The following is a 144179-nucleotide window of genomic DNA, read 5'->3' as shown; positions in this document are numbered from 1 at the left end:
CACGCTGTCGGTTGAGGTGCTGCCTCTGGGCTCTGTGCACACAGCACACATTTAACTGTTCGCTGCTTTTGAAGGTGAGCCCATGTGGCTCTGGGCTGTCTACCCCTCAAGCTGGTACACAGGGGTCAGGGAAGTCCCCAAAGGATGCACAGGCATTAATAAGTGCTGGTTAAAAAAAGAACATTCCCAGAAGCAGGGACAGTTTGTTCGATTGTACTGAGGTGGGATCCCATGGGGCGTGTTTGGAGCTCGGAGAGTGGTAGAGGTGACACTGGAACAGAAGGCAGCGGCCAGGCCATCAGGCACTGGGGGCGATAATCAGAAGTGAGGCCTTGATCCTAAGAACAGTGGGAAGCCACATTCAGTGCCCCTGTATCCCTGCCACCCACCCACCCACCCACCCACCCCCAGGGACAAGCCTCCACCCCTCGATGCCCAGGGTGCCTCCGTCAAGTCTTTTCTGGACTCCATTCTTTTTTTCCCTTGTTCCAGTAGCATTCTATCAAATTGTGTCTGAGAGTTTTTTCCATTTCCTGCCTTCATCCTCTATTTCCACAGTAAAATCCTGTTAAGTAAAAACTGGCATTCAAACCACACTCCCACTTCTCAACTGCAAAGGATTTCTTGCCAGGCCTGTGTGCCCAGCCCTGTGCTAGGCTGGGCCTGGTGATGGAAGAGAAAATATGCTCCTTCGTTACGCCTATGGGGCTTCTCATCTTGTCCTGAAACCAGGGAGTGCCTCTCAGCCAGCTGTACTATGCCATTCTGAGCCCTATCAACAGAAACAACGCTTACAAATGCTTCCTCTCTTTTAGAACATTCAGGTCCTCACAGAGGAATCAATCTGGTGGCCAGTCAGTTCGTCTGGAGAATGGCTTGTGGTGCCCAAGCAAAGAGCACTGGACCTGGAGTCCAAACACCTGGGTTTGTAACCTGGCCCTGCCATTTTTTATCCTGTGTGTCCTTAAACAAATTTCTTGACTTCTCTGGGCTTTGGTTGCTTTGTTAAAAGAGCGGAGGTTAACAAGACTTTCTCTGCCTACCTTGCAGAGGGTTTATGAGGATCAAATGAGGCACCGCAGTGGTCCCAGATGAGGGTCCTGAGATGGGTGCCACTCGTGAGGACATTTTCACCATCCCACACTGAGGCAAGGAGAATAAGGACAATGGAGTGGGGCTTTTACAATGGTAGAGTGATTCAACTTAAAGGACTGGCCTTTAGTCGGAGATGGTGTCCTTCTTTGCATTAAAATTAAATTTATTTTATTTGTTTTATGAAATGATGTTAGACGATTTTTAAAATGTTCTTATTTGACAAAATAAAAAGATAGCACCTTCATTTGGGGGAATCTTACTGGTCTGTGAAACCCTGAATCCTCCTGAGTGAACCCTCTGCCAACCCCCCAGATGTGCTCTTGCTGTTTTCCCTTACGGCCCTGCCTCTTGGACTCCTGGCCACAGCCTGTGTCCTTAGGGGTGGGTTTGTCACCCTGGCCTTGAAAGCGCAGATTCCGGAATCAGACCGTTAGGGCTTACTTACCAGTTGTGCCACTTTCTAGCTGTGTATGATCTTGGACACGTTGGCATGTTCTCTTGTGCTTGAGTCTCTGTGTCTATGACACATGTGCATTCACAGTGAAGATTAAACGGGAGGCACGCAGAACAGCACGTGGCACATACAGGCACTCAACGAACGTTAGCCGTGATTGTTTGATTATTGTTCCTCCCAGCCCCAGTTCACCAGGTCACAGCTGCCTGTGCCGAGTCTTAAGCCATTATACCCTCCACTTCTCCATCTTCAAGGCCTTTTTATTATTTTATTTTATTTTTTTAAGATTTTATTGTTCCTTTTTCTCCCCATAGCCCCCTGGTACATAGTTGTGTATTTTTAGTTGTGGGTCTTTCTAGTTGTGGCATGTGGGACGCTGCCTCAGCATGGCTTGATGAGCGGCGCCATGTCCGCACCCAGGATTCGAACCAGCGAAACCCTGGGCCACCACAGCAGAGCGTGTGAACTTAACCACTCGGCCACGGGGCTGGCCCCCTTCAAAGGCCTTTTTAGACCTGCCTTTCGGGCCAAGAAGCCATTGACTTCTGGAAAATTCTTAGAAGGGAAACGTACAGAACTGTTCCTAATAAGCAGAAAGAAGAAGAGGGGCTTTAACTGTGCTTTTCTTTTTCATCTAAAACTCTGCTCATTGACTTGCAAATGAGGAATTGCTTCCAGGTTCCTGGCCAGCGTTTGCCACAGCTAAGCCAGGAGTGAACTTGGAAGCCGAGAACCTGGGAGAGGCACCTGTTCGGCAGAGGCAGGGGTTTTTTGTTTTGTTTGTTTTTTTCAGGGAAACTTTTTCTACTTCAATATTCCTTATTTGGGACACAGACTGACAATCCCTTCCACTCATGCAGGGAAGTGTGCTCCCAGCCATTTGCTAAGAAGACACGGCAGCATCTGCCTCCCTTGTGACTATAAGAGCGCAGGGAGCCGGAGTGTGCGCGTGCCTCGAAGGCTTTCATTCCTATAAAAGAAGACAGAGCCTGTCCCTGGGTTGAGGCCAGCCCAGCCAGGTTTTAGCGTAAGAGAAGACACATAGTCCTGGGCGCCTAGAACAAGCTGAAAATGCCAGCTAGTCCCCAACTCCATACTCTGGGCATCAGCGACAGTTGCCATTGGTAGAGATGGGCAGAGGTACTGTGCTTCTGCTCTTGCATATGGCTCATGGTATCTGCATAAGTGGAAGTCAGAAGTTCGTAAGCAAAGAGTTTCCATATTTCTTTTGTACTTTGAATGACATAAATAACGGGCACCTTAGTTTTTTTGTTAGACTCTCTATTATAACCCCTAAATGCCCTAGAAAGCATGCAGAGGGTTTTGCCTTTCAGAGTTGCTTTAATCCAGGCCTGGCTCCCTTCATCTGTGGTTCCCCAGGTCCTGCCCTCCTCCCTGTGCTGCCTGCACCCCCGGCCTGGCGTCCAAATGGCTCAGTCAGGCCATCAGTGTCCACAGGAAAGAGGAAACGAGACAAGTCTAGCCCAACAAGAGTCCAGAGAGCCACCCTGATTGGACAGCTCTCCCCACCTGGAATGTTCTTCCTGCAGGCTCCTCGTAATGAATGCCACCCCTAAGCTGCGCCCACCTGAAGGCCCCACAGAAGGGCTCCAACCTCCTCCGAAGCACACAGCTCCTGCCCCTGTGGCTCCCTCAGAACCCGTGCTCCAGGTGTGAACCGCCTCGCAGGACAAAGTGATCGCCAATGAGCTGAACAACCTTCTGGTTCCCTGATTCCTTCTCAGCTCCCGCGGGAGACTGTTACACGGTTCTAGGAGGGAACAGGTGAGCTGTAGTCTGCCTTTGCACGGCTCCCTCTTCTCTCCGCAGACCCACACTTTCGCATTCTGTCTCCCCTGTGCCCTGGCTGGGCTGGGGAACTGAGCCAAATTCCGTGACCCACACCAGGAGGGGACACGTGACTCTGGCTTCCCCAGTCCAGGCCCTAAATAGCTGAGCTCCCCAGGCCTGGAGCACGAAAGTGTGTTGATTATACTGACCATGGGTTTTATGAGTATCCAGGAATTCAGATAAGGAGCAAGCAGAATTAATTATTAGCGAGAAATGATTCCTCATCCCCCAAGTTTCTCCCTTATTCTCTCTGACCCTGACAGGAGAAGCTGCTTTCAAGAGCCACAGACGATGCAGTGGGACTTCAGCTGAAATAAATAAGAACCTGTTGAACGTGTTCTTTGCTTAACTCAACACACGTTTTTTGAGTATCTATTATGTGCCAGGAAATGTTCTGGATAGTAAAAATATTTCAATGAACAAACAGATGAAGTCACCATCCATATATGTCCTTTTTCCAGAGGGGAAAGACAGACAATAAACAAATAAATGAGTTTATTATTTAGAATGCCTGTGGTGATAGTACTTTGGAGGAAAATAAAGTTGAGGAATAAGATAGGGGATGAAGGGAGTAAGAGAAAGTTTGGGATGTTCAACAGGGTGGTCAGGGAAGGGTTCATTGATGAGGTGACATTTGAGCAAAGACCTGAAAGAGAGGAAGGATCAAGCCCTGCCAATGGTTGGGGGAAGGGCTTTCCAGGCAGAGAGAGAGCAAGTGCAAAGGCCCTGTGGTGCGGGCAGGTCCAGAGTGATGGAGGAACAGTGGGAGGGTTGAGTGGCTGGAGCAGAATCAAAGTACTTGGTGCTCAGGCCTGGGTTTGGCCTTGAGGCCGATTTGAGAGAAGGGAACAACACATTCCTTGGCCTGAAGGAGGCAATGAGCCTCTAAAGACCATACAGCAAATGCTAAAATAGCAGCACACCCAGGAAAGATGGAGTTGCAATCCATGCTGTGCAAGTTCAGAAGAGAAAACTCAGGACGTTGGAGCAGGCAGAGAGGGCTTCAAGGAGAAGGTGGAGACCAGCGGGAGAGGCTCTGCAGGCAGGGAGTGTGGACACAGGGCACGCTGCAGGGCATTCTGATTAAATATCAGTGACATTCTCTGTGCCCTGAGCAACTTGGGATTATTGCAGCTTGAGATTTTTAGAGACAAGTCAACAGAGGTTCATAATGTGCAGGTATTTTCTCTGAGGAGGAGAAATTCCGCAACAAGGCTTCTGTCTTTCCTCATTACAAAGGTCCTGCTGCCGTATAGCACGAACGTCTTCCAGACATCAGCGTTAACTCATCAGCGTTAACTCAGTGAGAGGGAGTTGCAGTAGACGGGCAAGACTGACCAGCAGAAGGGACTGGACTGCCCAGAGCAGCCTCCACGGTGCCACTCAGGAGCTGCCCTCCCCCCAGAGCCCTCAAGGGCTCTCGATGCCACACATTTTTCCTGCTTAGCCTTTGCCTCCTGTTTTAAGGCAAATAACCCTGGGAGGATCATATTTTGGGCCTAGCACACATTTATGCCTGTGGTTTTCCTTAGTTTGTTGTTTTATTCATTCATTCGTTTATCCATCAATTCACTCAGCAAATATTTATTCTCAGCTTGTCAGTGGCTACCTGTGTGACCCCCACCCATAGGGAAGTTCATCTGTACCCATGAAAACTTGATAAATCATCTTTAATAAAGCCCAGTAACTTAAGATGCCACATAGACAGGACCAGAAAGATGGTCCCTACCCTCTGCTACAGCCGGGGCGAACTCCCTAATTTATGAGTCCTGGCGCAAAATGAGAATACAGGGTCCCTTGTTCAAAAAGCAGGTGAAAAGTGCCACTAAAGGCACTAAAATATGAAACTTTTCCCTTTCTTTTGAGGAAGATTAGCCCTGAGCTAATATCTGCTGTCAATCCTCTTCTTTTTGCTGAGGAAGACTGGCCCTGAGCTAACATCCGTGCTCATTTTCCTGTACTTTATACGTGGGACGCCTACCACAGCATCTGGATCCGAACCAGCGAACCCCGGGCCACGAAAGCGGAAAGTGCGAACCTACCACCAGCTGGGCCATGGGGCTGGCCCTCCCTTCTTCCATGGTCTCTCTCACCTGCTCATGGCATCTGTTTGCTATTTAATCTTATGCTTCCTCAGGCGCAGGGATATTTGTAAGATGAGCGCAGACCCTCGCAGGCTCCCTGACTGCATATTCACACACAGCCACCAGCGCCGGGACGTCTCCTCTGGCCAGCCGCCAGACTGGCGTGCCACGCTCTTGGCAGATCCCAAGGTGGGATGGGAGAGCCCCCCAGGATTAAACCTCTGTGCCAGGTCATGCTCAGTAGTTGGATCGAAGGAAGGTGACAGTCTCACCTCTGTGGCTACCCGCCAAATGCACTGTGGCACTGCCAGCCCAGGGCAGGGATGGCTGCCACATGCCTCTCCCAGAGGTGCTGCAGGGCACGCGTGTCATGCTCAACTGTAATCCTCCCTGTGCCCATATCCAGGCCCCTACCAGGGGCGGAGGCGGACAGCAGTGTGGGGCAAGGGCAGGGAGGGGGAAGCCAGGCGGGGCCTCCCCAGCCAGGGAGCAGGGAACAGACGCTGAGAACCCAGCCCGGGGAGGCAGGGAGGCAGGGAGAGGCAGACCAGGCACGAGTGAGGCTCCAAGCCCCGGTGCGTGCTTCACTGGGCCACCGGCCTTCACTCATGAAACATAAATTCAAAGACAATCTTATTAAGAATGGTGAAATTATTCTTAAAACTATCTTCTTGAATAATTCTCAAAATGATTAAAGGTAAAAGTATCAAGACAGTGGCCACAGAGCATTAACCCCCAAGTGCGGGACCCTTCAAGCGTGGAGCCCTTCTGAGTGTGTGGCCCCGTGCAACCACATTGGTTGCACACCCATGGCTACAACTTTCAGTGTACACATCTTACGGTTTAGTCCTCGGCAAATTTTCTTGCTCCCAGTTGCTCCTGTCAAAGTAGAGACTGGTCCTCAGTCGGGCATTATGGAGGCGGGAAGCTCCTGGCTGCAGGAATGAGCACTTGGAGAAGGCCTAAGGAGAATAGTTGAGCATCCTAAGATTCAGACCACTGTCGTCTCATCGGCCTCTTCCAGATGCTAAAAAGCCCCTCAGGGTCTTGGGGGTCCGGTTGGTTTGTGTCAGAAGTAATAACGTGCATTTTGTTTATTTTTTAAAACTGGAACATGCTTACATTTACCAGCCTCCGAAGTCAGAGCCGTGTTTCATGTTTCCCAGAACGCTTTGAGAAAGGTTCCCCAACATGTTCTTTTTTTCTCCCTAAGGTGAAGTTTAACCCTAACACTTAACACCACTGGTTACTGGCGAGTAGTGTTGAGAACATCTCTTTTAGGCTCCATTTCTTATCCTAAGGTACTTGATGAATATGCACCCACACTTCACTCTGGAAGGTTTTGAAGGCCTCTGAAGAAAATGAAAACAGATTTTGAGTTAAATGTGATAAAGGAATAGAGAGAAGATGCCAGTAAAGTTCTCACTTTGATTTCACAATCCCCCTTTGTGGAGATCCAGTTTCACAAGAATGGAAAAAAGGCCCTAAGCATGTGAGCTTGGTTCAATACCCAAACACAGCACTAGGCAACTGAGACCATTGACCTTGAGTTATTTGGTCACACAAGCGTATCTGAATAAATCTTAAATCTCTGCTGGGCCCTTTTTCCTATGTCTGCCCAGAAACAGTCCCCGGCAGCACCGGCATGTGCCGGCGTCGAGAATCAGCAGCGCCCGGGCCAGCCAGCAGCGCGGCAGAACTTTCCCTCAAAGGGGTTTTTGGCGCGATGCGTTGCAGGGCCAGCAGCCAGCGAGAAGAGGTGGCGGACTCTCCGCGGCGCCCACAGGCTGGGAGCCTCCACCCCGAGAGCGCTGCAGAGGCCCAGAGCGAGGCTTTGGGAGGGGGCCAAGGTCCTGCAAGCAGGTGGGTGGGGCTCGGAGCCATTGTTCTTTGAACATTTATGCCAAGGTGACCTAATTCACTAAGCACCGGCTGGGGAAGCTAGATATACCTGTTTAAATCCAAAGCCAAAGACAGTAAGCGGTGTTTTCTGAGGGAGAGTGGCGGTTGGAAAATCATCCCGTGTCAGCTTTGTCTCCCACCTCGCGCTGAGAATCGACGCCTCAGTTTTTCCCAGCCGTGGGAAAAGGACCCGAGAGCCCTCCTGGTTTTTGATGAGCTATACCGCAGGGGAGCCAGCAGGGGGCAGTACTGCATTTCAGAGTGGCATCTGAGAACTATTAAACAATTTAAATGAAGAATTTGAGTCCCCCTCCTTAACACCGCCCCGCCCCCCCCCCCCCCCCGACTCCCTTCACATTCTTAGTTGCTTGTCTAGAAGACAGGCCTTGTTTTCTTCTGTTTCCTAATTCTAGAGAACCTTAAAGCCATTCTGAAATGATTTCTGTTGCTGTTATGAGGGAGCAAACACATTTCCTCACTGGGGTAGCCTTGAGCAAAATTGTATCATCCTGGACTCCGCCCACAGGCCAAGGCCGACTGGATTTTCTTTGCTTCCTTCAATTCATAAATACATTCTCTCTTTCTCTCTCTCACTCTCTCTCTTTCTCTCTCTTTCCTTTCATGGTCGTTTTAAGCTTGCTCTTTAGCTCTGTAATGCAAGGCTTTGCTCCCCATTAAAAGCAATGTCAGGCATCAGTGAGCAGGTAGGAAAAACATTTCAGGAGGTAGCGAGCCTTCTCAGCAAACCTGATATCAATCCTACCTGGAAGGCGGGTCCAGCCAGTAGTGACTGAGTCTGAATCTCTGGTCCCTGAAATGCCAGCACCTCCAGCTTGAGGTCCTGCCTCCTAACTCTGGACCCAGCTCTCCTTGCTGGTGACAGTCATGGCTTCCAAGCTCTTTCCTAATCATGCCTATAACTGAGCCCAGTGTAAATCTGCCTTTGAGTGCCAGAGAATTTCCTATATGGGGCATGTTTTGCTTCACCCCGTCCAAAGCACAATTAGCCAAACCTTGGCCCAAACTACAAGCTGGTGTTTGGCTGTCAGACCCCCTCCTTGCCCCTTCCTCTGCCTTCTGGGCTCCTTCTGAGATCCAGTCCCTTTTCACAGGCTCAGACAGAATCTAAAGGAGTGTTTCCTCCCAGGATGCTTTCCTCGGGTTTTACCTCTGCATCTCTCATTGGGTTGGGTATGGTCCTCCACCAGAAGTCCTACTGGGGAAAAAGAAAACTCATTCACCCTTCGTGACAAGGTGTTCATATCTTAAAAAGGGGAAAATAACCCAAAGGAATTGAGTGCTAAAGGTAGGACTCCTAGTTTTGGGGTGAGACGTATTTAAGTGGAGGAGACTAGCCCCCCGTGTAGGTAGCTGCTTCTTCACCCCGCGCTGAAGCCAGCCTTGAATCTAAGCAGCTAATATGGGGCCAAACACTGAGCCAAGGTTTGACGAGCAGCCGCCTTTGCCAAGCACTGTTTCTTTCACAGATCCCCAGTGATCTCATCACAGAGGCTGCTTCTCTGTTACATGTTGCAAGCACAGAATCACCTCTGATAACCTTCGCAGGTGATAATCAGTCTATCCTGAGCGGCTCCTACATGTTCCATACTGGACTAAGCTCCAAAAGGATAAACTTAAAGAACCCATGATCCCTTGTGGAGTTTTCCTCTCCCTCCTCCCAGGAGCTACCTTCCGTCTCTACGTTTTTCTGGTGAACTTCTAATAGGGTCATTTCAATAGACTCATTGATTGAGCAACGCTGCATCTTAGAATGACAGCGTCAGACTTCCTTACACACTCCTATTACAAACTTCAGCATGTAATGTTTCCATATGCACTGTCTCTCACAAAGGAACTCAAAACCCTTATGGACCCTGTCTCATTAGCTTCTGAAGAAGCCCTGAAGGTAGAGGAGAAGATGTGAGGCTCATTATTCTATCTGGGAACAGAGACTTGAAGAAACTTCCAGGCCTTCTCTGATATAAGAAAAGACTTGTCCGGGGTCAGCCCCATGGCCTAGTGGTTAAGTTCAGTGCGCTCCACTTCGGCAGCCCAGGTTCAGTTCCTGGGTGCAGACCTACACCACTGGTTGGCATCCATGCTGTAGCAGCAAACCACATAATAAATAGAGGAGGGTTGGCACAGATGTTCACTCAGGGAAAATCTTCCTCAGCAAAAAAAAAAAGACTTGTTCAAGCTTAGTTCTGGCCACCAATCTGTGCTTTCTAGACAACATTTTGAGTTGATAATCCTAAGGCCATTTTGTGAAACTTGCATGTGCAGGATAACAATCCTCATTCAGGAGCCAATGTTCTCTGTTGAGTTAATAAGGTAAATTAAAACATTGTGAATTGTGTGGCAGGGGGTCAGCATAAGGACCAAGGCTTAAGAGTTTGCCTGCATGGCCAACCATACCCAAGCCTTGGCAAGTCCCAGAAGATCAGCATAGAGTCTCAGGTAAAAGCAGAAATTAGAAGAACCTAGACATTTTCATCAAAATGGCAATTCATTATGATACAGACACAGGAGGAAAGGTAAAAACACAGTTGCACGACAGCATATTTGGGGAAATGACAACAGGACAACGAGTGGCCAGGAGACTGGGGGCAAGCACAGTGTGAGAAGTGGCTGGAGAATGGGGGGCCTGACCTCACGGGTCCTGTGGACTCTAGCAAGGGTTTTAGGCTTTATTCTGATAGTTCTCTGAACGGTTTAAACCGGAAAGAGACCTGATCAGATCTGCATTTTGGAGGACTCGCTGGGGCTGTGATGAGGAGAATACGTTATAGAGGCCACAGTGGAAGCAGGAGTCCAGCCAGGGGACTGTCGTCGGGTCTAGAAGGGTGGCAGTGAAGGCAAAGAAAGCCGATGGATATGAGCACTATTTAAGAGAGAAAATCCCAAGGAGGATGCAGGGACAAAGAACCCGGGACTAGAAACTGAATTTCCCAATATAGACTTCGGCATCTATTACAATTCCACGTCCTTTGAGCTGTCAGGTATCCAGGAGGGTAGCAGAGTAAACGAAGTCTAATATTTGGATTCTCAAATTCCTACTGTGTGCTGGGCACTGCTTCAAGCTCCTATAACCCATAGTTAATACGGGCTTTGGAATAAGAAGGATTCCAGCTCTGCGTTTATCAGCTCTTTGACTTTGGACAATGTGCTTAAACTTCTCATCTCTATAATGGGGTTAATAATACCTTTCTTTCAGAGTTGTTGTGAAATTCAAATATACATAAGATAGTTAATGTAAAGTGCTCAGGAGGAGGCCTGGCACATACTAAGCCCTCAGCAAGTGGTAGCTACTACTATAAGCATACATCATCTCACTTAATCCTCACATTATCCCTGGGATATAGAAATTATTGGCTCTGTTTCACAGATAAAGAAAGTGAGGTTCAGAGAAGGGAAGTAATTTACCTAGAATTTTCACTTCGGGTCATGATGGAGTAGCCGGAGTCAGATTTACCCTCTCACCATGACCAACCAGAAACCTAGACAAAAATATATAAATGTTATTAGACATTGGACAACAAGCAGCACAAGTCTGTGATCCCTGGAAGAAGGGAAACAATTGAAGAGAGACCAATGATTGCCCTGGTTTTCTGCCTGGAGGCACATTCTAGACCATGGCACAGGGAGAGCCCAGGGGACTTGGTGAGCTGGGGAGAAAGGGATGGTGGTAGGGGGTGGAGAATAGCTGGAATTTCTAGGGCAGAATTCCAGACAGGATGGGGTTACAAAAGAGAAAGAGCTTGGGGGTCCCCTTGACCCTTTGCTGAGTAGTGAGGTGTACATGAATGGAGTGAAATCAATGAAAACATCAACACAATGAGAGAGAAATGGAAGATATAAAAAAACAAATGGAATTTCTAGAGACGAAATTAACTGACTAGATACTGCAGAAGAAAAGATTGCTGAACTTGAGACATAGCAACAGAAACCAGCCAAAATGAGGAGGAGAAAAAAAGACTAAAAAATGAGCAGAGCCTCAGTGATCTGTGGGACAATGTTAAGTGATCTAACATAATTGAAGCCCTCTAAAATGCAGAGAGGGCAAAAAAATTTGAAGAAATAACAGCCAAAAATTTTCCAAATGTGATACTGTTTAAAGTAAAAAATAGTAACAATATATTATGGAATTTATAACACATGTATAAGTAAAATGTATGATCACAATAGCCCAAAGGAGGGGAGGGAAGAATTGGGAATATATTGTTGTAAGGTTCTTAAATTTTGTATGAAGGAGTATAATCACATTTGAAGGTATTCTGGGGTGTGTACTTTATCCAAGGTTGCACGTATGGTGGAGCTGTGATTCAAATCAAGTATTCCAGATTGCAGAGCCTTACGTGGAGAGAGAAGATGGGAGAACAAGCCCACACAGCCTTAGGGTCAGACACACTCTAACACAGCTTTAACGATGGCTGTGGGAATTAAGCTCTTTCACACCTGAATTGTGTCCTCTAAAAAGACATGTTCAAGTCCCAACCCCCTGTCACTGTGAATGTGACCTTATTTGGAAATAGAGTCTTTGCAGATGTTATCAAGTTAAGATGAGGTCATACTGGATTAGGGTGGTCTCTATCCCAATGACTGGTGTCCTTATAAAAAAAGGGAAATTTGGACACAAAGAGAGAAGATACACAGGGAAAATGCCATGTGACAATGGAGGCAGAGATTGGAGCGATGCATCGATAAGCCTGGGAATACCCAGGATTGCCACAACACCAGAGGCTGGAGGAGGCAAGGAAGGATCCTCCCCTAGGGCCCTCAGGAGGAGCGCGGCCCTGCCAACACCTTGGTTTTCCATGTCAGGCCTCCAGAACTGTGAGAGAATAAATTCCTATTGCTTTAAGTCACAAAGTTTGTGGTACTTTGTTACAGCAGCACAATCCCTAAAACTTACTTTTCCCTGATGTTTGCAGTCTTTACAAGGCAAAAAAGATCTAGGGGCCAAAGTGTGAAGCGAATGTTGATAGTAAGGCTCTAAATTGACAAAATAATCCAGCCTCAGGATCTAAGAGCCACAAAGGAGGGAACTGGTTGGACTGGTTTTCTCATAAAACTCAGTGACTTTAATCCCAACTAGGTGGAATTTTAATGTTAATTGATTCAGTAAGAAACGCCTGAGCAGCTGCATGGTGTGTGTGAGGCCTGTGCTAGGTGCACTGGGGAAAGCCAGATAAGTCAGAGGCCCTCTGTCTTTGAGGAGCAATCTCTAATAGAACTCGCCTCAGTGCAAGGTGTAATGGAAAAAGTAAGTGATTGGTCAAGGTACGAGGAACAGGCTGTAGGGGCTCAAAATCAAGAGAGTCATTCACTCCCACAGAGGGGGGTCAACCAGACCGCTTCACAGAGGAGGAGGAGAGGCAGGGGGAAGGGGGGGAGGAGGAGGAGCAGACATTCACCAAATAGTGCCTGACCGTGGAGAAGCTGGTCTCACGTGTCGGTTAGAGACGAGAAGAGGAAAACAAATCTACCAGAAGTGGCGGTGTTTTTCTGGGGAGCATTTCACCAACAGAGCATAATTAGGTAGTGCTCTGCTCAGAGGAGAGGGACAAAGCCGCCTAGACCCTGCTTGAGCAGGGGGCAATTCTCTGGGTTCTCAAAATCTCATCTTTTCCCTTCTGGTTCTCCACGTGGGGCCAGTGTTCATCACCATGTTCTGCAGAGACTGAGGAAGGTGGTGAAGATGGAGAAGCTGCAGAGAAGATGTGGAACTGCCAATGATCTCTTAACTACATCTTGTTAGAAAGCTGGTGGTATAAGGAGGGGGCGGGCCCTTGTCTAACATCTGCAGGATCCAGGGTGAGTACAGCCTGCATATCCAAGCTCCACCCACATGGCCAAAACCTGACACCCACTGGCCCCATTTGGGCCTCCCCAGTGGCATATCACACTGTCTGGAAAACAGACCCAGAGAAGAGAAAATGTCAGCCTTTAAAGCAGACTTGACCCTTTTGAGCAAGAAATGTTGGTGTCCTAAATACCAAGAATGTGGTCTAGAAGCAGGGCGCAGCCTCTAGTGGGCATATTCTCTTGGCCCTGTTGACCCTTACCCCATGGGAATCACATGGTTGGAACAGGCCTAGAGCAGGACCCTCGAAACCCTGGGACCCCAAGCTGACTGACCCTTAGATTTATCCGAGTCTAAGGTAGCCTTGGGCAGGAGCACTCTTAAACTCAACATGAGCTGATACTGAGTTTCTTGGTTTTGTTCCGGTGGATGGATGAACTGGTGCTAATCATCACGGCAGCCTGTGTGGAGAATTTCACAGAGGGTAAACTGTCTGAGGCGGTGGTTCTCAACTGGGGCAATTTTGCCATCCAGGGCCATTTCACAATGTCTAGAGACATTTTTGATTGTCACAACTGAGGGATGCTATTGGCATCTAGAGCGTAGAGGCCAGGGACGTTGCAAAATATCCTACCATGGTGTTCTATAGGACAGCCCCCAATCCCAAATATCAATAGTGCCGAGGTTTGGTAAATGAATTGTTATCATTTTATGTGCATTTGAATTTGCCTGCTACAGGGTACTGAGCCTAGAAAGTATGAGATCACAAGCAAGGCCCCTGAAGAAGGACCCAGAGTGATTGCTTCCAGAAAAATGGGTCAGTATCTGCAGAGATACAACTTGTTGGTGAACTCGGGACTGTACTATCAGCCTCAACAAATGGACCTGGAGCCCAGCAGTCAGCCATGTCAAGCTCCCCTAAGACCAACCAGTCCTGAACTGTCAGCACCTTTCCCTTGCGCAACTTCACCCTCCCCACCCCACCACCTCCCCACTCCTGCCATCCCTGCATCTTTGGTCTTTTTCGGGGCAGCTCTCCATTCAACTAAATCTTCAATGCTTAAACTAATTGTCTGAGTTTTCTTTGTAGCTTAAACCTTGCCTCACAGTATCTACTTTTCTTTTATCAGTCTACTCAACTCAGGACACAGACAGAATTTGAACTTAGGTCTGTGTGGTCAACTGAGCAACCAGTACCATCTCCCCAGAGCAGCCAGGGGTCTGGGAGGAATGCTTGGGGCAACATTTTACCAAATGTTTCTGGCCTCCCTCTAGCCCAGAGCAGTAAGTGGTGTTCAGGACATTCTAAACACCAGCCCCTCTACCCCTTCCCCAGGATCATGACAATTTCTTCTTCTTCTTTTTTTTTTTTTGCTGAGGAAGAGTCACACTGAGCTAACATCTATTGCCAATCTTCCCCTATTTTGTATGTGAGCTGCCACCTCAACATGACCAACAAGGAGTGGTGTAAGTCCAAGCCTGGGAAGCGAAACCAGGCCACTGAAGCAGACTGTGGCAAACTTAAGCACTAGACCATGGGCCAGCCCCTCATGACAACTTCTTAAGCTGAGTATACAGCAATTACTTAATTCTTCTAGACACAAAATAACCAGTAGCTGTGTCCACTCTGAGCCTGTGAGCAAGCAAAACCAAGTCCAAGACTACCTCCTCGTCTGCATCACAAGGCCTGGGGCCCCAGCAGTTCTCGGGTCTAAAGGCTTTTCGGGCTCCTAAAGCTTCCTCTATTTACAATAATGTTTTTCTCTGAAAATATCCCTAATAATTAGCTAAGCAAAAAAGGAAAAGGTATACTTTTATGGACACAGTCAATTCTTGGTTATTCCAGGAGGACTTCTCCCATTTTAGAAATTTCCAGCTGCTTCTTTCTCCCAGACTGTTCTTCATTCATTCCTTCATAAATATTTATCTGGCATCTACTGGATACCAGGCCCCTTAGCGCAGCCCGGGGTGTCTAGGGGTAAAGAGCCATCTTCTCTTATATTATTACCAGGCTGACTCCGAGATTCAACACCTCAGTCAGGAAAGGGAGAAAAGTGTTAATGAAATATTTGCCTTGCAATGGCAGCAGAGTAACAACGTCCTGGGAAATAATTCTTCATACTTCAGCTATTTGGGGCAATATCTGAAGGAGCCTTTAAAAAGGTGGGGGCCGGCCCCATGGCGGAGTGGTTAAGTTCACGCACTGCGCTTCTGCGGCCCAGGGTTTTGCTGGATCGAATCCTGGGCACGGACATGGCACCACTCATCAAGCCATGCTGAGGCAGCATCCCACATGCCACAACTAGAAGGACCCACAACTAAAAATACACAACTATGTACTGGGGGGCGCTTTAGGGAGAAAAAGGAAAAATAAAAAATCTTTTAAAAAAAGGAACTATAAAAAGGTGGTATCGTCGGAGAAAGGGAAGGGAAGGATTCTGAGTGACTGGTTGTTTTTTAAAAGCACTTCAATCTGATGCTTTTCCTACAAATAAATGGTACACATATCTTTCAAGATCTGAGAAGTACTAGTGAGCATCAGTTTTAGAGAGAAATAGAACAAAGCTTCTTTTCTGCGCTAAGAATATATTAGCTTAATGTTGCTTTTTTAAAAAGTTTCCACTGACCTTAAAAGCATTGAAATCTAAGAAACTGGATTTTGGAGTTTGACGTTGAGGGAATCCCAGGGTTGTGGACGCACAGCGACATCAACAACAAAGACAAAAGGGAAAAGAAAAAATGGGGCAGCCGCCTGAAAGACTAGGAATCCTGGTCCCAGCAGGGAGCCAGGGGGACTGCCAGGCACACAGGCTGTTCACGCCACGTGACCGTTCTCTCAGCCTTCCCCTGGGGCCGGGAGACAAAGGCGAGGGGAGGAGACTGGAGGACAAAGAGCAAGAGCTGTAGAAACCAGCTCTGGGGTGAGGATGCCACCGTTACCGGTCTGAGTTTCTGCCTTTGTTTTTTATCTCATGAAGCGAGTTAAAAATTAACCCGAGCTTGTAAAAAGACTCATAAGTAAGTAAGTAAGAAAAAGCACCTGTGGGGACTTCTGAGGGTAGCTGCTTATGCAGTCTGTTCGCCATGCTGAGACCGGCGAGCAGAGGGAAAGGCTTTCCCGACAAGCTCGAGCCCCCAGCTCCTCCTTTCAGGGTCTCCCTTCCTACGCCCGCTCGAATCTGTGAGCAAACCTCCTCTCCCTGCCTCCACCTTAGCATTTACCCCTTCAGTGGCCTATGCCTGGCCTAAACCCATTATGGAAGAGAAAACTGGCTAACGAGTGTCACCAAATGGCCAAATGGTGGGAAAGGAGATCATTTTTTTGTTATTTGATGTTGTTTAGAAAAATGCAAACATCATGATAATGAGGCCAGTCTAGAAGATGCGGCCAAAGCAGGACAGATTTCAGGTCCTGGAGGGCTGTGGAATCCATTTTCCCTGGGTACAGTGAAACTGTTTCCTCTAGCTTCACCTTTATGATGATTTCCATTATTTGGAATGTTTATGAGTTTCTCTCTCTCTGTCACGCACCCCCCCCCCCCCCACACACACACACACTGAGAGCAAGATGCAGTTTAGAAATCAAATCTCTGTTGAACAGACTATGAATTTAAACTTCGGAGAAAAGGAATAAAAATCCCACTTCTGACATTCAATGTTGAGTTTATCTGCCGAGGCTTTTTATCATTTGTTTTGTCTTGGGCTCCTACCAACTTCTCCTCCCCTCTGATTTCCCTTTTGACTGATGGAGAGAGATCCTGGAGTTGCAGGCTCGTCTGGTCCCTTTCCGATCTTGGAGTAAGGATGCATAGTGATGAGGCCCGGTAGGCAGATATAAAGAAACAACAAGTAATATGTTTTCCTTTCTTGCTTTTTAGTCTGTCATTAGCTCTAAGGGCACGATTTTTCTTTACTTTTCATTTTTTTGAAATTGAAATATAATTTACATACAAGAAAATGCACAGATCTTAGGGGTACGGTCCAGGGAGTTTTGACAAATGCACATACTTGTGTAACTCACACCTCCATCAAAATAAAGAACACTTCCATTATCCCTTCCCCCCAAATTTCCTTGTGCCCTTTCCTGGTCACTCTCCTCTGAACCTCACCCCCCTCCTGGGCAACCTTGTTTTGAATTCTATCACTTGAGATTCACTTTGCCTGTTCTAGAATTCCATACAAATGGAATCATACAGTATGTAGTCTTTTTATCTGGCTTTTAGTGCTTAGCATAATGTTCTTGAGATTCCTTCACGTTGTTGCAGGTCTCCGTAGTTTGTTTTAAAGGTACTTCTGACAACAAAACCCCACAGTGTATTAGGCACCCTCTAGATAGAGTCTGATCTTAGGCACTGTGCTTGGTGTTGAGAGTGTGGTGGCTTTGTTCTGTGTCAACTTAGCTAAGCTGGAACTATTTTCCAGAGTTCCCTCCCCTGGATATTCCAAGTGAGTGTTGGCTACAAGAGAAATTTGTGTGGTATTTGGAAGATGTAAGTGGAGCAGCAGCCATGTTTTTAATGCTCTGAAGGTGTGCAGGGCACCAGGCACCGGGGCAGCTCACGTGCTCTGCTGGTCCACAGGCGTGGGGCAACATCCAGGCCCGCAGCTCTCCTAGCTCCCACCACAACTCCCTTAGCTTCTCCACGGTCTAGGTCAAGTGCGTGTGGCTCCAGGTGAAGGTGACAGCATCTCCTGCAGGGCACCCATCGCATCAGGGTTGGAAGTAGTGGGTTTTAGTTTGTCCTCATGAGTTCCCATTTGTCATTGCTCTCGTTCAAGTCCAGCTTTCTTTTCTGACTGCCTGTATGGTGACCTATAGTGACCAAAGGCTGAACACTAGATGCAGAGGCAGCAGCCTTGCTGTCTTCTACCAGTTTCCACAATTGTGTAATTGAATTTAATCCCTATAGTAAAACCTTTATTCTATATCATTCATAATATTTCTGCTTCTCTGGTTAAATCCTGACTGATTCAGGAAGGACTAAAAGTCAATGTCCACATGGGCAACGCATCCAACGTGAAACCTAGCCTCCTCGCTCCTTAGGTTTGGAGCCCAGCATCCACTGCAGCAGTTCTGCTGTGGCTACACCCTGGACTCTGAGAACACCTGGGGTTGCTCCACCTCTAGACTTCCAGTATAAATTCTGGTTCCCTCACTACACCTGCTCCCGGACCTCATCTAGACTGCCTGCCCTTGGCATTCCCCTTCATCTAAGTCTGTCAGCCTCCTTCTGGCTTCCGTTTGTCTCTTCTCCTGTCTACACCTCATAGAACCACCTGAACCACTTTCTTGCCAGCAGCTTCAGTGCTGTTAAGAAAAATTATCCAGGGCCAGCCCGGGTGGTTAAGTTCAGCACACTCCGCTTCAAGTGACCTGGATTCGATTCTCAGGCATAGACCCACACTGCTCTGTTAGCAGCCATTCTATGCTGGTGGCCCACATACTAAAAAACAGAGGAAGATTGGTATGGATATTAGCTTAGGGCGAATTTTCCTCAGCAAAAAAAAAATTATCCAAACTTGGAAACAAGGCAAGAAGGTGACTGCATGTCCTTTCAATGTTTAGCACAGTTTAACAGGCTCACCCAAGATTATTTAGTTATCTAGAAGAAAGAATCCAAGTTTGACTTTGCTATTTACTATTCATTGCAGCCCAGACACTGCGAAGTTACATGGTACCTTACAGATTTTTGTCTAATAGAGATGTAAATGACTTCTGTCCAGTGGAAAAGATAAACTATGGTTTTGTTGCCCTGTAGGACACCAACCAGTTTTGTATCTAACTTAGCAAACGTATCGTAACATTCCCTTTTTTTGCCTGTAAATACCTAGGGGTTTTTGCCTATAAATACCTTGCTCTTGGAACAAGCTTTACCATCTTACTGGTTCAGTCACTAACTGATGAATCTTTGACATATGTTCATTTCATATTTGTATCAGAATCACATTTTTAAATTTTTGAAAATTATACGTTGACAATACCTTCACTCCTTGTCCATTTTGAACATCAGCTCTATAAAACATCAAACCTGTACGCATCCAGCCATTTGCACCAAACTGTTCTGTGATGTGGTTTTCCTCCAACAGTGTCCTTCAAGACCAGATATGGATAAAGCAAATATGGTTGCTCTGCAGTGGCTTCATCAACTACCGCTCTTTCATATATCTCCACCTTCTTTCTTGACTTCTTCCCCTCAACCACCAAATATGCTCAAATTTTGCCCATCTTGAAAAAAATATCACTCTTGACCCAAGAACATCCAAGCACGGGGGCAAACACTGTGGTTACTGCCTGGATTATCACACTCTTGAATCACTGGCCTTTCCTCTCTGTTGGAATGGGAAGAGCCAAGAGTCAAGTAAGAAATTAAGGGAAAGGAGGTAAGGCACGTCTGTTTTGGTTCTTTCTTTTTTTTTTTTTTTTTGAGGAAGATTAGCCCTGAGCTAACTGCTGCCAATCCTCCTCTTTTTGCTGAGGAAGACTGGCCCTGAGCTAACATCCGTGCCCGTCTTCTTCTGCTTTATATGTGGGACATCTTCCACAGCATGGCTTGCCAAGTGGTGCCATGTCCGCACCCGGGATTTGAACCAGTGGACCCGGCCGCCAAAGTGAAACGTGTGCACTTAACCACTGTACCACCGGGCCGGCCCATGTTTTGGTTCTTGACTTTAGGTCACCCCTACCCCAAGCAAAAGTAGTTTCTCATATTTTCTAGCTTTGCTTACTGGATCCTCCTAGAACCTGAGTTTTGAAGCCAAAACCTCACTTACAACATTGTATTCCTTTGCTAGCCATACACTTTTGTGCATGTATTTCATACGAGGACCTTCATTCACTCCATCATTTATTCATGCATCATGTACTTATTATCTACATAAACAATGAATTGTGATAATTGCTGAAGATATAACGGACAACAAAGACCTGGTCCTTGCTGCACAGAACTCATAGTCTTGTGTAAGACTCTGAGTCTTACACAAATAATCAAATAATCTCCAAATACAAAATTATATCTGTAAAAAGTACAACAGAGATGAGCTATCTGGGACTCCAGGAGGATCTGACCTGCCTGCTAGGGTCAGTAAAGGTTTCTTTGGGAAACAATGATCATGCTGAAGTCTGAAGGATGAGTAGGTATTAATTAGACAAAACTGAGGAGGCCGAACATTTCAGACAGGGGGCAGAGCATGCGTAAAGCCCTGCTGGAGTGGGGAGGGGCGAAGGAGAGCACACCATGCCAAGAGGAGCAGAAAGAAGATAGAATGACAAGGGCTCAGTGAGGCTGGTTGGCTGGGACCACACCGTGAGGGCCCTGGAGGGTTAGGAATTAGGATTTCAATCTTAGAACAATGGAAAGCCACTGGAATGAACATGAGGTAACCAGATTTGTGTTTTGGAAGATTCCTCTGGTTGTTGTATAGAGAATGAGTGGGAGTTATGTGTACTGTAAGTGGATGTAGGAAGGGGTGGCTAGTTGAGACCCAGATTCAGGTATTCCTGGGTGCTGTACATCTCCATCTCACACCATTCATTCTCACACACCTTCATCTTTTTCTCTGTTCCTCCCTAGAGGTCTCAAAATACCCTGTTTCTACCTCTACCCCAGCATTTTTTTTAGTGTATTATTGTTGTCTCTTTCATTAACATGAACACATCTCATTGGCGATGACTGTGTCTCCTTCATCTCTCTCCCTTCCTCACCCCCGAGTGTTTTTAGCCTGATGACTGATGCATGGGGATTTCCAAATAAATGTCTGTAGATCTGAAGGGTCTCTTCCTCCAGTTTTCACTCCAAGGTCTGGGAAAGTCTGTACTCATCCCTCCACCTCTTCATCTCCCATTCATTGCCACCTGCTCTATATTCTGCCCCCCATCGTTCCACTGAAACTTCTCTTGCTAAGATCCCCACAACTTCCTGGTGGCCAAGCACAGTGGACAGTTTTAGTTCTTGCCTTAGCTTGAATTCTGCCCATTGATTTCTTTGAATTGTCCCCTCCTTTTTGAAAACTTCTCAGCCCTAGTTTCCATAACTCTACTCTCTTCTGGTACGTTAACTCTCTGGTTGTTTCTTCTCAATGTTCTTTAAGGACTCTTGTTCCTCTGTCTGTCCTGCAGATATTGGTATTCTCAGAGATCCAGTCCCAGCTTTCTTTTCTTCTCTTCCTGGGTGACTAATTCACACACACTTACAATTTCAATTATGATACTGATAATTCTAGTATCTCTCCATGTATCCATTCAAAAACTTTCTTCTTAGCTCCAGACATATGTTTCCCACAGTGTACTAAATATCTGTGCCTAGATGTACAGCAAGCACTTCAGATTCAAATTTGAAGTCATTCTCTCCTTAGAATCCATTGCCAAACCTGCTCCTCCCCTTTACTCCTTGTCTATGTAAATGGTACAAGCGTTTACCCTGTCACCAAGTCCAGAAGACTAGAGTCATCCTAAATTGCTCCCTTTTCCTTATCACCTACATCCTGTTGACTCTACCTCCCAAGCACCCTCTTCTCCAGGACCTCCTCCCTGCCAATGTCACTTCAGGCCCTTCTTCGCTCTCTCCTTTTATACTGTCTCCCTGCCTCAATCTTCTGCCCCTCCAATCAATCGTCTGTATCACTATCAAAGAAATTTTTCCATGCATCCGATCCCATCACTAGATGAAATCCAAACTCCCTTATCATCTAGCCTCACCTTCAGCTTCGTCTCCTGCCATCTCCCCATATGCACCCTATAATCTAGCCATATTCAACTACTTTTAGCTTCCCAAACTTGTCACACAGTTTCCCCATCTTTAGACCTTTGTATAAACTGTTCCCTCTGGTTCGAATGCCCTTTCCCCACTGGTTGGCCTAGCAAATTCCTGTTCATCTTCAGGACAATCAGAGCATCCCCTCCTCTGTATCGCCTTCTCTGTGCCCTCATAGCACCTTGACATTTCTATACCATACCAACATACAGATTATCTTCTACTGTAGTCATCTTGACCTGCCTGTGTCCTAGACTGTGAATTCCTTCAGCAGATTAACCCCATCTTATCCATCTTAAAATTGCCAGCCCCTTGTGGCTAATCCAGTAAACCTTAATTGGAAAGATAGATTATTAAATGAAAATAAAGTCTCTTTAGTCAAGAAATTTACTATTGGGCAAATTAAGCTAATGCATAAATAAAAATGGAAAAGGAATGTAGAGCTATATACAAGTGAATGGAAATCAATAAATTCCCATTACTGATAAGACAAGCACCTTGAGTCTATTGGATAGAGATGGATAATTCACTGAATGATATTGGGAAAATGGGTCACTTTTTTTTTTTTTTTAAGATTTTATTTTCTCCTTTTTCTCCCCAAAGCCCCCCAGTACATAGTTGTATATTCTTCGTTGTGGGTCCTTCTAGTTGTGGCATGTGGGACGCTGCCTCAGCGTGGTCTGACGAGCAGTGCCATGTCCGCGCCCAGGATTCGAACCAAGGAAACACTGCGCCGCTTGCAGCGGAGCGCGCAAACTTAACCACTCGGCCACGGGGCCAGCCCCGAAAGTGGGTTACTTTTTAAATATCTTAATTTAAAGTCCTGACCTCATGCCACGCCCCAAGATTAAGTCCATATGAATTAAAGAATTACTGCAAATAATAAAATCATTTTAAAAAACTGGAAAAATTTATCAAATAGTTATTTGCTTTCTGGATGAGAAATCTCTTTCTAAGCGCAATGATAATGGAAAAAAAAACTAAAAAAGGCTGATAGATATGACTATACGAAGATGTAAATCTTCTGTGAATCAAAAATGTAAAATTATACATCAAACAACAAACTGGGAGAAACACCTGTCTATAAGTATGGCAAAGGATTTTTATGCAAGAGATTATAAAAGTTGATTTTTAAAATCACTAAGGTGTCACTAGAAAATAAACAAAGGACACACACATAATTTAAAGAAAAGAAAGTATAGGGCCGGCCCGGTGGCGAAGCGGTTAAGTTCACACGTCCCGCTTCTCGGTGGCCTGGGGTTTGCCGGTTCGGATCCTGGGTGCGGACATGGCACTGCTTGGCAAGCCATGCTGTGGTAGGCGTCCCCCATATAAAGTAGAGGAAGAGGGTCATGGATGTTAGCTCAGGGCCAGGCTTCCTCAGCAAAGAGAGGAGGATTGCCAGTAGTTAGTTCAGGGCTAATCTTGCTCAAAAAAAAAGAGAAAAGAAAGTATAATGGTTAATAAACAAATTAACATCATTAGTTATCAAATAAATACAAACTAAAACAATGGTTAGACACTATTTTTTTTGCCTATCAAATTGACAAAGGTTTAAGAGATGATAACAGTCAATGAAAAGGAGGGTCCACTGGGCCACGCACTCATGGGGAAAGCTTAAACAGAATAACTCTCAGGAAGGCGCTTTGCCAATAAGTATCAAGAGGCTAAAAATGCTCACAGCCTTTTACTCATTAATTCCATTTCAAGAATCCCATCCTATGAAGAAAAGAGAGATATAGGTCAAAGTTTATACAAATGCAAATAAATTTATCTTGACATCTCATATAATAGTGAAAAATTAGAAGCAACCTAAGTGTCCAAGAATAAGGAAATTATTACTTAATTATAACTTTGTCATACAATGGAATAGTATGCAATAATTTTTAAAAGTCATGTCTTTGAAGAATAATTAATGGCATGAAAAATATTTGTGATATAATGTTAATTAAATAATCAGTGTATAAAACTATATAACATGTGATTCAAATTTTCTTAAAAATAAATGTTCTATGACATTCTAAATATGAATATAAACATTCTAGAAAAATAAACGTGGAATTATGAGTGATTACGGTTTTCTTTTTTTTATGGTTTTCTTTTTAGGCTTCTAGATATTCCTCTGAGCATGTGTTATTTATATAATTACAAATCAGTTTGGGTTTTTTGTGACATGTGTAGGTTTGAAGGGACACTGAAATCCATGTGGAGATAAGGTCCATCAAGAAAAACTGACTGCCCTGCGGGGATTTGCAGGTGATACCATGTTCTCCTCTAGTCTTCCCATCTGCTGGAGATTCATAACTCACCAGCATCAGTTAGAAAACTGTGCTTCTACCAACCAGGCATGTATCTTGGGCAGAGCCAGCTCGTGGGGAAGCGGTGTGGTACCCTGGCTTCCAGCCTGGCTCTGCTTCTCCACCACTCTCTCTCCTCTTGGGCAGCTACCTCACTGCCCCGCGTGTATTTATAAAATAGAGTCAGTAATGGTAACACCTGACACCCATTTCAAAGAATGAAGGTCCCCTCTAAAGATGAGCGCCCAATTACAAGGTCCTTTTGGAATCAATCAAAAGTTATTAAGTGCCAGAATTTACCTGATGCACAAATAAATATTTCTCTCAGTTCTCATGACTCAGACATAAATTTTAAGGTTGACAACAGCATTTAACAAGTTGATGCATATATGCTAGCTATGATTTCACAAATTATTGAAATGTGGTAGCTTAAGGTCCAAGTTATTACAATTTGTTAAAAATGGACTTGCATGAGAAATTAAAATATAATAATAAAATGCTTAATTATTAGCCAAATGCTCTCTCAGCTGAAATGCTTAGTCATTGGTCTGCCATGAATGTGTTCAAATAATAATCATTCTCTTTGGTGTTCAGAAGAATATCAGTATCCAGACTGAACCTTGGAACCCTGAAAGAAAACCAACTAACCTCCCCTGAAAGATTCTTCTGGAGGTTAGTTTATGGATTCCCCAGACCCCAGTCTCATGGTGGATTTGGGCATCATAACGTACCTTTCTTCTGAGAAGCTCAGTGTTGTACCCTAGTATTATTGTCTGATGTTAATATGTAGCTCTTTATTTTATTTATTTACTTATTTATTTTTGGAGGAAGATTAGCCCTGAGTGAACATCTGCCATCAATCCTCCTCTTTTTGCTGAGGAAGACTGGCCATGAGCTAACGTTAGTGCCCGTCTTCCTCAACTTTATATGTGGGATGCCTGCCACAGCATGCCTTGACAAGCGGTGTGTAAGTTCACACCTGGGATCTGGGCTGGCGAACCCTGGGCCACCGAAGTTGCGCCACTGGGCTGGCCCCTGTAGCTCTTTACCTTTTAACTTCACGTGTGTGTCTAATTTCTGCCAACCGGGCTGGAGGTCTTGAGAACAGAGCCTGTGTCTTTTACTTCTTGGATGCCATTAACACTTAATTTTAGAGCTGCATAATTTAAGCACTTAGTAAATAATTATGAAGTAAACAAGTTACAGATTAACCCCATGCCAGCCTGTGCTTCAGTTTGGTGATTACACAGATGCTGAACGACCCTGCTGCCTCAAACACCTCCCTCAGGGACATGCTTCTGTGCCTAAGATTCCCACTATCTCTTCCCGCTTTTGGATAAAATATCATCTCCAGGAGGCCTGTATTAAACTGTAAACAGGTGTCACTTGCTAGCACACGGTCTTTAATAAGTTCCTAGCAGGGAGCTTGGGCCTAGGGTTGTGTCCAGAGAAAGACCCAGAGAACCTAGGGTCCCACTTTGGGGTGTGCATTAGGTGGGGCACCCCAATGACAGCTGTGACAGATGAGGGGTGGAGCCTAGAGCACAAGTCCACTGGGCTGGGCACCTGTGGGTGGAGTGGAGGAATGCCTAACTGGACTGGAGTGCATCTGGACACAGTCAGAATTGATGTGTAGCATAGAGCCTTCACAAATCAACCCAGGGCTGTGGGGTATGAACCAAGTATTAGTGTGAATTCCTATCTGACCTAGGCGGACAAATGACTGATCTAAGGTTACAGTGAGAGCGCTGTCTGAGTGGGCACTAGGAGCTGGGCCAGGGCTGTTTGCAGGCTGTTCTACTTTTAGAAATAACTGCTGATCTCTTTGCAACTGAAATGAGAACCAAAGTGGGAGAACAGAGAGAAACAATTTCTAGGGAAACCAGAGGGCTTTATTAATTCCTGTTCTCATCTGGAATTGCCCTCAAGAATCATCGAGGGATGGGTTGATGTGGTTTGACTCTTGACCCACAACCAATACAGCTTCTCAATTCTGAGTGATCTGCAGATAAACATGCCTATGCCTGTATGTGTACCTATGCCTAAATGCTCTATGTATATAATTCCAGGACTTTTTTCTGTAAATGGCTTGCTAGGGTGATGGGTAGGCATCAAAAGTCAGTAGCATGCCAAAGTGAGTGGGGAGGTCATGGCCACCAGGCAGAGTGCTCTTTTCTCTACCATCCCCCAGTAGGAAGTAGGCAGGGAAGGTTCCTATGGTTACAAGGGCTTGGCTGCTTTATTACGTTCATTCTTATGGGCGTTTTTACAAGAAGTAAGCAAAGTACAAACTATTTTATAGCCTTTTGAATAGAAAGTGTGACACCCTATTTCAAAGAATGAAGGCCCTCTGTAGAGATGACCACCTTAACTACAAGCTCCTTCAGGAATAAATTGGAAATTGTTGAGTGCCAGAGCTTATCTGATACACAAATAAACATTTCTCTAAGTTTTGACTACAAAGACCTAAACTTTAGGGCTGATGGCCCTGCAGCTACATGGTGTGGGGAAAGACAGGTTTGGGAGCGGCACAGACCTGGGGTCAAGCCTTAGCGCCATCATTCATTAATGGGACTTGGGGCGTTGCCTAACTTTGGTTAACCAGTTCCCTCATTTGTAAGATGGAAATAAGTGATACCTTGTTCACAGTCTCTGTGCAGATTAAATAAGATAATGTGAAGAAAGCACATTCTGAGTGCCTGCCAAATGTTCATTCTCTCTTCTCTTCCTTTCTAAACTATCAGTTACACTAACTAACTCCTAAGGAAGATTTCTGACTACTAGCCAAGGCTCTGAAAACCCTCAAGGGTACGAAGAATCTAAAAAATAAGCACAAAAAAGAAAGCAGTCAGTTTCATTAACATTTATAATGATCTAGAACTGAATAGTAGCCAGACCAATCCTGATTCTGTTTATTCTATGTACTGGAATTATCCGTGTGGGTATCTGTCTTCCCACTGAAGCTGAAACTCCTCGAGGGAACGTATGAGGACCAAGAACCCTGAGAAGCCTGTCTTGTTGAACCTGAATCTCCACAGAACTAGTGTGGAGCCTCATAGCTAGATTGTTGATTAAAACTGAATCATTTTATCTCCCCTCCCCACCAATTGGTCCTGAAATATCATTCTCCATATATGATTTTGGATCCCCTTAAGACTTCCTCATAGGCCAGCTTTCACATTTTTGCCCCCATTTTACACCCATCAACCTGTAACAAGTACATTTTTTTTAATTGAGGTCACATTAGTTTATAACATTAACATCAAATAAATTTACCTGTGCTTTCGGACAAGCTATTTCTACAGGGGTAAGCCAGCTTGGGTGACGTACAGGTCAAGCTATGCCTGTGTCCTTATCTATACCTGTATAATTCCACTGCTTGTCAATTTCCATTCAACTGGACCCTCTGCTTTCTCCTGCAAAGGCTTTTGTACCTAAGGTTAGAAGGAAGGTGTGATGTCCTCCATGTCAAGACGGCTGACTAACCCTTCACCAGTCTGAGATATTATCTGAGCTATTTGTAGCATTTAGACCCACATGCTATTTTTTCTGGGCTGTCTTTTCAACCAAAGGGGAGAGAGGAGGGACTTTATATCATTATCACCATCACCACCACCGCTATTATAACCTGCTGCTGGTTCACCTAACAAATGCTCCATGGAATCGGAAATGTGGTCAGTTTTAGTCAACTCACAAGACTTCCCTACAGACTGCTGGAAGTTCCCGTTGTTTTCTTTTGTACAGAGAACCAACAAAGGCGTGACATAGCCTCCTTCCCCCCTCCTCTAGCCACATTCTTATTTCCTTCTTCTTTCACTTCCTTCTACCAATTCATGGCAGTCATTCTCCCTCTTACTCAGTCCTCAATGACTGCTGATCCTTAGCACTAGGACAGGGGACAGCCCAGACTCCCAGGAACGTTATCAAGCTGAGTACATAATGAGTCAGTAGTGTATTCAGTGATGTGTGTTGTGTAGGGTTCAGCTGGACTATGACACTTGATAACTCACTCATCCTGAATAGGAGCACCAGCGAAATTGTTTGTGACATTTACTTCATTCTTCTCACACACTTTGATTTTCTAAGGATATCTCAGGAGTCCTTGTTGGGCTATATAGATACTTCCAAAAGGGAAGCAACCTAAGTGTGTATTTTTCCTTTGTTATTTCCTTATCACACCTTGCAAACCACTGATGCAATAATTCCCAACCAGCAACATGAGAAGGCACAGTGACAGTCCTGTTTGACTGTCCAGTTACCAGGAGAGGGAACTTCCTCACAGTAGTGTATGTATACTCGGTTGCTTCAGAGATGTCATTGAACGTGAATACTGTCTGAATAAAGCTCTCAGGCTTCATCTGGGCTGTTGCATATACTGTAAATGACCTGTCATAAACACCCACCCCTCTCCGATCCTGATAAGGAAAAGATTGAGGTCCATCTCTGTTTGCCACATTCTATTTCCTTCTGTCTAGGCCAGAATACAGCCTCTGGAACCAACCAGTTCCTCTCTCTGCTGGCTCTAAGAACACTGTATGCTTTTTACAGTGTTGAATGGTTAAATCATACACAACATAAATGCCCAATACTTATTAATGATCATGACTCAATCGTTCAGGTAGTTATTAAACTAAGATTGGTCCCTGCATACCCCGACTTTACCATATCCTCCCAGAGAGAGCACTTCCACCTCTCCCCACAAAGACTGCCACCACCACTACACTCTGCAGGGGAGGGCAGTCATCCTGAAGCCCCTTGACCTTCTTACTAATCATTCAAAATTCACACAGTTTGGGCTGATTTCCCATCTCCCTCTGAGATAATCCCATTGTACCTCATATTCCCATTTGCCTCAGTCACTGCCAAATGAACAAGCCTTCTAGGTTATCAAAGGTCGACACTGAATGATCATCCCAGTACCCTTGAATTCATTGTCTAATCTGATTCAACTCTCCCCAAACTCTTCCGCTGTGCCCTTTGCAGCTCCAGGTGGGTCACCATCAACTGTCCTGGTAGCTTCCTCTTCTCTAACCATTCCTTCCACCTCCTGGCAGTCAGTGAACCTGGTTGCCCCTGATTGCTCTGTCTCCTGAGCAGCCCTCTCAGGTAGAAGCTGTTTTTACTTTTCCCCTCATATCCCAGGCAGCTCAGGGCCAGGAGCTATAGGAGGTGTTCCACTTGCCTTTTCCAAACTGTTTTTTTACTTTCTTCCTTCTAAACATCAAGCTGCTTTGCAGCCCCTGTTCTCATCTCCTATCCGTTCAGCTCACTTACTCAAGAGCTCCAGTGTTACCGTTCTTCAACCTTGTCTGACAGCCACTTCTTCCCTCTCCTTGTCTTCACTTCCAAACCCTGCTTAGTTTCCGTGGCCTAGCATTTTCATGCCACTTTGGCAAACACCTTCCACAATCTTACCCTCTCACTTCTGTCATATTGGCCTGGAATGTCCCATTCTGGTTGAACCCTTGAACCCAACTCCCTACCCTCTCAGCGCCTGCACCCAAGCAGCTGGTCGTTGCTGGAGAAAATCACACAATGTAGCTGACGGATTTCACTTTGAAATGGTGACCCTAAACCTCAAATGAACCCTTCACACTGCCTGGCAAACACTAACAAGTTTTCCAGGAAAGTTCACTTTCCCACTCTTAAAAGACTTTCTCAGGGGTCGGCTGGTGGCACAGCAGTTAAGAGCACACATTCCACTTCGGCAGCCCGGGGTTCGCTGGTTCGGATCCCAGGTGGGGACATGGCACTGCTTGGCAAGTCATGCTGTGGTAGGCATCCCACATAGAAAGTAGAGGAAGATGGGCACGGATGTGAGCTCAGGGCCAGTCTTCCTCAGCAAAAAGAGGAGGATTGGCGGCAGCAGTTAGCTCAGGGCTAATCTTCCTCAAAAAAAAAAAAAAAATCTCCCATATTGCAAAGCTTTAAGGAAAAATAGAATGTTTACCTAGCCTCAATGTATCTCCCTCAGAATATTTCTTATAACTCTGATGGTTTTAGCACATGTCCACAAGTTCTTTTACATTCCTCCCTTGAGGAGGTGGTGCTTAACTTTCCTCCCCTTGAGTGTGGGCTAGATATAGAGACTGATTTCAAATAAACAGAGCATGGAAAGGAAAAGGTAATGACTTTACAGTGGGAAAAGTTGGCAGGCACCACCTTACACAGATCCAAGTATTCCAGTGAGACAATATCCAACATAAACTATGTTGATATCATGTACCCCCGATATGATTTAATGAGAACGGTGTAACAGCTCTGTGACATTCTTCCTACAAACCCATAACCTCAGTCTACTCATGAGAAAACATCAGACAAACCCCAATTGTGGGACATCCCACAAAACTGTAGTGTACAAAAGACTACTGATCAGTACTCTTCAAAAGTGTCAAGATCATGAGAGCAAAGGAATGACTGAGAAATTGTCACAGATTGAAGGAGACTAAGGAGATATGGATGATTCACGCACTATGGGATCTTGGATTGGGTCCTGCAACAGTAAAAGACCATTACTGGAAAAAGTGGGAAATTCCAAATAAAGTCTATAGATTAGTTAATAACATTGTATCAACATTAAGTTCTTGCAATTATGTAAGATGTTAACACCAGGGGAAACTGGGTAAAGGGCATATGGGGACTCTGTACTAAATTTTCAACTCTTCTATAAGTCTAAAATTATTTCAAAATAAAAATCAAAAAGAACAACTCGGGACTGGCCCCGTGGCCGAGTGGTTAAGTTCGCATGCTCCACTTCGGTGGCCCGGCATTTTGCTAGTTCGGATCCTGGGTGTGGACATGGCACCGCTAGTCAGGCCATGCTGAGGCGGTGACCCACATGCCACAACTAGAAGGACCCACAACTAGAATATACAACTATGTACTGGGGGGCTTTGAGGAGAAAAAGGAAAAATAAAATCTTTAAAAAATAATAACTCTCATATCTCCTCATCCTCATACCCTTCTTTCAGCTGGTGACCTCACCTCATACATCCTTGACAAAGTAAAAGCGACAGAGAACTCTTTCATTCTCCCACCACCACATTAGCTAGTACATCTGCGTCTGCCTCCATTCTTCTGCTAAAATAGGAATGTCCCTCCTCTTCTCAAGGGCCAGCCCCTCCACTCTGGGTCCCATTCTCTCTCCTGTCTCTTTCTCAAGGATGCCCCTCCTTCAGTTACTCTTCTCTCCTCCTTCATCAATTTCCCCTCTCTCCTGGAACATTTCCGTCACCATGTAAACAGGTTATATTATTTCTCAGATTAATAAGACCCTTCCTTCAGTCCTCATGTCTCTCATCTTACTACCCCATTTCTCTCATCCTCTTGGAAAACATTTTGCAAGCGTTATCTGCATTTGTTATCTTTTCTTTTTTTTTAATAAATTTTATTTTATTTTATTGTATTGTATTTACTTATTTTTTTGAGGAAGATTAGCCCTGAGCTAACTACTGCCAGTCCTCCTCTTTTTTGCTGAGGAAGCCTGGCCCTGAGCTAACATCCATGCCCGTCTTCCTCTACTTTATATGGGGGACGCCTACCACAGCATGGTGCGCCAAGTGGTGCCATGTCTGCACCCGGGATCAAAATTGGCGAACCCCGGGCCACCGAAGCAGAACATGTGAACTTAACTGCTGAGCCACCGGGCTGCCTCCTTTTCTTTTTTTTTAAAGATTGGCCCTGATCTAACATCTGTTGCCCATCTTTTTTTCTTCTTCTTCTTCTCCTCAAAGCCCCCAGTACATAGTTGTATATTCTAGTTGTAGGTCCTTCGAGTTGTGCTATGTGGGACGCCGCCTTAGTGTGGCTTGATGAGCAGTCTAGGTCTGTGCCCAGGATCCGAACCTGTGAACCCTGGCCCACTGAAGCTGAGTGCACGAATTTAACCACTCATCCGCGGGGCCGGCCCCCTGTTCTCTCTTCTTGATTGCTATTTCCTGTCAATTTTTCTCCACACTGGCCATAATTCCACTGAAATTAAGAAACCCATGGACTGTTCTATATCATCTTACTTGATTTCTCAGCAGCATTCAGCAGAGTTGACCATTAACTCTATTTCGAAAACCCTTTCTCTTGACTTCTGTGACACTCCTTCTCCTAGCTTATTCCTACTTCATTGGCCACTGCTCCTCAATGTTCTTTCCTGGCTCCTCTTCTTCAACTCAACCCCTAAATGATGGGGTACCTAGGGCTCCATTCTGCACCCTTCTTTGTCTCTTCCTACACTCTCTCCCTAGTTACTTCACATACTCCCTTAGCTTTAAAATACCACCTTTATGCAGATCACTCCCATATGAATCCGGACTTAGATACGCTACACCCTACTTGACATCTCTGTTGGGATGATTAATAGACCACTTGGATTTATCTCCCCAAGTCCCTTCCTCCTCTGATCTTCCCCTGTTGGCAAATGGCACCATCATCCCCCATTGCTGCTTAAGCTAAGAACTTAGGAGTCATCTTTGATTTTGCACTTACCCTCATATCCCACAACAGCATTAGTAAGTCCTATCTGCTCTAACTACAAAATTATATCTCTTATGTGTTGATACTTCTCTCCATCTTCACTGGCACTACTGTTGTCCAAATTAACATAATCTCTTGCCTGGACTACTGAAATAGCCTCTTAATTCATCTCCCTTCTTGCACTCTGCACCCTTACAATGCATTCTCTACAAAGCACCCAGAAGTAATCTTTTTACAAGTAAGTCATGTCTCTTCCCTGCTTCTCTCCCTACATTAGAATAAAATTCAAACTTCTTACCATTGCTTTGCATGAGCTGACTCCTGCCTGCCCTTAAGCCCTTCCCCTTTCAATCACCAAATTCTAGTCCCATAGACTTTGTTTCTGCTCTTCCAGAATACATTGTGGACAGTCCACATTTTTCTATCTCATCTATAACAATATTGAAATTAGGTCAAATATGTTGCTGAAGCCAAGGTATGTTATTATGTAAAGCAGTAGCTTTTAACCAGAAGTGGTACTGCCTTCCCCAGAGGGCTCCAAGTGTATGAAGGCCTTTTGGGGTTGTCCAAATGACTGAGTGGATTGAGTAGGGGGAGGCTAGTCTCCATGAAATATTTTGAAGAATATTCTATCCAAAATTCCAATAATGTGCCATGTTGAGACACCTAGTCTAAGCCATTCTTGTGTCCACAAAAAGAATTTAACAAAAATGTTAATAGCAACTTTATTCATAACAGCCCCAAATTGAAAACATCCCAGGTGTCCATCAACAGGAGACCGGATAAACAAACAGGCATACTCATACAACTGAATACTGCTCAGCAATAAAAGAGAACAAATTTTCAACACATGCAACATGATGACTCCCAAAAAATTATGCTGTGTGAAAGAAGCTATATACAAAAAATTACATATGGTTTGATTCTATTTATATGAAAGTTCTAGTGGGGTAGCTACACAAGTTTTGAGGCCTAGGACAAAATGAAAATGTAAGCCCCTTGTTAAAATATTAAAAATTTCAAAATTGCTACTGTAGACCATTATACTAAGTGTAGGGTTCTTCTAAGCATGGAGTCCTATGTGACTGCACAGGTTGCACGCTCATGAAGCTGGCCTTGGGTGCTAGAATATGCAAACTAATTTAAGATAAAAAAGAAATCAGAATTGGTATTGCATCTGGAAGGAGCAGGGATTGACTGGGAAGGGAAACAGAACTTTCTGGAAATGATGGTTATATTTATCTTGATAAGAGTGCGTATCACAGGTCTATGCATTTGACAAACATTTAATATTACACCTAAATTTTTTTATTATTGTTTTACTACAAAAGAAAAACAACTCTAAACAAACGCTGATCTCTAGTTAATGATGTACATACTGAAGTAGTTAGAGAAATATATATACTGAAGTCTGCAACTGACTTGGAAATGCAACAAAATAAGATAGAAGGCAGATGGATGGATAGGTATGCGATAAAGCAGGTGCAGTAAAACCTTGGATATTTCAACACTCTTTGTGCAATAATTGGTAGAAGAGGTAGACACAAAATCAGGAGGAATACACAAGACCTAAACAACCCCATCAACCAACGTGAACACTCCACCTGACAAATATTTATTCTTTTCAAGTGCACATGGAAACTTCACCAAGATAGGCCATATACTGGGTTATAAAATGAGTCTTAATAAATTTAGGATTGAAATCACCCAGAATTTGTTCTCTGGCTTCATTGAAATTAAATTAGAGATAAGTAACAAAAGATATCTGGAAAATCTCTAAATATTTGGAATATAACACACTGCTAAATAACCTATGAGTCAGTGAAAAATCATAAGAGAAACTAGAAAATATTTTTAATTGGATGATAAATATACCACAACATATAAAGATGTGTGGAATGTAGCTAAAGACGTGCTTAAAAGGGATATTATAAGTTTAAATGCTTATAAGAGAAGAAAGGTCTAAAATTATTATCCAAGCTTCTACCTTAGGAAGCTAGAAAAAGGAGAGCAAATTAAGTCCAAAATAAGTAGAAGAAGGGAAATAATAAAAATAAGAGAGAAGGGGCCAGCCCGGTGGCACAGCGGTTAAGTTCCCACATTCCGATTCGGCGGCCCAGGGTTCGCGGGTTCAGATCCCGGGTGCGGACATGGCACCGCTTGGCACACCATGCGGTAGGTGTCCTACATATAAAGTAGAGGAAGATGGGCATGGATGTTAGCTCAGGGCCAGTCTTCCTCAGCAAAAAGAGGAGGATTGGCAGCAGTTAGCTCAGGGCTAATCTTCCTCAAAAATAAATAAATGAGAGAAAAGAAAGGAAATAGAAAACAGACAAGCAATAGAGGAAAATCAATAAAAACAGAAACTAGTTTTTTTAAAAAAAGCAATATAATTCATAAATCTCTAGCTAGATTAGTAATTCAAAAAAAAAAGGGAAAAGATACAAATTACCCACAATAGGGATAAAAGAAAAGACATCTTTACATATTCTACAGATATTAAAAAGATATAAGGGAACATTATAAATAACTTTATCCAATAAATCGGACAATCTAGGATTGGAAAAAATTTCTTGAAAGACACAAACACTAAAACAGACACAAAAAGAAATAGAAAGTCTAAATCACCTGCTGTCTATCAAAACATTGAATTTGTAACTAAAAATCTTCCTACAAAGAACCTCCAGGCCCAGATGGCTCCATTGGTGAATGGTAACAAGCATGCAAGAAATAAATAATATGAAATCTACAAAAACTCAGAAATTAGAGGACAGAACACTTCCCAACTCATTTTAAGAGGCCAGCATTACCCAGACAAATTGATAGCAATTAAGAAAACTGCAGATAAAGATCCCCATGAACATTCGTGCAAAACTCTTTAACAAAATATTAGCAAACAGAATCCCAATTTACAACAAAATAGTACATTATGACCAAGTGAAGTTTTTCCCAGGAATGCCAGGTTAGTCTAACATTCAAAAATAAATGTAATGGGGCCGGCCGAGTGGTTGGGTTCGAGCGCTCCACTTCAGCGGCCTGGGATTTCACCGGTTCGGATCCTGGGTGCAGACATGGCACTGCACATCAAGCCATAGTGGGGTGGTGTCCTGCATGCCACAGCTAGAGGGACCCACAACTAAGGATGTGCAACTATGTACCAGGGGGCTTTGGGGAGAAAAAGGAAAAATAAAATCTTTTTTCTTTTTAAAAAAAGAAGAATTAATGAACAAGTAGAATGAATACCAAACAGCTAACAATGATTATCTAAGAGAGGGGTTTGCTGGGTAGTGGTGGAGAAGAATTTTCATTCTATATGATGTACTTTCGTTTTCTACTAACGTATTACTCATGAAATAAAAATTTTAAGAACTAGTAGCCGATTATAGTAAATGTTTACATGTTTACATATTTAAATGTTTACTTTTCTTTAGCCATCTGCAAGAATAACATTCACCCCAATTAAGGTTTCATTACATGTTGCATATTACACACACACACACACACACACTACACTCTAAAATCTATGTGAAGAAACTGTAGTATAGGATATTGATTAAGTAATTTTCTTGAATAGCCCCCCTAATTGTTTCTTTCTAAGGAACATGATACTAACTTTTCTCCAAAGCTGTTTGTATTTAATGTGTTCTTTTTGATTTAGAAGTATCCCTTAACATTCAAGAGAAAGTCATAACCAAAATCACTATTTTATCAGTTACAATACTTTGCACCACCCAATACATCTTTCCTTACACAATTTCTCTCCTTTTCCATCCATTCTTTGGCTTTGATGTTGGTTTTTTAATTGGGTTCTTAATTGACGTATTGCAGGAGTTCGGTCAGAAAAGTTTAAATACAGTTTTTAATCTTGTCATATTTCTTTCTTAGTCAAATATTATATATCAAACTGACTACTGTCAAAATTAAAAAACAATATCTTTAAAATTTGAGAATAATTTTAGGAATATACTTGGGTGTAAAATCTTACAAAAACATTAAGTAATGTTTTTAAATATGGCACTCCGACTACAAAAGAGTCACAAAGCATAAAATGAGAGTAATTCTGAGCGGTGATTAACAAATTGAGAAGGCTTAAAAGAGCCATAAAAATAAACAGTATCCTGGATGTATACTCAGATACTATGAGTCAGGGATTAGTGTGGTATCTTGTCATTTATCTAATAATCATGTTTATTCAATTCACTTTATTGCAATGAACAACTTAATAAACAGCTGTCAAGTTATAAGAAGATGAAATTCTTCTTGATTTACGTAACAGATTTAGACCTGGAAATGGACCGTTTTGCAAAGAAAGCCACAATAACCAATCAGATTATTCTTGGGAAAAGTATGTGTAGTTTGAGGGCAGACAGCGTGCTACTTCCTGAAAACATCCAAAATGCAGAAGAGAACAAAAATCTGCTTGATAACTTGTTCCTGATTTAATAGTACTACTCTTTTCACTTAAATAAATTGTTGAAGAGATCACAAAATTCCAAAAGTAGGTCTAGCAACTCAGATTTAGATTTAATACACTGATAAGATTTCCTTAAGAAGTCAATAACGAAATAGTTAAATAGCTTATGTAATGTCCAAGTAAAATTCAAATTATACAGATATTTACCGTAACAATGTGACTATTTACATTAACCAACCGGCAACAGGAGAGTACCGCACACTTAAATTATTACTTAATAAAAGCATAATTTTTGACTTGACATACACATGTAAAAATTAATCAAATTTAGTTGAATCTTAAAATTACTTTTCACCTTTCCTCTTTTGAACTCTTCGATGATTTCTTAAGCAGAAAAGAAGCTTTTAAAAACAGTTTATAATCATATTACAGCTAACAAAACTAACATCAAAAACAGTACTTTAATGTTTATTAAAAGCTTCCAGTCATTACAATGATTTTAAGACTAATAATAGCGTGATGTAATTTGAATCCATTTGCACTGAAATAAATTATTGCCCTTCGTTTCCACTTCCCTATATTTTCGAAGGACTCATCAACATTGTTCTCTAATATTAATCAAAACCGGAATAATCTCAGTTTCCAGCATTTGGCTCTATCGGAACAACTTTTCTAACATCTTCAAGCGATAAAAATGCTTATTAAAAAGGGGGGGAGAAAGAACTCAGAACAATTAGAACAAACGAATTTGTCATCCCCCGAGTGTCACGGAGATCTTTTTCTAGTTTCAAAGTAGTACAATTCAACTGCCAAGTAAAGCTCAAAGGTCGTCTTTTTGATTACGGTTCGGACGGTTCTCCTGCTTCTCTGTATTCCGTTTTAGCTTCAGTCTTCCTCTTCCTATCGCCTCTCTCTTGCCTCCAGGCCCCATTCCTTTAAGGTTTCACACTCGTGCTCCGTCTGGAAAAAAGAATTCTCTGAATGTTCAAACTTTCAAGGCTCCCTGCCGCCTGTCCCCGTCCTGGCCCCCGCCCCCACCGGCCGCCGCAGGAGGAAGCACCTGCAGGCGGGGCGGGGCGCACACCTGGGGAGGGGGTGGCGCCCAACGGCCGCGCCGGGATGGGGGATGGGAGCCTGCCCCCGCCCCCAGGCAGTGACTCATCTCGCGCACCGGCGGGCAGAGGTGAGCAGCCCGGGGCCGGGGCCGGGAGGCGGGGCCGCCAGGTCGGACAGGTCTGCTCCGCCCCGCCGCTCGCTCAGAGTGCGCAGTCCCTCGACGAGCTCGCATCAGCGGCCCGGCCCCGGGAGCGTCTGGCCGCGGGCTCCTCGACGCGGACGCACGCGCCCCACGCCTCGCGCCGTCCGCTGGGCCAGCGGGCTTCCGACGCCCCGTCCCTCGGCGCGCCCCCCGCCAACCCCGGCCCGCCTCGCTCCCCTCACCTCGGCGCGCGCAGCATGGCGCCTCTCCGGGTCCTCGCGTTCGCGCTCCTGCTCCTGGCGGCGACGGCCGCGGCTCAGAAAGGTGAGGAGCGGAGTGTGGGGTGCGGTTGGGCGGGGCCTGGCGGGGGCTTGCCCTCGGGGCTTGGGGCGTGCTGGCCCTCGGCACCCCGGACCGGCATTGTGGGGAAGGGGCGGGCGCGGGCTGCCCGGGCCAGGCCCGCAGCGCGAGGGAGGCGGCGGCGAGGCGCCCACTCGCGCGGGCCGGAGGGAGCGGCCTCGCTGGGGCGCTCTGCCTTCCTCTTAGGGACATGGCCCGGGGCAGGCAGGGACAGGTGTGGCCATGTCCGGGGATCCTTCGGCCTCTGCGTGGGCAAGGAGGGCCCAGGGCGGTGCCCGGCCGCACGACCACGCCTGGGCGCGCCCACTCCCCGGGCCGGGGCACACTTGGGGTTCTGGAGTGGCCGAAACCGGCTCCGTTGGGAGGGGAGTCTGCGACGGCGACCTGCCGGCGGCCCTCATGTCGGTCTCGGGCGGGAACAGGTGGCTGCGGAGAGACCGCCAGGGCCGCTGCGCACCTGCGTGCGGGAGAAAGTCCTGAGTCTTGATCACGAGGCGTGTGGGTGTTTTCCCTCTTTTGGGGATCATATAAGTAACACCAGGTTTATTGTAGGGAACCCAGAAATATCGATAAAGGGTAAAAAAAAATCCCATAATCCCACTACTTCAAGAGAATCCCGTAATTAATAATTGGGTATGTTTTCCTTTTAGACCTTACGCTAAACATTGCCCTAAACCTAAGCACATAGTTTTATATCTTGAGTTTTACCCCCACATCACATCCAGAGTTTTCTCTTTCCTTTGATCTTGAAAAACACGATTCAAATAGTGAAAGAACAGTCTATAGCGTGGAAGGTTGCACCATTATCCACATGTCGGACGTGTAGTTTGATTTCAGTTATCTTCCCCTGGAATAAAGATCTTGGCTGCTATCTCTTGATTTATCTGTAAGATGGTGGCTAGTAGTGAAGTGGCAGTTGGCCAAAGCTTTCTGGAAAGGCTTTTATACCCTCACCGACCGGGCAGGCCTAACTCATTATGCTTACAAAGTAATGCAGTTTAATGAACTCGTGGTTTTCTAGCTTCAGTCTGGAGTTAAATACTTAAATTGCTTTGAAGTGATGATAGCTGCTACCACGGATGTTCAGAAAGTCTGTACCTGATAAGTCTGTTTTAAATTTCACATCCCTCGGGCATGAAAACTGCTTTGAGCAGGTATAGTATAGTGCTGCGTAAGATTTAACTCCTTCAGGACAGCCCCTTCACTTCCTCCTTTTGGGACCCTAATATTGAGTTTGGTGCTGGACAGATTATGTAGGTGTTTCATGTTATAATTTAAACAGGGAAAAATTAAAGCCTACTTGGAATAGGAAGGGTCAGTATAAAAATTCTTTGGTTTGCCATACTAGTTTTTTGTTTGTTTTTTTTTTGAGGAAGATTAGCCCTGAGCTAACTGCTGCCAATCCTCCTCTTTTTGCTGAGGAAGACTGGCCCTGAGCCAACATCTGTGCCCATCTTCCTCTACTTTATATGTGGGACGCCTCCCACAGCGTGGCTTGCTAAGCGGTGCCGTGTCCACACCCGGATCGGAACTGGCGAACCCCGGCTGCCGAGAAGTGGAACGTGCGCACTTAACTGCTGTGCCACCAGGCCGGCCCCCATAGTAGTTTTTATTTTTAATGATTGCACTCTCTTAGCTAGACAAATAAAAGGAATTAGATGGGCTTGCCAATTTGAAGTTAAAATGAACTTTTGAGAGTTATGTAACAAACTGAAATCAATACCCAGGATGAGCTGCTTAGTATCATTTTCAAAAGTGGGTACTAGGATATAATTTAGTTAGGAAACCCACAGGCTGAGGTGCCCCCAGATTCAGTTGAAAGTATAATTTTTCTAAGATTTAACATAGTCCAAGGATTAAATATGTTCCCATTAAATCCAAAAGCAAGCATCTCTTATTAAGAAAATGGGGCGAGGGGAGGGAGGGAATGTGAGCTATTCACAAATCCTACAGTTGGAATTGTTGATTTTGGGGAAGAGAGTTGATCACTGACTGGCAAGGGTTTGTGTTAGCCTTGTCCCTTATCTTAGAGGAGGGAGCTGACACTGGCAGTACCATAAAGGCGAAGCTGAATATGATGTTCGGAGGGATGTGTTCGTGGTCCAAAAGATCAAAATGGGAATGCATGCAACTTAGACTATATGTCTTTATAGTCTAGGTTTTTGTTTTTGTTTTTGTTTTTAATTTTCTAGACTGTATCTGTGAAAACTACAAACTGACCACAAACTGCTCTGTGAACATGTATGGTCAATGCCAGTGTACTTCACTTGGTACACAAAATTCCGTCATTTGCTCAAAATGTGAGTAGAATGTCCTCATTGCCTTTGAACTTTTATTTTGACTTACACTTCTTTAATTGATGTGTCTTGAGTTGAGAAGTGTTTTATTGGCTCAAATATGAATTATGTGATTTTGTCAAAATTATCTCATCTCTGAAGCTTCTTACAATTTAGAAAGTGAACGTGGGAACATGTAAATCTGTGATAATCTCTGGCCCTGGGAGTTTGGAGTTACATTAAAGTTTTTTTCCATAAGTGTAAAACCACAGTTATTTTTCAGTTTGACATCAAGCTTTCTTTTCAGTGGCTAGCAAATGTTTGGTGATGAAGGCAGAAATGACTAACTCAAAGTCTGGGAGAAGAGGGAAGCCTGAGGGGGCCATCCAGAATAACGACGGGCTCTATGATCCCGACTGTGATGAGAAGGGGCTCTTTAAGGCCAAGCAGTGCAATGGGACCGCCATGTGCTGGTGTGTGAACACTGCCGGCGTCAGAAGAACTGATAAGGACTCTGAAATATCCTGCTTGGAACGAGTGAGGACCTAGTAAGTTGCCCATATATTACTTGTTTTTATGCTTTTCAGATTTGTTTAATTAAATTGGGTTTTGAATATGTAACATGATTTTATGGTTTAGAATTCAAAAGACAGAAAAGGGTGTACCGTGAGAAACCACAGTTTACCTCTATGTAACTGATGTCACCAGTTTATTACATAACCTTCCAGAGATATTTTATGAAGTTACTAGCAATATATTTTTTCTTATTTTAAAATTTTTTTCTTATAGTATCGTACTAAACATAATTGTCCTTTTATATTTTTACTTAGCGCTGTTCAGTATTTTAAAGTTGGATTAGTGTTAAATGTATGTGAATAATTTAAGCTATTTGTGTGTTTGCTTATTTATTGTGTTTTAAAGCGAGATATGGTTGTCCTAGGGATTATGTAATGGAAAGGAATGGAAGCACACTCAAGCTAGCTTAAGCAGAAACGATTTTATTGGAAGGCACTAGAAACTGGAAAGTTATCAAGACCAAGGCAGGCCTTCTCTCCACTTCTGTCTTCTGGAGGCTCATGCTCACTTTTCTGTTTCTCTGAGTGCCTTTTTGTCTCTTCACTTGAATGTGACCCAACATGAGCAGTTAGGCCTTGACTTTACGTGACCTTGAGTGTTGTGTTCAGAGGATCAGTGTTGGAAAGGGTGTTCTGCCCTGTATGACTTGTTTATGAACGATGTGTGAGAGCCAAGGAAGAAATTAAGGGCACATCTATTGCATAAATCCTTTTTCTGTTAATTCTATGTATTTCCACTTGAGAATTTTAGTATTATCTTGTTAGGAAAATAAAGGACTGGGTTATAGTCATTCAACACTGTCTTTTTACTTAACAGCTGGATCATCATTGAACTAAAACACAAAACAAGAGAAAAACCTTATGATGTTCAAAGTTTGCAGAAGTAAGTGCTCTTAAATGCGTTATATTTGTGCAGTTGGTACTCAAACCTTCCATCCTACACCATTAGAAAAACTAAAGTCTCAGTGCTTTTTAATATTTCTGAAAAATGAGATACTATAAATAATATTTTTAACCTTACTTTGAAATACAGTTTCAAGAATAGTATAGATTCCTGTAGTACCCTTCACTCAGATTCACCATTAAATACTTGGCCACATTTTCTTTTTATATGTGTATGCATCTGTGTATGTGCTTTTCTGTATTTATCTGAGCATGTATAAGTATTTTTTCCCAGAACCATTTGAAAGCAAGTTGTAGAGGTTTGCTTCTTTACCCCTGAATACTTTAGTGTGTCTTTTCCTAGGAACAAAAGACATTCTCTTACGTAACCGCCATATAGTTATCAAATTCAAGAAATTTCACGTTATACCATATTGTGCCAGTTTTCCCAGTGTTGTCCTTTGTGTCAATTTTTACCCTTCTGACCCAGGACCTCATCTAAGATGACGCATTGCATTTATTGTCATGACTGTTTAGTCTCTTTTAATGTGGAACACTGTCTTGGCCTTTCATTGTCTGTCATGACATCGATATTTTTGAAGAGTGTGGGCAAGTTTTGTAGAATGTCCCTCAAATTTGGATTTGTCTGATGATTCCTCATAATTAAATCCAGGTTATGCATTTTTGCCAGAAACTTTACTTAAGTGATCTGTGTCCTCAGTACTTCACGTCAGGGTGCACGTGATGTCAGCTCCTCCCTTTACTAGTGATGGTAACTGTACTTAAGGCGGTGTCCACCAGCTTTCTCTACTGAGGGTTACCATTTTCCTCTTTGTAGTTAATAAATATAAACTGTGGACAGATACTTGGATATTATGTAAATATCCTCTTTCTGATCACACTGGAACTCAACAGTTTTTAGCATCAATGGATGAGTCTAGCTAGAATCAATTATTATTATGATAGTTGTAAAATGGCATAAACTTTTTGACAAGTTTGGTGAATGGCAATTCTAGACTTTGAGCTATCTGCTTAGTTAAAAAGTAGTGCTTCTTAATGCTGTATGGTACAAACACTTTTTTTTAAAACCTGTTTTTAATTATTTGCAGTGCACTCAAGGAGACAATCACAAATCGTTATCAACTGGATCCAAAATATATCGCAGATATTCTGGTAAGATTTTTTTAGTAAATGAGCTTTAGCAGAAAGTTAGTGGGACAGTATGGTTTGGCTATGATTTTTGGTAGTGGTTAAACTGCATTTGAGTAATGGTTTAAGCTGTGCGCACTTAATAATGCAAATTCCCTGTTGGTGTTTTCCTTCCACAACCTTTGAAAACCTCAGTTTACCCTTAAAGAAAATGTGGTATCTCTTAGTATCCCTAACACACACCAGTCTTCTTATCCTGGAGAACCTCTCTCTGATTACTTTCAGGACCTGTTTACCTTAGGGTGCTCCTGCTCGCATCCCAGGTTTAAGGAGCTAGTCCTTAACCAATTACCTCTTTATTAACTTTCAACTGGTGGAAACAGGCTTGAAGAGTCTGATGGAACTCTTTTAAGGCAGAAAATTTTATTTTTATTTGTTTATTTTTTTTGAGGAAGATTAGCCCTGAGCTAACATCTGCTGCCAATCCTCCTCTTTTTGCTGAGGAAGACTGGCCCTGAGCTCACATCCGTGCCCATCTTCCTCTACTTTATATGTGGGACGCCTACCACAGCGTGGCTTGCCAAGCAGTGCCATGTCCACCCCAGGGATCCAAACCGGTGAACCCCCGGCCACTGAATGGAACGTGCTAACTTAACTGCTATGCCCCTGGGCTGGCCCCATAAGGCAGAAAATTTTAAAAGACTTTTTGGAAGGAACACACTTTTTTCTTTCCTAAAAGTAGAACATGGCAAATGCGTACTGCATTCTGGATTGCATTTCCTTAGCATTTTAGTTTTAAAGTAGTTCTAACCAAAATCAAGTACTTTAATATCTTTTAAAAAAAATCTTTTCAGAAGAGGGAAATTGGGGCTGGCCCCATGGCCAGGTGGTTAAGTTCGTGTGCTCCGCTTTGGTGGCCCAGGCTTTCGCAGGTTCAGATCCTGGGCACAGACCAGCATCGCTCATCAAGCCATGTTGAGCTGGTGTCCCACATGCCACAACTAGAAGGACCCACAACTAAAAATATATACAACTATGTACCGAGTGGGCTTTGGGGAGAAGAAGGAAAAATAAAAATAATCTTAAAAAAAAAAGAAGAAGGAAATTATCTTTTGAAAAGAAAATAAGCATTGTAATTAGCTTTGATGGCATTACTATCTGATCTCCCTTCAATAGATTTAAAAACCTCCCAAAGATTCTTAAATTATTAGTGATAAACTCAATTATCTACTAGTAGAAGAGAATACTGTCACACATAGGTTGCAGAAAATCAGACACTGAATATTCTGATTGTTGAACAATGATATTTTCATATGATTTTGATTATGTTAATATTAATTTGTATTTTTCAATTTTCCCCCAGTATGAGAATGATATTATCACTATTGATCTGATGCAAAATTCTTCTCAGAAGACTCAGAATGATGTGGACATAGCTGATGTGGCTTATTATTTTGAAAAAGATGTGAGTATTATCTTCCTCATTTTATTCCTGTGTTTAGAAACGGAATATTGTGTATCAAGCCTCAGTGAATTCAACATCTTTCATCATCTATTTCCCTACTTAACAAATCAACCACATCTCTAACTGTTCTCCAAGTGGTTCTTGTGCTGTAGTTGATTTTGTCCTCCCTATCGCTCGCATGCACCATTCTTAGACACTTTTCTTACTTGTTTGTATAGTTGTGCCTTTTTATCAAATTGTTCTGCCTAGAATATGTTCTCTTATGATTCTTATCTTTTACTTCCTTGGTAGTTACTTAGTTTGTGTGTATAGCCTTCCCCTATTGTTATAATTTCCATGAATAAGAGTCTGTGTAAGAAATGCTGTGTAACTGGTGTGGTGAAAATAGTTTGTTTAGGGGCCAGCCCCGTGGCCGAGTGGTTAAGTTTGCACGCTCAGCTTCGGCGGCCCAGAGTTTCACCCATTCGAATCCTGGACATGGACATGGCACCGCTTGTCAGGCCATGCTGAGGCAGCGTCCCACATGCCACAACTAGAAGGACCCACAACTAAAATTACACAACTGTGTACCAGGGGGCTTTGGGGAGAAAAAGGAAAAAAAGAAAATCTTAAAATAGTTTGTTTAAACTTTAATATATTATAGTGAGCTATTTTCTGATGAAATCTGAGGTTTGCTTCAAAATAGTCTGGTGCCGGGTGAGGCTGGAGGGAGGAAGGATAGAAGGAAGAGTAGATTAAAAAAAATAAGATTGGCTATGTGTTTATATTGTTGAACCTGGATGATAGGTACATGGGACTTCATTATACTATTCTTTCTACTTTTGTATGTATGTATATATTTTTTTTTTTTTTTTGAGGAAGATTAGCCCTGAGCTAACATCTGCTGCCAATCCTCCTCTTTTTGCTGAGGAAGACTGGCCCTGAGCTAACATCTGTGCCCATCTTCCTCTACTTTATATGTGGGACGCCTACCACAGCATGGCTTGCGAAGTGGTGCCATGTCCGCACCCGGGATCTGAACCGGTGAACGCCGGGCCACTCGCCAAAGCAGAACGTGCACACTTAACTGCTGTGCCACCAGGCCAGCCTGTACTGTTGTGTATATTTAAAATTTCCTGTAACAAACAGTTTTTTAAAGTTTCGATGTGTGAGATTGTTACCACTGAAACCATAAAGATTCTTGGCAGCAGTTTTTTCAGTATATAATGGTCATGTAATTCAATGTGGCCACGGTAGGTTTTCTTTAATATTTTAAATTGCTTTTTTCCTTCTCAATATAGGTTAAAGATGAATCCTTGTTCCATTCCAACAGAATGGATCTGAGAGTAAATGGGGAACAACTGGTTCTGGACCCTGGTCGAACTTCAATTTACTATGTTGATGAAAAACCACCTGAATTTTCAATGCAGGGTCTACAAGCTGGTATTATTGCCGTCATTGTGGTTGTGATAATAGCAATTATTGCTGGAATTGTTGTACTGGTGAGTATAGAACAAGTAAAATTTCACTTAAAGGTATATTCTTTGAAGAAAAGGTGACAATATGAAAAGCTACATCCATGTTCCAGAACTTGAATGAAACAAAATCTTTATTTTTTAATAATTCTCTGTAGTGAATGAGTCTGTTGCATTTCTGGTCCCTTTTTATAAAACAGTCACTTTATGAAGCAAGGAAGGATACTAATCTGGGGAAAGCTTGTACTGAGCACCTCATAGGTCAGTTATGCTGCCATCAAGCAGCAAATGTCATTCAGTTCTCCTCACTCCAAACCATGCAACACTCCTGCCAGGATTCGTGCAAAATACCTGAACTCCCAAACCGTTCAGTGAAATGAAACACCACAAATTGAGGTTTGCATAGAAAAAGAGTTAAAAGTGATCAATATGAAGCAGCAATTCTAAATAAAAGATTATCAAATTAAATTTAACTCTGCTTCAGGGGCCAGCCCCGTGGCCGAGTGGTTAAGTTCACGCGCTCTGCTGCGGTGGCCCAGGGTTTCACTGGTTCAAATCCTGGGCGCAGACATGGCACCACTCATCAGGCCACACTGAGGCAGCATCCCACATGCCACAAGTAGAAGGACCCACAACTGAAAATATACAGCTACGTAGCGGGGGGCTTTGGGGACAAAAAGGAAAAATAAAATCTTTAAAAAAAATTTAGCTCTGCTTCAGAAGAATGTATCGCTTGAACAAGCAGGGCTTATTCTACAGATAGAAGGATGCTTCAGCATGATACTAACAAACAGAATTCAGAAATAGATCTGAGGATATATGGGAACTTAGATGTTTACTTCATTGGAATTATCACACTTTTCTATGCATCTGGGAGAAAACAAAAGTTGAAGTCTTATTTCACCCCATCAGGGCCGGCCATATTCCCAACATTGTGTGAATGGCCCATACTGGAGCACAGCAATGTGAAGAGAGTCAGGGGACCAGCCTGGTGGTGGTGTGGTTAAGTTCACATGCTTTGCTTCAGAGGCCCAGAGTTCCCAGCTTTGGAGCCGGGCACTGACCTACATACTGCTCCTCAAGCCATGCTCTGGCAGTATCCCTCATACAAAATAGAGGAAGATTGGCACAGATGTTAGGGACAGTCTTCTTCACCAAAAAAAAAAAGTTGGGCAGTGCACCTATGTTCAAACACAAATTCCAGACCAATCATATTTAGAAATGTTAAAAAATAAAACAAGCCTCAAAATTAATTTAGGAAATATTTGTACAACCTTGTGGTAAAGGAAACCAAGTCAGGCAAGAAATCTGGAATCCATGAAGGAGAAGGTATATACTTGACTTCATTGAAATTAAACATTTTGTATTGCAAAGATACTTAAAGTAAAAAAAATCAGTGATAGGCTGGGGGGGAAATATTCATGATGCATAAAACAAAAAATGTTATTATGCATAATATATAAAGAGTTCTTACAAATTGATGAGGAAACTAAAGAAAGAATGGCAACAGGTATGGATAGACAATTAACAGAAGAATTCCAGATGACAAATGCACACATGAGAGGTTAAGCATGGAGAGCTAATTGTTCTACAGAAATGAAAGCACAAGTCCATAAGGAAGCATGGCCTGGGTTATGTACTGCAGCATTGCTAGTAAGGGTGAATCTAGAAAAACCTAGAGTGTACATCTGCAGGAGCATGGATGAGTAACCTGTGGTATATCCATGTTATGGAATAAAGTGACTATTAAAAAGAATGAGTTCAATTTATAGCTTTTCATCTGGAAGGGCTCCTATAATATTGATACCGGCTGTGCAAAGAAGGAAATGATATTGCATGATCTCATTTTTTAGACACACCCCCCCCAAAACTTAGTATGCATGTATTTTTATATATATTTGTTTTAGGATAGAACAAGATGTGGAAGAATGCACACCAGGCTATTGAATTTCTTTAAAGATTGTTTCATTGTTTTCTTGATGCATTTTTTTGGTTTGTTTCACTGGTTGTGGCAGACTTCTTTTTCTTTCCTTTTTAAGTTTAGTAGAGAAATTTTAATTTAAGAAACAATGTCTATGGGTATGTTTTAAAATTAAATTTGCTCAGATAGGTGTAATAACTTTGTATGTAGACGGATGGTTACTAGTCCTATCGGTGAGCATTTCGTGATGTATATAAATGTCGAATCACTATGTTGTACACCTGAAATTGGTACAATATTATGTCAACTCTACTTCAATTTTTTTAAAAAGTTGTTCAGTTAGGAATTATGTCCATTAAAAGCATGTATATCAATGTAGACCAGCTTTTTGTTTGGGTAGCAGTCATAAAATAGTGATCATTTTTCTTCTATTCAGGTTATTTCCAGAAAGAACAGAATGGCGAAGTACGAGAAGGCTGAGGTAAATGGATTACTTAATAAAAAGGCCCTTGTTTAATCTCTTACTCCTAATAATCACTGTACCTTCCTAGACACTGACAGGTCTCAGTGACACTGGAGTCCCGTTAGAGTGTCGTCCATAGGGTCTTAAGGACGGTCTTACCATGTGCCCTTAGCTAACTTCTCTTGCACATGTTCCATGGCACACCAGCTTATATTGAATTCTGCCTCAGAGAATAATGGGGTAGGAATCCTATGATTTTTTTCTTACAAAGTGTCAACATTTAGTGGAATCTTTTAGAGACATATTCTAGTGGATTCACATTAGAGAAACTCCGTATGACTAATGACCTGATTTATTGTCTCTGTGTCAATGAAATGATAATCATTAAAAATGAACTTATCGGGGCCTGCCCTGTGGCTGAGTGGTTACGTTCGCGCACTCCACTATGGTGGTCCAGGGTTTCACTGGTTTGGATCCTGGGCGCAGACATGGCACCACTCATCAGGCCACATTGAGGCAGCGTCCCACGTGCCACAACTAGAAGGACCCACAACTAAAATATACAACTTTGTACCGGGGGGGGGGGTTTGGGGAGAAAAAGCAGAAAGAAAAAAAAGAAAAAAAAATGAACTTAGGGGCCAGCCGAGTGGTTAAGTTCACGTGCTCTGCTTCAGTGGCCCAGGGTTTCACCAGTTTGGATCCTGGGCGCGGACATGGCACCGCTCATCAGGTCATGTTGAGGTGGCGTGCCACATAGCACAACCAGAGGCACTCACAACTAGAATACACAACTATGTACAGGGGGGCTTTGGGGAGAAGACGAAGAAAAAAGATTGGCAACAGATGTTAGCGCAGGTGCCAATCTTTAAAAAAAAACAAAAGAATTTATATCCTAGTAAATCTGTTGCCTACTTAACTAGTCACACACACTAGTGTGGAAACAGTGTGAGATCATTAGTCTGTTTCAGTCACTTGGAATTGGATATGAACACCCTTGTCCCTGAACCCTACCAATCACATTTTCAGTATACCCACCAATTTTTGTATATTTATGTATAACTTTGGAGAATGACAGAAGATTGGAAAATAATTTAGAATTCTTTTCTCCTTCCCTCTGTTTAGGTAAAGGAGATGGGTGAGATGCATAGGGAACTCAATGCGTGATGACTGTAATTTGAAGAGTAACTACAAGAAGGGGAATTAGCAAACAGACTCAGATTACAAATGTATGCTCATGGGACAAAGAGAAGATCTTTGAGGACTACTGTTTTGTTAGTTAACATCATATATTTGTAATAGTGAAATCTGTACTCAAAATATAAGCAGCTTGAAATTGACTATCAATCTTAAAATTTGACCATAAGTGTCATATATATGCAGATCTGATATAAAACCCAGACCTCAGACTGCATAGTTAAAATTATTTATGCATAACATTGAAGAGTGTGCATTAAATATGCTTTCACAGTAGAGTTTGAATGACTACTATCTCATCCATTTGTGATTGAAAGCTGCCTTTCTATTTACTTTGAGTCTTGTACATATAAACTGTTTTTTATGAACTATTAAATAAAACATTTAAAAACTGAATTTCCTTAGTGTGAATCATTGAATCAAATTTCATAGCATACTTGTGAGACACTAGGTTAAGAAATGCTTTGAATGCTAACTACAGGTTAGTGTTACATGCATACTTAAAGTCATGTATATTCAATGTAAAATGTGTAACCTGTAATATGTAACTTCTACACAAAAATCAAACATTTAATTTTATTCCGAATGAATCGAAGCTTCTTGTTTTAGACACATTGGCATTTTGGCAAACACACCTTGAGGCAGAATTGATGGAGAATGTTGTGAACCATGAATTCTATGGTAGGTTGAATTAGAAGCACCAGTTTTTCAGCATCTCACATAATGAACAATTATGATACAAACACATTTTATATGAAGTTAAAAGTGTCCTGAAATATTTTGCTTTTGATAGGAAATGTTTAAAAACTCTATGAAAAGAACAACGTGAAAGAAAATATGAAAATGATTTAAACATTTCCTTATGGTTTTTGTCCCTTCTGTAGAAGGCAGAATTCTAGAATGGCCCCTGAGATTTCTTAGCCCTGATGTTTAGCCCTGTATACTCCCCTTCCCTTGATTGTGGGTAGGACCTGTGAATGAGATGGGCTGTCACTCCCAAGATTAGGTTACATTATATAGCAAAGATAAAGCGATTTTGCAGCTGTAATTAAGATCCCTAATTATTTGACTGAATTAAAAGACTACAAAAGAGGGCCTAAAGGTAAGAGACAAGAAGAAGAAACAGCAGAGTGCTTTCCTGTTATCCTTGAAGCAAACTGCCATGTTGTGGAGTTTCCTGTGAGGGAACAGCAGGCCCACTCTGGTTACTGAGAGCTTCAGTCCCACAACCACAGGAACTGAATTCTGCCAACAGTCAGCTTGGAAGAGGACCCCAGCTCCAGATGAGATCACAGCCTCGGTTGATATCTTCACTGCCTTCTTGAGATCCTGAGAAAAGGACCCAGTTAATGCTAACCTTGGACTTTTGACCCATAGACACTGAGACGGTAAATGTTGATTGTCCTAAGATGCTAAATTTGTGGTGATTTGTTATGCAGCAATAGAAATTTATACAGCTAGTGGAAAGTAAGGAGAACGTTAAAGACAATAGCAATAGCACATAAAAGGAGCAGCCACTATCCCCAGGGCTGAGACAGCACCCAGAGAAGAGACACTGTCTACTTCCCCCAAGCCCCTCAGGCTGGGCTGAGATCCAGACCTGGGCGGGGCATTGTCCCTCACTGAAGAGCAGAGAAGTTGCTGTGCTGCTGCACTGAAGAACTTGTTGAAAATCTGCCATGTGGAACTTGCTGGAAGTCTGCAGACTCCAGGGCAGAAGTCATCAAACCACAGCTGGAGCCTGGCCCAGCACCTGTTTTTATGCAGTCTGGGAGCTAACAGTGGTTTTTGCATTCTTAAATAGTAAAAAAAAATATTTCATGATATGTGAAAACAACATGAAATAAAAATTTCATTGTCCATAAATAAAGTTTTATTGGAGCACAGCTACACTCACTTAAGTATTGTGTGTGGCTGTTTTGCACTACAAGGCAGAGTAGATTAAATGTGACAGACACAACAGCTGCAAAGCCTACAATATTTACCCTGGTCCTTTACAGAAAAAGGACCCCTGCTCTAGGGTGCTGAAGGAAAGCTATTTATAGGGATGTGTCCCTCCCAGACTCCCAAGACACTCCAAAGCTGCCTTTCACGGTTGGGGGGTAGGGGAAGGTGCTCAGAAAGCTGCTGGCTGCCGTCCACGGCAGGAGCAGCAGTGTGCTGGAGAAGCCGGCCATGCTGCAAGAGCCAGATGATGGAGAAGCCCTGGATGCTGCAGGAGCTGGGCCCTGGGGAAGCCCCCTGTGCTGCAAGGGAAACAATATGTCTTCCTCCTGCAGTGTCTCTCCAGCGCCCTCTACTGACAAAGCTTCAGATCCACGTTTACAGAGCAAGCAAAGAGGGTGAGTTTGGAGCTGAGGCAATAAACCAATAACTTGCACTTTCTTCAACTCAATGCCCTCTAGTTTCTGTCCCATCCCTGCTGAAGCTACTCTTGCTTGAGTCAACACTGACCTACTAATGGCCAATGGCTTTTTTTCCCCAGTGTTTAATCGTTTGATCTCTCCACAGCTTATCACCATGATGACTGCCCCCTGTTGCTTACAAATTTTCTTCTTTGACTTCACTGGCATTAGTCTCACCTGGTTGTTTTCCTCTTCTACTGACTCTGAAATACTGATGTTCCCAGGATTTATCCTTACTTCTATTTTTCCTCTTTTCCTCCTGGAGGATTTCATCATTCTCTTGCCTTAGTTACCATCTAAGCCTAGATAACAGAAATACCGTCTCCGTTTCTTTTCATTTTTGAGGAAGATCAGCCCTGAGCTAACATCTGCTGCCAATCCTCCTCTTTTTGTTGAGGAAGACTGGCCCTGAGCTAACATCCATGCCCATCTTCCTCTACTTTATATGTGGGACACCTACCACAGCCTGGCTTGCCAAGCAGTGCCATGTCCGCACCCGGGATCCTGGCTGGTGAACCCCAGGCAGCCGAAGCGGAACCTGTGAACTTAATCACTGCACCACCGGGCTGGGCCCACCATCTCCATTTCTGTACTTCATCCTGAGCTTGACACTAAACTATGTTTCTCTTAACTAGACTTTAACAATCTCTTCATCTTGCTTCACAAACCTAGTTCATCTCTTATATTCTTAGAATCAGTTACTGGCATTGTCACCATGCCCAACTTCTGTTACCTTCTCCGTTCCGTTCCCTTAGTCATCAGGCCCTGTGATTCTCCCTTAGGAATAAACGCTCCTCTCATCTGCCTTCACTTACACATTTTCACTGATCTCTTTGCCACCAATCTATTCCCTCTCTATCTCAAATCCCACATTTCTCCCAGAATGACTTTCCTAAAGTAGATCATAGCACTTGTACATAACATAAAATTTACCTTTTCCTCCTGCTAGAGGGGCATACAGAACCTTTCAGTCTGGCCCCGTAATGGGCACTCTTTCCCCTTACGGCCGTCCAGCATCCTAACCCTCTTCAATCCGTGGAGGATTCTCCTGTGTGTGGTATCGGCGGAAGCTGGTTCTCCACCTCCCTCTGCAGAAGTGGAAGGGCAGAGATCCTCCCTCTGCTGAGCATCCAGGGCACAGGCACCCCTACCTAGGACTTGGAATCTTGTGATAAAAAGAAGGATGAACAGCTGAGAAAACACTCACAAGCAGCAGTGGGGTGAGACCACTGGCAGCCTCCGGAGGGTTCCAGGAGTGGCATCCCAGCCCTTGGCTTCTGTGGTGTCATCAAGGTCCTGCCTGGCCTCCCTTGGTTCCTCGTTCCTCTGCACTGCCAACACCCCGCTCCAGAACTTCACCACTTGCCGGCATTAGTGTAATCGTGGCCTCCCTAGTATCAAGCCCTCCTCACTCTCGATCCTTTCCGTATATTAGCACCAGAACCACGAAAATAGTCTAGTCACAATCTCCCTAATTTCCTACTATACTCCAATACACCAAATTTTGCTGCATTCAAGATTTTCCTTCCCACTCCTCAAAGGTTCCTGTTCCCCTGTCCTTTGTACTTTGCTTGGGTTCAATCCTGCCTTTGCTTATGTTCTTTCTTATGCCTGGAATACCCACGACTTAGTTTAGGCCCAGCTTAAGAGCTCCTTTTTCATGAAGCCTTTCTTAACACTTTAGCCTCGTTCTGCTTTCAATATGAAGGGGATCAGGATATGCCACCCCAAAATATGCCACTTTGGCATAAGGATTATTTTGAGTTAAAGGTAATTGAGAATCAATAGATTCAGGAAGAGTTCTCTGCTCTCCCCTTATCCACCTAAAAGCAGGGCACAAATTTCCATTTGTGAAGCTGTTCCCCCCGCCCCGCCCCCACCAGCAGGGGAAGAGCGACTCATGGCCAGATGAAGAGCTGACACTGAGACGAGTTTGCATTAACAGACTTCACTAAAACAGCCCTTATCTTCCATTAGTTCTCCCATATATTTCCTAGCCACTTCCCCACAGTTTATCATCTCTTGAAGCCAAAACCCTCTTTCCTTTGTTAGAGCATATAAGACTGCAAGCCTGACGGCTTCTTTGAGATTTATTTCTTTTTTTGTGAACCCCTATGCACATAAATATTCATAAAAATTGTGTGCCTTTTCTCCTGTTAATGTTTTTTCTCAGTTTAATTCACAAGTTCCCAATTCCTGAAACTAAGAAGGTCGAGGAAAAGTTTTTCCTCCTCAAAAAAACTCACAACACTTTCAGTAGACACTACATAATCTCACAATTCTTTCCCATCATCCTAAAACGTGTCCCCCTACCCCTCTGAAAATTCCCACTGACCTTATCTCCCTAACAAGCTACCATTCCCACCTCTTTTCCTTTCTTATCAAACTTTTCAAAGAGAACGAGCACATCTTATTTTCAGAATGAAATCTTCAATCCATAGAGCCTCTGTTCCCCACATCAACCAACCAAAGAGCTTTCTCAAAAACCAATGAGGGCCTGCCCGGTGGCTCAGCGGTTAAGTTCCCACATTCAGCTTCGGCAGCCCCGGGGTTTGCCAATTCAGATCCTGGGTGCGGACATGGCACCACTTGGCAAGCTATGCTGTGGTAGGCGTCCCACATATAAAGTAGAGGAAGATGGGCACGGATGCTAGCTCAGGGCCAGTCTTCCTCAGCAAAAAGAGGAGGATTGGCAGCAGATGTTAGCTCAGGGCTAATCTTCCTTAAAAAAGACAAAAACAAAAACCAATGACTTTTCCAGATCCTTTGCCCACTTTTAAATTGGGTTATTTATCTTTCTATTATTGAGACGTAAGAGTCCTTTATATACTCTGGATACAGGTCTCTTGTCAGATATATGATTTACAAATATTTTCTCAGACAAACATACAGAGCACATGAAAACATACTCAATATCATTAGCCATTAGGGAAATGAAAATCAAAACCACAATAAGATAACATTCACAGCCACGAGGATGGCTAGAATCAAAAAGACAGATAGTAAGAAGTGTTGGCAAGGATGCAGAACCCTCATACATTACTGGTGAGAATGTAAAATGTTCCAGCCATTTTCGAAAGCAGTTTGGCAGTTGCTCAAAATGTTAAACATAGTATGTTAAACATATGTGTTATAGTTTAACATAAGGATTACAGTTAAACATATATTAAAAGTATGACTCAACAATCCCATTTCTAGGTATATATCCTAGAGAAATAAAAACACACGTCCACATAAGAACTTGTAAATGAATGTTCATAGCAGCATTATTGATGATGGCCAAAAAGTGGAAACAAACCAAATGTCCACCAACTGATGAACGGATAAATAAAATGTGCTAGAGCCATACAATGAAATATTATTTGGTAGTAAAAAGGAGGGAGGGGTTGGCCCAGTGGCGCTGCAGTTAAGTGTGCTCGTTCTGCTTCAGCAGCGTGGGGTTCCCTGTTTTGGATCCCAGGTGCAGACATGGCACTGCTTGGCACACATGCTGTGGTAGGCATCCCACATATAAAGTAGAGGAAGATGGGCACGGATGTGAGCTCAGGGCCAGCCTTCCTGAGCAAAAAGAGGAGCCGGGCCTATTGTCATCTTTAAATAATAGAATAATACCACCACATTACAAAAAATTTGGAAACTGAAGTGGTGGCAAAATTAGTGTTGCATATGAATTTCTCATGGATATATTATCATAGAAAACTGAATTAACAATCATAATTTACTTTTAAGATTAAATTAAAGCATTTTAAAATTTACTAAACACTTTTCTATACTTGGATATTTTAAAATTTTTTTAAATTTATTTTTATTTTTCCTTCTTCTCCCCAAAGCTCCCCAGTACATAGTTGTATATTCTAGTTGTAGGTCCCTCTCGTTGTGCTACGTGGGACGCCGCCTCAGCATGGCCTGATGAGTGGTGCCATGTCCACACCCAGGATCCCAACCAGGGAACCCCTGGGCCACTAAAGCAGAGTGCGAGAACTTAACCACTCAGCCATGGGGCTGTCCCCTACAAAATCTTAATTATTACTTCTTTGAAAAGCCTCTTTGTTAGGTACATGTGCTTTTTTGCCCAATATTTATTCTGATTATAAAAAAGTAATAGTCATAATAGTGAATTTGGAAAATATATGAGAAAATTAAAAACAACCATGTTGGGGTAATGATTTTATGGCATCTTATCAATCATACTATGTCTTCCAGGTATAATTTTGCAAACTTCCTCTTGCCAGTTAATTTTAGAAAATCACAGTTTCCTATGTAGGACTGGAAAGCATATGAAATTTCTTCTCTTTTTTTTTTAAAGATAATTTTTCCTTTTTCTCTCAAAGCCCCCTGGTACATAGTTGTGTATTTTTAGTTTTGGGTCCTTCCAGTTGTGGCACGTGGGACGCCGCATCAACATGGCTTGATGAGCGGTGCCATGTCCGCGCCCAGGATTTGAACCGGTAAAACCCTGGGCTGCAGAAGCAGAGCACTCGAGCTTAACCACTCAGCCACGGGGCTGGCCCCCACATATGAAATTTCTATAAGACACAACTATTTGACGTAACTTTAGAAATTTAGCATAAACGTTTAATCCATGCACACAGCTTCCAAAAAAAAAGATACTGTTAAAAAACCTTCTTAGACCAATTGATTACAAGCACGTCACAATTTTGTTTCAAGCTTGTCTCTAAGCAGGCTAATTTAAAGGTCCCTCTTCTCAAAGACATTTTGTAGGAAAAAAGCATGTTAGGATCATTGTTATTAGTCTGGATACAAAGTGAAGACTCTGGAATCACTAACTATCTTCTAAGTTTGGTTAAAGGTCACTGTCTGAGGCCAGCCTGGTGGCGCAGCAGTTAAGTTCGCATGGTCTGCTTCAGTGACCTGGGGTTTGCTGGTTCAGATCCCAGGTGCAGACATGGCACCGCTAGTCAAGCCATGTTTGGCAGGCGTCCCACATATAAAGTAGGGGAAGATGGGCACAGATGCTAGCTCAGGGCTAATCTTCCTCAAAAAAAAAAAAAAAAAGGTCGCTGTCCTCTGCCAAGGCTGATGGTGCTCCAGATGAATTTTCCAGACTTTATGCCCATTAAAGTCTATCAGAAATGGAAATAACTTCCCAGAGGAGCAGCTAATGACATCAGACTAAAAGATCAGGTTTGAAATACATTTTCTTTCTCAGAACAAAGGGATACACAAAAAAAGCTCCCATTCTGGCAGCCGACCCCAAGTTCCCCTGCCCAGGAGCAATTACAGTCACTAGATTCTTTTGACAGCTCACACCCTGGAGATCCACCTCTAGCAGCAGTGTGCTATGCACCCAAACTGGACAAATATTCTGAAGGAGGAGCATCTAGCTCACAGTCCAGAGCAGACCTTTTTTCCAATCTTGTTTATCTTTAGAAGATAGAAATATCCACTGCCCTCACCTAGATTAAACCAAACCCCCTCCCATCAGGCCCTCTGCCTCCCTCCCTGTAAACTCGGTCTTTTTCAAATTGCCTTGAGAAGCTTATATTTTGACATGCTCTACAGCCCTTCACAGTATCTCGATTTGTCTAGGCCCTAACTCTCCAGACAGATCAGGGCCAGTTTGGGAATTCTCTTTATTTTTAGAATTAATAGACTCAATTGATACACAAATAAATAACTCAACGAGTAAGAGATACACATGGTCTGAGTGGGAGAAACGTGATGATAAAAAGCATAGAGGCTGTTTACAAAAGAATACAAAACATTTTCAAAGCTATTACCCTATTTGCTCCTCACATCAACCTTGGGGGTAGATATTATTATCAACATGCTGCCTCCCTCTGAACTCACTATTTAGTATCTAACATGGGAAAGGGGAGAGATGGGATGACACTCAAGGCCAGGTTATCATCTAGAAGTGGTTATTGTGATGCACAGCTCATTCATTTACACACATTTCCTGCACACCTAACATGTGCCAAGCCCTATGGCACACAGATATGTAGTGCCTGCAGCAAGACTCAATGCCAGCTCTATCGCTTACTGCTAGCTCTGTGACCTTGGGCAATTTACTTCATATCTCCAAGTTTCAGTTTCCTCAGTGTAAAATAACAATAGTGTTTAACAACTAAAGTTGTAAAGATTAAAACAATAAACACATGTAAAAATAAACACTTGACAGTCAATAAATGCTGATGAACATTAGTTAACATTATTAACTATAAAAAATATAAATGCCCATCCATGTCCCTTTCAGGTGTTTAGTAAGAGAGACAGGTGAACAGATATTTGTGAAACAGTGCAGCAAATATTGTAACAGAGATATGAATAAGGTGGTTCTTCAAAAGATAACGCAGCTAATTACACCTGGGGAGACTAGGCAGGCTTTGCTGAAGAGACATTTGTGCCCAAGGACTGAAGGATGACTGGGAGTTCGCTACACAAAGGACAGGGAAGGGCCATTCCAGACTAGAGGGACAAGTTCATGTTGGAGCCACCCTGTTGGAACGGAAGGGGAAGTTTGTTGCCCCGGATCACAGCCTCGGCGGGGAGAGGGGAGCAGTGCAGGCTGTGGGAGACCCAGCCAGCAGGCAGATGGCCCAAACATTCTCTGCTCCAGAAAAGATTCGAATTCTAACATGTAGGCCAGTGGTTCCTAAACTGAGCTGATTGTCAGGAATACCCAGGAAGCTTTCTAAAATGATCCCAAGACCCCACCTTCAGAAATTCTAATCAATCGTCGGTGGGCGGGGCCCGGGAATGCGTTCGGAAAGCCCCCGGGGTAATTCTGCAGCTGAATCAGGGTTTGGAGCCGTTTCCAGGGGGGAAGGGTGAGCCCGACAGGAGAGCGCAATACCTTTGCTAAGGCAAGTAACTGTGCAGAACGGATCCTGACCTCCTTCAGGCCCTTGCTCAACATTTAAAAAAAATTCAACCACCCTCGTCTTTATTTTTCACCTAAACACTTATCTTCTAACAGTTTACTTACTATAAACGTACTGTTTACTTACTATATTATCTGAATCCATACATTAGAATAAGCTGAACAAAAGCAGTGGTTTTTCTTTCTTTATTAGGGATCCTGAGATCCTAGAAGAATCTGGCACACAGCAGACCACCTAAGAATGTTTTTGAAAAAACGAATCAAATAGTGGACAAAACGAGAGAGAATTTGGCTAGCAGGGAGCAGTAAAGAGGGTGTGGAGAAGAAACCTGTAAGCTTGATGTCGGCAGTTTGCTCACAAAGGAAAAGGGAGGAGTTGGGGACAGAGGGGCGCAGGTTTTAAAAAATACTGGGATAGGGAAGATGGCTAGTTTCCTTTGTTTTCAAGTCTCTTGGTGACTTCACTCCCACGCTTCCGGGTACGTAATAAACTCAAAACTCGCCAGAACGTCCCACCTGCTCGCCTCCCCTCGCTGTTCTTCCACCTGGGTCCCACGCCCGTGCAGCCGAGAAAACCCGGAGAACTTAACTCCGTTACGGATGGGCGCCCGGCAGAGTCGGCGCGCGACCCAGGCTCAAGCATGCGCAGTAGACAGAGTCACCAGCGTGCGCGGGAAGCTGGGCCGCGTCCGTGTATGATTGGCTGCCGCGGCAGACTCCCACCCACCGAAACGCAGCGCTGGATGCTGATTGGGCGTCTGCGCAGAGGCCGGACGCCGCACGGAGCGCGAGGGAGGGGAGGCGGGAAACGGCTTAGTGGGTGCGGGGTCGCGCAGTTTCCTCAGGCAGGCGGTGGAGAGGCTGCGAAATGGCGGTGCAGCCCAAGGAGACGCTGCAGCTGGAGAGCGCGGCCGAGGCCGGCTTCGTGCGCTTCTTCCAGGGCATGCCGGAGAAGCCGACCACCACGGTGCGCCTCTTCGACCGGGGGGACTTCTACACGGCGCACGGCGAGGACGCGCTGCTGGCCGCCCGGGAGGTGTTCAAGACCCAGGGGGTGGTCAAGTACATGGGGCCGGCAGGTGAGGGCGGGCACGGCGCGGGCTCCTCTCGGGAGGGGGCGGTCAGCGGGCTCTCGGGCGAGGAGGCACGGGGGCGGGGACGTTGCTGAAGTCTCGTGGGCGTCGGGCTCTCTCCGGCCCCGGGCTGGCCAGGGGGGGCGCCGCCGTCCCCCCCTCCCGCCCCGAGTCTGTGCTTCTGCAGCTGCCCCAGATCGGAACTCATCACGAACATGTCGGGAGCGCTCACTACGTGCCAGGCGTTTTAATAGTCTGTTCTGTTTAATTTGCCAGCAGTCGCGTGAGGCTGTGCTCCTCGGCCCCGCCGTGGCCCCGTGCCTCGCATCGCAGACGCCAGCCCAGGAGTGCGATTTATCATAGAAGGGGGTTGGGGAGACCATTTTATGTCACCATTCTGATTTTGCCCCGCTCCATTGATAGCACTGTTTCAGCGCAGAGACCTGTAATGGACCACTATTTATAGTCAGTGTTGCCAAGTGGTCAGGACCTCGGACTCTGGAGCCAGATTGCCTGGCTTCACGTTGCGGTTCCTCCACTTAATAGCTGTGTGACCTTGGGCTAGTCGGGTCTGTCTGTGTCTCAGCTCGGCATTCAGTGCCCTCCATAACCCGGCTCCATCTCTCCAGCATCATCTCCTGGGAAGCTATAAACTGCTCACTGTATGTGAGCTAGATATTCGAGATGTTTTATGTTGCTCTCTTTCGTCCCTGGCTCTGTTGTGATAACGGAAGGAGCATTCTACGGGGAGTGAGGAGTTGTGGGTTCTGGTTCTGCCTCTGCCACACGCAGATGGGATGGTACTGACGAGATGTTTCCTTCTTTAGGTGGACATTTGAGTACAGCCGTGTCAGGCAGGGTTATAGACACTGGGAGAACATAGATGAAAAGGCAGTACTCCTGCCTTTTCAGAGCTCACTCTGGAGAGCAAGGCAGTAATAATTACAATTATAGGTGGAAATCTATGGCATGTGCCCCATAACAGGTTGTTGAAGAGGCAGAAGCAGAATTACCGAAGACCCAAGAGGCATTACATGAGAGGCTGAATTCCACTTGAGTTTTGAAGGATTAGGAGTTTACTGGGGAGAAGGCCTGAAAAGAGGTAGATTGATATTGCTCGAGCAGAAAATGGTGAGTGAGGAGAGTGGCCCGGGTGGGTGGGGTCAGAGGATGAAAGGCTTTTTGTGTTGTGCTGAGATGTTGGAATTTTATGCTGTAGGCAGTGAGAGGTCCAAAGGCTTCAAGTAAAGGTGGAGTGGTATGTTGGATCATTTTGGCTGTAGTGTGGAGGATGGGTTACCAGGGGCCAAGAGTGGAGGTATTGGGGACCAGTTAAGACCAGCCATGGATAGTTATGAGTGGCTTCATAGTTAATGATGATCCGAGTTGCTTTCCAGATTATATGACTGGTTATTTAAGGGTAGCACACTTAGCTCTCTTATCTTTGTATTATGCACGTTACAATAGTTTAAGCATTTAAAATGAAGTAAAAAGTTCTAAACGTAACTTGTATGTTTATGTAAATTGGATCACTAATTTTTCTAAGCACCTGTTAATAATTCTGATACTTTAATTTTTCTGTTTAATTTAGATTGTTAAAGGAATAATGGATGCTAAGCATTACATCCGTTCATTAGAAGGGAAATTTAGTGTGAACATCCAGGAGTCTTTTATATTGGAGAGTAGACTTAAAAAAACAAAATTTTTCGTTTTCTTGCCCGAGAAGGTTAAAATGTGGGTATTTATGGGGACATTTTTGAGAATTAGAGTAACCTAGACAGTTAACCTCATCTTAATCATCTTGAGAATGTGGTTAAAATTCAGAGAGATTAGCAAGTAAATGTGAGTTATTCCTAAGGATCTATTTCTTACGTTAAAGATTTATGCCAAACGCGCATTTCAGATAAAAAATGGTCCGAATATGTATTTGGGTAGGATAATAAGAGTTATAAAAAAGGTGGGTAATTTGTTACTAAAAATTAGCTGAAATAACTGAAAAGGGGAGAGACTCAAAACCAGAAATGTACCTTGATCCCAAAAGCTGATGTCTTGCAGTTTTCACTTTCCAAGGTGAAATGTAACTAAGGATTTTTTTTTTTTTTTAATGTGTGTTGATGTAAGGCTGCCAATACTTGTTTCTTGGGATGAATTTTCCCTCATTTTAATATTATGCCCTGTGGGTAAAGGGTTATCACAACCTTTTTCTTTGCCGCTCAGTTCCCCCTGGAAACCTGGTAAGGTTAAGGAGGCCAGCCATTTTTCTAGGCAGCATTGCTTATTGCAGAAATGACCCCAGGCTGGTAAGTCACATCCAGACTGGAGGAACTATGAATACCTCATGAGGGTGCCTTGTACTCCCGCTTTTGACGAATCTTGGACCCTGTCACCTTCCCCCACATTCTTCAGCAGTCAATCTTGCCTCTGACTATATAAAATAGAAATCACTGGAAGAGAACTCGCTCAATTTCCTGCCCTCAAACCTGTAATTCTTTTTTTAATATAACAGGTTTATTGAGATATTGTTCACATATGACACAATTAAGGTATACAATTCAGTGGTTTTTTAAAATAGTCACAGAATTAAGCAACCGTCACCAAAGTAAATTTTAAAACATTTTCATCGTCCCCAAAAGAAACCGTGTACCCATTAGCAGTCATTTCCTCTTTCCTCCCAATCCTCCGAACCCTTGGCAACCACTAATCTGCTTTCTATCTCTAGCTTTGCCTATTTTGGACATTTCATATAAATGGAATCGTACAATATGTGGTCTTTTGTGACTGGCTTGTTTCACTTAACAGTATTTTCAGGGTTCACCTGTGTTGTCAGTACCTCATTTCTTTTTATTGCCAAATAATATTCCATTGTAGGGATATAACATTTTGTTCATCCATTTGTCAGTTGATGGACATTGGGTTCTTTCTTTCTTCTTTTTTTGAGGAAGATTAGCCCTGAGCTAACTGCTGCCAATCCTCCTTTTTTTGCTGAGGAAGAGTGGCCCTGAGCTAACATCCATGCCCATCTTCCTCTACTTTTTATGTGGGACACCTGCCACAGCATGGCTTGCCAAGCAGTGCCATGTCCGCACCTGGGATCCGTACTGGCGAACCCTGGGACCCCGAAGCGGAACATGTGCACTTAACCGCTGCGCCACTGGGCCGGCCGCTATTTCTTGAACCTATACTTTTAATTTTGTCTACTCGTTCTTTTCCTTTCCTGTTGTGCCAGTGAAGAGGTGAACCTTTCACTGTGGCCTGGATCCCATGCTATCTTCTCAGAGACTGCTTTCTGTTGTTGATCGTTTCCTCTCCTCTGTCTGCTTCATTCTGTTGGCTTTTAGACTTATTTACATCCTTTTGGCTTACTTTTTTCTATCTCCAACATCTGGTGATACATTATTGTTAATAAAGCCCTATGAGGTGGGTTAGTACCTAGCTCCAGTTAATAAATAAGCAATCTGCGTCACCGAAAAAGAAAGTTACCTTTTGCTGTCAGAACTCAGCTTAGAGGGCCTTTCCTCCTAGAAGCCTGTCTTAACTCGCATGTTAAGGCTACCTAGTTAGCTGCCCCTCTTAGGTCTTCCCTGCCCTGGGACCTTCTGCCTAACCTGGCTATGACATTTATTCTACTCTAGCCTGTAAACCCCAGCACCTGGCACAATGCCCACATGTAGCATACACGTGATAATTGTCAGCTTAATGAGGATGGGGGCTCCAGATTCTTCTTGAAGTGAAGAGTCTTGTACCAGCCTGAGGTTATTCCTTCTGCTATACCCCAGGTGGAGGCTGGGTGGCTTTTGTAGGGGAGGAAGACATTTCCTCTTCCCAAATGGGGTTCGTCTGGCCAGAGAACGAATTAAATTCACATGAGACAGAATAGCAAGAGAAAATTAAACAAAGCTTTATGAGGAACCAGGGCCCGGGGCCTTTCTTCCCGAAGGAAGAAAGGGTACCGAAGAAGTGGGGTGCACAGAGTGGTTATATACCCCCAAACGGGGTGTTTCACATGTGGTTGAAATGTCCCTCCCACAAGAGTCACAAGATTGCCCTGTCAGCACAGGGCTTGATGGACACAGCAAGGTAGTGGTCTGCTATCTCAGTGGGCGTAGCAGGAGGCAAGTCTATCATCTGAGCAATCAGTTCCTAGCCTAAGGAAAGATGCTTAATCCTTAAAGAAATACCAACGATGGGAGGGGGAGGGAAGTCAGTTCCAGGAGGTTACCAGAGAAGCACAATAAAATGCAGATTTAAGTCCTTGCCTTTGGTATTGATTAAGAATTTCTAGAGTGAAGGTCATCTCCTTTCTTCTTCCTGGTACAGAGAGGGAGGCACCTTTTACAGATAGAGATTTACCTTACAAATGTAAACGTGTCCTAACAAAGGGCAAGTTCCATTCCTCAGAGCCTCCTTCCCTGTCCCAGTTTATCAAAAGCAATGAGCCTCAAATAATCCTGATGCCAAAGAGACATATCTTGGGGTGGCCAATTCCAGGTCCCCACACTTTGTATTCAGATCCCTGTATTTTGCACCAGCAGGTCAATCTTCCTTCCCAGCTAATCAGACTTAAAGCATATTACCAAGCTCTTCACCAGGAACATAGTAGCTGCACTCCAGATGCTTGTCAGTAAATAAGACTTAAAATACACTGCCACCCAGTGTGTCACAAAAACGCCTTTGAGAGAAATAGTATCTTTAGAGTATAACCTTGGTGGTTGGGCAGCTTAGCTTTAGATTAGTAATGGAGGTAGGGGAGACCATGGTGGGGAGGGGAATCACCTTATTTGCTTCTTCACCCCAACCACTGTTGAGAAGTCACCACTTGTGAACCTGTGTTCCTGTTGAATGTGTCAATAAAAAGATTTACCAGTTGCTCTGGATTGCTCTCCCCAAGGCTAGGCAGATAACACTGATGTGCAAAGTAGTAAGGCCTAAGTAATAGGGAGTGGTGGGGCTTGTGGATCTGTCAGTCAGTGCTTGTTCATCCTCTGATAAGCATTCAAATTCAAGTGCTTTAAAAACCCTGTACTGGCCAAGCAATTTTGCAAGCACATCCTACTGGATTGATGTTTTAAGAGCTGTTTCAGAATTATGCCAGACCAGTGTTTTTCCTCTCCCTAGAATTGTTTTTGCTGAGTTGGACTTACCCTTTTGCCTTCTAAATTAAAGGATGATATGAAACAGTGTTTTTGAAACTCATCGCTGTATTTATTGGAAGTTGCTGATGATAGTCACTATGGCATTTATAAGTGTCTCTGGGAGAAATTTCTCTCTGATTTTGTATAAACTCTGGTTCATTGCTTTGTTTGAGCAAGTCTTTCTTTTGATGATGATGTTTCAGCATATGAATAATTTTGCTTATGTTAAATCAGCTAGATGGGCTGATAGGGTGACTACTTCTGGTTTGCTTGGAACCGAGAGGGATCCTGGGATGCTGGACTTTCATTACTAAAACTGGGAGAGTCTTGGGCAAAATGGGATGAGTTGGTCACCCCATGTGTTAGACAAAAACAGGAAATAATTTAAATGGGGCCTGCCATTCCACTCGAAGGTTCTGATCCCGAGTTGAGTGTTTCTTGGGAGATGAGTCTGCTGCAGCCTGGATAGTCCTTGGTTCCCTCATATGCCTCTGGGAATGTGAGTACAGGCCTTGCTGAATGGGATTCTGCAGTAAACATAATTCTCATGCAACTTGCTTTCTAACTGCAAGCTAAAGAAACAGCAATCTATTCAAGTCTGTAAGAAAATGTGGCAGTGTTGAACTTACTGAGTTGAAAACTGATGGCCTAAATAGTGTTTTGCTAAAAGTTTGAATTAATTGCCTATGTTTTAAAGATTGGGAGCTCTCATTGAAGTAATTCAGATTTTGAGTTTTGAAAAATCTACATGGTTGGAAACTGGGCAGAAATATCCCTGCAATACAGTCGTGAGTTGGAGCTGAGTAGCTGCTCCCTGTGAGGTAGTGAGTGCAGATTCCTTCTTTACCCTGATGTACTTCCCTCGTTTTGTCGCACTTCCCACCATTCTGTATGGTCTCTTTTGAAGCCATTTGTTGTCTGTCAGCTCCCTTGGCTTCCTTTGCTCATTTGATACCTGCCTGGTCCCTGTAGGTATTGTTTATCAGTCCTGGATTAGATAGTAAGGAATGTTCTAGGAAATAACCTTAGAGAGGCAAGATCTGAGCCAGTTTTTAGGGTGTCTGGCAGCGGGGATTCTTGTCTAGTACTTATAACTGATGTACTGATAATGAAAGTATCAGCTGTATTTTGCTGTACAAAACAACTGTATTATGTCATTTAATTAATCTTTATGCTTATTTGTATTTGATATTTGTACTTTGCATGACCTGTTAAATTTAGGTTGAATCTTTCATAAGATCCACAGTTGTCAGAATCGTTTACAAGTATATTCTGAATTACCTTTAAGTGAATAATTGGTGTTACCTATATTACATGAAAATTGAGTTTTGGTTTCATTTGATGGTGTGGGTGATTTTATTTATTTTGTAAAGAAATTGGTATTTGCAAATCACAATTAAGCTGCGATACCATTTTCCACCTAAGACAGATTGTCAACCTTGGCGCTATTGACATCTTAGACTGAATAACTAATTCGTTGTTTTGAGAGGCTATCCTGTGCATGTTTAACAGCATCCCTGCCTCTACCCACTGATTCCATTAGTACTCCCCCTGTCCTGCCCCCGCAGTTGTGACAACCCAGATGTCCCCAGACGTTGACAGATGTCCTCTAGGGGAGCAAGATTGCCGCCAGTTGAGAACCAGTAATCTAAGATGAAGACCGAGAGCTTGAAAGCTGTGTTGACTGGCTGGGGAAATAGAGGCGCTCATACTCTGATGGTGGTGTTAATTGGCACTGTGAACTAAAGGGAATAGTCTGGCACTGTTTATCAAAATCACGTATATCCTTTGATAAAATCCAGTTTTAGCGCTTTATCTTACAGATACACTCACATGTTTAGAAATGAAGCACGAAGGTTGTTCATGCTACCTTGTAATAGTGGAGACTGGAGACGACCTGTGTGTCCATCAGTAAGAGCCTAAATTATAGAATGTCTATGGTCATGAGATTCTTTGCTACTGTAAACAGAAAGAAGCTGATTATGTACTGATGGAACAATCTCCAAAATATAATAAAGTTAAAAAAATAAGGTGCAGAACAGTGTATGTAGTGTGCAACTATTTATGTAAAAGAGGAGAAAAATGCTTTATATTTGCTTGTTTGTGCATAGACTCTTTGGGAATATATTCTATAAACTGCTAACACTTGGGTGTGTGAACTGGATGTGTAGGGGTCACTGGTGAAAGTGAAGGCTCCTTTTTGCTGTAACTTTTTGAACCTTTGAATTTTCGGCTATGTTATTTAGAACATTTTGCACTGAATAATGACTAATTCATTTTTATGGACCTTTTGAAAAAACTTAATGCTATAAAATACTATGTAGTTATATGATGTTCATTCAAACTTGTGAAAAACAAATTATAGGAAAGGACAAGTAAGGCTAGCTATATATGTATCTACTCATTCTTTTATCTTTGTATCGTCTCAGTTTTGTTTTTTTTTTTTTTTTTGAGGAAGATTAGCCCTGAGCTAACATCCTCCAGTCCTCCTCTTTTTGCTGAGGAAGGCTGGCCGTAAGCTCACATCTGAGCCCATCTTCCTCTACTTTATATGTGGGACGCCTGCCACAGCATGGCTTGACAAGCAGTGCAATGTCCCCACCCGGGATCTGAACCAGCGAACACTGGGCCACCGAGAAGCGGAACATGCGAACTTAGCCACTGCGTCACCGGGGGCCCCTCTTCTGTTTTTATTTTGATGCGTGAGCTCCACGGAAGCCCCAGGCCATCTCTTCATTGTTTCATACCCTTCACCTACCAGAGTCCCTAGGACATGTAATAGGTGCCTGATGAACAGTGTGTTGAATGAATGCATTACTGAAAGAACAACTAGCTTGCAGGACAGTGTTGTGTTAGGTACTTGAACACTTACTACTTCAAATCCTCAAATCTTTCAAATCCTCAAATCTGTAACATGTATTTTTAATATTTTTCTTTAGGAGCAAAGACTCTGGAGAGTGTTGTGCTTAGTAAAATGAATTTTGAGTCTTTTGTAAAAGATCTTCTTCTAGTTCGTCAATACAGAGTTGAAGTTTATAAGAATAGAGCTGGAAATAAGGCCTCCAAGGAGAATGATTGGTATTTGGCATTTAAGGTAATTATCTTCCTTTTTAATTTAGTTATTTTTTTTAAGAGTAGAAAAAATAAAAATGGGAGCGAATTCTGCTGTATGCTTTAATGTTTTAACCAGGTTGTGATAGTAAAATGCTTTGAGAAACTTTAATATTCTTTTAGCATGTAGTTTTTATTTTTATTTACTTATTTATTTTTGAGGAAGATTAGCTTTGAGCTAACATCTGCTGCCAGTCCTCTTTGCTGAGGAAGATAGGCCCTGAGCTAACATCTATGCCCATCTTCTTCTATTGTGGGATGCCTGCCACAGCATGCATAGGTCTGTGCCTGGGATTCAAACCAGCAAATCCCGGGCCACTGAGGCAGAGTGCACAAACTTAACCGCTGCACCACTGTGCTGGCCCCCTAGCATGTAGTTTTTAAAATCACAGTTTAATAGCAATTCAGAAATGCAGTAAATCTGTATTATGAGTATGAATACTCTGAGGTTTGTCACTATCCCTGAACCAAAATGATAAATAACCTTTACATGAAGTTGAATACAAGCATTAAACAAGGATTTGATTTTACTGTTGTTGAAGTAATATCACACAAATTTACAGTATCCCAAATATCTCGTTTATACACATTTGTAATGTGTTTGTATCTTTGTACGTGCTTTTCTTTTCCATTAGACTAATTTTTTGTAAGTCTGGAACTTGAGTTAGTGGTGATCATATTCCTTGGTGTGACTAGAAAGGCTTATTGACGTGCATGCTTCTAATGCCTTCCTGGAGATAGTAGTGCCATTTTGTTTTATTCAGTGACTGCCTTCATTGTTCATCTGTAAGGTCATGTTTTTGTTTGTTCTTACACAATACACGCACAGAGTGTGTTCTCAGTAGATACTGGAATAAACTAATGGCTAAAACGTTGTTGGGGAGGTGAGATTTATTCTTGAAAGGGAATAAATGTGTGGTAAGGGGGACAGTGCTCTGGGCTTGTAGTCAGCAAATTGCATTTCTTTTCTCCTCTGTCCCTCTGGGTGACCTTGGCAAATTTCCTAACCTCCTGTATCTGTTTGTCCATGAACAATAAAATTAGAAGGTTTTTAAGATGCTTTCTGCCTTGAAAGTCCTGTGACTTTTTTCTGTGAGGTTTAATACAATATTTAAACATTTGACGTTGGTGCTACCCTGAATATATTCTTCAGTTTTCATTCTATATTGTTCCCACCCCCTTTGTAAATATGGACATTTACTGAAGATTGTATCTGTGAGGATCTAACATTCTCCATTATGGAGTTTCCTGGGAATTTTCATTGCTAACTTTACTGAGAAAAGTGAGACTTACGCTTAGAATTTCTAGCCTATGTCTTGAAAGATTTTAATAGAAAATTGAGGGTACCACAAAGTGATGTTTTTTTATCTCATCCTTCACAGAACTCAATTAGTAACAACACCAAAATGTGGAGTCATAAGTTCAAGCAATTACCATGATTATCAGCCCATCACACCTCACTCCTTTATGTCACATCAGAATCCTTCAAGATGAATTCTTTTTAACTCCTACCTTTTACGTCAGGGGGCAGAAATCTTCAAATGTGTATTTTTGTCTGGTTAAAAAGGTGGTATCTTGGGCCAGTCCCAGTGGTTAAGTTCAGTGTGCTCCACTCCAGTAGCCCAGGTTCGGTTCCCAGGCACGGACCTAGACCACTTGTCTGTCAGTGGCTCACGTACAAAAAGAGGAAGATTGGCAGCAGACGTTAGCGCAGGGTGGATCCTCTTTAGCAAAGAGATAAAATAAATTTTTAAAAAGGTGGTATCTTCATCCTGACCTTTTAAAAAGTTCAGATCTAAAACTGCTAAAATGGATTTAACGTTTCATTTTTTAGCTTATGGCTTCTGTTGTAAAGTATTAGTGATATTTGAAGCAGTTGATCTCTATGATTGATTTCTTTCCCATGTTCTCAGTGGTATGTTCAGAGCAGGAAAGGACCTTAGGTACCATCTAGTTTAGAGATTACCAGTCTTATCATTTTCAAGGACCCTCAAGATCCCAATTTTATTAGCTACTGTTTCAATTTTGAGAGTTTTTTAAAGATATGCTTCATAAACCTGTACTTACTGTAAATCCAAAGTGTGTGTGTGAAAATATGGTTTACGTTTGTGATTGAATCAGTGGTTTTTTAATTTGAAAATGAGATAACACTGTTTTTCCATTTCTTGTGTGTGTGTGTGTGTGTGTGTGAGAGAGGAAGATTAGCCCTGAGCTAACATCTGTGCCAATCTTTCTCTTTTTGCTTGAGGAAGGTTGTTGCTGAGCTAACATCTGTGCCAATCTTCCTCTGTTTTATGTGGGTTGCCACCACAGCGTAGCTTGACGAGTGGTGCTAGGTCCACATCCAGGATCCGAACCTGTGAACCCTGGGCCGCAGAAGTGGAGCACACAAACTCAACCACTATGCCACCGGGCTGGCCCCTCCATTTCATTTGTGATCCAGATTTCACTCAGAAATCCATGATTGTAGGATTTTCAGAACGATATTATGAAAAGATAAATGGTTATCATGTATGATGCTAAAAACATTCAAGAACTATTGATGACTACTGGTTGCTTAAATTTGGCTGTTACTGTGTTTATTTGGACTGTTTGTGACTATCTCATATTTCATGCCATGGTCCATCAGTTGCCCCAGAAATGCCTCATGTTAACAGCATCCTATCACCTACTGAGGAGATTGAAGTATCTAGTGTCAGCCACGACATAACACAGGTTCAGACAAAAGCAAAGAAAGTTGACCCTTTAGTTAGCTTGTGCAGTCTTAAAGAGAGATTTCTAATCTTTTTGAAGTAGTGAAAATAGGTCAAGGACCCTTTATTTGGAAATCACTCATCTAGAACAATCTCTGCATTTTACAGTTAAATATATTGATATAGAGAGGTGACTTTCCAAGGTCCACTTTTTTGGGGGGGCGGGGGGAGGAAGATTAGCCCTGAGCTAACAACTGCTGCCAATCCTCTTTTTTTTTTGCTGAGGAAGACTGGCCCTGAGCTAACATCCGTGCCCATCTTCCTCTACTTTATATATGGGACGCTTGCCACAGCATGGCTTGACAAGCGGTACATAGGTCTTCACCCGGGATCTGAACCAGCGAACTCAAAATGGAACATGGGAACTTAACCGCTGCACCACCAGGCTGGCCCCCAAGGTCAATTTTTAAGCTAATAATACTGCTCTCTTACGTGGTATAGCTACTCAGTGATAATACTGATAGGTGCAACCAATAGGTAGTTTGTCAGAAGGTAGAAATTAAAACATGCCATTGACAGGATTATCACTTTGGGTACCTTAATGTTTGTGTGTGTATAAACCCAGCAACCAAATTTCAAACTGAAAATCACTTTTGATACAATTATTTTTAGACATGTCCAAGTGTTTTGAAAATAATTGGAAAAGTAGGGAGGATACTTTATAGAAAATGTGGTAATAATAATTGGAGTACATGGTTATAAGCAATTTTTTTTTGTAAGAAAAATATTTTGTTAATAAGAATCAACAAGTTTGGGTAATTTTTGTTTGCTAGTAAAATGTTAAAGTGTGTTCAACAGTTTCTTAAAATTTTTTTTTATTTTTGCGTAGGCTTCTCCAGGTAATCTTTCTCAGTTTGAAGACATTCTTTTTGGTAACAATGATATGTCAGCTTCCATTGGTGTTGTGGGTATTAAAATGTCTACAGTTGATGGCCAAAGACAGGTTGGAGTTGGGTATGTTGACTCCATACAGAGGAAGCTGGGACTGTGTGAGTTCCCGGATAATGATCAGTTCTCCAATCTGGAGGCTCTCCTGATTCAGATTGGACCAAAGGAATGTGTTTTACCCGGAGGAGAGACTGCTGGAGACATGGGAAAACTGAGGCAGGTAAGGGAAGCAAGTCTAGTGATAGAGGAGAGTCCAAGCCTAGCAGAGGCTCCAATTAACAGGATACTGTTTTATTTAAGGAAAAAAATAGAAGTCAGAATTTTTTGTATCTAATTATAATGTTTTGTTTTGAGGAATCTCTTGATGTTTATCTTTGACAGAAACTTTGTATCTTTAATAGGACTTCAGAACAAGCTGTTTCTCATTTAAGACTTGTTCTCCCTCAGATCCTCTCCCACCCCCCCCCCCCCAAAAGAGTGACAGTGTGTGCCATCTTAAAGGGATCACAGTGGATAAAAGGAAGGCTTTCACAGTTGGGGGGAGGGGTGCTTTAGAGCCATCAAAAACCTGCTTAGCATGGATTTATCAAATAAATAAGATATAGTTCTTCAGGATTAGTTGGTGATAGTTTGAGTGGAACTTTAACCTCTTATTTTACTGATTGATTTAACAAAATTCTGATTATGCCGTTTGTGTAAGTATATGGTTTATGATTTAGATGTTTAAGGGATGGTGTATTCCCAAGGATTCTTTTCTTTCTGTGGGCCTCAAATACCATAAGAACTGCTTGAGAGATACGAAATCTATGATGGGCATTCCACAAGAATTATTCTGTTCAGAGTTTTTACTATTGGGACTATTTTTTGAAAGCTTTATGTGAACATAATTTTAAATTTCCATGAGAATTTAGTTTATAGATTTTAAAAATACCTGTTAATACATATATGTTACCAATGTCTTGCACATTGTGTAAAAATTTAATGTGGGTTAATAATTTAAGTTGTCATTTTATATTTATCAATGATAGTTTTCCTTTTCTCATAGTAATTTAAAGTATTTCTTGTAAAATAGGTTATTCAGAGAGGAGGAATTCTGATCACAGAAAGAAAAAGAACTGACTTTAACACAAAAGATATTTATCAGGACCTCAACCGGTTGTTGAAAGGCAAAAAGGGAGAACAGATGAATAGCGCTGTTTTGCCAGAAATGGAGAATCAGGTATGTGGATTACAAATGTGAATTTATTCTTAGATTATAGTAGTGACTTTCTAGAAGGCTACTTCTGTTATATGTATATCAAAGCCTAAATTGTGGGCCACTGAAATTAAGCTTGTTTTATCTATGCTGAAGCTTGTGGAAAAACTCTCAAGGAATGACTAGAAAAATTTAAACATAACCTTAGATATAATTTCACAGCATATATTCCTGGGGTGGAGGAGAGTTTTATTGGTTTCACATGAAAGAGCCTGATTACTGTCACTTAAATAGGTGAGACAGCTTAGTGGTTGTAGCGGAAAAAAAGGCCTACCAAAGCTTTATAATGTACAGGCTGTGTAGGATGTGGGGTCTTTAATAAATTATTCACCTTTCTGAGGCACTTTCGTTGTATGTTAAATAAGGTTAAAAATACCGGTCTTAAGGGATTGTTGAGCTTGGGAAGTAAAGGGATGAAAGTGTATATAGCACATAATAATTGCATAATAAATGTTACGTTTAAACAGTTTGGCTCAAAAATTGACACTGGTTTGGTATGGCCAGTGGTAGAAATGAATAAGCGAACAGTATAACTTTTTATGGGATTTTCAGTGGTTGAAGTTTATCTTCAAGGTGGATATACTTGAGAGATGTATTTTTATGGTAAAAGATTGGAAACTATAGGATATTTGTGGATCACTGCTAAGTGAATTGAAAAATTCTATTGCGTATTTAAGACAGAGCAAACTTTTTTTTAATTTCTTTTTTTTTTCTGCTTTTTCTCCCCAAATCCCCCTAGTACATAGTTGTATATTTTAGTTGTGGGTCCTTCCAGTTGTGGCATGTGGGACTTCCTCTCAGCGTGGCCTGATAGGCGGTGCCATGTCCATGCCCAGAATTCAAATCTACAAAACCCCAGGCTGCAAAGCGGAGTATGTGAACTCAACCATGGGGCCGGCCCAGAACAAACTTTTTAACTTATAATTTTCAAAGTAGATTTTAAGCTAGAATGAACTGAAACTATTGTGACTGTCATGATTTTGCATTGATTGCTTATCATGTAATAATTTGGTCCTTATAAACTAAGTTTATGTTTTACTTTTTTGTGTGTGACATAATCAAAAGCCAATATGTATGAGCAATAATCCCTGTATTAGAGAGATTTCTCTCTGTTGAAAATAGAAGCTGCCTTTAGGACTACTGAAAAAGTGTGGATTTTTTTTTTTTAAAGATTTTGTTTTTTGTTTTTCCTTCTTCTCCCCAAAGCCCGCGAGTACATAGTTGTATATTTTAGTAGTGGGTCCTTCTAGTTGTGGCATGTGAGACGCCGCCTCAGCATGGCCCGACGAGCGGTGCTAGGTCCACACCCAGGATCCGAACCAGTGAAACCCTGGGCCTCCAAAGCAGAGTGTGTGAACTTAACCACTTGGCCATGGGGCCAGCTCCAAAAGTGTGTTTTTTTGTGCCTCATGGTGACATAGCAGGAAATTCTTGTGACAGCCTTACTCATTTGTTAGAGTTTGCAAGGGCAGATAGATGGCTGTGTTATCAATTAGGAAAAATATGTACATTCACAATGAATCTAGTATCAAGTATATTTTAATAAGTGGAATTTGTCATTGGCTTATCAGTTTAATGTCCTGAACTTCTTGTTTTATGTTACAGTGAAAATATAGGCAGTTGTTTAAACTTATTATTATTTAAATATACATATAGAAAAGTGCATATATCATAAGTGTATAACTGAATTTTCATAAATTGTAAATACCAGCATCCCTGAAACAGAATAGTACTAGGACCTTAAAGATACTATTTATGCTTCCTTCCAGTCATTACTCCACCAACGTTAACCCTGGTTCTTACCTCTGATGGTGTTGATTAGTTTGGCTTATTTTTGTAGTTTAGGTACATAGAATTATATAGTTTATGCTCTTTTCTGTCTGTTTTCTTTTGTTTAGTGTTATGTTTGTGAGATTTATCCATATTGTTGCGTGTCATTGTGGATTATCTATGCTTATATCTATTGTTGTGTAGTATTCCATAGCATGAGCGTGCCAGATTTTCTCCATTTTTCTTTTGGTGGGCATTTTAGTAATTTCCACTTTTGGCTATTGTGAATAGTGCTGCTTGTAGAGTAAATTTTCACTTTCTGAAAGTCATTTTCTAATCTGAAGAGATTGGTTTATTTATTTTAAGATTTTATTTTTCTTTCTTCTCCCCAAAGCCCCCAGTACATAGTTGTATATTTTTAGTTGTGAGTCCTTTTAGTTGTGGCTTGTGGGATGCCACCTCAGCATGGCTTGATGAGCAGTGCTAGGTCTGCGCCCAGGATCTGAATCTGCAAAACCCTGGGCCACCAAAGCGGAGTGTGCAAATTTAACCACTCAGCCGCGGGGCCGGCCCTGAAGAGATTTCTTTAAACTTTGTCTGATTTCTTCGTTTGGATTGGGAAGGAACACCAAGAAAAAGGATACTGTTCAGACTTTATTTTCATTTTGCCATTTGTTTGTTAGAATTGTAGTGATAACAATCTTCTGTTGTAACTTCTTAATCTTAGGTTGCTGTTTCATCGTTGTCTGCAGTAATCAAGTTTTTAGAACTCTTATCAGATGACTCAAACTTCGGTCAGTTTGAACTGACTACTTTTGACTTCAGCCAGTACATGAAATTGGATATTGCAGCAGTCAGAGCCCTTAACCTTTTCCAGGTAAAAAAAAAAAAAAAAAAAATACATGGATTAATAATAGTGAATGGTTAAAAAATGTTTCCTTTGATATGTACTGAAGAATCTCATTAAAGAGCTTAAGTATTTTGAAATATTGTTATACTTAGAATAGATAAATAGTTTTGAATTACTAAGTTTTTCTAGTTGCAAGCTGTATAAATAGTATTTGTCTTGGCCTATGAATAATTTTGTATCTTAACAGCGGCGTTTCTTTTCTAACTGGTAATTTTTAATACTAAGTTATTTTCAAAAACAAAAATATGGAACACTTCACGAATTTGTGTGTTATCCTTGCACAGAGGCCATGCTAATCTCTGTATCATTTCAATTATATGTGCTGCCAAAGTGAGTGTTACAGCGGTTTTTTAAAATTACATTTTAAGTTTTATCTCTAAAACTGTAGTAATTATGAAGTGATTTTGGTTTGGGGAAAAATTACAGCAGAAAACACAGATTAACAGGTTGAAAGTTTGATTTTAGGAAGAGGAACTTTTTTGTGTGTGAGGAAGATTGGCCCTGAGCTAACATCTGTTGTCAGTCTTCTTCTGTTTGTTTGAAGAAGATGGTTGCTGAGCTAACATCTGTGCCAATAGGAAGAGGAACTTTTGTGCAAATTTCTCATTTAATATTTGAAGAGTATTAAGTGTTCTTGTTCCCAAAATTATTTAATTATCTTTCATGGCATAGTAAGGTTTTCACTAATGAGCGTGCCATTCTTTCTATTTTATGTTTTGTTTACTAGGGTTCTGTTGAAGATACCACTGGCTCCCAGTCTCTGGCTGCATTGCTGAATAAGTGCAAAACCCCTCAAGGACAAAGACTGGTTAACCAGTGGATTAAGCAGCCGCTCATGGACAAGAACAGAATAGAAGAGAGGTATATTACTAGCCTACACTTCTATAAGCTGTGGGTGACTTGCAGTTATTCCATATGATTATACCACTTAATGTTTGTTTGTTTGTTTTTCCTGAGGAAGATTCACCCTAAGCTAACATCTGTGCCAGTCTTCCTCTGTTTTGTAGGTGGGTTGCCGCCACAGCATGGCCACTGACAGATGAGTGGTGTAGGTCTGCACCTGGGAACCAAACATGGGCCCCTGAAGCGGAGCGTGCCAAACTTAACCACTAGGCCACAGGGCTGGCTGCTATACCACTGTAATATGCAGTTTTGCACCTGTATTTTAAGCATCTAAGTGCACAGAGAGGTACATAGTAAGAGAGTAGTAATGATTTAGATTAAGTGATTTATTTTCTTAATAATGTTTTTTTCACTATAGAAAGTTATTTATTTATTTATTTATTTTGCTGAGGAAGACTAGCCCTGAGCTAACATCAGTGCCAGTCTTCCTCTATTTTTTAGTATGTGGGCCACCAGCACAGCATGGCTGCTGACAGAACAGTGTAGGTCTGCGCCCAGGAGCCAAACCCAGGCTGCCAAAGCAGAATGTGCCAAACTTAACCACTAGGCCACTGGGGCTGGCCCATAAAGTAAAATTTTATTAGATGGTATGGATATTGTTTTGGAGCATCAACTTGGGAGCCAGCATACCTTGGTTCAAATTATGACTCTAGCACTCATTAGCTGTGTTATCTTGGGGCCAGTTACTCAACCTCTGTGTTGCAGTTTCTTCACTTTTAAGATGACAGTAATGACACACCTACTTCATAGTGTTATGAGGATTAGGTGATTTAATATGTGTAAAGTACTGTGAACAAGGTCTGGCACATAGGAAGCACTTATTCTTCCTTGTTCTGTAAAGGGTTTAAGGCAGCCTAAACATATATTTCAGAAAACTTTTAAAGTTGAGGAAATAAAAGAAAAAGTTATTTAATCTTGCTACCTTAATATGGTTAGCATTTGGGTGTATTTTATTTTTATCTTTTGTTTTAGATACATTTTAAAACTTCCAAATGAAGTATAATATGCATAAGAGCACAAATCCTAAGTGTGCAGCTTGATGGATTTTCACAAAGTGAACACATTGGCGTAAAAACACACAAGTTGAGAAACAACATAACCAGCATCCCAGAAACTCCCTTTGATTTCCTGCTAGTTGTTACCCCTCCTCACTCTACGAGTATCACTGTCCTAACGTCACAGATTAGTTTTGCCTGTTTTTGAACTTTATATAAATGGAATCATTTTGTGTAGTGCAGTATGTTACTTTGTCTTAAACGTAGTTGTAATCCTAATATAGTTGTGTGCCTTAGTTTTTTCCCCACTTAGGCTCATATTATCATAAGCATTTTTTAGTGTTGCTGTTTTGTCTTTGTATTCAGCATTTTTCATAAGTATATCACGTTTAATTGAATGGATATACTTTAATTTACCTTTCTCAATAATTAGGTCATTTCTAAAGACCTTGTTGTGTACCTGATGTTTTCCATTTGGCACATTACACATTACCAGAATGGGTAAAAGAGATTCATTATTTTTATGGCGTTGATGTTGTCAAATCATTCCAGAATTTGTGAATAACTGCTGAATACTGATGGTATACAAAAGCATAATGATCTTTTGACTCTGTGGGAAGATGCCAAGCAAACATAAAATAATGATCAGTATTGTTAAGATACCCTGCAAATAATTACCAAGCTAAGTGTTGATCCCGTAGATTCTTAAAGAGCCTTACACTAAAAATAACTCATGAGGTTAGTGAATTGTGGGTATGCCAGTATTTTATTGAAAATGCAGAAGTTGAAATGCTAAAATTGGGCCTAGCCATGTAGCCGAGTGGTTAAGTTCACGTGCTCCACTTAGGCGGCCCAGGGTTTCGCTGGTTTGGATCCTGGGTGTGGACATGGCAGCGCTCATCAAGCCATGCTGAGGCGGCACCCCACATGCAACTAGAAGGACCGACAACTAAAAATATACAACTGTGTACTGGGGGGCTTTGGAGAGAAAAAGGAAAAAGAAAATCTTAAAAAAAAATAGGATTGGATATTTGCAAGTAATTAAGGCAGTTTATAATTTTAATTATTTGTGAATAAGTACATTTATGTGTGTCAAGATTCAGACAGAACAGAAGGATATATGGTGATAAGTCTCCTACCCTTGTCCTGCCAGTGCCCAGGATCCCTTCCTCAGGCCCCTCTGTTGTATAGCTCAGGGACACATTTCTTATTGTACTCTCTGAATTGCCACCACTGCTGGGGAGCAGCCAATCTTAGCAGTTTCTTGAGTATCCTTCCATGGGATGTCTGTGCGTAAACAAGCAAAAATTTGTGTTCTCTTGTCGTTTAATTTTTTTTTTTTTAAGAAATACTAGGTAATTTAAATAACTCAAGCTGTAGGTCATTGGTTATTTTTTTTAACTTTGGGCTTGTGGGAACAGAGCAAGTGTCAGTGGTCCCCTTCTGGCTTAACAACTAGAGCATGGGTGTATTTACACCTTCAGAAACCTGACATGTCATTTATATATTATTACCAGAGTAACAAATTATTTAGAAGGCAGGATATCAAAATTAGACTTTGTTTTAGAGGGTAAGTAAAGGTTACTTTCACAGAATAGTGCAATAATTTCCAAAGTCTGGTGGTCTTATGAGGCTTATTTATTAGAAATAACATTTGCGAGGTTGGCCTTACGAGTTAGGATATCTGCTTTTCTGCACCTCTGGGATAAGAGGAAAATATTTTCTCCTTTTTATGTTGGTGAGAATTTTTTTTTTATAGCAGCAAGTGGGAAGGCCTGTGATTTTCAAGGCCAAATGCTGAAATTCCAGAGTGGAAAGAAAAAGTTACACTTCCTTATGGAGGCTTTTGTTTAGACTGTCTCCTTGTTTTGATCACCCTTTCTCAACTCCACCTGCTGTGCTAGCTCGAGCTTCCTTCCTAGTTACACCTTCCTGGGGTTCTCGGGGCAAATCTGTGATCTCTCTCTAAGTATTTAGGATTGATCTTTCTTCAGGGTTACACATTAAATCAAGTTTTTTTGTTTTTTAATGTCGTCATTGTTTTGTGGTAATTTTCCAGAAGAGAAAATAGTGGAAATCTCTTTACTCCACCCTCTTGAAACTGTAGGGAGTTAGTTTTAAAGTATGTAGCTATTAGGGTGAATTATGTTAAGGAAAGCAAAGATTTTTCTTTTTCTTTTTTATTAGAGCAGACATAAGAACAGGTGTGACTAGATCTTTGAGTTTGGTGCATATATCTTGTCAAGGACTATAGCCCAGTGATAAATTTAGGAATAATGATGAAAATGGGAATATTTTAAAATTATTGTCGAGTGATTAGGAGGAGGAGGGTAGTAAGACTGGTGCCTGGCACTTTGCTGAGCATCTCACATTGATCAGCTGTAATGTGATGGGTACCTGATTTAAAGCCAGGCTAGCCTGACTCCAGAACCTGTGCCCTTAATCACTGTACTGTATTTATTCCTTCTGTCGCTTGTATTGAATTTGATCCAAATTAGATTTTATCGTCAGAAATGAAACATTATTTTGGCTTTTATTAAAGTTATATCCGTGGAATCGCTTTATTACACTGCTCATCTTTCCCTTCACTAAAACCTATTTGCGTTGAGACTACAAATACTTTTCTTTTTTGATGAGGAAGATTCGCCCTGAGCAAACATACATGCCAATGCTCCTCCACTTTGTATGTGAAATACGGCCACAGCATGGCTTGATGTGTGGCGTGTAGGTTTGTGCTCAGGATCTGAACCCGAAACCCCGGGCTGCTGAAGTAGAGTGTGCGAACTTAACTACTACGCCACTGGGCTGGCCCCAGTACTTTTTAGCTAATGGCTTAAATACTTTATCTCCAATTAGAATGATATGTTATTACCATTTAGGGGTGATTTTCTAGGTATTTCTTCCTTTTTGTGCTTTATCTAACAATCAAATTAGAAATTCTGAGAACTCTGTCCATATTACTATTTTTTCACTTATTTTCTGGTAGATCCCAAGAGTCCTCATGTTTGTGCTTATGTTAGTACTGTTGCTTTTAATCTTTTAGGGTTTTTTGGGTTTTTTGTCTTTCCATAGATTCATCTGAAGCCTTGGTAATTTTCCCACATTTCTTTAAAGTTAGAATTCTCTAAAGATCATTGAATATATATTAGCATATGAAACAGTTCACTCTTAAATGAAATGTCTGGTAAAATAATTTGCATATGTTGAGTTTGGTATTCTTACTGCTTTCTAGTGTAAAATTGAATATTTTTATGTAAAATGTAACATGATTAATGTAGCAGTCTTATTAGAAACAAATCTCCAATATAAGCATGGCTCCTATAAATTTAGAGACGGTAGTGCTTATGTGACAGTATATCATGCTTTTTGAGGCAATGTACTCCTAGACCAATTTCCAGGTTATCTTATTCTTTTGTACAAGGATATCTTTAGTTAGTAGTCCATATTCTGTGGGAACAGGTCTGGAGATCATATAGTGAGTGCACTTTCTTTAAGACAGTGAAGCATTGCTGTAGCCTCTGAGGAAGAACAGGAGGGCTTCCATTCCACTGCTTTCCCACCACTGTCTTCTCTACTTCTAAAATGTTTAGTAGAGATCCTTTTTTTTTTTTAAGATTTTATTTTTTTCCTTTTTCTCCCCAAAGCCCCCCGGTTCATAGCTGTATATTCTTAGTTGTGGGTCCTTCTAGTTGTGGCATATGGGATACCGCCTCAGCATGGCCTGATGAGCAGTGCCATGTCTGCGCCCAGGACTCGAACTGGTGAAACCCTGGGCCGCCACAGCGGAGTGCATGAACTTAACCACTCAGCCACAGGGCTGGTCCCTGGAGATCCCTTTATTGTGGTCTCTGGGCTGATCTACTAGCCCCTTTGAATTTCATTTGCCTTCCCATCTAGCCTGCTCTGGAAAGGCGGCTACGTTTTTGTCTGTTTTTTGCTGAGGAAGATTCACCCTTAGCTAACATCTGTTGCCAATCTCCATTTTTTTTTTTTTTTTTCCTTTTTCTCCCCAAAGCCCCCCAGTACATAGCTGTATATTCTTAGTTGTGAGTCCTTCTAGTTGTGGCATGTGGGACGCCGCCTCAGCGTGGCTCGATGAGCAGTGCCACGTCCTCGCCCAGGATTCGAACCAACAAAACACTGGGCCGCCTGCAGCGGAGCGCGTGAACTTAACCACTCGGCCACGGGACCGGCTCCTGCCAATCTCCTTTTTGTATGTGAGCTGCTGCTACAGAATGGCCACTGACAGAAGAGTGGTGTAGGTCGGTGCCTGGGAACCAAACCTGGGCTGCTGAAGCAGAGTGTGCCAAACTTAACCACTAGGCCAACCCGGCTGGCCCCCAGATTTTTTACTTTCCCTGAAAGCCTTCAGCTCCCTCTGCTTCTATGCAGATGATCTCCTCTTTAATCCTTACAATCTCAAAAGGTATCTGTATTTTCAGTGTTTTACTTCCTGGCTCTTTCTGAGAAGAAAAAATGCTTTTTCCTTTCCAAAACCAACCTTCCGTCTTACTGGTTAAAGTTTTTCCTGTCCCTTCTCTGCTTGAGTTTTCTTCCAGTGCACCCTCTACTGTTCTCCCTTCAAGTCTCTGCCGTTGCCTCCTCTCCCCTCCCCAGTATGTTTCTCTCTTTTATATCTTGCCATACTCTTTTTTTATCTTCTCAGGCCTAGCAGAATATCTGCTACTTATTATATCAAATGAATGCTTCTGACTGCGTTAAACCATGTGAAGAACATACAAAGAAGAGACTCCAAAACTTGTAATTGCTATTCTTTAGGTAACAGATTTATTCTCAGCTGTATAAATATGCTGTCATAAAATTTCAATCAACAGTTCCTACATTGAGAGATCAGAAATGCTAGGTTTTTTTCCCCCTGAGGAAGATTAGCCCTGAACTAACATCTGTTGCCAATCTTCCTCTTTTTTTGCTTGAGGAAGATTAGCCCTGAGCTAGCATCTGTGCCAGTCTTCCTGTATTTTATATGTGGGTTGCTGCCACAGCATGGCTGATGAGTAGTGTAGGTCTGCACCTGGGATCCGAACCTGCGAACCTGGGCCACTGAAGCAGAGTGCGCCAAACTTAACCACTAGGCCATGGGGCCAGCGCCAAAATGCTAGTTTTAAAGAAAGGACAGAATGTTGATTTTTAAGAATACCAAAAATTTTGTGAGTAATTCCATGATTGATTCTGTTGGAATTTTAGACACTAACTTCCCCAAATTATCTTGTATTCTAGTCATTGCGCAAATTAATATATCAATTGCATATAGCCGAGTAATTTTATTGAGTAGGATTGGCAGGTATAGTATGTTATGCCAACAGGAACTTCGGTACTTCTAAAATTGTGATGTAAAAGTGGCATTGTCATGGAAACAGCAGAGCAGCCTTTTTAAAAAATTTTCTGTTAGCCAGAACATAAATTGACACTGTAATTATTTCTGAAATGGCATACTGAATAGGCTTGTGAAACTAGCAGTTTATTAAGCTTTTAATGTTAACTGGACCAAAGACTGAGGGGGCTGTGTATATATTACCTCGTGCTGTATGTTGTAAAAGCTTTTTCCTTCCCTTGCTGTTTCACTTCTTAATTCTCTTATTGGAACTTTATACCCTTGAACAGTGTTGATACCTGTGATTCATTCTCTGCTCAGTTTGAGAGGAAACTGATAAGATGCTTGGAACAGGGAAGAAGCATAGGAAGATTCTTGATCAGAAATAACTTCACTATGGATTCCTGCTATTTACCTGAGAGTGACGTAAGAATTTAGGTTTTTAGGGAAAGAAGAGAAAAAGAAAGATGAGGGGGTAACCATCGGCATCAGCCAGCATCAGGTTTCTTTCATCCTCTCTTCAACCCTTATGCCTCTCTCCCCTCATTATCATGAGAATTCAGGGATTTCTTATGATTGTTTGGATTCAGACTTTTTCTCACATTGTTGTGTGCATAAGAATCTCTGGAGAAGCTCCTTGAAATTTCACAGCTGGACCCCACCCCCCGGGAATTCTGTATCATTATCCACCTCCAAGTAATTTGATGCTGGTCATCTTGGACCAAACTTGGAGAAGCCCAAGTAGAGCCGGAGGCTTAGCTAGGAAGGCCCCAGTTTGCTTTAATGGACTGTGTGACTTGGCTGCATCCATTGCTCATTTTTGTTTTGCTTTTTACATCTGGTACATGCCATAGAAGTCTTTTCTGGGTCAGTAAGTGCCTAAATTATGCTCGATGTTTGTTTATAGCCCCGGTGGCTGGTTCATAATACAAGTTTGGTAGCAGATTATTTTTCCCACTGATTTGGCATTTGCCATAACAAGTACATCTACTGCCAGCTGCCTAGATATTCTCTTGACATTCTATAAAGTTTTAATTATTTTTCTCTTTATTTTCATCTTTTAAAAGTGAATTTTTATTCAAGTGCCTTTAAACCAGTGGTTCTCAACCTGGGGCACTGTTTCCCTCCAAAGGACATTTGGCAGTGTCTAGAAACATTTTTGGTCATCACACTGGAGAGAGAGTAGTGGATAGAAGGCAGGGATGCTGTTAACCACCACAGAACAGCCCCTTACAACAAAGAATTATGTAGCCTAAATGTGAGTGTTGCCAAGGTTGGGAAATCCTACCTTAAATAATAAATGGTGGTTATGTGATTACTCTGGGGGCAGCATGTTTTTTCCGTCATGTAACATGACGGATGAACATTTTGATGATGTAGGAATCATAAATGCTGATGGAGAGACTGGTGAATAGTTAAGAGATTTAGGAAGCAAATTTATTTCTGTTCTCTTTTCCTGTGTAATTTGATGGTTAATTACTGCTCATATAGTTTACAAATATAAGAAGGATTGCTCATCTGATAGCCTTCTGAATCTTGGACCATTTGCTGTGCCCATGGTAATTTTCCCTACCTTTGATTCTTAAAATTTACCTTCCAGCTATTATTTCAATAACATCTACAACATTGGTTTTCAGACTGCAAGTTGTGACCCCCGTAGTGGGTTGTGAAATTAGTGTAATGAGTAATAAACCAGCATTTTTGAAAAGTTAAATACAATAGAAAAATAAGAGTGCATCACATATAGTAAGAGTAAGTGTCGTTTTCTGACATCTATTTTAATTATATTTTATAGGGGAGGAAAATTTCTTTTGCCTATTACCCTTTTAAATTATCTGGCTGGGACCCTGTAAACTGAACTGACAAAAGACATTAACAAGAGATAACAAAAGAAGCTCATGCTTACACCTGGGAACACTCAGAGATGAGTAATTCCAGGGTTGGTTAGAATTTGGGCTTACTTAGCATCTTAGCAAAGGAGCAATAATTTTAGAGAATGACAAGACAAAGGAAAAAGACTTTGAGTTCCTAGGGCTGCAAATTGTGGGAAGGCAGATATTTGGGAAACTAATGGTAGATAAAGGCTAGCTAGTAAAGTTTGTTATGTAGATTCCTCTGGTACCATCTCCAAGCTGATAAAGGTCTAAAGTTGTCTGGAGTGGTTAACTTTTGTTCTTCCTAGTAAAGAAGGATGCCGGACACCTGTGTAAGTTAAGGTCCTGCTTTAATGCAAATAGGGAGAAGGCAGAGAGCTTTAGTTTTTTCTGCTGCTCCTCAGTTGTCTTCTCAAAATATTCCTTCTGCCAAAGTGGCGTGTTTTGAGGTGGCATAATATGCTTACTACAATGTCTATGCGTGCATGTGCTGGCTCTTGATGTAAAAAGTTATTTCTTGCTGTGGGTTACAGTGAAAAAAATGGAAAGCCACTCATTCCAATAAATGGTAAAAGCAATATGCACTGCATATTTTATAGTTCTTGACACAAGCTAAGATTGTACTTAGTAACTTTGGGAAGCAATAAACTTATTTCAGTTACAAATTTTTGGCTTTGTGCTGTCATGAGCTAGTTTTAGGATGCATTTTGAAAATTTATAAGACCTTCTGATAGAATAAGTATTGGATTTGGCAACATTCTTGAATTGTAATTCTGTTTCATTAAAGATCATTATTTACGTGTGCAATAATGTCTTTGTTAACAACAATGTCCCAGTAATGAAATTCTTCTATTCAATTTGGTGAAAGTCAAACAAAATTGGATATATATCAGTATCTTATAATACCACTTAACATTAATTTGGTTATTGACTAATCAGAAACTGCTTACATCACAATGCTATAGAGCTTTTTATCCTCTATAAAAAGCTAACATTTCAGGATAGATTCAAGCTTCTTACATGGAACTTTTTAGTTCATTTAGTTGAGACTCATGTACCTGTTTGACAAGTTTTAATTTTATGCAGAAATATTTAAGATTAATTATAGTATAATTTGTTTCAGATTAAATTTAGTGGAAGCTTTTGTAGAAGACGCAGAATTGAGACAAAGTTTACAAGAAGATTTACTTCGTCGATTCCCAGATCTTAACCGACTTGCCAAGAAATTTCAAAGACAAGCAGCAAACTTACAAGATTGCTATCGACTCTATCAGGGTATAAATCAGCTCCCTAATGTTATACAGGCTCTGGAAAAATATGAAGGTAACAGAATGATTTTGTTTTCCTTCACTCTGAACATAGTTAGCAAATGTGCTAACAGTTGGTTTTGGTGACATACTCTGTAAGTTTTCCTAATAACAGCTTTGTTACTGAAAAACAGAAGCCAGGAATCATGAGACAACTTAGAAGTTTTGCTTTTTAGAAATGAATGTTAGGGTTTCTGGGTTTATTAATAGGCCTGTTGCACTAACAGCAGCAGTTGAACAGGGTTCAGTTGCTAAAGAAGACTCACAGGACCCAGAATGACAGTGCCTACAAATGTACAGTTTATTACAGAAAAAGGACACAGTCTAGCAGCAGCACTAAAGTCAGGATATGCATCACAGGGAAAGGCTGTCACGGCACAGGGGCAGAGAGGTCAGGTGCAGGTTCCTATTGTCCTTCCTTTTGAAAGGTCTGTAGTGAGGTGTTCTTTCTCTCTTGGATCAGGGACCACCAATGTGTGCAGAGCACCTTGGAACCAAGGAGCCTAAAATGGAGTCTTGGCTGGGCTTTTTTATGTTTTGCTGGCCTCCTGGGCACATTCCTGTTCTGTTACTAGCTTCTATAGCAGTGCCCTCTGGGAAGCCTCCCTGAGACCAGGTACAAATCCTCAATCCCAGTAAACAATGCTGACAGGCTGAACAGACCTTCCTGAATATCCTCAGACCCTTGATTACAAACAGCACAATTAGTATGTTTCCTGCCTTGACCAGGGGTCATTACCTTGCAGGAACTTAAAGGACACAGCATAGGCAAATTCCAGGCCTAGTGGTTAACCTCTGTGGCACACCTGTGAAAGAAAGTTAAGACAAAGCATCTTGGTCCTCTCTAACAGTTGAAGTTACCAGAATAAAGTGAGTGAAGTCACATATAAGCTAATTAGCAATGAAGTTAATTAATATAGTATTGGTGGATAAAATCAACTTGCCCTGACAAGTATAGGTGTTTGTTTTGTTTTGTTTTGTATTTTTGAGGAAGCTTGGCTCTGAGCTATCATCTGTTGCCAATCTTCCTCTTTTTACTTGAGGAAGATTGTCACTGAGTTAGACGTGCCAATCTTCCTCTATTTTGTGTGGGATGCCGCTATAGCATGGCTTGACAAGCGGTGCTAGGTCTGCGCCCAGGATCCAAACCTGTGAACCCTGGGCCACTGAAGCGGAGCATGTGAACTTAACCACTATGCCACTGGGCCAGCCGCCAGCCCCTGATAAGCATAGTTGTTTTTTGCTGGGGAAGATTTGCCCTGAGCTAACATCTGTGCCAGTCTTCCTCTATTTTGTACGTGAGTTGCCACCACATCTTGGCTGCTGATGTGTGGTGTAGGTCTGTGCCTGGGAACGGAACCCAGGGTGCCAAAGTGGAGTGCACTGCACTTAACCACTAAGCCACGCGGGCTGGCCCCACCTCTTTACTTCTTATCTCTCACTTCCCTTTAATCTCTCTAATGGCTCTTTACCACAAAGTATTTTAAAAATAATTCATATCTATCCTGTTTTTTTAAAAAAGATATCCTTGTCCCTGTGTCATCTTCTTGTGTCACCCATATCTCTCTGCCTCTTTCCATTCCCAGGCAAGTTTCTGAAAGCCTCCATTTCTATCTTTCATTCACTTGGCTGGCTTCCAGCCCTGACCACAGTACTCACAGGGCATTTACTAAGTGACTGACTTGTTGCTAAATCCAGGGAACATGGTCCAGTCCTTATCTTCCCAGGTTTCACTGCTGAGTTTGACAGGTTTTTTTTTCCTTCCCATTTTATTGAGATGTAATTGATGTAAACATTGTATTCATTTAAGGAGTATAGCGTAGTGACTTAATATTTGTATATATCTTGAAATGATCACCACGGTAAGTCTAGTTAACATCTATCACCATACATAGGCACAAATTTTTTTTCTTGTGAGAACTTTTAGATCTCCTCTCTTAGCAGCTTTCAAATATACATACAGTATTTTTAACTATAGTCGTTATACTGCACATTATATTCCCAGAGCTTATTTATCTTGTAACTGAAGCTTTGTACCTTTTGACCACCTTCGTGCATTTCTCTCACCCCCAAACCCCCATCCTTGGCAGTCACCAGTCTGTTCTGTTTCTATAAGTTCGGTCTTATTAGATTCCATATCTAAGTGAGATCATACTCACTTCTTTGTGTATCTGTCTTCTCTGACTTACTTCACTTAGCATAAAGGCCTCAAGGTTCATCCATGTTGTCACAAATGTTAGAATTTCCTTCTTTTTTATGGCTGAATAATGCTCTATTATATATATGTACATATATATATCTCTCTCACATCTTCTTTATCCATACATCCATTGGTGGACACTTGGGTTGTTTCCATTTCTTGGCTGTTATAAATAATGCTGCAGTGAACGTGGGAGTGCAGATAATCTCTTCAAGATAGTGATTTCATTTCCTTGGAATATATACCCAGAAGTAGAATTGCTGGATTGTATCCTTCTATTTTTTACCTTTCTCTTAAGTGCCCGCGACCCCACCCCCCAGAGTTCTATTTTTGTCCATCTTTTCACTAAATACCAGGAACTTTAAAACTGGGATTCTTGAATAAAGTCTTGGAAGTGTCCTGAAATTTTATGCAAAATTTTATATATATGTATATTTTTTTCTGGGGAAAGAATCTGTAATTTTCATTGGATATCAAAAGCATATGTAAACCCACTCCACCCCCCACCCTACCCCTGAAAAAAAAGATAAGAAATACTGCTCTGTACATTTTTTGGGTAGTCTTTCTCATTCCCTGGGATGAGCATGGAAGGTAGGAACTCTGGTTGAGAGTAGCTTGACTCTCTTCCTCAACCCCCCTGCAAATGTGTAGCCTAATAATGTATTTGATGAGACTTTTGCAACAAGTCAGTAATTCTTTATTTTTTTGGTGTAACACTTAAGTTATATAGACCTGTGAGAGAGAGTCTAAATCAAATGCTTCACATTGTCTACTTGGTAACTGATGTCTAGTTAGGTATTTGATGTCACTCGGCCTAGAAAATGTTAGAGGAGAAAGACTGTTCCAGGTCTTGTGCTAAGAGCTGTGTTCTTTTCTTTCTGTAACATGGAACATTGGAGACTAGGTATGCCCTGGTTATTGTGAACCTAACTAACGTCTCAAGTTTTTAAAGAAACAGCAGAATGGCATTTTGTGGAGTTCAGCACAACTCCTTAACCTACAGATTTCATGGAGAAAGCCAAGAGTGGGGCTAATTTATGAGGGAAATAAACCAAAATGCCCTATCTTTAAAAGCAAAATCATGACTTAAAAGTTTTTTTTAGTATATTAGTGTACTGCTAGAAATTGAGTGTGTTCTCCTGACATCTTGGGATATTTTTGGTTTTTGGTAACTTTAGATTAAATGATATCTTAGTGTTATTCCTGAAACAAAAAAGAAGATAAAGTAAATTCAGAGACAGCAGAGGGCAGCAACAGTATAGAAAGTAGATTTGCATCAAGTGATAAATGCTCTGCTCTAAATTATCTTTCTCCTGTCAGATATAACTATTTGAAAAATACACCTGGCCTCCCTTATTCCTCATTTCTCTTAAAATGAAAAAGTTGAGATACAACCTAAAATAATAGTATTCTGCATTTAGGACAAATTTCTGATAGTGCTTAAAACAACTCCATTAAGTATCGAGGTTGTTTTATTGATTAATTTTGTTGTAACAGCTATCATACTGAGAAAGTTAACCCTTCGCTCTCCCCATATCCAATTAATCATTTGTTTCTGTTCAATATACTTCTTAAATATCTCACATTTGCTAATTTCCCTCCCCTGGTCTGTGCATACTCCTCAGTAAACCCCAAGTCATCTTTCATAGCACATCTGATCATGTCATTTGTTCCCCTTCAGTTCAGAACACGGTAATTGCTTCCCATAACCTACAGGAAAAAGCCCTCTTCCTTTGAATGATCTGGCCGCTGCTTCCCTGTTCAGCTTCCTCTACACTCCCTCACCTGTGCAGGAGTTCATCTCCAGACATGCTGTGCCCTTTTATGCTTTTGTGCTTGTTTTTCCCCTCTTAAATGTCCTTTCCTACCTTGTTCATGTGATGAACCCCTACTGATATTTCCAGGATTGAGCTCAGATGTCACTCTTTCTGCAAAGCCTTCTCTGACCTTCTCACACAGACTAGTGGTTTCTTTCTCTGATTTCTATAGTACCTGCACTTATCTCCATTGCTTTTTTAACCCTAAATAACATAGTAAGTTAGTCTAATAAATAATCACATTTTTTACTTGATTGCTTAGTTTCCTTCTAAATGGAAGATAAGAATATAAAAGCAATTAATTTGGACTGGCCTGGTGGCACAGCGGTTAAGTTCACTTGTTCCGTTGGTGGCCTGGGGTTCTCCGGTTCGGATCCCGGGTGCAGACATGGCACCGCTTGGCAAGCCATGCTGTGGCAGGCATCCCACATATAAAGCAGAGGAAGATGGGCACGGATGTTAGCTCAGGGCTAATCTTCCTCAAAAAAAAAAAAAGCAATTGATTTGGTATTTCTGGAAAGGAATCTGCTTTACTAATTTAGCACTTTTTAAACTTAGCCTTTGAAGCTACTAAATAAGATTTGGTTGAATTTTGTATTTTGGAAACATTTTCTTTCTTTTTTCTTTTTTTCTTTTTATTTTTTTGAAGAAGATTAGCCCTGAGCTAACTACTGCCAGTCCTCCTCTTTTTTGCTGAGGAAGCCTGGCCCTGAGCTAACATCCATGCCCATCTTCCTCTACTTTACATGTGGGACGCCTACCACAGCATGGCGTGCCAAGCAGTGCCATGTCCACACCCAGGATCTGAACCGATGAACCCTGGGCTGCTGAGAAGCGGAATGTGTACCACCAGGCCGGCCCTGGAAATATTTTCTTTAAATTTTATGTCACAGTTTATAAAAGCAACATAAATTATAGGTAATTATCATAGTGTCCAGGGAGAATCATTATTAATATATTGATACATGTTGTTTCAGTCTTTAAGCAAAATTATATGGTCGATTCTGCTATAACACTTGTTTTAAAAGCATAGATTTGGGCTGGCCCCATGGCTGAGTGCTTAAGTTTGTACACTCCACTGTGATGACCCAGGGTTTCACCAGTTCAAATCTTGGGTGTGGACATGGCACTGCTCATCAAGCCATGCTGAGGCGGCATCCCACATGCTACAACTAGAAGGACCCACAACTAAGAATATACACCTATGTACTGGGGGGCTTTGGGGAGAAAAGGGAAAAAATAAAATCTTTAATAAAAAACCAAAGAAACAAAAAAACGTAGATTTGTTCCACTGTGGTTGATATATTATGGAACAGTTTGAACAGAATGTGAATTTTGCATTGCTTATGTACCATTTTGTCCTAAGGAAACAGTAGGTGAAAGCAGAAAACTCCACCCAGCTGAACTGAGCACTGTAGAAGTACACAAAATGTCTATAGACACAGACACACACGTGCACCTCAGATGTCTGCCAGTGACCTCAGTTCACGGTGTACGTTATGCACCACCGTCATTCACATCTCGTGTTAGAATTTTGCATCCCATTTTAGACAGTTCTCATCATTTCGTAATAATTCACAAGTCCTAGCCCTTCAGAAGTCCACCTCCACAAGCAAACCTTAGGTCTTTTTCAAAGTAAAGTACATTGTTTATAGTATTTACATATTTCTTGACTGTTTAGTTTCACATATGTAAAACTGTGCAACTGCTTTTATTAGGTTCCTATCTTTTTTTTTAATGTGATGAAGTTTCTGAGTATTGAGCCCTAACCCCATTTTTCTCATAAACTATGGTTTTTCTTGCACAATTTTACATAGTGCTGTCATTTTTAGGGATGCTTATCTTGTATTTTAACAGAACTGGCTGTATGCAAAAGTGTAATAGAATATATTGGTGAGGTAAACATGTATGTAGTACTAATTGTCAGTTGCCATAACCTCCATTGTTTGACATTTTAAATGTTAAATACTATTAATCATTCTTTACTATTTATTTATTTATTTTGAGGAAGATCAGCCCTGAGCTAACTGCTGCCAATCCTCCTCTTTTCGCTGAGGAAGACTGGCCCTGAGCTAACGTCCATGCTCACCTTCCTCTACTTTATATGTGGGATGCCTGCCACAGCATGGTGTGCCAAGCGGTGCCATGTCCGCACCTGGGATCTGAACTGGTGAACCCTGGGCCACCAAAGCGGAATGTGTGCACTTAACCGCTGTGCCACTGGTCCGTCCCCTACAATTTATATTTAGCTAACATCTATTATTATTTTAAGGTTCCAGGAAATTGAAACTTTCAAAGTCTATCTACCTCTCTGGTGTTTTGATTTTGTTTTTTTCCTGTTATTAGATTCCTAAAACTAGAATTTCTGGGCCACGCTATGCATTTTTTCCATATAATAACAAAAGTAATAATGTAAATGTCAACACCCAGTTTAACTCTAGCAGAGTAACCACTTAGTTTTTTTTGTATCCTTCTAGACTTTACCCTTCTGGTCTGCATTTATTTAATTTAATTAATTAATTGATTTGAGGAAGATGAGCCCTGAGCTAACATCTGCCACCAATCCTCCTCTTTTTGTTGAGGAAGACTGGCCCTGAACTAACATCTGTGCCCATCTTCCTCTACTTTATATGTGGGACGCCTGCCACAGCAAGCGTAGGTCTGCACCCGGCATCTGAACCAGCGAACCCGGGGCCACCAAAGCGGAATGTGCAAACTCAACCACTGTGCCACTGGGCAGGCCCCAGAATATAACTTTTAAAACCTGAGGTATAGTTGACATATAACATATTAGTTTCAAGTGTACAACATAATGATTCAATAATTGTATATTTTGTGAAATGATCACTGCAGTAAGTCTAGTTAACATCCATCACCTATACAGATAGGAATTTTTTTTCTTGTAATGAGAACTTTTAAGATTTACTCTCTTAGCAACTTTCAAATATACAATACAGTATTATTAACTTGTCACCATTTGGTACATTGCATCCTCCAAAAATAGAATTTTATAAAAAAAATTCTGCAGTGACATATCAAGAAAGTGCAACATTTTTATTTTTTGCTAATGGACACACCAAAGCAGTTTTTGCCATTTGCAAATTAACCTGTCTAAATTCACTAAAGACCTTAGTATTTCTCTCAGTCTGTGAGTAAGTGGCATGAACATAGGTAAGATGGAGAAAATAAGTCTCAGAATTAGTGTTGATACACTGGTTAAGGTTTGCATTTAGAAGCTGGCCTGGGCAGCATTCCAGGAGTATATTTTAATGAACCACGTAACGCTTGATGGGCTTAATGGGCTTTCAGTTTATCCTGAAATTGGTTGTAATTTTTATCGTAGTAAGTGATGATGAAACATTTAATGGTGATTAAATTATGCTTTAAGTTGTTATAGAAATGTAGGTACTTAAGCTTATTGACCTAAACCTTGCAGCAGTTTATGAAGCACACACAGCACTTTTGAAAATAAAATCTTCAAGGAGTTATAAATGAATCTTTAGGGGCTGACAATGAATCTGGAGTATTTACAAAAATTATTTAATGACTTTAAATAATTATTTTTAATTAAAAGCCATAATCAATTGGGGGGGAAAAAAAAAAAGCCCAGTTGGAAATTGGCAACTGGGACTCAGTACAAATTACAAATAGGGGAAGGAAGTTAAGATGCTAGTGAAAGCTTACAGGATAGGGAGCAGGTGAGTGCAGAAGGGGCTTTATTGAATTTGAGAAGAGCTGCAGAAAGCTGGGCCTGTGTGTTTGAGAGGCTAGAGGACATGTTAAGGATGATAGCTTCTCAAATTTATTTAGCTATTTCTGTAATAATACCATGTGAGTATTCTTGGAAAACGTTACCTTCTTCAGAGTCATGTGCTAGAAACATAACAGAGCATATAGAGAAAATAAGGTTAAAGTAGACGTCAAAGTATATGAAACTTTTTAAACAATTACTAACAAAAGCATTAACAAACTTTAATAATAATAGTAGCCTAGGGGGCTGGCCCCGTGGCTGAGTGGTTAAGTTCACGCACTCCGCTGTGGCGGCCCAGGGTTTTGCTGGTTCGGATCCTGGGCACGGACATGGCACCGCTCATCAAGCCATGCTGAGGTGGCCTCCCACATGCCACAACTAGAAAGACCCACAACTAAAAATACACAACTTTGTACCGGGGGACTTTGGGGAGAAAAACGAAAAAAAAATAAAATCTTTGAAAAAGAAATAGTAGCCTACATAAATCTCCATTGCATTTGCGTGTAGCACCAAACATCAGGTGATTCTTTGCAGCCTTAACGTCTGGGGCTCTTGTTTTCTCCTTTGAGATGCTCTTTGAGGGCATTTCCTTCTAATAAATGGTCAGTTTCATCAAAGTTAAAATTCTGAACCAGGGTATAGAGTTCAGTCAAAAAAAACTTGTTTTAATATGGGCAAATATTTTTGCACCCTTGTCTATACTCAGCTTTTCTACACATCTTAACGTAGTGGAAAGTACAATGGTCATTAAGCCAACTACTCTGAGGTCTTCATATATTGCTAAGCTTACTCTTTAATTATGTGAGAGCTTGCCCGTGATCACTTCAAAACATTAATGGGCTGGATAAAATGGGTATAGAAGGAAAGTACCTCAACATAATAAAGGCCATATATGACAGACCCACAGCCAACATCATACTCAATGGACAAAAACTGAAAGCCATCCCTCTGAGGTCAGGAACAAGACAAGGGTGCCCACTTTCACCACTCCTATTCAACATAATACTGGAGGTGCTGGCCAGAGCAATTCGGCAGGAAAAAGAAATAAAAGGAATCCAAATAGGTAACGAAGAAGTAAAACTCTCGCTGTTTGCAGACGACATGATCTTATATATAGAAAACCCCAAAGAATCCATAGAAAAACTATTAGAAATAATCAACAACTACAGCAAAGTAGCAGGGTATAAAATTAACGTGCATAAATCAGTAGCATTTCTATACACTAACAATGAACAAACAGAAAAAGAACTCAAGAACTCAATCCCATTCACAATCGCAACGAAAAGAATAAAATACCTTGGGATAAACTTAACCAAGGAAGTGAAGGATCTATACAATGAAAACTACAAGACTTTCTTGAAAGAAATTGACGATGTCATAAAGAGATGGAAAGACATTCCATGCACATGGATTGGAAGAATAAACATAGTTAAAATGTCCATACTACCTAAAGCAATCTACAGATTCAATGCTATCCCAATCAGAATCCCAAGAACATTCTTCACAGAAATTGAACAAACAACCCTAAAATTCATATGGGGCAACAAAAGACCGCGAATTGCTAAAGCAGTCCTGAGCAAGAAAAACAAAGCCGGCGGAATCACAATCCCCGATTTCAAAACATACTACAAAGCTACAGTGATCAAAGCAGCATGGTACTGGTACAAAAACAGGTCCACAGATCAATGGAACAGAATTGAAAGCCCAGAGATAAAACCACACATCTATGGACAGCTAATCTTCGACAAAGGCGCAGAGGGCCTACAATGGAGAAAAGAAAGTCTCTTCAACAAATGGTGCTGGGAAAACTGGAGAGCCACATGCAAAAGATTGAAAATTGACCATTCTTTTTCACCATTCACCAAAATAAACTCAAAATGGATCAAAGACCTAAAGATTAGGCCTGAGACAGTAAGTCTTTTGGAAGAGAATATAGGCAGTACACTCTTTGACATCAGTTTCAAAAGAATCTTTTTGGACACTATAACTCCTCAGTTGAGGGAAACAATAGAAATAATAAATAAATGGGACTTCTTCAGACTAAAGAGCTTCTTCAAGGCAAGGGAAAACAGGGTTGAAACAAAAAAACAGCTCACTCATTGGGAAAAAATATTTACAAGCCACTTATCCGACAAAGGGTTAATCTCCATAATATACAAAGAACTCACACTGCTTAACAACAAAAAAACAAACAACCCGATCAAAAAATGGGCAGAGGACATGAACAGACATTTCTCAAAAGAAGATATGAATATGGCCAATAGACACATGAAAAGATGTTCATCATCGCTAATCATCAGGGAAATGCAAATTAAAGCTACACTAAGATATCACCTTACACCCGTTAGATTGGCAAAAACATCCAAAACCAAGAGTGACAAACGTTGGAGAGGTTGTGGAGAAAAAGGAACCCTCATACACTGTTGGTGGGAATGCAAACTGGTACAGCCACTATGGAAAACAGTATGGAGATTTCTCAAAAAGTTAAAAATAGAAATACCCTATGACCCAGCCATCCCATTACTGGGTATCTATCCTAAGAACCTGAAATCAGAAATCTCAAGAGTCCGTTGCACCCCTATGTTCATCGCAGCATTATTTACAATAGCCAAGACGTGGAATCAACCTACATGCCCAGAAACTGATGATTGGATAAAGAAGATGTAGTATATATACACAATGGAATACTACTCAGCCATAAAAAAAGACAAAATTGGCCCATTCACAGCAACGTGGATGGACCTCGAGGGTATTATGTTAAGCGAAATAAGCCAGTCAGAGAAAGACGAACTCTATATGACTCTACTCATAGGTGGAAGTTAGTATATTGATAAGGAGATCTGATCAGTGGTTACCAGGGAATAGGGGGGGTGCAGGGAGGGCACAAAGGGGGAAGTGGTGTACCCACAACATGACTAACAAAAATGTACAACTGAAATCTCACAAGGTTGTAATCTATCATAACATTAATAAAAAAAAAAAACATTAATGGGTTGGGGGGAAAAATAATGGTGAACCAACGCCACCTCTGCGTTTTCCTGCCGTCTCTGGATTTACCAATAGCATGTGAGCTGATGTGGAATAAAGAACCAGGCGTTGTAGCACAACAGACATCATGTGAGCAAAGCGTTGTTTATAGACTGTCTAAATAATGTTTCGCGTGTGTACTATTTTCTAAATATGTGTAGATGCTGTTGTGATTAATAAAACATGAATTCTTATAACAGTTTTGCTGACTTCATAGTTGGAATCTTTCATCATTTTTTCAACCGAGAGCTACTGACGTTTCTGGAAAAGGTTGGGAACTGTTGCTTTGGAGTGAAATGCAGAGTGCTAGAGATCACTTGCAGAATTTTTCCAAGGGAATTTATTGGAGATCAGAAAAAAAATCCTTATGTTAGAACCAATAGTAATACATGGTTAACTGTTGCTAGCTTATGTTAAGTGTCATGCTCTATACTAAGTGTTGTGTATCGTTATCTCATTTATTCATCTTCTGGGTAGCTATTGTTATCACTCCCATTGTAATAGACAAGGAAAAGGGGGCTGAGAGTAGCGTGCTCCAGATCACAAAGCCAGTAGGTAGCAGAGCTGGGATTGGCACCCAGGTCTCCATTCGTGCTTTTCACACTAGGCGCTCTATAGCCTCACTTACTCCTCCTCATGTAATTCCCCAGCATGTACTCTTAAATAGCATCAAGCAAAATTCCACTGTAAATCCTCGGCTTGATTCGGTACCTCTGGAACACTATGATTCATGGAAAGTAGGGCTATGAGGTAAGTTAGAGATACCTATTTTATTTTAATGACTTTGACTTTGGGTTATTAAATCTACAGAGAAAGGCAGTTCGTTTAGTCATAATTAATATCACATTTCTCTATCTCTAGTACTCCTTATGACAGGCAGGAGCGGCGTGGTTTGTGAGGAAGCTTTGGATGCCAGATCATCTCCCTTTCTATAAAATAAATTAAGTGCTAACCACATTTTGAATTAAAATACCTGAGTAAATAGTAACTTGGGAAACCTGCCACACCATTTGTGCTTATTGGATCAAATGATGCTTGTTATCACAGCAGAATTTTTATGATCTCTAGTCTTGTATTTTTAAAAATAGGACTTTTTCATTTATTTTTCTTTTTGCTTTCTTTTAGGGAAACACCAGACATTGTTGTTGGCAGTTTTTGTGACGCCTCTTATTGATCTTCGTTCTGATTTCTCCAAGTTTCAGGAAATGATAGAAACAACTTTAGATATGGATCAGGTATGCAATATACTCTTTAAGCAGGAGAATATTTTTGAAAAGCAAAGGCACATCAGAAAACTCAGATTTCTCTTTTTAGTATTTAATTTTGGCACTTTTGTGAGGCACCTTTGAGACAGCAGATGTAAGATTAAGTGATAGATGGGGAAGCCCTTTTTTTTTTTTAATAACAATTTCAGTGGATGAAAATTAAGAAAGATTAACAGGAAATGAACGGGCATACTGACCTGGTTAAAGGAAATCTCATAAATAAAAGATTGCACATATGCAAGCTGAGTTTTGTGTAATTTTAAGAGAGAAGGAAAATTATAGTCACTAGAAATGAAAAAAGAAGTAGACATTGAGCACAAGAGAAGACTCCTCTTGTTTATTTCCCACGTAGGGAGGGTCTTTGAGAGGGAGGTTAGAGTATGTGGGTGTCTCCTAAATAGTTGTTGATACAACAAAAAGTTAACCATGACCGTAATACTGTTTTGTTCCAACTCTCTTGTTAGTTGAGAACACTTAGGGTTTAAGTGATCTATATCCTCAGGTCTTTTAACAATTTTAAGCGGTAATTTACATATAAATATGAAGTGGGAATAGTTTCTGGAATAGTTGAAAATAGCCTTATAATGAACATGGGTTGTTTGATTTTTTGTTGTTGAGTTGTGAGAGTTCTTTATATATTATGGATATTAAGCCTTTGTCAGATATATGACTTGCAAATATTTTTTCCCAGTTAGTGGGTTGTTTTTTTGTTTCAATCCTGTTTTCATTTGCCTTGAAGAAGCTCTTTAGTCTGATGAAGTCCCATTTGTTTATTCTTTCTATTGTTTCCCTTCTCTGAGAAGACATGGTGTCCGAAAATATCCTTTTAATACTGATGTCAAAGAGTGTACTGCCTACGTTTTCTTCTAGAAGCCTTATGGTTTCAGGTCTCACCTTTAGGTCTTTGATCCATTTTGAGTTTATTTTGGTGAATGGTGAAAAAGAATGGTCAATTTTCAATCTTTTGCATGTGGCTCTCCAGTTTTCCCAGCACCATTTGTTGAAAAGACTTTCTTTTCTCCATTGTATGCCCTCAGCTCCTTTGTCAAAGATAAGCTGTCCATAGATGTGTGGTTTTATCTCTGGGCTTTCAATTCTGTTCCATTGATCTGTGCACCTGTTTTTGTACCAGTACCATGCTGTTTTGATTACTGTAGCTTTGTAGTATGTTTTGAAGTCAGGGATTGTGATGCCTCTGTTGTGTTCTTTTTTCTCAGGATTGCTTTAGCAATTCGGGGTCTTTTGTTGCCCCATATGCATTTTAGGATTCTTTGTTCTAATTCTGTAAAGAATGTCATTGGGATTCTGATTGGGATGACGTTGAATCTGTAGATTGCTTTAGGTAGAACGGACATTTTAACTATGTTTATTCTTCCAATCCATGTACATGGAATGTCTTTCCATCTCCTTATGTCGTCATCCAATTCTCTCAGAAAGGCCTTGTAATTTTCATTATATAGGTCCTTCACTTCCTTAGTTAAATTTACCCCAAGGTAATTTATTCTTTTTGTTGTGATTGTGAATGGTATTGTGTTCTTGAGTTCTTTTTCTGTTGGTTCATTACTGGAGTATAGAAATGCCACTGATTTATGCAAATTGATTTTATACCCTGCAACTTTGCTGTAGTTGTTGATTACTTCTAACAGTTTTCCAATAGATTCTTTGGGGTTTTCTACATATAAGATCATGTCGTCTGCAAACAGCGAGAATTTCACTTCTTCCCTCCCTATTTGGATTCCTTTTATTCCTTTTTCTTGCCTGATTGCTCTGGCCAGGACCTCCAGTACTATGTTAAATAAGAGTGGTGATAGAGGGCATCCTCATCTCGTTCCTGTTTTCTGGGGGATGGGGTTCAGTTTTTGCCCATTGAGTATGATGTTGGCTATGGGTTTGTCGTATATGGCCTTTATTATGTTTAGGTAGTTTCCTTCTATGCCCATTTTGTTCAGAGTTTTTATCATAAATGGCTGTTGGATCTTGTCAAATGCCTTCTCTGCATCTATTGAGATGATCATGTGGTTTTTATTCCTCAGTTTGTTGATGTGGTATATCACGTTGATTGATTTGCGGATGTTGAACCGTCCCTGTGTCCCTGGTATGAATCCCGCCTGATCCTGATGTATGATCCTTTTGATGAATTGCTGAATTCTGGTTGCCAAAATTTTGTTTAGAATTTTTGCACCTATGTTCATCAGTGATATTGGCCTGTAGTTCTCTTTTTCCGTGGTGTCCTTGTCAGGTTTTGGTATCAGCGTGATGTTGGCCTCATAGAATGTGTTAGGAAGTGTTCCATCTTCCCTAATTTTTTGGAATAGCTTGAAAAGGATAGGTATTAAATCCTCTCTGAAAGTTTGGTAGAATTCCCCAGGAAAGCCATCTGGTCATGGGGTTTTATTCTTTGGGATGTTTTTGATTGCTGTTTCAATCTCTTTCCTTGTGATTGGTCTGTTCAAATTGTCTGCCTCTTCTTGAGTGAGCTTTGGGAGATTGTAGGAGTCCAAGAATTTATCCATTTCCTCTAGGTTATCCATTCTGTTGGCATATAGTTTTTTGTAGTATTCTCTTATAATCTGTTGTATTTCTGCAGAGTCTTATTTCTCCTCGCTCATTTCTGATTTTGTTTATTTGAGCTTTCTCCCTTTTTTTCTTTGTAAGTCTGGCTAGTGGTTTGTCAATTTTATTTTATCTTCTCAAAGATCCTTTCTACTGCCTTTTTCGTTTCAATAGTATTTATTTCTGCTCTGATTTTTATTATTTCTCTCCTGCTGACTTTGGGCTTCATTTGTTCTTTTTTCTCTAGTTCAGTTAGGTGTGCTTTAAGGTTGCTTATTTGGGATTTTTCTTGTTTGTTAAGATGTGCCTGTATTGCGATGAATTTTCCTCTTAATACAGCTTTTGCTGTATCCCATATGAGTTGGTATGGCATGCTATCATTTTCATTTGTTTCCAGGTATTTTTTTATTTCTTCTTTAATTTCTTCAATGATCCATTGCTTGTTCAGTAGTGTGTTGTTTAGTCTCCACATCTTTGTGCCTTTCTCAGCTTTTTTCTTGTAATTAATTTCTAGCCTTATAGCACTATGATCAGAGAAGATGCTTGTTATTATTTCAATTTTTTTAAATTTGTAGAGGCTTGCCTTGTTTCCCAGCATATGGTCTATCCTAGAGAATGTTCCATGTGCACTTGAGAAGAAAGTGTATTCAGCTCTTTCAGGGTGAAGTGATCTATATATGTCTATTAAGTCCAATTGTTTAAGTTTTTCATTTAGCTCCACTATTTCCTTGTTGATTTTCTGTCTGGATGATCTGTCCATTGATGTGAGTGGTGTGTTGAGGTCCCCTACTATTATTGAGTTGTTTTTAACATCTTCCTTTAGGTCTGTTAATAGTTGCTTTATGAATCTTGGTGCTCCTGTGTTGGGTGCATAGATATTTATAAGTGTTATTTCTTCTTGATGAAGTATCCCTTTGATCATTATATATTGTCCTTCTGTGTCTCTCTTTACCTGTCTTATTTTGAAATCCACTTGGTCTGATATAAGAATTGCAACACCTGCCCTTCTTTCCTTGCTATTAGCATGAAGTATTGTCCTCCACCCCTTCACCCTGAGTCTGTGTTTGTCCTTGGGGCTGAGGTGTGTTTCCTGGAGGCAACAAATTGTTGGATCTTGTTCTTTAATCCATTTTGCCACTCTGTCTTTTTATTGGAGAGTTCAATCTGTTTACATTGAGAGTGATTATTGATGCATGTGGACTTAATGCTGTCAATCTGTCGCTCATTATCTTGTTTTCCTGTGTTTCTTTTCCTGTTTGCTTTAGACTGCCCATTTAATACTGCAATTTGTTATGCTGCGTTTGTTAGATTTTTCCTTATTTATGATTTGTGACTCTGTTCTGTACTTTATTTTAGTGTCTACCTTGAAGTTTGTATTTAGTATCTCGTGTATAATATAGTCTATTCTCTGGTGGTCTCTTACTTACTTGACCAATACTGATTTAGACCCTTTGCTCTTCCCCTCCTAAATAATTATTTTCATTTCTCATTCCAACTCGTCTTATGAATTTGTAGTTAGAGTGATAAGATCGTCCTTGCTTTGGTAGTTTCCTTACCTTTACCCTAATGCTATAGTTGAATATTTGCTATCCTGTTCTGGTTCTATCCATCGGTCTCCCTAGTCTGTGGATTGTGTCCCCTTTCTCCCTTTTTTCTTTTTTCAGGTATGAGAGCCTTCTTGAGGATTTCTTGTAATGGAGGGCTTTTAGTTACAAATTCCCTTAACTTTTGTTTGTCTGGAAAAGATTTAATTTTTCCCTCATATCTGAAGGAAATTCTTGCTGGATAGAGTATTCTTGGCTGAAGATTTTTATCTTTTAAAGCTTTGAATATGTCACTCCATTCTCTCCTAGCTTGTTTCTGTAGAGAAATCCGCTGACAGTCTGATAGGGGCTCCTTTATAGGTTTTTCTCTTTTTTTTTCTTACTTCCCTCAGTATTCTTTCCTTGTCTTTCCTTTTTGCCAATTTTACTACTACGTGCCTTGCAGTAGGTCTTTTTACATTGACAAATCTAGATCTAAAACCCTCCTCTACACACATTTCTCCATCAATCCCTAGATTTGGGAAGTTCTCTTCAATAATTTCGTTAAGCACATTTTCTGCTCCATTTTCCTTTTCCACGTTCTCGGGAATTCCTATGATCCTTATGATCTTAATCCTCATTGAATCCATTATCTCTTGGAGGTTTTCCTCATTTTTTTAAATTCTTAGTTCCCTTTCTTCCTCTGTCTGGAGCCATTCAGCCTGTCTATCTTCAGTTATGTTAATTTGCTCTTCTATGGTGTCTACACGGGCATTCAGGGAATCCGTATTCTGTTTTATCTGGTCCATTGTGTTTTTCATCTCTAGTAATTCTGTTTGATTCTTCTTTATGATTTCAATTTCTTTTGTGAAGTAACTCCAGAACTCATTGGCTTGTTTCTCTATCTTTCTCTCTACCTCATTGAGTTTTTTGATTATAGCTGCTCTGAACTCATTATCACTTCGTTTACCTAATTCCAAGTCCTCAGGACTTAATTCTGTGTTTTTATTGTTTTCCTTCTGGTCTGGGGCTTTTATAAATTGCTGGATGGTAGAGGAGCGGTTTTTTTTGGTAGAATTCGGTTGCAGTTACAGCCTCTCGCCACTAGATGGGGGTCGAGAGCGGCATGTTATGAGCTCTTCGCCTTGGGGCAAGATGGCTGCGCCCACTGGCTTTGTTAGGGGGGAGGGGCTGTTACTCTCCCGCGCCAGTCTGCGTTCAGATCAGTTCTGTTCTCTGGTCTCCCAAGGCCCTTGATTTATAGGGTCCCCGCGGACGGAAGCTCCCCCCCCCCCCCCCGTCAGCGGGTCTCCACTGAACCAGCGGCAGGAGTCCTGGATGATCCCCCCGTCGCGCGGCCCCTCCCCCGCTCCTTCCCGACCCGCAGCGATCACAGACTCTAGGGGAGGGAGCGATGTTCTCTCCTACCGTTCCAGCGCCTCTGAGGCTGTAAGTAGGGTGTATGATCTCCGCCTTCTTGGTATTGTAGGTCTCTAACGTGTTGGCATTATTTTTATTCTCTGAAATTCAGTTTTTCCAATCCTTTGTTGTATTTTGGAGGGGAGAGAATCCCGGGTCAGCTCACCCCGCCATTTTGCTCCACCCCCTTCTTCCTTTTCTACACTAAATTTACTGTTAAAAATGATCTTGCAGGGAATATGTGCTCACATTATTCACGTTAAGGTAATAGTTTTGTTTGCTGATTATTGGATCCTTTGCATTCTTCGTGACTGGATTTGTTTGAGTTAACATTTGCCCTATGTGATGTTGATTTATTTTGTTTTTACCGGATCATTAACTGAGGCTTAAGGAAGTTAAATCCCATGTATTCTGCTCTTTGGATTTTAGAAGAACATGAGTGTGTGTGTGTGTGTGTAGGTTTAAATGCTTCACTTTTCTGGTAATATTTTGTCAGTGATGGGGCGATCTTTTCCATTTACTTCTAAGTTAAGTAACCAAAAACCTTGCATTGTTCACCCCTTGCTTAGGAAAATTTACATTTTAGCTCTTGTTCCCTCTGTAATGTTGCTATTAATGGAATGATTTTAGGTGCATAACTTCTAGGTCAATGGAAGGCAGAAATGCTATTGAGACATCTGGACACTGAAACCATCGCCACCCCGTGCAGCTGAGGCTGTGGTCTTACCTGTGATTGGGCAGAGTTGGATATTTGTAAACATTGCTTTAAATGAAAGCATAAAGGTGTACTTCTTGATGGTTAACAAAAGCTCTGACTAACGTAATAGGGAGGTGCGATGGCAAGAATTGTCACCATGGCAGTACACACCTGAAGGAAGCCACAGGCCAGGCAAAGCTCGGCTGAAATGTTGTAGTTGTGGCCATCTTTATTCTTCTGACTTACTATCTCTTTGCTTTAATATTGTGGGTCTCAAACTAAGTATGTGTCAGAATCACTTGGTAGGCTCCATCCCTGAAATCATATTCTTCAGGTATGGGGTGGGGATGGCGAATTTTAATTCCTAACATGTACCCAAATGATGCTGCTTGTCTGGGGACCCCACTTTGAGAACGGCTTGTTTAGTAAATTAGGAGTGCAGTACTCTCTCAAAGGGAGAGTGACTGTGATTTCTTTCCAGCAATTTGTAGCCTACCTGAAATGCTGTACCTTTGGGCAATCATTGGACATTATTTGGACAAAAATTCGTTTGTATAGTTGAGAATGTTTAAGAGGTTCTTAAAATTGGTATCTCCTGTATCAGTGTACAGATGCTGTATCAAAGATCCCCCTGCAGCGCTCTGGGCTGTCACAATCATACATTCACACCTGCCCGAAAGGTGCCCAAGTCCTGCCTTTTAGAACCACCCTCTTCTCCTCTCCTACTTTTGGACTGTCTTCCTATAATAAACAGTTTATTTTCATGATGTATAGGATATTAGCCACTTCTATGATAATTACAAAATACAGCAGGATGAAATCTTGTATACTTCTATTTTATATTATGCGTTTTTATTTCCTTCCTTCCTTTCCCTCCCTCCCTCTCTCCCTGTCGTGCAGTATTTTGACTGTATAGATCCAACCCTTGGGATGTTTTATCTGTTTGACAGCAAACAAGCCAAATACATATCCTCACAAATGATGTACCATTAGTGATTTAATGGGCTCTTGTTTGTAGTTTTCAACTAATGTGCTTATGAGTAGTTTTTCAAAATATTTAAAATACCAGAATATAAGTTTTTAAGTTTTTCTTTATTTGATGCATTTCTGCTTATGTAACACATAATATTAGAACAAGTGAAACAAAGTGTTTCAAAAAAGCATGGAGGCAAAGGTGATCATCCTTGGTAGTTCATCCCTCTTTTCGGATGAGTGGTGTTAACAGCCTAGTGTGCTTCCTCCAATTCCATTACACTAATTTACCCTATTGTGGGTTAAGGAATGTTTACTGTGACTGTAAAATAGTAGTAAGTGTTAAGTGTTGAATGATGCTTTGGGATTAGTGTGTTGTAAGAGATTTTATAAGTGTCTATGAAAGGTGTGGATTTGAGGAAGATAAACAGTGCAATTATATGGATATAGACTAGAAAAGAAGAGGTCATTTGTCTTAATTTCATTGCTATCACTTTAGATAAGACAAGCCCCAATTTCTTAATCTGAAAGTAGAACTTCTCTCTCTCTCTCTCATTTTTTTTTTTTTTTTTTTTTTTGCTAAGGAAGAGATTCACCCTGAGCTAACATCTGTTGCCAATCTTTGGGGTTTTTTTTTGAGGAAGGTGAGCCCTGAGCTTACATCTGCCGCCAATCCTCCTCTTTTTGCTGAGGCAGACTGGCCCTGAGCTAACATCTGTGCCCATCTTCCTCTACTTTATATGTGGGAGGCCTACCACAGCATGGTGTGCCAAGCAGTGCCATGTCTGCACCCGAGATCCGAACTGGCGAACCCTGGGCTGCCAAAGCAGAGCTTGCACACTTAACCACTGCGCCGCTGGGCCAGGCCCCTGTTGCCAATCTTTTTTTTTTTTTTTTTCTTTTTTTCTCTCCCCAAAGACGTGTAGTACATAGTTGTATATTCTAGTTGTAGGTCCTTCTGGTTATGCTATGTGGGACGCCACCTCAATCATGGCTTGATGAGTGGCACTAGGTCCATGCCCTGGATCTGAACTGCTGAAACCCTGGGCTACAGAAGTGGAGTGCATGAACTTAACCATTCAGCCATGGGGCTGGCCCCCACTTCTCTTTTTTGGTGAGGAAGATTGGCCCTGAACTAGCATATTTGTCAGTCTCCCCTCCCTTCCCCCCCACCTTTTTTTTTGCTTGAGGATGATTGTCCCTGAGCTAACATCCGTGCCAATCCTCCTCCACTTTGTATGTGGGATGCTGGCTGGTGAGTGGAGTAGGTTCATGCCAGGCATCCAAACCTGCAAACCCAGACCAGTGAATCAGAGCGCATGCGTGAAAGTAGAATTTTTTTCCTACTCTGTTAGGCTAGTGTTTGGAGGCCTGCAATTTAGACTGACAAAAAACAGGTTAGAACCAGCCCTGAAGGCCTAGTGGTTGAAGTTAAGTGCACTCTGCTTAGGAGACCCAGGTTCAGTTCCTAGGTGCAGAACCACACCGCTTGTCTATCAGTAGCCATGCTGTGGTGGCAGCTCACATAGGAGAGACTGAAGAACTTACAACTATACACAGCTATGTACTGGGGCTTTGTGGGGGAAAAAGGAGGAAGATTGGCAGCAGATGTTAGCTTAGGGCGAATCTTCCCCTGCAAAAAAAAAAAAAAAAAAAATTACCTTGTTTCAAAAAAGATTGGTAAGAGAACAAACGGGTCTGGTCCCGTGGCTGAATGGTTAGAGTTGCACGGGCTCTGCTTCAGTGGCCTGGGTTCTTGGGTTCAGGTCCTGTGCGTGGACCTCCTCCATTCATCAGGCCATGCTGAGGCGGCAGCGCACATAGCACAACCAGAAGGATCTACAACTAGAATATAAAACTCTGTACTGGGGGGCTGTGGGGAGAAGAAGAAGAAATAAAAAAGATTGGCAACCGGATCATTAACTGATCATTAACAAAACCCTGGCCTGTGGGTTTTTAAAAAAAAAAAAAAAAAAAGGATTTTTGAGGTCACAGAAAAATGTGACTCAAAGAGGCTGTTGGAGTTTAAGGCTTCTATACTATTTTAGTAGAGGAAGGGGAGGGAGAGAAAGGGCACTTAGGGAAAGTAGGTAAATGAGCCCTTTGGAGACTAGATGGGAGAGATGGGATAGTTTTGTCTTTCCTGGTTTCCAAACTCCCTGGGAGGGGTGTATGGTAATTGAGTTCTTTTGAGAGGCTCTGCTTTTAGGCAGATAAGAGTTCAGAAACAAAGTCTATTATCAAATGCTTTCATCTCGAAATAATTTTTATTCCACAGTGGCGTATTCTGGACCCCTTCAATGTTAAGTACTATGCCAGTGAGTTGTGGGTTTCCTTTTTTTTTTCCCTTCTTAATAGACTATTTGAGGTTAAACTTAGTATCAGTTAGGACTCTGTTTTGCAGTTAACCTAAAACAGTACACTTATGGCTCATGAAATAAAAGTTGAGAGATACACCAGGCTTTATTTAGAGTTCCTTGATCCAGCTGCTCATTGATGCCATCCAAAGGACCTAATTTCTTTCTTTCTTTTTTCTTCTTTCCTTTTCTTTCTTTGTTTCTTTCCTCTTTTTTTTTTTTTTTTTTTTTGGTGAGGAAGATTGGCCCTGAGCTAACATCTTTTGCCCATCTTCCTCTTCCCCTCCCCAAAGCCCCCCACTACGTAGTTGTATATCCTAGTTGTATATCCTAGTTGTAGGTTCTAAAATATCTAATTGCTTGATTTCGTCTATCTTTTGTGATTTTAATTTCAGCCTAAAGCTGGTTCCTCTTTTGGCCCTAGGTACCAGTAGCAATTCCTGTAACATTGTAAGTAAGAGTCCTGCAGTTTGCCTTGATGGGACCATTTAAGCAGTGATCATGGCCAGGGAAGTAGAATGTGATAATTGGCCTAAGGCACCCAAGGGTGGGTTATTCCTCTAGTTGGAAATACATGAAGAGCACTCCTGGGAAGGGAGAAGGAGGAGGGAGGGGAGTAACTGTTGTTTAGATCAGCAGATGCTGTCCTGTAACTATAGGCGTTTGTGCTTTATAGCATGATACTGTCTTCCAGATAAATCCAGTTCCTAGTTAAAACCTGTTCTAGGTTCCCTAGGGAGTTGACCGAGTATAATATCTTCTTTATTCTCGGTCATAAACCTTTAAACTGGTCTCAGGTTATAAGGAGAATTCAACCCTTCATTTTCATTGTCGATGTTTGTAATGACTTTAGGCATTTAAATTAGATGACTCAGAACCACTTTAAGAAAATCTCAAGAGGACATCAGTCGTTTCATGTATGATTTCTGAAAGCTTCGCTTGTGTTTTCCAGCTGTGCACTGTGTGATGAAAGGGAGCAGTCATTGACATGAGTGGTTGTGTTAATTTTCTTTTTTTCCCTAAGCGTAGCTTGTACTTAATGCTTCAGATGTTTTTGTGGCTGCTTTCCACAAGTATTACAGAAAGATTTTGTATTTTTCAAGAAAGTGTAGATCAAAACCATCCCAAAACAAGGTTCAAAAAAGGCAATGGTTTTTCACAAAAAAGTAAGCAATTTCAGTTAGATTGGGTGATTCCATTTGATGTATTAAATTTTTAAACCTTTCTATACAGTATTTGAACCACTTTATCCTTGAATATTAGTTTTCACAGATAATTATTATTGATATTTCATCTGTTATTGGAAAAGTAACTCTAGATAGATTTTACTGGAAATACTGAGAAAAAATTAAAATAATTTTTATAAAGCCATAGTTGCACAATCCTGATGATGAGGATCAAGGTTGCCCCTGCCCCAGGGAGAAGCCCAGGGCGTCCTGCCCTACAGACTGATCTATATCATCCTCGGGAAGCATGGGATGTCCTGACTTAATCTGATCTGATTTCTGTCTAAAGTTATAGGACCACCCAATAACCAGACTCCACCTGCACTGATACTATTTTAACGACTTTTTTCATGATCTTTCCTTTGTCTTGTAAGGAAATAACTCACATATCTATGCCTTATAAATTTAGCTCTAACCCTCAACACATTGCAGCTCTTACTGCCCATGGGTCCCGTCCCCATGCTACTCCGCGCTATTCTCTGAATAAAAGAGCAATATTGCCAGACCTTGAGAGTCCAAGAAATCTTTCTTTTGACTCCTCAACTCACCGAGCCCGCATCACTGACACAAGTATGTCATTATTGTATGAGTATATGTAAGTGGTAAAGATAGTGTATATAAATGCTTTAAAGTTTTTCTTCTTGGAAACGAAAAAGAAACACAAAAAAAGGAAGCATTCATATTCTCCCAGCTGGAATTATTAAGTCTCAAAACACATCAACACTTTTGCTTATAGTTATCCTTTAAAAAACAAAACACTGTCGTAAAACTGATAACCTATATAAAGCATTCAAACAACGCGGAGAGGTAGAGAGATGAAAATTTAAAACATCCCCCACATCTACTGCCCAGAAATAACTGTTTTAACATTTAGTCTTGCTACCGAACCAGGTTCATTTTGTGTTGCACGGAAAGCCAGTCATCAAGATGACGAGTTTGCAGCAGAGAAAGGGTTTGTTCACAAGGCAGGCAAACAAGGAGATGGGAGAACAAATCTCAAATCTGCCTCCCCAACAAATGGGGACTAGGGATATTTATGGGATCAAGGGGCGAGGTAGTCTGAAGTGTGGGAATAGATGATTGGAGGAGAGAAGCGAGGTAAGTGATCATCTGCACAAGTGTAATCAAGATTCATGGCTCTTCACAGGACTCCTGTTGACAAAGTGGTGGTGTTACCATGATCTAAAGGTGGAGTTTTTGGCTCCCTGATGTCAGGAGTTCATCTGTCAGACACCTCCGCGGGCCCAGTTGGTGGGTTGGTGCTCTCAACCTGCCTGAACTGGACAGGGGTAGACTCTTAGTTCCTGACAAACAACTCAAGCATTGTAACCATGGTGACCCAAATGTCAGGGAAGCTACCTGTGAGGAACCTAGTGGGAATCAGATAATATATTGCCTAAGCAGCACAGCTAACGATGGGTGGGTGAGCAACTAAAAGCTACAATTGATAACTGCCTAAAAACTTTAGTTACCAGCTACCTGATCATTAATGGCCGACTGTCCACTGGTTTCAGTCTGCTCTCTACTATGGGCAGTATTGAGGGTTTTGAAGAGAGGTGTTGAACTTTGTGTTTTAGTCCCTTACAACAAAGTATTGTCCCACTCAGAATGCCAGTAGTGCCCCCATTGAGAGACAGCTAATGATCTTTTTCTGGTAATATGCAGACAGATGCATAGAGAAATTAGAGAAAGGAGCTCATACTATAGACCTTACTTTTAAAAGGATTCAACATAATGTTTTTCATTCTAACAGAAAAAAAATCATGGAAGGAGCTGTTGAACTGCAAATGAATGATTTTTCACCACAGGAGAGGAAAATAATCTAAAAGATAGGTTGAAGAAACAAAATTAGAAAAATATGGAGCTATTGGAGATATCTTTGAGTGACATGTTTCAATTTTGGACAATATTAGTTCCTTGCTGTGAAAGTTGAGCACTTACCAGTCTTTCGTGTGCTTCTACCTGTCATACCTCTTCATTTTTAATGGTTGTATTTTTATACTGTCCAGGTCTAAAATATGCACAATACGTCTGTAGCCTTGATTCCAGTGTCCAGGATTGTGTAATGTTCATGCTCAAATGTAAATGAATTCAGTGCCTGCCATCAGTCTTTTTACCATGGCTTCTTCATTGCTGGGTTTAAAATTTTTGATTCCACCTTTATTTGGCTGGATTTGTTCATCAGGTGTTTTGGGTATTTTTTTAAACAAAGGTTGATAGATATTATAGTCCTTGAATTATTTCATGCTTGATAAGAGTTTCTGTCTTTTAGCTTTATTCTCAAACAAATCTTGATTATTATATTTACACCCTTCCTGATTTTTGAGGCTGATGCACCTGTCTTCTGACATTGAATGTTCATGAAATGTCTGTTACCACTTGGATTTACCACTACCCTCCCTTCCTCCCCTCCCTACATTCCAGGTGATTTCCTCTTTCTGCCTGGATGCCTGAAGAATTCTTCATTCTCGTTCCTTTCCTTCACTCCTTTGCCCTCCCCTCTTATGCTTCCTACTTTCATCTTCCCCCTTTCCTCTGTCTGGCCCCCAAGCCATTAGCCCTTCTTCTTTCCTTCCCTCTTTCCACGCTTTATCCTTCTTTCTCCCTTCTTTCTTTCTACATACTTTTCCCCATGAGTTTTTCCACTTCCTTTTCTTCTTTGTGATGTATTTAATAGTTTGATTATAAAATGATTGTCATACAATTACCAATATAATCAATACTTGTATACTCACTATAAAGTCCTCTTTGCACACATCACTCCACAGAAATACATGCTGTCCTGAAATTGGTGCTTATTATCATTTTAATGTTTCATTACTATAATATGTACTATTTTTATTTCTAAGCTTTATAAATAATATTGTCTTATCAGTATTTGATTGAAATTGCATTTAATTTAAGGATTAACTTAGGGGAGAATCAACATTACAACATTGAGTCTTTCTATTTATGAACATTATATGTATCTTTCCCTTTTTTTTCCTTTCCAATGGTTATCAGTTTTTATTGAAGTGAATTTACATAAAATTCACCATTTTAAAGTGTACTATTCACTGGCGTTTAGAACATTCACTGTGTTGTGCAACCACCACTGCTATCTAATTCCAAAATATTTTCGTTACCAGCAAAAGAAAACCCATATCCATTAGCAGTCACTCCCTTTGCCCTGTTTTCCCAGATGCTGGCAACCACTAATCTACTTTTTGTCTCTTTGGAATTGCTAATTCTGGACATTTCTCATAAATGGAATCACATAATATGTGGCCTTTTGTGACTAGCTTCTTTCACTTAGCATAGTGTGTTCAAAATTCATCCACATTGCAATATGTATCAGTGCTTCATTCCCTTTTATGGCTCAATGATATTCCATTGTAAGGATATACCACAATTTGTTTATCCTTTCACTTGATGTGCTTAATAGGTTGTTTCTGTCTTTTGGCTATCAGAATAGTGCTCCTGTGCACAGTCATGTGCAAGTGTTTGTTTAAGTACCTGTTTTCAATTCTCTTTTTTTAAAGATTGATACCTGAACTAACGTCTGTTGCCAATCTTTTTTTTCTTTTTCTTTTTTCTTCTTCTTCTTCTACCCAAAGCTTCCCCAGGACGCAGTTGTATATTCTAGTAGCAGGTCCGTCTAGTTGCATGTGGGATGCCACCTCAGCATGGCTTGATGAGCGCTGCTAGGTTTGCACCCAGGATCAGAACTGGTGGAACCCTGGGCCACCGAAGCAGAGCATGGAAACTTAACCAATCGGCCATGGGGCCAGCCCCTGTTTTCAGTTCTTTTAGGTATATGCATAGGAGTGGAATTACTGGGTCGTATGGTAGTTTTACGTTTAACTTTTTGAGGAATCGCTAAACTTTTTCGAAGTGTCTACACCATTTAATATTCCCACCAGCAGTATATGAGGATTCTGATTTCTCTGCATTGTTGCTAATACTTGTTTTTTTTGTGGGCTTTTTTGTTTTTTAATAGCCATCCTAGTGGATGTCGAGTAGTATTTCATTGTGTTTTTGATTTGTATTTCCCTGGTGGCTAATGACATTGAGCATCCTTTCATATGTTTGTTGACCATTTATGTGTCTTCTTTGGAGAAATGTCTATTTCAGATCCTTTGATCATTTTTTTTTTTAAGATTTTATTTTTCCTTTTTCTCCTCAAAGCCCCCCAGTACACAGCTGTATATTTTTAGTTGTGGGTCCTTCTAGTTATGGCATGTGGGATGCCACCTCAGCATGGCTTTATGAGTGGTGACATGTCTGTGCCCAGGATCTGAACTAGTGAAACCCTGGGCCACAGAATTGGAGCATGCGAACTTAACCACTTGGCCATGGGGCTGGCCCCAGATCCTTTGCTCATTTTTAAATTGGGTTGCTTTTTGTTGTCGAGTTGTATATATATTCTGGATGCTATACCATTTCTAGGAAATATATATTTCTTTCTAAGTTTTTCAGTTGCCAAAAGTTGTTCCTACTGGTTACTTATTCTTTTTAAAAGCACTGTGGCATTTGCAGATATAGCACCTGTTTATTTTTAATGCAATTTGTTTGTGTATCCCCTGACACTTCTTCCTGTCCATAGTTTGTCTGTTTCTTAGAGATCAACTCGTTACTTTTTAAATCTTCTTTTGTATCTTTACTTTCTATTTCAATAATTTCAGTTCTATATATATATATACACACACATACATATATGTGTGTGTGTGTCTGTGTTTAATCTGTTTTTGGTCTTTCTTCAACCTCTTGAATGTTCACTATTTTTCCGGCCTTGTCTTTTTCAGTAAGCATTTAAGATTGCACTTTTCCTTCTATATGTTGCCTTAGCTGAATGCATCCCATAAGTTTTGAGATGTACAATTTCTTACTTAAGTATTTTATTCCCATTATCATTTGTTTTTCAGTTTGTCATTTGTTTAGAAATAATTTTTTAAATTTCCAAGCATGGTTTGTGTCAGTCTAATAAAAGTTCTCCATATATTGAGGGTCATGTGTGCTCTCTTATGTCCATTAGATAAAGCTTTAGTTGTTTTGTTCTCACTGTCTGTATGCTTGCTGATTTTTGATCTCCTGAGTGAGAGAAATGTGGATTTCTCCATGTGGTTCGATCCATTTTTGCTTCATATGTTTTTAAGGCACAGTGCTGTTGTTTCTTTGTGGCAGAATTGAAGCTTTGTCATTCTTTAGGGATACTGTCTTAGTAATGCTTTTTTCCTTAGATTTATTTATCTGATAGTAAGAGAGTTGTGCCAGAGTCCTTTTTAGTTTTTTACATGGTATATCTTTTTCTATCCTTTGTGAGTCTTTATGGTTTAGGTCAAAAATCTTATAGCTGGATTTTATTTATTTTTAAATTTAATTTGATCTCTTTTTTTAAGTGGCAGTTTGGCTTTATTTCTTCCAGATTGTTTTGTGATTCCTGTTCTTTCTGGTTGCTCTTACCCATTCTGTCTGTCTGTCTTTTGTATTGATTTTTGCCTGTCTCTTTGCCTCTGCCCCATCCTATCAAACGTGTGCTAGTTTGGAAATTTTTCACAAATTAAAAAAAAAATGTGTAGACTTAACTCATCAAAGTCAAAAGCCTATCAGCATCTTCTCACTTATCCCAAAATATTAGGATCTTAGGATAACTAAGATCAGATTACATTTCCTCCTTATTGGCTGGTGTTTTAGGTTTTTACCTCTCAGGTTTCCATTCTGTACAGTCAGTGCTTACCAGTTCCTTTGCTATTCGTTCCTTCTTTCTGGCTATTCTTTATTTTGGGGGTCTGTTAGGTGTTTTGTTTGTTTTGTTGTGGTAACATTGATTTATAACATAGAAATTTTGAGTGTACATCACTATATTTCAATTTATCTATAGATTACATCATGTTCACCAATTAAAGTGTTATTCAGGTTTTGTTTGTTTGAAATGTCTATATTTCACCCTTGATCTTCAAGGATATTTTTATCTGGGTGTACAATCCCAGGTTGACTGTTAGTTTCGTTCATTTCTATGAGATTGTATTGGGCTGTCCTTTGACTTACTTGCATTGTTATTGATACTTAGAAGTCTTGGTTCCAGATACTGATTCCTTCTCTTACTGTGTCCAAAAGCGGATTTCTTTTTATTTTTCCTATTTAGATTTGCTGTGTTTTCTTAATTGCATAATTTATATCTTTTCTCGGTTCTGGAAAATTATCAATGAGTTTGTTCCTTCATTCTTTTTCTCCAACTATGATTGGACATGTGTTAGACTTTCACATTCTTTTTCTGCCATGTGTCTCTGCTGCTCTGTTTGTGATTGCTTCACATGTTCTAATTCACTGAGTATCTCTTCAGCTCTAATATGTTACTTAGCCAGCCCATCAGGGTTTTGTGTTTTTTTTTTAAAGATTTTAATTTTTTTTTTAAGATTTTTTTTTTCCTTTTTCTCCCCAAAGCCCCCCAGTACACAGTTGTATATTCTTAGTTGTGGGTCCTTCTAGTTGTGGCACGTGGGGTGCCGCCTCAGCATGGTCTAATGAGCAGTGCCGTGTCCGCGCCCAGGATTCGAACTGACGAAACACTGGGCCGCCTGCAGCGGAGCTCGCGAACTTAACCACTCGGCCACGGGGCCGGCCTTTGCCCAGCACCTCTTTCAAAACTGTATTCCCCCATCCATGGAAGGAAAATGTAATGATACTCATTCATCTTTCTTCTCTCCAGATTTTGGGATTATTAGTGAGAATTCTCAGGGTTTGTTGGCTCACCAGTGGGTTTCTGCAAGGTGGGTGAGGATAGGAACTTGGCCTGGCTCTGCCTCGCTTCTCTTAAGTTCGTTGGGAGAGGCATGTTCTATAGCAGTGTCAACCCAGCATTGTAGCATTCTCTTTTCCCTGTAAGTATCGTAAGTCTTGGTCCTTGTTTCTAGATCATCTTCATTGTCTGTTTAAATAACTGTATAATATTCTGTTGATGTACCATTGTGGTTTTGCTGTAACAGATAAATCTGCAGAGATTTTATTCATCCTTGTGGTGTTCTGCGTCTGTTGCATTCTTTCCTTAGATTGAATTCCTTGGAGTAGAATTGTTGTGTCAAAGAGTATAACAGATATCTGAGTCTTAGGGCAGATTGCTTTTTACTTTTTTAAAGGTTGTAATAACTTAGATTCTCACCAGAAATGAATGAGTGTACTAATTTCACTGTAGTCTCATTAATATTTGTTGGTGGGGTTTTTTTCCTTAAGGAAAAAAAATACCTGTAGAATAATATCTTAAGGTTGCTTAAATATTCATATCTTTTATTATTATGGAGCTTTAGCATTTTCCTATGGGTTCATTTACTACTTATTTTCTCATTTGTGAGTTTTATGTTTTTATATTTATCCATTTAATGACTTTGATGGTTTTCTCATACATGCAAACAAGTGCCTTTATAAAAGAAAATATTAACCTTTATATTTTTACAGTTTGCAAAGCTAGTTTTACAAATTTTTTGTCTTCTTAAAAATTAGGTTTATTCAAAATTTTAAATTTTAATATATAATTAAATCTATCTTTTGTTAAGTTGAGAAAGTTATTTGATAAATTTTTTTTTTTTGCTATCTTTCTGTAATTTGACTTTAATTCCTTATTCTTGTGGTGTTCACTTTTGTTATGTGAAGAAGGTTCGCTCTGATTAAGTGGATAGTAATTGGGAGGAATTTATATCAATCCCACTTACTGAATTTTTAAAATTCTCCTTGTTTTAGAAAACTGACTCTCATATTACACTTCTGTATATAATTTTTTAAATAGTTCTTAATGTCTATGAGGATAGGCTTCATTCTTTTTTAAAAATATTCTTTCATAATTTGTTTAAATTTTACTTGTTTGAAAAAGAGTCCTCTTGGATAGTCACTGGGAATGAGTAGATCTTAATATTTGATTTAGTTTTCTCTTTTCATTGTTTGCCTCTTCACTTATCAATTCTTTTAAATCTTCCAATAAGCAATTATCTTTATAAAAGCCCTATATAATTAAGACTTGTTTTTAAATATTTTGTGTATATTTTTACCTTTATAAGTGAGATCTATTTTTTATTATGATTTCTTGCTGGTTATAACAGGTAAGAATTTAGGGGAACAAAGTACTTAATAGTATGTTTTTAAATGATGAAATTTTGATGAACTTTCACTTTGAAGAAATAAAATACTATAGTTTTTTTTTTTAGAGCTAACTTTTTGAGATTCCTAAGATGGGTTCTTGGTTTGGGTGAAAACTACACATTCCGTTACAGGCTTTGAAGACTGAATATTCTTTAATAATGTTTAAAAAAAAATGTTTTGAACATTATTTAGGAAAAAAGGTAAATAAAAATAATGAATACTGTTAGTGACATATGCAGAGCACTATGTCTATTTCATATGAACAATTATTATTATTTTTTTAGCTGAGAAAGATTCACCCTGAGCAAACATCTGTGTCAGTCTTCCTCTATTTTGTATGTGGGTTGCCACCACAGCATGGCTGCTGCCAAGTGGTGTAGGTCTGCATGCTGAACTTAACCACTAGGCCACAGGGCCAGCCCCTCATGAACAGTTTTTGTACGTCTAGAGCTCTAAGCTCCTATTAAACAGAACTTTATGTCTTTTAATAAATACTAAATAAATAATAAAATAAACTCCTTGTAGTTGTGACTGAGTAACTTATGGGTAGTGAATCATTTAACTCAAAACATTAGTGAAATTTGAATTAAATAAGTAAAAGAAAATACTTGGTTCATGATTTCCATCTTTACCCATTGTTTATAAACCTTAGCTACTCTTTCCTCTGTCTATAGGTGGAAAACCATGAATTCCTTGTAAAACCTTCATTTGATCCTAATCTGAGTGAATTAAGAGAAATAATGGATGATTTAGAAAAGAAGATGCAGTCAACATTAATAAGTGCAGCTAGAGATCTCGGTAAGAATGGGCTTCTGGAAGTTTGACTAATTATGTCTACATAGTACTCACACTGGTGCCAGACGTGCTTTTCCTGGAAGACACAGTTGATCATGCCAGCTCCTTGTTTCAAGTGTCAGCCCCCTTTCTACAGCATAAAATTACGGGCACTTAAAGTTGACATACAGGATACTTTACATTTGGAACTTTGCCTCCCTTTCTAGATGCATCATCTCTTACTAACTCCCCCAACCCTAGGATGACCCCACGTTCCTGCCAGACAAATCACCCAGTAGACCCTTGCATCATGTCTTTATAAGACTTGGTGGGTTTTTTTGGGTGTGTTGCCAGTCTTCCTCTTTTTTTTTTCTTTCTCCCCAAAGCTTCAGTACATAGTTGTGTATCCTAGTTGTAAGTCCTTCTAGTTCTTCTATGTGGAATGCTGCCACAGCATGGCTTGATGAGTGGTGTATAGGTCTGTGCCCAGGATCTGAACTGGTGAACCCCAGGCTGCAGACGTGGAGCACACAAACTTAACCACTATGCCTCCGGGCTGGCCCCTATAAGACCTATTTTAAATGTCGCTTCCTCTGTAATTCTAATTCTACTAGGAATAATGAATTGATTTGGCTTTGGGGTTCCCATGCACTTCATTAATGTCAACTTTTTTTTTTTTTTGATTGGTCCTGAGCTAACCTCTGTTGCCAGTCTTCCTCTCTTTTGTATATGGGACACTGCCACAACATGGCTTGATGAGCAGTGTGTAGGTCTGTGCCTGGGATCTGAACCTGTGCACCCCGGGCCCCCGAAGTGGAGTGCACAAACTTAACCACTACACCACCAGGGCAGCCCCATCTTTTTTTTTTTTTTAATGTCTACATTCCATACTAGATTATTAATTGTCTCATTAGTCTCACAGTGTTCATACTGTTTTGTTCTGAATTAGTAAACCTTTTCGTTCTGACTGTCGCATGTGTGTTGAATGAATAAATCTTAGCATATCATAAGATGCCTCAGAGCAGTATTACTTAAACTTTTGGAGAATCTGATGAAATTTATGGATCCTCTTCCCAGAAATATGCCCATACCTACATATACAAAAAAATTTGCAAATCGTGTCCATGGAGAGTCCATATGTGGACTGGATCGTAGATTTAAGAATCTTTGCCTTAAAGGAGATTAAAATTTACCCTCCTCATTTCATACTCTCTACCTTCTCTCTACACAGTCCCTTTCCTCACCAGACAAGTGAGGTCTGTCTTTAGTTGTTTGCTGTTACTGACATTCAGTAGCCATGCTTTAGCAAATAAATTTGTAGGTACTATCACTGTCTTCTAGTTTGCTGTCTAAAGATCATACTGATGGATGAGATCATGAGGAGCAGACAGACTTTTAAAGATTTTATTTTTTCCTTTTTCTCCCCAAAGCCCCCCAGTACATAGTTGTATATTCTCCATTGTGGATCCATCTAGTTATGGCATGTGGGACGCTGCCTCAGCGTGGTTTGATGAGCAGTGCCGTGTCTGCACCCAGGATTCGAACCAACGAAACACTGGGCCGCCTGCAGCGAAGCGCGCGAACTTAACCACTCGGCCATGGGGCCAGCCCCGACAGACTTTTAAAAACTCAAAAATCTTAGGTGCATAAAATCTAGCTGATCAATCATTGCCTGTTTTGTGAAGTTTCCTACACTTAACAGAAAATATATGTCCTAGTTTTTTCTAGTTTCACTGTCAGTCTCAAGTTTTTGTTTGGAAAGTATTTTGTCTACTTTAATTATACTCTGTATTAGTTCCACAGAAATCCTTTCATTAACTAAAGAACTCTCATGCAGAACTCCTTGAAGGCAGGGGCCATATCTTATTCATCCAGCATCAGAACAGAGTGTGTTGCCCGCTGCTGGTGCTCTGCAGCCTTGGGTGGATGGGTTTACCCAGATCACGCTTCCATACCAGAAACTATTAATAAGGAAGTTTAAGGATTTTATAGATAATCCTTAATTCATGCAGTTTTTGAGTGAAGTGAAGTAGGATTCGAATCTTTTCTAGTTAGACGATGATGATAATTTCCAGCATGCTGTCGTGTAATAAAAGTATGTTTTTCACTTTTTAGATTTAATTATTTTGAACATTTACCTTGAAAAATGGCTGCAGATATCCATGACATACATTTTCTTTTTTCTTAATCATGAAGGCTTAGATCCTGGGAAACAGATTAAACTGGATTCCAGCACACAATTTGGATATTACTTTCGTGTAACATGTAAGGAAGAAAAAGTCCTTCGTAACAATAAAAACTTCAGTACAGTAGATATCCAGAAGAATGGTGTTAAATTTACCAACAGGTTTGTAAGCCTGCAGTAGTTCCATGGAAGTAAATTATTCTGTGATGAAATGTGAATGTTCTGTGATAAAGAAGTTTTACCTTATTTATTGTTAATTGATAAGACATAAGGTAAGGTTGAAGCTTTATTTTTTTTACAAGAGGCTATTCAGGTATCCCAACACCGCTTGTTAAATAATCCGTCTCTTCCTCTTTGGCTGAAGTCGCACTTTGGGTCTGTTTTTGAGATGATTCTTTCATGTATCACTCTCACCAGTTTTTTTTTTCTTTTTTCTCTCAAAGCCCCCTGGTACATAGTTGTGTAATTTAGCTGTATATTTTTATATTTTAGTTGTGGGTCCTTCTAGTTGTGGCATGTGGGACGCTGCCTCAGCGTGGCCTGATGAGCGGTGCCATGTCCACGCCCAGGATCTGAACCAGCAAAACCCTGGGCCACCGAAGTGGAATGTGCAAACTTAACCACTCGGCCATGGGGCCGGCCCCCTACAACTTTTTTTTTAATCATATTTCATGCTGAAAAAGATCTTAACCAATTTTTTCTGCCTTTTCCCTTGCTGATGTTAGGAAGTTCCTCAGACAAATTATTCATAGGTGAAAATAGAATTATTTTAAAATAAATTTTCTGTGATATGGTGGTGCAGGGGAGGGGGAATTTGTCCTTGCTCCTGTACTGTACTAGAATTGTGGCTGGCCTTACTCCCACCCCTCCCAAATATTCCCAGTACCTTACAGGTAGCTTTTTACGATCCCCTTTTATCCATTTACTTATCAAGTATTTTGAGTATCTATTATGTGCGGACATTATTCTAGGTGTTCAGACACCCCAGTGATGAAAACATTCAGTCTGTTTAGTTTATTCTTCATAACAACTCTCTGAAATAAATAGGACAAGTATATTTCTCTCATCTTTTAGATGAAGAAGCTGAAACTCCAATTGCCCAGGATCAAACAACTAGTAACACTAGGTACTCAAACCTACACTAGGTAGTCAAACCTAGATCTTCTGTTGCCAAATTTAGTAGTAGTTGTTTTTCCACCACACTATATCCCTGATTCTAGAAATAAATATATTTGTTGGCCTAGATAAGACAGAATTTGGGGGGTATTGTAATCATCTTCAAATCACCGATTGATTAGTTGTAACATATATAAAAGAGATTGAACTGAATGACCACAGTGATTCCATAAGTTGTGAAAAATTCATTCATTCATTCATTTTTGTCAGTAAATTGAATGCTTGCTATGTTTCTGACCCTGTAATCGTATAATTCTGCTTCGTAAAAACCTCTGATGTCTATCTGTTATCTAGAAAGATGTAAAGTCTTTATCATGACCTGCACAATTTGGTCTCTGCCCATCTGCTTTTGTCTCCTGCGTCTCTTCCCTTCATGTAGCAGTCTCACTTTCATACTGGCTTTGCCTCTTGCTTTTATTCCTTTCATTCTTTCCATTTGCCTGTTTCATACTAGTCTTTTTGTGCTGCTTGCCCATATACCATTCTTGAGCTGCGCATGTGTATTATGCCATTGGCTAATCCGTCAAGTGCACAGTTATTGCCTTGGTTGACTGATGCCCTTTTCCTTCTGGTAAGTACTTCCCCCTTTCCTCTATGATCCCTCATCTTGTCCTTTTTTAAAATTTCCTTCTTTTCCTTTGATACCAGTGAATATTTTTTTCTTTATTCTCATCTTTCTTGTTTCAACCTGTAATTTTCATTTTCCCTTTAAATTACTCAGTAAGATTTAGTTTTCAGACGTTTTCCTTACTTTGATAACTTTCACTATCAAAACAGTTATACTATAGTAAGAAACCATGTTTGATGTGTTTTGTATGTGTGTTTGTGTTAAAAGGGGTAATGGCCTCTATCTTAAGTAAGGATGAAAACTTATTCCACTTAAATATTTTAGAAAAGGTCACAGATCAGAATTTTACTCAAGGGAATAATTGTTATAGCAAGAATTGTGCCAGCAGGCTCTTCCAAACAGCATAAATGTTAGTATGCTGAATTCCAGCCACATCTGCCCCTAACGAGTTGCCAGTTTTCTGATGTTTCCACTTTATTTATTGTTTTGATGTTTTATAGCCTAGATACTCTGGATGTATAGTTATGTAGTGCATATTACCTCCAGTAGATGTTTTAATATTTTTAATAATACCATTATCTTGATTTGCAGTAAATTGACTTCTCTCAATGAAGAGTATACCAAAAATAAAACTGAATATGAGGAAGCCCAGGATGCCATTGTTAAAGAAATTGTCAATATTTCTTCAGGTAAATTTAATAGAACCAATACATTAAATATTCTGAATATGACCTGGTTTTTGGTAACAGAAAAAACATCAGGATGTTTGAAGAGTGGTTTTTCAAAAAACTGTTAGATACAGTGACTATTTATTGTGTTAGGCTACTTATAAAAGAATGCATGCTGTATTGTGGTAGGAAAAGTAACTGGAAATTGCTCTTGTACATAGAAAGATATGCTAGTGCAGGCTGAGGAATGGGAATACCCTAAAAAATAAAGATGTACAGAAAAGCGCTAAACTTACTGTAGTTATAACAAGGCAAAGAGACACCAAAGGCTACAAGGCAATTGTAGGATAATTTTATAGGATTTTCCAATTGTAGGATAATATGGTAGGATTGTCCAAGGATAATACCTTAGATGATCTATGGACTCATACTCTTTTTTTTTTTAAAGATTGACACCTGAGCTAACAACTGTTGCCAATCTTCTTTTTTTTCCCTGCTTTTTTCTCCCCAAATCCCCCTAGTACGTAGTTGTATATTTTTTTAGTTGTGGATCCTTCTAGTTGTGGCATGTGGGATGCCACTTCAACATGGCCTAATGAATGGTGCCATGTCCGTGCCCAGGATGCGAACCCTGGGCAGCCGAAGTGGAGTTTGCGAACTTAACCACTTGGCCACCGGGCCGGCCCCATCATACTCTTGGTTATGGAAATAAACAGCACTGAAAAGAAAATAGAAATTACACATGAGGCAGGCCTTTTTGAGTTCTCTGTGCCATTTTATACATTTTCAGAGTCCATTCTCGAGGCACTGTTTGGGATGAGTATCCTGTTATTGAAGGGACAGGTGACTTGGCACTGTAGTATCGCCCTTAGCATGAGTGAATGTCTGTTTAGTGTGGGTGATGTGTGAAGCTGGAAGGCTTTGCCTGTTGTCTTGTGTATATTAAAGATTTTATTTTATTTTTCTTCTTCTCTCCAAAGCCCCCTGGTACATAGTTGTATATTTTTAGTTGTGGGTCCTTCTAGTTGTGGCATGTGGGACGCCACCTCAGCATGGCTTGATGAGTGGTGCCGTGTCCACTCCCAGGATCCAAACCAGTGAAACCCTGGGCCACTGAACCAGAGCGCGCAAACTTAACCACTCGGCCATGGGGCGGGCCCCAGTGTCTTGTGTATATAGATAAATTTAGATTGTGGGACATTCTTTTTATGGCTAAACTCTTTGAAAATGTCAGCGTCATAGAAGCAAAAAAGGAATCTGTTCTAGATTAAAGGATACTTAAAGAGACAGGACAGTCAAATGCAGTAGACAGTCCTTGACTGGATCCAGGACTAAGGGTTGGAGTTAGGCAATAGCTATAAAGGACACTATTGGAATTGGCAAAGTTAATATGAGATAATATGATATCTGTGTCACATTTCTTGGGTGTGTATTGTGATTAAGTAGGAGGATGTCCTTGTTCTCAGGATATACATGCTGAATTATTTAGGGGTAAAACAATCATTTAAAACTTATGCATGTATAATTCTGTAAATTGTTTTACTATTATGAATTTTCATAGTAAATCAGAAAGAAACAAAAGTTAAAGGGTTTTAATACGCATTATGTATTGGTGTTGATGAATGAAATTTGTGAAGATTACATTTTTGCTTGGTGGTATCATAACTGTAGCATGATAATTTTCTACTTGAATTATGTTCCTGAACCTAGATTACATTTTTAAGAACCCATAAACACTATATATTCAAACTGTGAGTTTTCCTCAAAAAATACTGTTAACTAATATTCATTAAGCACCTACTAGGTTAAAGCTGCTGGATTTTAATGTTTAAAAATGTAATGGATCGTCTTTGTAGTTTTCTTTCTTGGTGTTAAATTAGAGAAGGTGACGCTGTTGAGAATCAGATGATGTGAGATACCAAGTATAGACTTTTAATTAAGAGGCTTTGGGTTTCTTTTTTATTATAAACCTATTCTTAGGTTAGAAATTTTATGAGTTTTAAAGAAATTTTAGTAAGTACTCCACTAATGTTTAAGATAGGCCCACCAGACAATTCATGGCAGTAGCTTGTTTAGAAACTCCTTTTGTTAGAAGTATCTTTAAATACTTGACTACATGCATTACAGTGTGGGCTTTACTTAGATGAACTGAACTGAGACTGTCCTGAAGGCAGCTTTGAAGTAGCTGGTAAGAAATGTGTCAATCCATGTGTTCTTTTGTTTGTTTGTTTGTTTGGAGGAAGATTAGCACTGAGGTAACTGCTGCCACTCCTCTTTTCGCTGAGGAAGACTGGCCCTGAGCTAACACCCGTTCCCATCTTCCTCTACTTTATATGTGGGATGCCTGCCACAGCATGGCGTGCCAAGTGGTGCCATGTCTGCACCCGGGATCCGAACCGGCAAACCCCGGGCCACCGAACGTGCGCACATAACCATTGTGCCACCGTGCCAGCCCCTAATTCCATGTGTTCTTAATACAGATTCCTTGATACAGCAACAGACTTCTGTTGCTACATGATAAGGTAGTGTGAGCTCATTTTTTCCCTTTTTTTAAAAAATAGATATAAGGTAAAACAGGAATAAATTTAAAAGTGGTAAAACAGTAAGAGAATTATTTGTATTCAGCCATTCATAAGTTAATTTTTATTTTCAAAACTATCACTTTTTTTTTAAAAAAGATTTTATTTTTTCCTTTTTCTCCCCAAAGCCCCCCAGTACATAGTTGTATATATTCTTCATTGTGGGTCCTTCTAGTTGTGGCATGTGGGACGCTGCCTCAGCGTGGTTTGATAAGCAGTGCCATCTCTGCGCCCAGGATTCGAACCAACGAAACACTGGGCTGCCTGCAGCGGAGCGCGCGAACTTAACCACTCGGCCACGGGGCCAACCCCTCAAAACTATCACTTTTATGGGGAACAAGGGAATCAAAGATAAGTCAAATTTGCTGCCATTTGATTAAACTCATAATTTTTTTCCCTAAAATTAAACACCATTCTCTTGAATGTCCCTTAAGTTGAAGCTTTTGACACATTGATGTCCGCGTGATAGTGCTACATGACATGTGGGTCTGTTACACCAACCCCTCCAACTTATTAACATTTTATAATCTATTCTGAAAATTTTCACCATTTTTATTGCTGAAACATGCTTTGCCCAGCATGTGTCAGGGACTTTTTAATGTACATAATAGCTTCTAGTTTTAATACTCTAGCAGAGTAGAATCTTGTTCAAAGTATTTTAAGTGACAATTATGGATCTAAATTTATGCTAAAATTCAACTGCATGTGGTAGTGTTGGAAAAAAAAGAAGAGCTCAACTAACAGTCTCATGGTCAGGTGGTACAAGCACGGGCCTTGACAGTCACAGTATATCTTGCTACCTGGTGTTTGCATGTTTCTTATGATAATTGTTAAATGCCATCCTGGTTTCAGCCTCTTAAAATTTAGAAGAAGGTGTGTGTTAAAAGTGCAGGTGTGCCTCAAATATTACTGCACCCTTCTTTTCTTACCGTATCAATATATTATGAAAGCTTTTCCTTTTTAGGTTTTGGGTTCTTTTAAACCTCTACCTCATTTCTTTATAAGCAGCTGTGTGCTTTTATATTTTAATGGGTTTTGGTAAGGGAAGGCATCACACTTTTTCTATTTTTGAAATCTGTTCATAGTAGGGGAAGATGTAGCAACACATTTTAGCCTCATGTTGAGTTTTAGGTGTTCCTTTCAAGTTTAGTTATGGCAAACTTCTGTTAGTTTTTTTTTGAGGGAGATTAGCCCTGAGCTAACATCTGCTGCCAATCCTCCTCTTTTTGCTGAGGAAGACTGGCCCTGAGCTAACTTCCTACCACAGCACAGCGTGCCAAGCGTTGCCATGTCCACACCCGGGATCCGAACTGGTGAACCCTGGGCTGCTGAAGCAGAACGTGCACACTTAACCACTGCACCACCAGGCCAGCCCCTAATTTTTTTTTGAAGTATATAAGTTAGGAAATAGATTTTGAATCCCCACATGGGGGGGTTTACATTCATTCTTCTAGCTGTTGCTGTGTATTTTTTTGTGGTTCACTCCTGTGTCCATCTTCTGTTTTTATCTAGGCTATGTAGAACCAATGCAGACGCTCAACGATGTGCTGGCTCAGCTAGATGCTGTTGTCAGCTTTGCTCATGTGTCAAATGGAGCACCTGTTCCGTATGTGCGACCAGTCATTTTGGAGAAAGGACAAGGAAGAATTACACTGAGAGCATCCAGACATGCTTGTGTTGAAGTTCAAGATGAAGTTGCATTCATTCCTAATGACGTTCACTTTGAAAAAGATAAACAGATGTTCCACATCATTACTGGTAAAAAAAACCCCCACAAAACCTAGTTTATAGGCTTTTTGGGGTAATGTTTCCCTTCTTTTAATGTTAGAGTGGAGATATATTTAAAATTGATGAAGAAAATCCTAGTCCTTGACCTTAGAAAAAGAACATGTTATTTGTACTAGTTAGTAGTATATTCACATTTAGATTAGGGGGAAGATTTGGGAGGGGGGAGGAAGCTTGTGAGAGAATATTGTATTTATATGAAACTTGTTCCAGGGTTTCAGTGCATTTAAAAATGAACATCCCTACATCCTCAAAGTTTACCTTTGAGCCAGACCTTTCAATAGTGGGGTCATTGAAGGTCAAACAGAATTGGCTTCTGGAATGACCTCAGCTTAGGGTAGCACTTCTTTGAAAGACATGGCACTATATTTGAAACTCGACAAAAGTAGGCTTGCTTCTAGACTGATATACAGTATCTCAAACTAACGTGTTTTGAGAGATCTTAACCAGATTCTACAAAACAAAAATAGGGGTGGTGTAGGAATCTTTGGGCAAATGTTTTTGGGAAATGATGACTGTATTCTGTTTCCCCAAAGGCATTTTCAAGTTGTTTATATAAGCTAAAGTAAATTGTACATTTTCCAAGAGTAAGATCGTGTCTTAGGGCTTTAGTGTGGAGTTGAAGTGATTTAAAGGATTTGACCATACTGATCCTTTCACTAATAGTGCCATTGTTTTAATCAGTTTAGTTATCAATTAGGCCTGTACTACTTTTTTGGATATCATAAAATTAGCCTGCAGGCAGCTCTGTGAACTGTGGGAAAATGTATGGTCTTTCTAGAGCACAGTCAAATTATAGGTGAGGTATATTTTTCATGGGTCCTTTTGGTGAAGGGGGCACTGTAGGTTTGTCTGGAGAGAAAACAGCATTATAGTAGAGGGGGCAGTAACTGTCCGCATCTTTGGGCAGCCTATGATTCTGCTTCTTGTATACCGTGTCGTATGACTGAGGTGATTAGTCGCCAATGTCCAATTTAGGACTAGCAGTTGATGTATTAGTAGCAGAAATAAATGAATAATCTTGCTTTTTGATATACTTTATTTGATAGGCCCCAATATGGGAGGTAAATCAACATATATTCGCCAAACGGGGGTGATAGTTCTCATGGCCCAAATTGGGTGCTTTGTGCCATGTGAGTCGGCAGAAGTGACCATTGTGGACTGCATCTTGGCCCGGGTGGGTGCTGGTGACAGTCAGTTGAAAGGAGTCTCCACATTCATGGCTGAAATGTTAGAAACTGCTTCTATTCTCAGGTGAGTGCATTTCCTGTTAATGGCACTGAATGTCCCTGTCCTGTGAGAGGTACATTTGCAGATTCATCAATAGAACATAGGAGAACTTTTATCTAGTTTAATAGTTTTCCTGTGGACTTTATATATTTTATATTATCTTGAAAGGGTGACTGGTGATAGTTATGGAAAGCTTCTTTGATTTTTAAAGTTACCTGACGGTTTCTGCTAGTTGTTCACCTTATAAATCTCCCCGGCTACCTGGCTTTTGCTTACACAGTTCACACTACCTGGAATGGTCCTTCCTTGCCCTTTACCCCAATCCTTTCTAATCTTTAGAGGCTCTAATGATGGAAATTCTACCTTTCTGATGGTTTCCGTTTCATTTAAGCCTAAGGTCATGAGTGCTTCTCTGAACTCTTTGACGTGTCTTTAATTTATTAGGTTTTTATTTTAGAGGTTACTGAAATGTCTTGTTTTTATTCCACTTTTTAGGAGCTTCTTTGAAGGCATGGAGGCTATGCCTTCTGTTTCTTGGTGTCTTCTAAAGTATTATGCATATAGTAGATCCTTAGTAAATTATGTGTTGATTATTGTTTGTGGGGAATTATAAAAGCAATACAAATGTTCCGTGTAGTAATTAGTCAACAAGTTAATATTCATAACTTAAAAAATTAAAGAAATAAGCAAAGGTGTCAATGGCAAGTCACAGAAAAAGAAGTAAATGACCAATAGGCTCATGAAGAACTGTCAAATTCTCTAATTAAAAAAAAAAAATTCCTCTTTGTATTTGGTTAAAGATGAGAAAAGAAAGAATCCTAATATCTTGTATTGGTAGGGGTGTGGCAGGCTCACAAGTTTATATGACCACCAGCCGTGTATACGAGTGTCTGTAGCATCACACCTTTGTCCCATCTTCATGTGGTACTATTTTTTAAAATTCCTAGCTGATTTGATTGGCGAGAAATGAATGATAGCCACTTTCTTTGGAAATTCTTTGGTTACTTTTAGTAAGATTGGTAATCTAAAAAATATTTACCATTTGTTTCTTCTTCCATCAGTTGTTCATGTCCATGCCCATTTTTCTACTGAAGTTTCAGTGCTTTTTATTGACTTTGCTGAATTTTTTTGTATATTAAGACAATCTGTTACGTTGCAGCACATCTTGCCCGTTGTATTGTCTTAATTGTGTTTTTTGCGTTACCACATATTATGGGAAATTTTCATGTAATTATGTGTTTCAGGTCTGCGACCAAAGATTCTTTAATAATCATAGATGAACTGGGAAGAGGAACCTCCACCTACGATGGATTTGGGTTGGCATGGGCTATATCAGAGTACATTGCAACCAAGATTGGTGCTTTTTGCATGTTTGCAACCCATTTTCATGAACTTACTGCCTTGGCCAATCAAATACCAACTGTTAATAATCTACATGTCACAGCATTAACTACTGAAGAGACCTTAACCATGCTGTATCAGGTGAAGAAAGGTACGTGTGTACCACTGGTGCCCTATACGTTCAGAGTGTGACAGTGGGAAACTCACTACTATTGAAATCGGCAGTGATCGCCTTACTCTAAGTTAGTATGTATTATTGGTGTTTTTACAGAACACATTTACCTCTTAATTCAGTTTAAGGGCAGGGACATGAAATGTTATCTGTATTTCTGTGTCTTGTAGTGGGACCACTCATTCTGAAACTGTTGCAGAAAGAATAATCTGTACTTTTGACCATCATTACAGAGGGATTTTGTACTGCCTCCCATGGCAGTGTGTTTTCCCGTCAAATTAGCTACTCAATAGTAACAATAAGTTTTTGAAGTTTCAAGGCTCTAGCTGTTAGTTTAAAAATTACTTGGGGCCGGCCTGGTGGCGCAGCGATTAAGTTCGCACGTTCCGCTTCTCGCCAGCCCGGGCTTCACTGGTTCAGATCCCGGGTGCGGACATGGCACTGCTTGGCAAAAGCCATGCTGTGATAGGCGTCCCACGTATAAAATAGAGGAAGATGGGCATGGATGTTAGCTCAGGGCCAGTCTTCCTCAGCAAAAAGAGGAGGATTGGCAGTAGTTAGCTCAGGGCTAATCTTCCTCAAAAAAATAAATAAATAAATAAAAATTTAAAAAATAAAATAAATAAAAAATTACATATTGTAATTATCTTGACTGTATTATTTTTAAGGGTGTGTTATATAAACAGGTTCATTTAAGTTGGTGTTTCCAGAAATCTTGAAATTGTTAGTAGTTAACACATGAGAAATGACTGACTTGTTAGCATTTTATTCTTTCAGGAAAGTTTGTCATTTGTGGTTCTTGCAGCTAATCAGATTACTGACTTGATGAAATTAATGTACTATAAAGTGTTTATTACTTAAACATTTCACTAATTATCAGAAGAAATTTTTTTAGATGGCTTTCTGATTTTCCATGAACACATTTTTCTTCATCAGTTGGTTGCACATAAATGAGATTTTTTTTTCCTTCTTCTCCCCAAAGCCCCCCAGTACATAGTTGTATATTCTAGTTGTATGTGCTTCTGGTTGTGTTATGTGGGACGCTGCCTCAGCATGGCTTGATGAGCTGTGCTAGGTCCGTACCCAGGATCCAAACCAGCGAAACCCTGGGCTGCCAAAGGGGAGCCTGTGAAGTCTACCACTCGGCCCTAGGGCCGGCCCCTTTTTTGTTTCTTTTTATCCTTTGTTACTTGTGCTTCAGTGGGAATCCTTTTGCTTTGCTATGTTTACATTATTGTTGTTACTGATACAGAATATAGATACTTTTAGTTGGACCTGGCATTTAGCACAAAGTTAAGGTTTTGCCTTTAAATCATTATTTGTATTTTGTGTGATATAGAAATGGGTTCAGAATATAAAAAAGACCAGATGAAGTATGGAGAAGATAGGAATAAATTCATCCTTCACTGTGGATGTTTATTGAATATTTTTTCTATTTTGTTTTTACTTGTTTCTCTTAGTTGTGCAAGTATCCAGCTCCAGAATGCATGAGATATATAACTAGGCCATATATAGTTGATAAATAAGTGAGGCAAAATGAAAGTTCCATAATAACTGCGAGCATCATTTGTATTAAACTTCCGGAAGAAATATCTTAAATCAGTTTATTTTCTGCAAATGGGGATGAAGATAAGCTACCTAGTCTCTAAATTTACTAGTGATTTGAGTCAAATTCCATTATCATTTGTTTTCAGTAATTTAGAATCAGAATGAGATTATGTAAGAATGGTAAGTAACTTTTCTAAGAAAAGTATTGTAAATATTTAAATATATTTGGCCAATTTTCCAGAGTCGCCATCTCTAGAAAATGATGTAGGCAGATCCGGAGGATAGGACGATAGACCATTCATTCACTAATAATGTCAGTATAGTTTGAATTAAATGTTCCTCCTAATTAGTGACACTTTTACGTTGATCTCTTTTTTTCTTAGTACTTTAGTTCTTCCCTTATGAAATGAGAAAACCTGAGAGAGATACTGAGTTGATTAATTTTTCTGCAGATTCAGATATTTGTCCAGGCCTTTGAGGATTATCTGTCAAGCTTTTCCTCTGCTATTTTTATGATTTCTACTACATTTGTCAAAGATAAAATGCAGCACTGTGTGCCAAGTCATAATCACTTCTCACTGGAGGCTTAATTAAAATTCCTTTAAGTTGCTCTGAAACATTTGGCTAATGTATTTGAAATAATACAAAATTAAGTTTCCTAATGACAAGGTGAGAAGTATAAAGTCCCATTTACATAAACTGCCGTCTCTTCCTACGCTGCCTCTCACACCCTCCAAATTTCTTGTAGGTATCTGTGATCAAAGTTTTGGGATTCACGTTGCAGAGCTTGCTAATTTCCCTAGGCATGTAATAGAGTGTGCTAAACAAAAAGCCCTGGAACTAGAGGAGTTTCAGAATATTGGAGAGTCACAAGAATATGATGAAATGGAACCAGCAGCAAAGAGGTGCTATCTGGAAAGAGAGGTGTGTCAGATTGTTTTTGTAGTTTATTTAATCTCTGTGATGTTACATATAGCAGGTCACCAAGGTGAGTTTCTTCCCTATGTGATCTAATGTTTGTTGATTGATTATTCATTATGGCTTTCACTTAGATTTCTTTGCATGGCAAGAACTCCATCTGTATCATTTTGATTTCTGCACTACGTACATTTGCATGATGAAAGATAGCAGTTCAAGTACCAGTAAAAAGGAGGAGGATAAGAATATTAGTCTAGGTTTAAAATAAGTAATTCAAAAGAGTTAGAGATGTCCAAGCACATCTTTAATTCATAAACGAATAGATCAAGTTGTTAAATTGTGTATTTACTTGGTGCATCGTTAAGATGTTACCAAAGGAATATAGTTTCTCTTCTCCAGTTGTTTAGAATCTATTTGGGGAAACAAGAATAATGAATATGTCATAGAGAATAAAATGGCATATGACAAATGTTTACTCAGGAAAGCTCCTTGTGAGCAGGATGTTTCAATTCTCATGGGAGAAGTGGATCCTGAGTTGGGCCTTCTCTGGGTGAGGGTGAGGTTTAGATGTTCACACAGAAAGATATAAGCTTATGCCCAATGTGTTTTTTAAAACTTAAAAGAGTATTAGTTCTCTATAATAATGAAAATAAAAGAATCATAATTCACTGTGGGGTCCTGGCAGCATTTACTGTGCTATACATTGCAACAACTTCTTATCACATTTTTAGCTATTACCCAGTGAGTTTTTGTTGTTGTTCTTACTCAAAGGAGAGATGATTATTAAACCAATAATAGATGATATGTTTGGTTTTTGAGCTTAAAAGGTATTCTTTTATCTGTGGTACCTGTACAAGCAGGAGAAATGTATTCTAACTTGTTAATAGCTTTTAAGTGTGGAAATTGCCCTCCTGAATATGAGTGGTCTTGGTATGAGCACCGCAGCAGTCACTAGTCTGGGAGTGGATAGGCTCTTTTATGGAATCTCTGGTTTCCAGTTAGAACAGAAGCCATGTACTTCTGATAATGTTAATTACATTGTATTTTGCTAAAATTTTAAGCTAAGGGAGACAATCATAACTATCAGTGTTACTCAGTCTAGATTTTATCTTTATTTGAAAAAAAGTACACTTGTTATTTAATAGAGAAGTATTTCTTCTGTATCTTATCATTTGGCTATCTACCTTTCACCTTTAAGGTACTTACTACCAACTAGCTCCCTGTGTGAAAAGCAGACTTTCTAGTTCTGCTTCATTTGCAATAATAAATATTTACATAGTGCCTACCCTTTGCCAGGCACTGCTCCAAGCACTTTACACATATTAATTCTCTGCAGTTTTTACAACAGCCCTGTGAGGTTGGTAATATTATCCCCATTTTATGGATGAGGAATGTGGGTTGTGGACTTTAGCCACAGGTCACACTTGGCAAGTCAGAACCATATTCTCTAGAATGGCAGTAACTGGGCAGTAAAATAAAAAGAAACATCCTGTGCATATGTATGAGTATTAAATTTTCAGAGACTGTTTATGCTTTACAGTGTTTATAAACTTTGAGTTCTTTTTTTCCCAGAAGAATAAAAGCTGAGGGATTTGGGAACTACTAAAGTATTCGGCCCCTTTGTCATTAGCAGCTGAAAATACACTAAATATCCTTGTAATGATTTGCTATGAGGAAATACGGTCAACCAAGTGCTTTGCTATATATTCTATATATATTGGGTGGTATGTTTGGATAGAAATTTAGTGAAACAATTCATTACTATGTAACGTGACTTTTAGAAAAGACATTTTAAAGACTAATGAATGTTCACTTGTCTTTCAGCAAGGTGAAAAAATTATTCAAGAGTTTCTATCCAAGGTGAAGCAAGTGCCCTTTACTGAAATGTCAGAAGAAAACATCACGATAAAGTTAAAACAGCTGAAAGCTGAGGTGATAGCAAAGAATAATAGTTTTGTAAATGAAATCATCTCACGAATAAAGGTTACGGCATGAGAAAATCACATCAATGGAGTGAAGATAATCTTGATAAGCTATTGTCTGTAATACTTTTGTATTGTTTTATATTAACCTTTTTTCATAGTGTTGGCAATTGATGCCCATGGATATCAACTTAATAAAATATTTAGTAATACTTTGTTCTACTTGAGTACATTTTCAAAGATCTTTATTTTGAAAAATGAGAGCTGAAAAATGAGGAATACTTAAATGGACATGGGCAATAGTAGGCAATACGTTGAATTTTATAAATAAAATTATGTAGTTTATGGAATTTGATATGCATTGTATTCTTTTTGTAATAGGTCTTCTACACATGTTTATTCCCAAATGGTAGGGAAGAGACAAGTAGTCCAGAGGCTTTGTAAAAGTAGAGGATCTTAAAGCTGGAAGGAACCGTGGAAATTGTTACCAGTGATTGTCCAGAGTGTCCATCTGGTGGCAGGAGCCAGCTTGGCTGCATGCTCATTAGCCAAGAAACTTGTTATAAATCTAGGGCCCTCATGTGACTCTCCACCCCGTCTGCCATTCTCCCACCCCCAGGCCGTGGTGAGGCTTGAGATCTGGATTTTAACAAAATCTTTTCAGATAGGGAACCCTGACTGGTCTCCTTCTTTTATTAAAGGAAAGAGATGGAGATGTTAAGAGTTAGTGGCTGGTCCTGCTGAAAATGGGGGCGGGGAAACACAGTGTTTTCAATAAATGGTGACGGGATGATGGAGTATCCATACAGGAACAAAATGAAATTGGATCCCTACTCCATGTCATATATAAAAATTAACTTCAGTGGATTTTTGGCCTAAATGCACACGGCAAAACTACCAAGCTTTTATTGTTTAGTTGCGTATAGTTCCATAGAAAATAGTGTAAGAAAATATTTTTATGAATATTTGGGAAATACGAAATAGTGTTGGAAAAAATTTCTTAAGTCACAAACAACATAAAGTTTGACACACTTAGCTTTACTGAAATTAAGAACTTCTTTTCATCAAAAGACATCACAAAGTGGAAAGATTAGATTCATAATGGGAGAAGATATCGCTACCACATAAAACATGGAAGGATATTATATCCACAATATATAAAGAACTATAAAATCACTAAAAAGACAACCCAGTTAAAAGACAAAGGATATGAATAGATAGTTTTCCAAGGAAGATATGGAAATGGCCAATAAGCACAAGAAAAGATGCAGGATGTCCTCAGGAAAATGCATATTAAAACCCTAGTGAGCTACCATTTCACACCTGTTAGGATAGCTAAAATTATGCTAAGCGAAATAACTCAGGTGGAGAAAGTCACATATTCTATGATTTCATTCATGTGGAGGGTAAACACAGATACAGAGAATAGATTGTTGGTTACCGGAGGGGAGAGTGAAACGGGTAGGGTGGGAGATTTACATGGTGATGACAACTAGACTTCATGAACATGATGTCGTCTATACAGAAGGCGAAACAGAATGATGCACTCCTGAAGTTTATATGATGTTGTAAACCAATGTTACTTCAATTTTAAAACAGAAGTATTGATGAGGATGTGAAGAAATTGGAACTCTCATACGCTACTTGTGGAAATGTAAAATGATGCAGTTGGTTTTGGAACACAGGCTGGCATTTCCTCAAACAGTTACCATATATCCCAGCATTTCCATTCCTAGGTATATATCCAAGAGAAAGATGTTCGCACAAAAACTTGTACACAAGTGTTTATAGCAGGATCACTCATAATAGCCAAAAAGTGGAAACAACCCAAATGTCCATCAGTGGATGAATGAATGGATATACAAAATGAGGGATATCCATACAGTAGAATATTATTCAGCCGTAAAAGGAATGAAAGACTGACAGATGCTACAACTTTGATGAACCTTGGAAACAGTAGTGAAGCCAGTCATGAGACCCTATGCATTTTGTGATTCCATTCATAAGACAGTCCAGTATAAGGAAAGCTGTAGAAACAGTAGGTTAGCAGTTGCATAGGGGTTGGTGGCTAGGGAGGTGAGAGCTAAAGGGTACTGGGTTTTTTTCTGAGATGTAAATGTCCTAAAATTGGCAATGGTTGCCCATATCTGAATATACTGAAAACGACTCATACACTTTGAATGGGTTCATCGTCTGGTATGTGAATTATATCTCGATAAAACTTGTTTTAAAAAAAGTTCAGGCACTTTACCCAGTCGGAAATCTAAATGGTCCATACACGTGTAAAGGTCTTTAATCACCAGTCAGAAAAATGAAAATGAAAACCATGCTGGGTTATTCCTCCCACCCACCCCACCCCCCACTCCACCCTTACCAGATTAAAAATCGTTTAAAATGTGACAATGCCAACTGTTGGTGAGGATGTGGGACAACACTGCTGGTGGGAATAATCTAGTAAAGTTGGAAACACGCACATGACCCAGCGATTCTTAGGTGTGTACTCTTGAGATGCTTGTACACAATGTGCATATACGAATGTTTGTGATAGACCCAAATTGGAAAGTGGAAACAGCCCAGGTATGAAAATGGAACTACAGCTACACAAACTAACAGATGGACTCTTAAAAGCAATAAGCAAAAGGAATGACAGATAAAGAATGATAGTTTTTTCCTATTCGCCTGAAGTTGAAGAACAAGTGAAATACTGTTTCATGGTGCATTCATAGGAGGTGAGACCGTAAAGGAAAATAACAAGGTGAACGTGCAAGTCAGGAGAGTGGTTGACTAGGGGCATGGGCATGCTGATGGGGAGGGGGCTTCTAGAGGGCTTCTGGAGCATTCTGTGTTTTGACCTGAGTGGTGGTTATGCAGGTACTTGCTTTATAATTATTGTTGAACTATGCAATTATGTTTTAAGCATTTAAAGTTTGATACGAGAACAAATGAAAAGTTAAGTCCAATGAGCCCCTTAAAGTGCTCATCTTAATTTACCATGCTCTTTTTTCATCATCATTGATAATTTGGAGTGAGTTACATCAGTTTTCCTTTTCTGGATGCCAAAAGCTTGGGAAGAAGGCAAACTTAAAAAGGAAAAATTTATGAATGTGGCAATTTTATTGGTTAACAAAATAATTTAGTCACTTATAAGTGGAAGACTTTTTTATATCATTCGAAAAGCAATTTTAGGGACCGGCCAAGTGGTTAAGTTCCTGCGCTCCGCTTCAGCGTCCCCAGGCTTCACCGGTTCAGATCCTGGGCGTGAACATGGCACCACACATCAAGCCATGCTGAGGTGGCATCCCACATAGCAGAATTAGAAGGACCTACAACTAGAATACACAACTATGTACTGGGGGGCTTTGGGAGAAAAAGAAGAAAAAAAGCAATTTTAAAATTCCAGTGAAATACTTCATCCCCTGGTTAGCTATGAAAGAATGTTTTTAGAAGGCTGCACAAAAGCACATCCAAAATGGAAATCAGTCCATGGTTTTAGTTGTTAGGGCTACAAGACGTGGGAGGAGGGGATGTCAATTGCAAGAAAACGCAGTCTATCAAGCTGTGATAAATCAGGCTGCTTTCATTTCTCTAAAAGAGACAGTGTTTAGTTCTAAGATGTTTTCAACAATGAAAAAACACATAATAGACCTGTTTAAGATGTTTCAGACTTAAGCTTTGCTTATTACATAAATATGCTAATAAAGCAACCAGGCCTTCAATTAGAGTCTGCTTCCTTTTGGAATGGTGGATGTAAAGCAAACGATCAACTAATTTCTCATCTATCAAAAGACAGTTGCATTCTAAAATTTTAATCGTAATGTGGTTTGGCTTTCTTTCTGCACTCGAACTTGGGTAATACCAGAATAAAGCCAAATATATAAATATTACCCCAAATTTAGTACTCAACTATATTGTTATGATGAAATCTGTTGGCCACAAAACCACGTTTCTGAGAAAAGACAGGATTTTTTGCATTTTTTAAAAGCAGTAAGAATCCATCCAAGATGCAATTGTTTTTGTAATTAATTTGATTTTCTTCCTTAAAATAGTGTTTTCAGGGTAAAAACTGTAGCTGAACAGAAGAAAGATGTTTTAGGATAGATATATTTAAAGAAAAACTTTTTCCCCTTAAAATCTCAATGTTCCACATACTAAGCACATCCTGTTAGACTTCTTGAGTATTAAATGCATCTTCTATCCTTGGTCTTTCTGCATTTAGCTTTTTTGGGAAGTATGTTTTCACCCACAGCATATGGTATGAGCTGCTGATGCAGTATTGAGCGGCTCTTTAAGCTTGTTAGCTACATTCTGTTGATTAAAATGGTGTGCAGAACAGTCAGAAGAAAAACCAGTCCCTGGTCTGAAATATATTAAACAATGTTAATCAGCTTATGGGGAAGAACAAATGAGTAAAGAATTTTCATACACAAAGGAAATCTCTATTATTGCTTTCCTAGGTTCAGTGTATTTGAGGTAAGGAGATAGGGTGTGGCTGGGGAAGATGATGAAAATGCCCAGAGTAATACATACATTTTTAAACTAAATCTGGAAGTGGATCCAAATTAAAATAAGTTTTCTGCCTAATGTTCTCCCCCCTCCACTTTCCTTGATAGATAGAGCTGATGTTCTCTCTTACTGTTCTGCTTCAGAATTTACCTATTTGGCTAGTTTTCAGATGTCTGTGAACATTCTGGTGTAGTGCTAGGGTATCGCAGATTAAGTAGCCCCTTGTAGACAAGGTCTCGTTGCTGGCAGCAATGCCTCCTGTTCTCTGAGGAGGGAAATGGGGAGCCCTCACCTTACCTTCGACACAGCCACTTCCCCACCTCTCTGGAAGCACAGTGTTTCATGGTGTCAGACAACATCCAGAACATGGTCCAAATTCAATGTATGTTAGCATATTTTCAGTTTGGCTTGTGGTTTGTCCAAACAGAAGTGCCCACACACATCTTTCATATAGCTATGTAGGAAATTCAGCAGTGGCATGAACGATATGTTGATGGCGGGATGTTGGGCAGCCTTCGCTGGACTGCCCTGATCTTATTTCTAGACTTGGCGACTAGAAGAGCACACTGCTGCTGCCTTTGGTTCACCTCGAAGAGGGAAAGAGAAATTATAAACTCCCTTAAGCGGTTAAATTTAGAGGGAAGGAAAGTTCTGTCAGTGGACAATTTCTTATTCTAACAAAAGAATAATGGCAATGAATTCCTTGGTGTTCAGAATCAATGAGTAAACACAGCCATAGCAATTAACTGTATTATCCCACTATTACTACTGGGTTTATTTCCTAGAATTTTGTTGACACTTATCAGTTATAATTAGCACTCACTTTAATTTTATGAATAATCTTGAATGGAGATAGCTTAAAACCAAATTAAGTACAGTTAAATCTAATTAAGATAATGCAACTATTTTCAGTTCGGCCACTGATCTGAAGTTTTAATATGCGTTGTCTATCCAGCAAGATGTATTTTATCCATTTTTTCTTCATGTAACGATCAGGACTTCATATATATTATCAATTCTAATGTGATGTTTATTGCTCAACGTTGTCTGGCTCAGCCAAATCAATCATGGAAATGACTTTCCGCCCTGAATCCTTAAGATTACAATATGGATGAACAATTTGGCAACATCACATACTTTGTGAGTATCTGAAAAGGGCAAAGTACTGTGCTGGGCTCCTCAAAAGGCTTCCTCTTAGTCCTAAAAGTTAGGCACTTCCATTACCTGCGCTTCACAGATGAGAACACCTGGACCCAGAGGATCCGTACCTTGCCTATCACACAGCCAGTAAGTGGCAGAGCTGGGATTTGAAACCCAGCAATGTGTCTCCAAAATCTGTACTTTTTTTTCTTTCCAAATTTAGAGGCTTAAAATATAGTTAGGAATCTGAGATGTACACGTGTAACAAATTTAATCTTTCTAAATATTATTTAGTGTCAAAATTGGTGTAGGCAATGCAACAGGAGTTAAGGAAAACGGAGCGAGGTGTGGTACAGGTGTTAAGTATTTCTAATTCTGGTGTGGAAGCTGGCACGCCTGTGGACGGCTTCTCTCTTGGTTGCCATGGACACAGCAAGAGGCATCCACCTGAGGCCATGCTGGTTCATGGCTAGTGTGAAGCTGCTGTCCAGGCTTGTTAACCCAAAGGAACCTGAGTAGCTAGGAAGCTGCTTTCTTTCAGAAGTTCACCAGCCACCAAATGCTGATGTCTAAATAAGTGATTTCGTTGTACCCTGTGTGGACAAAGAATCATGTTTAGATGAGAAGAGAGTTGACCAGCCAGAAGCTTGTATGATGGGGAGACCAAATAAAAATGTCAGCAGTGTTTGGAGCAAGATACCGAAGCTGGTGCGCTCAAACGTTCTGACTGCTTGACTTGGAGGTTATGTTTGTTCGATCTTAAGCCAAGAATGTTTTATCCAGCCTATGGGGAATAACGCTGAGGTTCTCTCCATCACTCAGCTCTGAATATGTGCTTAGTGAGTAAACTGATCACTGAGGCCGTGCAGGGCAGGACACGAGGTGGAGTTGAAGTGAGTGGCGATGTGCTGTATCTGGAAGGCTGTGGAGTCAGGTCAGTCCTCGCTTTGCCACTCAGCTGTGTGACTTGAAACTGCCCCTCCTTGGGTTTTTCCCCTCTTCTGTAATTTAAGGGGGTTGGATTATCAGAGTTCTCAAGTGCCACTCCTTCAGGGCCAGGCAGGTTCGGATGCAGAGAATAGTGGGGTTAAGGTGAATACCCCAACCTAAAAGCATTCAAAAGTTTAAAAACACTGCTGGCCGAGAAAATATATCTGCAGGTCTGATTTTGTCCAAGGGCCACCAGTTTGTGTCCTCTGGGGTGGTCTCTAATATTTCATGAGTATATGAAATGATTTTCCCATACATACTGAAAACGAGCTCCAGCCTTGGTTGAGTTAGCCTATGCTAGCTTCCAAATGGGCCCCCATGAGGTGGTCCCATTTAAGTTCATGTTAATAATCTAGCTCATAATTCTCTAATCAGCAGTAGAGCACTTTGCTGCTTTATTTTTTTATTTTTATTTTTTTGAGGAAGATTAGCCTTGAGCTAACATCTGCTGCCAATCCTCCTCTTTTTGCTGAGGAAGACTGGCCCTGAGCTAACATCTGTGCCCATCCTCCTCTATTTTATGTGGGACGCCTGCCACAGCGTGGCTTGAGAAGTGGTGCATAGGTCCACACCCGCAATCCGAACCAGTGAACCGTGGACCACTGAAGCTGAGAGTGAGAACTTAACCACTATGCCACCGGGCTGGCCCCTGCTGCTTTATTTTTTATTGTTAGCTGTGATCTTAGCTTCCAAGTATAGGCTTAGAAATACTCACTGATGATACTTTCCCTCAAACCTTTTTGGTGGCCCCCTCACTAAAATCAGACACGGAGAAAAAAGACCCAATGTGTCCCAAGCAGATAGAATGGGGGAGGACCCATGCTTACCTGAGAAAGGAAAGGCAAGGTGGTTAGACCAAAGCAGCACTTCCAGGCCTCTTTCAGTTCCATGAGCTTAAGTCTAGGTTTGGGGGAGAGTGGACTTGAGGAGACTTAAGTAAAAGCAACTTTCAAGATTGAAAAAAGCAGCTTGAAGCAAATCTAGACAGCAGCCAGGTGGAGGACGGGGCTCCCAGGAAGGACGGACACAGGGTAAAAATAGAATGAATGGCCCTGCTGTGTTTGAGTGTAGTGGGAGGAGCCTGAGGTTGAATTAATAATAGCTACAAAGAAAAAGTGATTGGGAAGAAAGGGGGTGTGGAATCATTAACTCCAGGAATGTCGAAGCCTTATTTAAAAAAAAAGTAAATATCATGATATTTAAAAAAGTAAAAGAAGTATATTGCCCCCCACAATGGTGAATTTTACTTATTTAGTCATAATAATTCAAACATCAACAAGTGATTTAAGAAAAATAGTTAAAAAACCAACTGTATTTGGGATGGGGGAAGGGTATAAGAGTAAATCTGCTACTCTATCTGTAAGATAATGTCTAAAATTGGAAAATAAAGAAATCACAGTATAAGCATTTTATTTAAAAATATGGAGATAAATGCTAGAGGATTCTAAGAGACCTGACAGTGGTTACCTCTGGAACGGTGGACAGGGCAGCACTGAGAAGGGGGCTGCTATTTTTTATTATAAATTTTGTGATGCTACAATTTGATTTTTTTAAACTATATTTATTGCTTTGATAAAAATCAATTAAATTGAAAATGAATACAGAATAAGAAAACAGTCTAAAAGTTTATTTAAATAGTCATATAATAAAAGGGACCCAAATTGGAAAGGAAGAAGTAAAACTGTCACTATTTGAGGATGACATGATTCTCTCTATAGAAACCCTAAAGAATCCACCAAAAAACTATTAGAAATAATCAATGAGGGCCGGCCCCGTGGCCAAGTGGTTAAGTTCATGCACTTTGCTTTGGCGGCCCAGGGTTTCACCGGTTCGAATCCTGGGTGTGGACATGGCACTGCTCATCAAGCCACGATGAGACGGTGTCCCACGTGCCACAACAAGAAGGACCCACAACTAAAATATATACAACTATGTACTGGGGGGACTTGGGTGGAAAAAGGAATAATGAAATCTTAAAAAAAAAAAAGAAAGAATCAATGAATACAGTAAAGGCGCAGGGTACAAAATTAACATACAAAAATCAGTTGCATTTCTATACACTAACAATGAACTAGCAGAAAGAGAAACCAAAAACAAAATCTCATTTACAATTGCAACAAAAAGAATAAAATACCTAGGAATAGATTTAACCACGGAGGTAAAACACTTATACACTGAAAACTATAAGACATTACTGAAAGAAATTGAAGAAAATGTAAAGAAATGGAAAGATATTCCATGCTCTTGGGTCAGAAGAATAAACATATTTAAAATGTCCATATTACCTAAAGCCATCTACAGGTTCAGTGCAACCCCAATCAGAATTCCAATGACATTTCTCATGGAAATACAACAAAGAATCCTAAAATCTATGTAGAACAAAAAAAGACCCTGAATAGCCAAAACAATCCCGAGAAAAAAGAACAAAGTTGGAGGTATCACACTCCCTGAATTCAAAATATACTACAAAGCTATAATCAAAACATCGTGGTACTGGCAGAAAAACAGACACACAGATCAATGGAACAGAATTGAGAGCCCAGAAATAAAAGCACATATCTAAGGACAGCTAGTCCTTGACAAAGGAGCCAAGAACACACAATGGAGAAAGGAAAATCTCTTCAATAAACGGTGTTGGGAAAAATGGACAGACACATGCAAAAGAATGAAAGTAGACCATTATCTTACACCAAGCACAAAAATTAACTCAAAATGGATTAAAGACTTGAACGTAAGATCTGAAACCATAAAACTCTTAGAAGAAAATATAGGCAGTACACTCTTTGACATTGGCCTTAGCAGTATCTTTTTGAATACCATGTATACTCAGGCAAGGGAAACAAAAGAAAAAAAAACAATTGGGGTCAGCCTGGTGGCACAGTGGTTAAGTTTGCATGCTCTGCTTCTGCATCCCAGAGTTCTTAGGTTCGGATACTAATCATGGACCTACCACTCATCAAGCCATGCTAAGACAGTGTGCCACATACAAAATAGAGGAAGATTGGAATAGATGTTAGCTCAGTGACAATCTTCCTCAAGAAAAAAGAGGAAGATTGGCAAGAGATGTTAGCTCAGAGCCAATCTTCCTCACAAAAAAAAAAAAGAAGAAAGAAAGAAAAAAAATTGGACTACATCAGACTAAAAAGCTTCTGCATGGCA

The 144179-nt window shown here is 40.7% G+C and overlaps 2 protein-coding genes, 2 long non-coding RNA genes and 1 other non-coding gene across 5 annotated transcripts; 3 read left to right on the top strand and 2 right to left on the bottom strand.

Moving 5' to 3' along the window:
* Window positions 1–3692: 3692 nt before the first annotated feature.
* On the bottom strand, window positions 3693–16030 carry LOC106826398 (uncharacterized). Its single transcript, XR_001396882.3, has 5 exons — window positions 15817–16030; window positions 10810–10883; window positions 8555–8602; window positions 7436–7661; window positions 3693–6836 (listed from the first exon to the last, which is right to left on the bottom strand). It is a non-coding gene; the product is annotated as an uncharacterized lncRNA (long non-coding RNA).
* LOC123286335 (uncharacterized) lies at window positions 12512–14499 on the top strand. Its single transcript, XR_006528632.2, has 3 exons — window positions 12512–12649; window positions 13042–13200; window positions 13928–14499. It is a non-coding gene; the product is annotated as an uncharacterized lncRNA (long non-coding RNA).
* A 22177-nt stretch (window positions 16031–38207) lies between the features above and the next one.
* EPCAM (epithelial cell adhesion molecule) lies at window positions 38208–50449 on the top strand. Its single transcript, XM_014833080.3, has 9 exons — window positions 38208–38638; window positions 40867–40974; window positions 41258–41498; window positions 42343–42408; window positions 43517–43580; window positions 44920–45021; window positions 46302–46502; window positions 48833–48877; window positions 49982–50449. The coding sequence occupies exons 1-9, from the start codon at window positions 38236–38238 to the stop codon at window positions 50021–50023; spliced, it is 1272 nt and encodes a 423-aa protein (XP_014688566.2). The 5' UTR covers window positions 38208–38235; the 3' UTR covers window positions 50024–50449.
* Window positions 50450–60067: 9618 nt separating this feature from the next.
* Window positions 60068–134737, top strand: MSH2 (mutS homolog 2). The gene is made up of 16 exons (XM_014833066.3): window positions 60068–60381; window positions 68447–68601; window positions 72201–72479; window positions 73332–73478; window positions 76012–76161; window positions 76922–77055; window positions 86422–86621; window positions 98526–98635; window positions 118196–118319; window positions 120492–120642; window positions 122816–122913; window positions 126984–127229; window positions 128306–128510; window positions 129731–129978; window positions 132296–132471; window positions 134290–134737. Exons 1-16 carry the CDS (start codon window positions 60171–60173, stop codon window positions 134458–134460), a joined length of 2805 nt encoding a protein of 934 aa, XP_014688552.3. The 5' UTR covers window positions 60068–60170; the 3' UTR covers window positions 134461–134737.
* Window positions 76434–76538, bottom strand: LOC123286772 (U6 spliceosomal RNA). The gene has a single exon (XR_006529575.1). It is a non-coding gene; the product is annotated as a U6 spliceosomal RNA (small nuclear RNA).
* Window positions 134738–144179: the final 9442 nt, after the last annotated feature.

This window comes from Equus asinus, chromosome 6 (assembly GCF_041296235.1).
Source record: "Equus asinus isolate D_3611 breed Donkey chromosome 6, EquAss-T2T_v2, whole genome shotgun sequence".
Taxonomy (NCBI): Eukaryota; Metazoa; Chordata; class Mammalia; order Perissodactyla; family Equidae; genus Equus; species Equus asinus.
Note: the sequence above shows the minus strand (reverse complement) of the source record. Positions and strands in the feature narration are given on the sequence as shown.

Coding starts and splice junctions, on each gene's coding strand:
- EPCAM (XM_014833080.3), top strand. CDS start 38,236: ATGGGGGATGGGAGCCTGCCCCCGCCCCCAGGCAGTGACTCATCTCGC. Junction 41,499..42,342: donor TTGGAACGAGTGAGGACCTA/GTAAGTTGCCCA, acceptor TTTACTTAACAG/CTGGATCATCATTGAACTAA. Junction 45,022..46,301: donor CTTATTATTTTGAAAAAGAT/GTGAGTATTATC, acceptor TTCTCAATATAG/GTTAAAGATGAATCCTTGTT.
- MSH2 (XM_014833066.3), top strand. CDS start 60,171: ATGGCGGTGCAGCCCAAGGAGACGCTGCAGCTGGAGAGCGCGGCCGAG. Junction 60,382..68,446: donor CAAGTACATGGGGCCGGCAG/GTGAGGGCGGGC, acceptor ATTTTTCTTTAG/GAGCAAAGACTCTGGAGAGT. Junction 120,643..122,815: donor GGTGTTAAATTTACCAACAG/GTTTGTAAGCCT, acceptor CTTGATTTGCAG/TAAATTGACTTCTCTCAATG.